This window comes from Xiphophorus couchianus, chromosome 12, assembly GCF_001444195.1.
Source record: "Xiphophorus couchianus chromosome 12, X_couchianus-1.0, whole genome shotgun sequence".
NCBI classification, from domain to species: Eukaryota; Metazoa; Chordata; class Actinopteri; order Cyprinodontiformes; family Poeciliidae; genus Xiphophorus; species Xiphophorus couchianus.
Genome location: NC_040239.1, coordinates 14,556,389 through 14,693,126, shown reverse-complemented (window position 1 = coordinate 14,693,126; position 136,738 = coordinate 14,556,389). Strand labels below are relative to the sequence as shown.

At 37.6% G+C, this 136,738-nt stretch overlaps 1 protein-coding gene and 1 long non-coding RNA gene across 5 annotated transcripts; one reads left to right on the top strand and one right to left on the bottom strand.

Moving 5' to 3' along the window:
- Positions 1–20,922: 20,922 nt before the first annotated feature.
- ntrk2a (neurotrophic tyrosine kinase, receptor, type 2a) lies at positions 20,923–127,383 on the bottom strand. Of its 4 annotated transcripts, none has more exons than XM_028032919.1 (21): positions 126,553–127,383; positions 123,999–124,073; positions 122,943–123,014; positions 122,534–122,602; positions 119,984–120,132; positions 112,349–112,482; positions 111,381–111,513; positions 111,133–111,204; positions 110,785–111,012; positions 109,751–109,771; positions 105,726–105,734; positions 105,433–105,444; positions 104,854–104,891; positions 104,512–104,611; positions 57,850–58,038; positions 48,228–48,358; positions 41,402–41,574; positions 41,080–41,235; positions 40,075–40,165; positions 29,473–29,631; positions 20,923–27,477 (listed from the first exon to the last, which is right to left on the bottom strand). In XM_028032919.1, the coding sequence occupies exons 1-21, from the start codon at positions 126,804–126,806 to the stop codon at positions 27,292–27,294; spliced, it is 2,451 nt and encodes an 816-aa protein (XP_027888720.1). In that variant the 5' UTR covers positions 126,807–127,383; the 3' UTR covers positions 20,923–27,291. The 4 variants fall into 4 exon arrangements, with proteins under 4 accessions (XP_027888720.1, XP_027888721.1, XP_027888722.1 ...); XM_028032920.1 differs by having other exon boundaries at positions 40,081–40,165; positions 126,553–127,381; XM_028032921.1 differs by lacking the exon at positions 105,726–105,734 and having other exon boundaries at positions 105,433–105,447.
- Positions 115,553–119,113, top strand: LOC114154117 (uncharacterized). Its single transcript, XR_003597494.1, has 2 exons — positions 115,553–117,908; positions 118,939–119,113. It is a non-coding gene; the product is annotated as an uncharacterized LOC114154117 (long non-coding RNA).
- Positions 127,384–136,738: the final 9,355 nt, after the last annotated feature.

The following is a 136,738-nucleotide window of genomic DNA, read 5'->3' as shown; positions in this document are numbered from 1 at the left end:
GCTTTAAGTGTTACCTTTTATATTTGTATGCCTATTTCATATTATCAGATGGGTTGTATTTAAGTGAATATTAAATTTTACAGAGCTGGGGATAAACAAGTTCAGGCAACACTGGAGAAAATTGACTAAACTTTCCAAAAATGTGTTTAATTTTGGATGATAAGGAGGATAAATACAGCAGAGTGTTGTTAATAAAAATCTTGCTTAGAAACTGTCTGATATTAAATTTTGTTTGATGAGCTGAAACATTGAAGTGTGACAAAAATGCTAAAACAAAAACGTTCCTGTCTATAAAAATCTGTAAGGGGGCGAGTGCTTTGGACTTACTGTTTGCTTACTTGAACCTCAAACGGTGACTTATGGCTTGTTTTATTCATTTTTTCTTTTTTGCACCCCATCCCTTTGCACACACACACGCATACACACCCCCACACACCAACTCATCCCCTGCCACCACAGTTTTCTCCAGGGTGTATCAGGTTATCGCTGCTCGACAAAGCAGGAAACAGGAAGTACATTCTGCTCTGTAGACAGAACTCTGGAGATATTCGATGGCCAAACATCACACACGTTTATGCTAAACAACCATACAGTGCCTCTGCACAAAAGTCATGAGAAGGACATCCAAAAGATTATTTTCATGACATTTAAAAATAAACATCTTGGAAATTCAACAAAGAATAATTGAAATGTTAGCTTTCAAGCTTCTTTCAATAACTTAGGCAGCGTTCAAGCAATCTTAGCAAATAAAGTAAAGGCTTTAATACTGGCTGCTAGCCCCTTCTTTCCCCAGGGAAAGAAATGTTAATGTCCACCTACACATGCAAGAATCTGGAAAAGACTCATCCCAGAATTGTGTTCTTTAATTAGAAATTTTAAGCAGTAGATCTGCTTTTGATAAAAATTATAATAAAAGTGTGCTTTGCAAAAGTTCCAGAATACCAGAGAAATATGGACAGTAAAACGCATTACTTTGTAAAAAATGTACCTATTATTGTTTGACCGTTACTCAGACATTCAGCAAAGGAGATAAAGATGCCTCCCTTTTATGTCAGCATTCTGTCAGGTTGAGTCTGTGAAAGAAAAGAAAACCCGGGAGACGACAAGCTCTGATAGTCCTGTGTCAGCGTCCAGTAAGACCTCAGACCAAGGCGACCTGAAGGCGTCAATGGATGGACGCCAGTAAGATCCCCAGTCATAACCTTTAGTTTCATATGTTATGCCTATCAGCACATAAAACATATTACATTCAGTCATTCACAGTACAGAGAGAGCATAAAGTTCACGGGGTAGTTAAGGTTAAACAGAATGAGTGCTGATGATGAATGGAGGGAAACATAGAGACAGACTGGCACATACACTGTCTTAGGAGGGTAATTAATATGTAAAATGAAGTAGATCTGCCATCTGAGTGTGGTGGTCTCCATCCTGCTTCATATCTTCAATTCTTTCATCACAGTTATTCTGCAAGGTCAGTATGTGCTGTAGCAATATAAAACAATGGGAAAAAAATTGAAAATAAAAAACAGGACTCAGCATGGGATGTTTTACGTAGTGTCTGAAATGAATCTGCTACTGGAAATATCCGGCCATTGTGCTTCGGTGGCTGTGAAACTCAGAGCAGATTGGGTGGCAAGTTGTTCTGAAATGATGACAACCTTATTTAATCGTATCAAAAACATTGAAAAAACACTAATAGTAAGTTAAAGGATAACACACAACAGAGACAAGAGAACAATGAATGACTCACCATCTGCTTATTTTGTTCAACTGTAATCTGAAACTTATGTTGAATCTGTATCTTGTACTGAGAGCAAAGGGGACGGTTTTTTCAGGGTCTTCACTTAGAAAAGGCTATTTTCTTGCTTATATGCAGAAAGGACTTGGAGAAAGTTTGGTTATGACTTATGCTCAGTGGCCACTTTATTTGGTACAGTTATATTACCTGTTAATGCAAAACCAAATCACCCAATCACATAGAAAAAGCAAAATGCATCCAGACAAGTAGATGTGACATTCAAACCGAACATCAGAATAAAATACAAATGCATACCTATATTAAGTATTGCCTGTCTATGCTGACTAATATTGACCAGTTTATTGGTTTTAATTAAGAAGTTATCTATCATTCGTATGTACTAATTAATAGTAAAAAGTCTAATGTTAAGTGAAAAAAGTTTGCTCTTCAACTAAAGTGTTGCACAGAACCCACTGAAATTGATAACATTGTACAAATTAATTTGACCTTTGGCACAATTGTTGATCAAATATTTGCAGTAAGGTGAAACAAATAACCAACAAGTTCATGTGTGGATATGTAGAAAGGTTTCTCCCATCCCCTGAAGGTATTTTTAAGATGGAGCCTCTTTTATAAATGGTTTCCCAGGCGGTTCTGTCCAACCAACATCTGGCAAAATTATGCTGGGGAATATTAAACATCCATCTCAGGTTAATGGTACCAGTGGGAGTACAACATTTTCAAAGACTTCCCGTGTTCAGGAACATATTGCATGATTCAATGCTTAACCAGAAATCAGGAAAAAGAAAATCCTCGGCTGCATTCTCGGACACTTGCTCATCCCAGGAAAACCTCCTTTTCCCCCAAAGCTCATGCTGATCAGATGTTTGTGTCGTGTGATTTGGTCTGTGTCAAACTGAAAGGGGAATTTTTACTTTGTTATTGGATTTATGAACACCTTACTTTGAGCAATGGTAAAAAAAAAAATCAAGACATTAAGAAAGTATAACTTTAACTAACAAGAAAATCACATACTTTGTTATTTTTTGTAATGTTAAGGTACAGTACTGTGACTGCAAAGCTGAAACAAGATCAGCTTCCCTTCAAAGCACCAGAACTCCTCCACCTGAGATGAAAAGCAGAGATCTGACCTCTTCATTCCATATCACATATGTTTCTTGTCGAGCTTGTCTCACCTTGAAATCTCATTCATGAAAGTCACAAACAGGGATGAAAAACGTCTGCTGTCTATTCTGAGCAGGTTTGCCTTGAAGTTGAGAAAGGAAACAAAGCTTGAAGAAAACTGTCCTCAACATGTAAACTTAGTGTCTCAAGCATTGTGAGGATTATATTTTATCATTATTTATTTTTACTTACAGCTAGAATACCTCACACAAAAAATAATGCAATATGTGCAAAAACAATGGAATATGCTGTTCTAATTCCAGATATTGAATGATTGAAAATAAAGTAGGAGACTGCAGTATGCCCAGATCGTCCACTTGATAAGGTTTTATGACAACAGCACATAATAAACTTACCGTTAAACATTTTGACTGAACATGCCAGATAATGTTGTGAACATGTCATAGTGTAGCTCCTTCTAAGTCAGTGTTTCTCAACCTTTAGGGCCATCGCCCCCCTATCCATTATCCAGGTCCCTCACTGCCCCCATCAAAGAATTTGTAGGCTACTTTTCACTGAATATTATTTTATTATTAATATTACTATCACTACTGTTGATGTTTTGATTTTTATGGTTGTTTCTGGAGATATTGTCAAAAATAATTTCTGAGAGAACAAAAAAGCCATGTGAATAGAAATTATAATTTTATATTAAGAAAAGAACACAAACCAAAAGCAATGGACAATAGGAATGTTTCAAGCATCCTGTACAGGTTCATTTGGTTCTGTAGCATCACAGAAGCAGTGACCTGTAGAAAAAAATAGTCATTTCAAGCACCTCCAATTTGTGCGGAGCTACTGAGGAGCCAGCCATATACAAGGAAATGACTTTGGTGTCTTTATTTGTGCAGAGTGCAGTATATTCTGAAGAAAAATGCAGAAATCAGATTAAGACTCAGTATCAGCAAATGTAGTGATGACCTGTGATGGGCGTACCCTGCCTCTCACCCCTGACTGCTGGAGTCAGTCACAAGCCCCATTTTTGCCACCAGAGGGTATAGAAAACAAATAGATGGATGGAAGATATTTTTTTCTTCTTGCATGTGCTCCCATCTTGTTATTTAAATGAAAAATAATCAGTTCAGAGACGTTTAAGGATTTAATCTTAAACAGATGAACAGATGACGCTTCAGCAGGTGGGGAGTTATTCTGACATATGATGAACAGACGTGTTTAAAACCTAAGCATCCCTGAACTGCTCCATCAATGACAAAACACATATGTTTCTTATTTTCCTTTTAATCTAACTTGAATTACTGAAGAGCAGTATGTTGTCCAAAAACAATGCCACAGCATTAGTTATTCAAAGCTGCTCTCTACCTAAATCTTCTAATAAAATATGTCTAAAGGTTACAATATGACCCCCTGACCTTAGTAATTCACAGAGTGACAATTTTGTTTCTTGTTGGGATAAAAGGAAGCTTCCAATCCCATTACCCAGGATGTTTTGTGACACTTTGTCAAGATTTAGGGGGTAATTTAAGGATTAGGGTAGACTTCTCTGTTTGATTGAAGAGTTGTTATGGATGGATAGAGGCAGGTTAGAATGGAGCCAAGGAAAGAGCAAGAAGGCCCTTCCTTGAATTATTGAGAGTAAAGACTCCCTGGAGCCAAAATGTGTCACTAAGCATGAAATACATTGTTGGATAAATTGTATTTTTAGTAATTATCAAATATTCGTTGTATCATGTAGCCTTGTAGTTACATTTAGATAATGTTAAATTATATGCTTTTACTCTTTTCCTTCTATTTTAAGTGATGTTTCTGTGTGTTAAATAAGTTTGATTCTTTCCTAAAGGCCTCCTTTGTGAGAGAGAGGTGTCAGCTATTCTTAGCATTTGTTACCCTGCAGGAATCTCTGGGAGATAGAGGTGTTAGTAGTTCCCAGCTGAGTTATATAGTCCTGCAAAGAACTCTGCTTTGTTCTTCGTTGCTTTGAAGCTATACAACGTGTCCCATTCGACGCCGTGCCTGGAGCAAGAAGGATTTAGATTGTAGATACCATGTGTTTAGTTAGTGATTATCATTTAGCGCTGCAACTATGTGAATTGTTTTCCCCTCCACCATTTTAGAGTTGCAGCGCCCCGTGTGGCAGGGTTCCTAAAATCAATAAAACAGAGGAGCGGGAGATGTGTTTTTCAGAGCGGTTGGAGATTTGTAACTGAAAGCACATCTCTGTCTGCTCTCCTCGCGAGAAACAAAGAATCTAACTCTCTTGTCTTTCCTATGTTTGTTTAAATTGTTTTAATAGGTATTTAGACCTGACATACATGATCCTCAAAACGGGAATATTATGGCTAGATTTTAGTTCAGGGCAGGATAGTCAGGATAGTCATGGAAGAGCATCATTGTGATTACGCACTAACAGGGAAGTGTTGGAACAGACAGGAGATTCTTAAAGAGACAGAGGTCATTTTCAGTGTGTCAAATTTCTTTAAAGTTATGTTTGATATTTACAGTACTTTTAACAACTCAATGTAACACATTTACTTGATTGTACTATAAAATAGCACTCTTTACCTACTAAATACATTATACCCCCACTTTAAATGTACTGGAAGATCAGTGATGCTATTGGCCTGTTTTTACCTCTGAAGGTCCAGAAAACCCTGTAGTGTTCATGAAATCATGAACTTTTAAAATATCCACACATCTAAAGGTAAAAATGGATCATCAGTGGATCTTTTGGTAGCCTTTGTATAGCTGAATTTGTCCAGATACCTAAATCTTGTATAAATCTTTATGTGAACAGAAGAGATGTCAGAATAAGACAGGACATAAGACTCTGAATTATCTAGAGTCCACTATATGCAAAGTGGGAGGTCAATGATCCCTCTCTCAGTATGCTTTGTGAAATGTTATAGAAGAAGTGCTGTATCATTGTACAAACATAACAGTGGGAATGCTAATACTTAAATGACATTCAATATCAACATGCTGCAGCAATAAAATATGCATTTATTTGAATTACTTTTATAAAGATTTTCTTTGCATTGAACAATGTAAGAATGAACAGGAAATAGGGAGGAAGGACAGGGGGAAGACATGTAGCAAATGGCCTGAGACTGGGAATCTAACCCAGGACAACCACACTCCACCATCTGAGTCACATCTGATCACCACACAGTCACTTTTGATAGATCTCTATTCAGTATGCTGATAGGTTTTAAGTGTGTTGCATTATTGCAGTATCATTTGGCATTGTCTTGCAAGTACAAGAACGGTGCTCCTTGAAAACAACATCTTTTTGGTGGCACTATTGCTCACAAATCTATATAATGTATAAGCTCCTGCTGATGATCGAGTTACCCTACTGCACCCTCAGCAGTACAGACTCTTAAAGGTGAGTCATTATTTCAACATCCATTTTCAGTCCCAGTTCACAAATGCTGTCTACTCTTTAATGCTTCATGATAAAACATGCATTCAGATAGGTCTGCCAATGATACGGTAGAGTTTTTACTTGCTTTTTTAGGGTTCCAGTCATTAATTATCTTTGGAAATAATTTGATTTTCAGAAACACACCACTTACTGAAATTCTGCTTTCTACCAGAAAATCCTGCGTTAGAATGCCCAGCCATCTATTTGTGACCTTTAAGCTGAAGCGCACTTGTGTTATAACACAGGGCAGTGATCCAGAGCACACCATCAAGTCCTGCTCTGGATGGCTCAAAGAAACAAAACAGAAGGTTTTGGAGCAGCCTGAATTAGAGTCTGAATTTAAATCTGATTCAGATGCTTTGGCCCTTTGATGTGACTGAATACAAAAAAAAAATTACAAAGAAGAGTGGGTCAAAGTTCTCCCACAGTGATGTAAAAGAATCATTGCCAAATATTTTCAGTAACACAAAAACTTGATGACACAAGGGTGGTGTAATGTTCATTCTTTCATTATTTTCCTTCATAAACAAAATAATTTGTGTTTACAAAAGTCCCTTTTGTCTGATTTTAGAATCTACTTGGTGAGGTGAAATGTTTAATTGTATTAAAATGTAAAAAAAAAAAATTATTTGTGCTGTAATATTAAGCATTTGTTCCCCACCACTGTACAAGCATTTTAAGACTATTATCAGTGTTAGATGTGTAAGAGCACACAGAGGCTGTTGTGCTACATTTGTAGAACAGCATGTTTTTTTTAAAGATATCCTTTTCTTTTGATGAAAGAAGACTTGGAATTTGGCATATAATGGGTTTGTTTACCCCTTTGCACCTGTGCTTTAGTCATTCTAATTGCAACCATTGATGGGTGTCTTTTCCTGCATCTCTGGAAATGTGAGTTAAAGGTTTAATTAGTCTTTCATGACCCTCATCAGAGCCAGTCTGCCTCAATAATGCCTGCCTCAATCAAAGCAAATAACAGCCACACACAGGTGCACACAGATGCAAAAGGATACCAGGGGATTGTACGCATGCGCACCCCCACGTAAACACACTTACACATGCTCCTCTGGGTGAAGAGGCCCCTCCACCCAAGGATTATTAAATTATTAAGAGGTCTATCCCTCTAAGAAAAAGTGTTATTGATTGATTATCGCAATAGGTTTAATAATTTATTTGTTTTAGTAGCACAGATATGGAAAAGGATGAGAAAATGAACAGACCGGGAAAGGGGTGGAGCAGTGGGAGGAGGAGACGGAAAGGGAGGATGGAGGCGAGGGGAGGAGATGTCATGTGGAAGCAAAGGAAGAAAGCAAGCAGTGAAGAGATGATAGGTGAGTAAACCAGAGTTAATAGGTGATGAACATGTCAATTCCAAGCAACAATCCTTTCCTCAAGGTTTATAACAGAAATCATTAATCCTACTTTCATTCTTTACTGTCACTATTGATGCTTTACTTTAAAGGTCAGTTTATCTTGTTTCAGTCAAGCCACCAGTCAATCAAAACCAGTCCTAACTAAAACCATGGTTTGCTGTTGCTTCTTGAGCTAAAGACCAAAAATCTGGGATAAACATGTCTGCAGTCTCTGTCCTTGCTCAAACCAGCCATTTTGAGTTCTTCCCTTACCTCGGGTACGCCGCCTTTATCATTCAAATTAGCTACCATAACTTTTATCTCCAAAAGTCCTTGTTCATGTCTGAGAATTTGAATTGCTTGTGTCATAAATTCAAATTACCATTTCTTTTTAAAACCCTAAAATGTCAGATGCTGCTACAAAAGTTGATTGAGAGTTTATAAAAGTAATTTTAGAGCTTACTGTGACCTTTGTGGAGCACTTTGTATTTAGTTCATCCCTTAGTAAGGGTATACATTTATGTAAAAGTAAAAAAAATACAAAAACAAATATTATAAAGACAGAGCATACATTGTTAACATTTAAGTAATAAAAGTGATTAACTTAATTAAATAATATTTAAGGAGATATCCAAGAGGAAGTACTAAAATGATATTAATCAGAATAGGATAGTTGTAAAGATCTAACATCTTGGCTAAAATAAGCACAAGTCGATTTTCTTATAATTGAATATTATGAACACTTCTTTGTTGGATTTCATAAGTTATATAACAAATTACAAATACAAACGTGTGAAAACCACATCTATATTTGATTGATCAGTGATGAAAAAAATAATAATCTTCAGTAATTAGAATAATAAAGCCTGATTACTCTTGTTACACATAAAATAGATGCTCTACAATGAGCACTGAATTTATGTCAGCATGGCAGAAGAGCTCAGGTCTTAAAGTTCATGAAAATTATTACAACAACACTGTTGTTGTTCTGGAGCAATTTTACCGAGCCATTATGCTCTGTCATTTTCTTAAATAGCTGTTTTGATTGTTTTCTTGTGCGTGTGTTGCCTCTGAATAGAGAACGTGTGTTTGTGTGTACATCGCCCCCCCCATCTGTTTGTGTCCTTTATGCTTTTCCATCAGGCCCCTGTTTCAAATCTCCCCACTCCATGCTGGCATTCACGTGAGCCAATAAAAGACATTTTGTGAATTGTAAAAATAAGAAGACGCCAGGTCAGCTGCTCTTACCTCTGCCCTTTAAGTTCGTGGCATTTTGTTTGCTGTGTTAAAAATGCATGAGCAGACTTTACAGGAGAGGAACCTCACTCTGAAGGACTTATTGCTTTTCAGAAAATTCTAGTTTTTTTTTCTTCTTTTGTGCACCCACTGGTTTGTGGAAATTGAGTTGAACAGAAGGGACTTGCTCTGTGGTTTCAAGTTTGACCTTATTAATCTAGGCAAAAAAAACATTTTAAATGGTATTGTGTAAAACTTTGCTCATTGTTGTCCAAGTTCACTATCTTAAGAGTTCAGTTTCTCAAGTATTACATGAATAGGTTTATGGTAAAAGTTCATTTTAAAATTCTTAACAAATTTCAAGCTCAATTTCAGGTCAGGCGTCAGTGAGTCAGTTTTCACTTTATTATCTCTTGGTTGTTTATGTTGCATTGAGACTAAGGATTGACGAACTCAGGTAAATATTTTCATATTTAATAAATTTAAATATGTGTTCAGATGAGGCTTGTTGTTCAGATTAAAAGTTTCTTTTGACAAGCAACAACCCTTAAGCAGGTATTAAATACTGTTCTCACCAAACCAGCATTTCTGCAATAAAAATGTCTTTTTGATGTTGTGATGTAATATTGATCTGATGTAATATTCTTATCTTAAATATTGTGTAAGCAGAGAGTCAAAGCTATTTATGAAAGTTTTAAACATCAGTCTGTGTGTAATTAATCTGCATAATGTTTTTTCTACTTCAATAATAAATAGAGTTTTCAAAAAATTTTCTAATTTACTGAATATGAGTTATAGAGGATTAAATCATTCCTTTTTTATACAATGGCTGTAAAGAGAGACTCAGAGATGGGTGGATCACTTTTCAATATAAAAACGACTGAAACCCTGTTCTGTAATGACCGCCCCAAATAACAAAAACAAAACCTCTGAATAACTGAAATAACTGCGGTGTACACGCTATGCCTTTATTTGTAACGTCATGCTGATATTAGTGTTGCTCTGCTGTTGACGTGTTTAAATGATCTTTCCAGGACTAAAATATTATTCAGTCCTGGAACCAGGAGTCTTTGCTGGAGCTGCCTTTCTCCCTTATTTGTTTTCTTTATGTAATTTACTCTACGGTAATAAAGTATTGGTGTTCAGAAGTTACCATGTTTCGCACAGACAGTGTTACTATTGCAGACCTTGGTGTGCAACAACAAGTAATACATTTAGTTGGGTAAAACTTTCCAAAACTGGGCCAAATTCCAAACTGTAGTTTCTTGATGAATTACGCCAAGTGATTTGGTTTTTTCTAAGCCGAGACTGAAAATTCAATACAGTTATGCTGCTCAGAAGAGAGTTTATCAATTATACTTGAAGGACCTGCAGAAATATATTTTATTTGGAACTCACTAAATTAATCTTTGTATTTATCCATCTGGGGAATCAGCATTCCTGTGCCAGTGCAAATATCGAACTCTTAGGTTATAAGTGTAAAATGTTTTTCACCTGCAGGTTGGGCTTAATCAAACACTGACTACAGGCCTGTTTCTAAATGTAACAGGCCTGAGGTTGCACTGAGTCTGACCTATTTCTCAAAGGGTTTAAAATCTGCACAAGATGTTGAATTGCTTACAAATGGCCTGATTATTCAGTCTTCAAGGGGTTGAATTTCTCCCAAAAGGATGACAGATAACTAAAATAAAATAAACATTACAGAGCATTTACAGATGAGAGGTTTCCATTCAGTGAAGCTGTTAAGCCTCATATTAAGTCCCAGTAAAGTCATGGTGGTTCAGTTGCCCAACTGTGAGCAATATCAACTAACGGCTCCGTCGAGGCTGCCGAGTTGAAACCCCAAATACTCTGCCGCTCCACTCTCGTCCCTTAACCACATGTCTCAGTCATTCTAACAAATCCTAAACATTCACAAGTCCTGCAATTTATAAAGCAGATAACCATTTTGCCCTTAACACTCACCATGCTCACACATGTGTACATACACGCAAACACACATGAGCAAACCCCTCTTCCCTCTGCAAAGGGTTGCTTGTGTGATTGCATTATTGATTGACTGGCATATGTTTTTTTTTCTTTCTCTTCCTTCTTAAAAGCATTTAGCAATCTGGCAATTAGTTAGAGCTTAATGTAGGCTGTCAAAACAGTGCTATTGATCCAGCGGGGCAAGGAGAGATTGATCAGTCAACTCATTATGTTGCTGGTGCTGCCTCGTCATAAACACTCCAGATGAGACTCCATCAAAAGCCCATCCCCTGCTCACTGGCTCTGTTCTGCTGCTTGCTCCGTTGCTCAGGGTCCCTGATGTTTTCTGCTTCTGTTCTTGGCTCCTGATGCTTTATTGGACTGTCTGTACCTGGACTCGGTTCTTTCTGTTTTTTTTTTTTCCTGTTTTTTGTTGTCATTGCAATTTGTTCTTATTAGATTTCCTTCGTTGTTTTAAGCTATACTTTACCTTGATCTGACACTTTCTTCTTTCCCCCTTCTTTGTTGATGTATTTACATCTTCTCTCTTCTAGTTCCTCTCACATCTCTCTACATATCACCTGATGTAGAAATAATCTAAAATAACTCCTCTAAAATTATGTCTGTTTGACAACAGGAAATAAACAAACATGTAAAATTAAACTCACAGTAAGGACTGATTTGGTTTATAGTATCGCTATAATCTATACATTAAGTAATCTCCCAAAAACAGACTTGATTCAATTTGCGGAAGCATACTGTCATAATCTTATCAAGTGTTCATTTTAATGGTAAGGACTTATGGCTCATTAAGTTGACACATGCTGCAAAAATAATAAGGGCTGACATTAATAGTGCTCTTCACATAAGGAATATTGATCTAATTGAAAGGATCTACACGTCTACGCTTGAGAGAAAAATTAGCCTTCTCATTTGAGGGATAAAATGAGAAGCTTCTGATTAAAGAAAACCAAGATTTTTGCATATTATGTACTGTAAAGCCTCAGAAACAATGTCAATTTAAAGACAACAGCAGAAAAATATTCATTTGTTTCTGGCTAAATAAGTAAGAATCAGAAAGTCTCAGAGAAAGAAACCAGAAAGACTCAGGGAACAGTAGGTGGGTAAAGGTCTTCAGAAATTCATAAATGTAAATATTAAACTGGTACAGAAATTCACTTGAATCCTGAGTTTGACTAAGTGGCCCCTGTAGATCCTTTACTAAGAAGTCTTACTGCATTCTTTTGAACAGACTGTAAATAAAACACAGTCGTATCTCACAAACAGAATTCCTGTGACTATACTAAACCATAATTTAGCCTTTTCAAATGCCAGCAGGATAATTCTGGGTGCTACTCCTTCTTATCTATCTTGTCTCCTAACAAGGAAACATGAAAATTACAATCTTAGATCTCTGGGTGTTCTGCAATTTTTTGTTCCCAAAGTACAAACGTAACTGGGAAAGAAAGCTTTCAGGTTTTCGGAACCTACAATAATGTACAATCGAAGCTTCAACGTCAAACCCTTGTTATAAAAAAATACGGACATTTCATTGCAGTTCCACTTTGTCTATTTGAGTATTTTCTGTGAGCAAATTTTGATGTGTATTGCTTGTTTTTATTACAACTATGCTGCTGCTGTCTTTTTCAAGTCCCCCTTATAAAATATATTTTTAATATCTATGGGATTAACCTGGTTAAATAAAGGTTAAATAAAATAAATTACACCTAGCAGATTTTCTTAGTTAAAACTAACCAGACTTGTCAAGACTGAGAGGAACATAGAAAATCTCCTAAGCCAAAAAGGTTTTGCTTCAGAATCCACAGAGCTTCATTTAACATCCATTAGTAAGTCAGTTTCTTGCACACGTTTGTTTTCTGAGATCTTTTTATGTGCTCACTTATTTTGATTATGTTTGTAAAAGAAAAATCTGTAATTTAAAAAAAGGTAAAAAAAGAAAAAAAGCCAGTCTTTTTCATTTGCAGTGAATTAAATTATGTGAGACATATATCAAAAATTAGAGCATCGTCAGGAGAGTCTTGCATTACAACAGCTGTGTCTGATCTTAATCTGTATTCAGCATATTTAGCCGTTCATCACTGCTGCTCCATAACTTGTTTGCTTCAGTAAACATAACAGACCCAGCAGACAGAAAAACAGGAGAAAAATATTAAAAAATATGTCTGTTTTTGGGATCAAGACGTCTGTTAATACCAAAGTACCAATATTTTTTTTTATATCTATTTCTTTCTCTTTTGATTCTGATTTAATTGCATAACTCGCTCAACTTTTTCTCTCATTTTCCTCTTCAACTAGCACCATTTCTCTTTTTCTTTGTTTGACCGCTCCCTTTTTTTCCCCCCAATCTGCCCTCATTCCCCAACAAGTGTCTTATATTTCCAATGATGATTTAGCTCATAAATCTTGATAAAGCCACTGGCTGTTCCGTTTCGGTGGAACAAGAAACCCTTGCAGGAGCAGGAGGAGACTGAAGATGAGGGATGGCTCTTGCTCATAAATTTGTCCTCTCTTTCAGAGTTTTACACAGTGTCCTCAGAGAAAATAGCATTTACTGCCTCTTCAGAAAACCTTTCTTCATGAAGAAAACTACATGGGTGTTATTCGTTGGCATATCAGTATAATGCACCCCGTCTACTTGAAGCTTTATCCATGTGCGATTTTATATTAACTAATTACTGACTGGATTTTTAGATGCTTTTTAGACATATACCACAGATGTATTTTAAGGGACACCTGATGGAAGCAGAAATCACACATTTCCCTGTGTGCAAAATGTTGTGAAGCAATGGGATCATTATCCTGTTGGAGACTCCAATGATCACTAACACTTGGTTTGTCAACAGTGTCACACTTTTCTTTTAAAAATTACCTGACATTTCTTTGATTTTTTTAATGGCTGGTGTGTGTGATGAAGACAGTCAGTTCCTGTCCCACCAAAACCTTCCTATAACATTAATGTCTGAATCATATTGTTATGGATTCATCATATTTTGCCTTTTACATGCCAAAAATACAGCTCCCTTTTTTTCCCAAAACTCTGTCGTCCTACTTTAATTCTCCTGGGAAATGATAGTTTCTCTTTCATGTCCCTTGTATCAGTATTATTTGTATATCACTAGACTTTATGTTGTTGCCAAAATTTTGATTTGAGTCCATCCATCCATTTTCTGTACACCCTTGTCCCTAGTGGAGTCGGGAGTGGTGCTGGTGAATATCTCCAGCGAACATTTTGGGCGAGAGGCAAGGTACACCCTGGACACGTCGCCAGTCTCATTGATTTGAGTCCAAACCAATAAAAAACAATATTATTTGTGGTTTTTAGCTCCAATGAGCTAGTGAGAACATATACATTGTAAATAAAATGGCCCCAATGAAACCTTGAGGAACACAATTAATTTTTTCTCACCAAGATTTATAATTTACCAAAAAAGATCAAGAGTAGGTTGACTTGTGGTTCATGAGGACATTCTCATGTAATTAGTGTTTCTTTGAATATTTCACTCTTTCATGTATGATAAACACCTGAATGACTTTGATGCTTCTACTGAAACTTTTTTGTCTTTTGGAAGATTCAGTACCTTGAATGATGCCATTTATATAAACATTACAGCTGAGACAAATAAACGATGAGTTCCTAAATCCTTAATTTAGTTTCAACACTAGAAAAAGCTACAAAAATCTGTAAGATGGCTTGTAACAAACAACAGTCTTTTGGGGTTCAATAATTGGGCATGAGGTATCATTATGTCTTCTGTATTGTGTACCAGTCAGTTCATAAAGATATATTCCTAAGCAGAAGCTTATTGTTTGAACAAAACTTGATCTAATAAATCCCTAAAACCTTTTAGTGTGTGCATTTATGACTCCAACTGTATATACTGGACTGCAGAAACACATTGTTGTGCATAAGAAAGGGTGTGCTGCATATCCAGACAGAATAACTACATACAGTCATTTCTTAGAGCCACTGACCGTCATAGTAGATGCTCCTGTCAGGCATGAAGCAACCCAGTTGAGTGGACAAATGGCCCAACACGTGAGCCAAAGGGAGAAAGTCAGTAACACCAGAGGAGCAAAACAGTACAGCTACTGGTTGACAGAAAATATCAGTATAGATTAAAAATCCAGACATACCTACACTCTTCCCAGGTTCACAGCAAGAGAGCTCCATGTTGCACAGATGTTTACTGGAATGGTTTCAACTGTACACCAGCAGGAAGAGGAGTGATAATAATCAGCAAGAAGTTGACAGAAATGATATGGAAGCAACCATTAAATGTGCCACAAACTTAGCAGATTTTAATGGCTACTGCAATTTCTTTTTCTATAAGGCTAAAATCTCAGAGTCAGATTATATGTCACATAATTGAAAAGAGTGACTTCAATTATCTGTTCTGCAGTAAAGCCATCATCAGCCACTTCCTCTGCGTGGCTGAACTCAAGCTCTGGGCAAAAAGCATGAGACATCAAGTCAATGGTCCGCCTCACCAAGATATATAATCAATGTATCCTAGAGGCATCCAATAAAGAAAAAGGATGACAACTGGAAGGTAACAATGCTATTGCTAAGAGCAACTAATAAACAACAAATAAACTGATCCTGAAAGCTAAAACTGATGGTGGATGTGCAACAAAACGTCCCAGAATGACATAGAAATGCTGTAGATTGTTATGAAACTAATGCAGATGTGACAGTCAGGGGTGATGGTATTTGTAGGAGGACAGGGAGAGCAGCATCTAAAAAACCTTCTTTGGTGAACATTAAGAATGCATCAGTCGCCTTCACAAAGAAATTAGAGTAATCAGATTTGAGACAATGCAGCAGCGCTGCTCAAAATCACTGCCAAAAAGCTCAAATTGACCTGAGGCTTTAGGCTCACATTAATCTGCAGGGTGAAGGGAGCAGAATTTGAACTGTGTAATATATGTATTAGGTTCAACATATCTCTTTCTTTAGTTTTAAAAAAATATTTATTTTTTAACTATTACTGTTATTTTCTGAAATTATTTATGCTCCCACTTTTTTAAGAGTACTCTTTGAAAATACATTTTCATCCCCAGGGAACTTTTCTTTCTAAATGTATTTAATATATTACTTTAAAGGTTAAGTTTGCAAAAAAACAGACTTTTTTGAGCTTTTATCATGTTGAAATGTTATTCCCTCATCAAAAAGATACCTGGGGTGTTACCTTGGCTATTTCATGCATGTTTGAGAAAACCTTTAATCTCCCATGGCAACCATTCTGCTGTGCAAAACCCCTGGCTGGATCTACCTCCTCCTTCGAGACGCAGCTCCTCCTCAGAGCTGCAGTTTTCAAGCTTCTGAGCGTCTGCATCACAAAGCAGAAGCTCAGTTCCTCCTCTCAGCTCCTTCAGACTAGCCAGCATCAATTAGCAAACACCTGTTGGAACTGTGCGTCTACTGAGCCCATTATACAAGCTTCTTCTCAGTGCAATACTAGTAAAAACAATGTTAGAGGATTAATAGAGCAGAGAAAGCAGAGCTTCAGAAAGAGCAGGACTTTTTAAAGAGCCACACGCCGAATTACATGGCGCTAAACCATGAAGTCAAATTTCTTTACGTCATATTTGATATTTATAGCATATTTATAACGACTGAAGAAAACTTGATTGTTCTATAAAACGTGACGATGTGCCTGGAAAACACATAACAAGGTCCCTTTAAAAGCTTTTTTAAATATAAATTAAGACTATAACACTAGGGCTAATGTGTTGTTGTCTAATAAAATAGTATGCCCGATTCATTCCTGAGGATATTTCTGTGCATGTTTCCGCCTGTGCCTGCACCTCTTCTAATAACAGCGTGTGTAATTATTGGAGTGACAAACCATCTTGGTTAATGGCAGCTGATTCATCAAACCCCCTGCAGCTTCTCTGGCTGATAAATTGTGAAGCTTAATGTTTGCAATTTACTCAGTATTTAGTCAAGCCAGAAGTGCTCATCAAATTAGTTCTAGGAGAGCACAATATTTACAATATCTTCAGATATTTCTAGAGAAAATTCAACATTGACTTGGGTAACAAAGAACTTGTGAAATGTTTGAGGCTGCATGGAGACCCTAATAAAGCCTGATGGGGTCTGGAATAATACACACATTGGTTTCTGGGAAGCAGTCTAGATTATGTTGTTAATTCAATGCCACTATTTTGTTTGTTTCTTTTTACATTTTTGTCAGGATTGTCAGAGGAATACATTATAATTTTGCTACAAGCTGAATGAGAGACACAACAACAAAAAAAGTGACTCTCAGCAACAGAAAGCAGCATTTGCGGAGAAACAACATCTGCATTAACTCCCCTCTATGTGTTGGGAGTGATGTCACCATGCAGGTGCAGTGGTGAGGGATTAACCACTATTGACTACTTGTCACTGCCTTTAACATCTCTAATTGGTCGCTCCTCTCACAAAGCAGCTCTGGCATGCCTCGTCTGTGCCGCCTCTAAACCGCTACTCTGATATGTGGTGGTATGTAATTAAGATGCATATCTTCCCTGCTGATTTCAGGTCTTTTGGGATCACACTAATGCTAGGAGGCACAAACAACAGCCTTACCAAGGCTTCGATGTACAGCGAACACACTAACATGGCTTTTCTTCTTCTAATACGTCTGGGCACATGTAAATCAGTTTTAAATGCACTCAGTTAGATTGAAAATCAAAGATATTGGGATCCTCTTTGGAAAAAGTCATTTAAAAGGTTTAAATTTTTATGGTGAGTAATAAATTAGGAGGCTCACATTTATTCAGAATCAGAATTGAATCATCTTTAAGGCCAAGCTCAGCTGTTTAAACCTCAGATTTAGGATCATTTGAAATATTTTAAATAACAGCACATATAGAATTTATAAAGAACTACATTTTAGATTTTTTTGGAGATTGAATATGATCGCAGCAAAAACAAATGTACAACCTCAATCAGTTCAGAGGTAAGATATTTCTGTTGCTACATAAACTGGTGGTTTATGTTGCAACATTATGTATCTACCTTGAATTGTTTTATGGGCATTCACAAAAGCCATGGATGGCTTATGAAAATACTCACTTTTTGTCACATTGTAATGAGATATTTTGGCAACTTATATAGATATTTTATGTGATAGATCAACACAAAACAGTCAACAATTTTTCTTAGTAATTCAAGTCTATTTTGTCATATATTCTAATTTGTCTTAGTTTGTACAATGAAAACCTGATAAATATTTTAATGTTTGTCATTGTAATATCTGCCTGTCCATGCTAAGGTCTCTTTTCCATAATGAGGAGCTGGAGTTCATGAACGTTTGTCCTAAGATGAGGCTGTCTTTAAGCTTATAATTTAAGTGTTACTGTGCAACTGTCTTTTGACACTGTAACGATAAATGGTTCCATACAGATTACCTTCAGACTTCCAAACAGAAGCAATTACATCGCCCCGCAGTAAAGTATGCCTCCGTCAAGGTTGCTTGAATTTTTGACCTTCACCATGCTGAAGAATGGCTGTTTAATATTTGGCGCTTGAAGATACTGTATAAGGTGGTACTAATGCTACAACTACACACAACCACAAAACTAAATAGACTGTTAAAAATAAAAAGAATGACTGAAAGAATGTCATTGTGGCTTTTTTGTCTTGTCATTATTAATCAGTCCCAATTGATTAATAATGGTAAGACTTCCATGTTTTTATTAAATGGATTAAGCTAATCAACTGATTTAATTGCTTCATGCCACTGTGTGTATCTGCAGCCTATATTAAATTAAAATAAAATAACATTAATGACCAACTCATCTTGGAGTTGCTTGAGAACTCACAATCATTTTAGTCAAAAAAAACAAAACAAACAAAAAACTGCCAATAATGTGGGAAATGATGTGGAGGTTGGAGTCTGGAGAGCCAGAGTTAAAAAGCTGAGATGACAAAAACATTTTAATTTTATTCCACCCACAGTGAGGCTGACTGACCTCTAAAGTCAAGATGGCCATTATTCCTAATTCAGTTAATAATGAGATCTCAAAGTGTAGATGATTGTGAACACTTTCAAAAAGCATATATATATATATACTGCTCAAAAAAATAAAGGGAACACTTAAACAACACAATATAACTCCAAGTAAATCAAACTTCTGTGAAATCAAACTGTCCACTTAGGAAGCAACACTGATTGACAATCAATTTCACCTGCTGTTGTGCAAATGGAACTTTGTACAGAACAAAGTATTCAATGAGAATATTTCTTTCATTCAGATCTAGGATGCGTTATTTGAGTGTTCCCTTTATTTTTTGAGCAGTGTATATATATATATATATATATATATATATAGCTATTGAATAAAAAAGTGTAGTAAATATGATTTTATCAACATAAAACATGACATGCCTAAAAAAAGTTTGAGGCAGAGTAAGCAGTCTTCAGAAATGAAGAGATTTTAAAATATTTTACATAGTTCTAATTATTTACAAATCAATTTTACTCTGATGTAGATTTTTTTTCCTCGGGCAATTAAATTTTGCTCATAAAAATTCACTTTTAATTGAGGTCAGTTGAGATAAGTAATAGTATTGCCTCAAGACTGAAAAGGAAATATTATGGTGACAATGACATTAAGCAGAATTTAATAATGTGTCAAAATGAAAACGCCCTGCTGTCTTACAAAAACTGGCGTCAGTTCTTCTGTTCGTAGATGTCCTCCATCTTCCAGCTTCATGCTTGTTTGTGTCTATGACCATTAAATTAAAGTGTTATTTATATGACTGAAGAGGGCAAGAATTTGTCACTGCACTAAAAAGAGCACCCACAATCACTGGGTGTTGTCTTTGCTGAGTCTCTGTTTTTTTTTATTCAGCTACATCCTCCCCAGTCATGCTGACACCAAGGTGAAAATATATTGTGCATTTCTCATTTTCTATCAAGTACTTTATTAAACTAGGAAATAAATTGCAGAGCTCTGTGTAAAGAGAACATATTAATTCAGCTGTTGCTTAATTGCATCTGGGGTTTAGGCAAAACCTCTTGTTCAATTTGCTTGTACAATTCCCTGCAAAGCCCTCAGACTGATCCTAATTTATAAACCAAGCAGGTTTTCTTTTTTTTTTCTTTAAAGACACTGGATTTATGTTGGGATTAATAGAAACTGAAAGAGGTAGCTTTGACTCTATTTCCCTGTCTCACACTTAGAGTGCATCTTTGTGCTATCTAAACTTTATAAAGTATGAGTCAGAAGTTTAAAAACACTCAAAATAGCCATAAATAAAATATAAATTTGAGTATTTAAGTGTTTTTTTTTAATGGTTCTATGTAGGCAGTTGCTAAATTAAGTCCTTTTTACAGCTTTTTACTTGGACACAATAACAGGACATTTATCCCAAAAATAAGATAAAATAAAGGGGGCTAACAATAAGTTTATATGACAGACTTCCCATCACAAAATCTCATCCATGTTAAAAATTTGTAAATTAAGCTTGGAATCATAGTCTGTACCAAAAAAAAGCACCAATTTCAATCTACTCTACTGATTCTGTCAGGAAGATTGGCCAAATATTATGCAAGATGCTAATCGAAGGCAAAGAGCATTAAAATTGAACTTTCTATGAGGAATTTATCTAAATATTACCAGGGGTGAATGTATATATGTATTTGAATAATTGTATAATTATGACCCTGTTTGATTTAGAAAAATCTACAAATAAAAATCATGTATCCTAATTTCAAGTAAAGATCGGGTAAAAAAAAAAAAAATCACTCAGTTGTTGATAATTATATGCTGTGTAATCATTTGGCCATGGAAAAAGTCACATATCAATGTGTTTTTTGATGTGTTTGCATCAAAAACTATGTAAACATATCACGCTAAGACCAGTGCACCTGCAGCCCAGAACTGTGTCTCTACACATCTTATTATTATTATTATTATTATTATTATTATTAATAAATACGTACATTTATTTATTTTTATGTTAAACTTTACTTTAACTTAAACCAAACCCCTGACATAATCGGTCCGCTTCAACCACACACGTAAACACACGCATTCACCTGGAGGATGTTTGATGTGACATAACAGGTTTTATTAATTACATTGTATCACAACAGACTGGTCCACCTTCAGAAAAAAGGTCACATAATCATTACCATCATCATCATCATCATCTTCACCATCATGAATAAATATTATATTATTATTTCCATCACTCCACTATAATCTGTCCAGCTTCTCTCTGGTGTGTAGGTGTGTGTGTGGGAGGGAGCACTAATTACCCATTTGCTCAAAAAAATACAAGTAGTTTGAATTTGCAGTCTCTAACTAGAATTGACGTCAGTGTTTTGATAGTTGCATTCCTCCATTTTCATATCTTTGTGGATTCAGCAAAACAATTTAAGTGCAGAAGACAACCATAGAACAAGAAAAAGAGACTATTTTTAAATCACAGGTTAGATCTTCCCCTTTCTCTCCAAAAAAAAAAAAGAAGAAGCTGTTTTTATGCATTACATTCTTCTAGGTACTCCAGAGCATCCAAGCACAAAAGTAATTTGAGAGATGACCTTTCTGATATTTCAGTTCGATTAAATCAAAGTCTGATGTCACGGTTGTGTGAGAAAGAGAGTGGGGTGTGGGAGCATTAAATGTGATGTGGATCAAAACATTTCTAAAGTTGTGAAGTACATATATTGTACTGGAAATGCACCCCCGAGTCACAGAGTCTGGCCAAAAATACATTGAAGTAAGGCAACGGGGCAGGAAAGATTTCTCTAGGTACTGTTGTTGATATGCTAGTGTGAAACCCAGGCTTTGATAAATCGAGGCAAAAAGAAGGCAAATTTGAGCTTTTATAAAAAAAAGGGTACGACTGATTCTATTAATCATAGCTGCCATAAAAACAACCACATTTCCATGCGATGGTTTGCAGTTATTTATCATGAAATTGGCATACAGCAACAATAAATCAATTTCTGCTTCCTGTGTTGAGTCTTATGACATTTGAGCTTGGATTTAGTCTGAATGGTGCAAATCAGCCAGCTTTTTACACACACCCCCACACGCCCACACACACCCCTACACACACTCACCGAAACGGAATAATCAAAAGCTGTACAGCTTCCCTGGGGCCACTGAATGTCATTTTTTTGTCTTGGCTGAGCCTCACCTACCCAACTAGCACCCCCTTGATTCAAACATAAAAGAGTAAAACAGTTCAGTCTAAATACTGGCACAGTCTGGCACACACCAGTTAACAATGCTTATTTCTTCCAGCAGCTTATTCACATTTTTTACATAAATTCTTGTTCATTCCTCTTGCTGTTATTTTACAAAAAAAAAAAAAAAAAAGAAAGAAAAAGGACAAAAGTAGCACTTCTAAGAACCGGAGGTTAAGACTATCACATACAGTATAGGCAGCATAGAAGAGGAAAAATTGGTTGAATAATCTATTATACAGTAGGTCACTTGATAAAGAGAGAGAGAGAGAGCGTAGAGAAGTCTGTGATTGTCAGTCCCTTCTGTCTGAGGTTTCCATTCACACAGCAGATGTTGTTTTTACTTTTTCCAGGTTTTTTTTTCTGATCAGAGGCATTGGTGCAAAGACTGCCGATCTGTGCAGACCCATCTCCTCCATCTCTCGCTGTCAAAACATCACCCCTGCCAACGTCACGCAGTTCATTATTATTAAAAACGAGAGAAACAAACACAGCAGGTAAGTGCAGAAACAGTGCTGGGAGCTGGGGAGCTGCTTCAGTGTACGCTACTCTTTTGACATCAGAAGTGTCCGTACGCACTGTATTTATTTTTCACAGTTTTTTCCAGCTTACACACCCTGCCCTCTGTTATTGCACAGAGATATTGTGTGTCGGGTTTTGTTTTGAGTGTGGTTGGTGTGCTTCAGCAGGGACGGATTTTTTTATTTATTTTTTTCTTTTTAACCCTGTTAGCATGCGCTGTCAATGCTGCAGCCATTAACCCTTGCAGTTATTCTGACAGGTGAGAATAATTTTGGCAAAATGTCAAACTCAATCGACATATGTGACAGAGTGGTGAGATATCCATCCCTGCTGCAGTGAACAGTGTCCATGAGGACAGGCTCGGTTGTTATCAAGAAGGAACGGGATGTAAAAATACCCACACACTCAAGATTATCTTACACATTTGTGTAAACATAATCATTAAATTCAAATTCAGTTTGCAGTTGCAAAAAAGGCAACCCTAAAAATAGAAAGAAACGTACAAAAAGGTTTACAAGTTTATAAATTAGATAACAGGAAATCAAATCCACAAACATCAATACCATCAAGTGCTGCAGTTAAATAACAAATAAAGACCTACTATTCCAAATGAAATCTCTACATCAAATCAAAATGACCGTAAGTGAAATCGCATTGGTAATGACTTTTAAATATGTGTGTAAAGAGTAAAATATGCACAAGTAAAATGCAAAAGCAAACGTTACATGTGTTTTCTTGCATGCATGTGAGCTGTATTTACAGTATGTCTGTAAGCCAGAGCAGAGCTGTAGGAGGAGTGAAGTGGTTCTGCTTTAACAAGATGTGTGATAGATCGTTACAGATTATTCTCAGTTTGTTAGTACATACTATATGTATGAGGAGTGAGGCAGCAGGATTTCTGCAAGTATCAAGACCTTTCATTAGCCTTTTCAAGTCATTTATGATTTTAAATTAAGATGTATATGAAAAACAACCTAACTTATATTGAATGTACTTCAGAGTATAAACAAGTTAAATCTAAATTTGTCAACATAAATGTGTATCTTACCTTAGTGCCTTTGCAATTGTTATAAACCTCAAATACCTTCCTACAGCATACCGTAACCTTCATAAAAATTATTTCAAAGCTTCAGATATCAAACCAATTTTTATAAGGCTGAGTGTGGATGCTTCAATAAAAAAGTAACTACAGTTCTGTTTCTGGCCTAACGACTTTTTGGCAAGCAGCAACAAATTAGTTCATTGTTGATAAAACTAAAACAATCTCTTTAATTCATACCAGTCCAGTTTTTGATCACACCTCAGCAATGAGAGAACATTAGTGAAGCTTTTAAATGTCAATGTGCCTGACGTTTGTTTGTTGTTTTACTGGATCTTAACACAGCTGATCCAAACATTACTGATCCACTAGTAAAGTAGGCGGGTGTGTCTGGTACTTTCCTAGATTGGTTCAGATGTTACTCACCAGACTGTGATGACTTTGTTTCATTTGTTAATTATAAATCTGCAATCAAAGATCACAAGTGGACAAGTGGAGTTCATTAAGGTTCTATTCTTAGGCCACTTTTCTACTTCCTTCCCATTCCTGATTCAGATTGTAAACTAATCAAACATTGTTTTTACCATAATGTTTGCTGATGACACACAGCTTTGTGTCTCATCATATCACCACATTTCATCATAAGCTTAAAGCCAGTGTGTCCATAATTTTAATGAGTGGTAGTCAGAATTGTATCTATATTAAAGCAAATCAGTAAATTGGCTGTTGGTCCCAAAAATAAAAGATTAGTGGTCAACAATTAACTAGAGTATCGGCTAAAGATCATAGAGCGTACAACAAACCTAAGCATCATTAATGACTCGGATCTACATTTTAACACACTGGGTAACTTTAATTGTCACTACTGGTCTCTGTTAAAAAATTAGTCAGTGGCAGCTCATTAAAAATGAGGCAACAATCCTGACCAACAGAGGAACATTTAATACATCACACAAAATCACAAGTCATTGCACTGGTTCCCAGTTTGTAAAAGAATAGATTTTAAAATCTTGTTATTGGTCTTAAAAGTATGGAAATATTTGGGCCAAGATCATTTCTGAGTTGCTATTCAGGGTACATAATTTAAAACCTTGACAGTAAACAGGTTTATCAAGTCATTTTATTATGCTTTAGGTTTGGTTTATTTGTTTTATTTTCTTTCTTTCTTTTCTCTTTATGCAATGATTTTGCTTTGTATTTCTTTCTTAAATATCAAGTATATAACTTGGTACTACTACAGATATACTAACAAACAAAAATAAATCAGTTGCATTTAATTATCTAAATATAAAATTATAAGTTCAAAGGTAAATTTCACAAGCATAAAACTGCCGCAGGTTTAGGAGGAAGGCTGAATGTCTGAGGACAAATTCCTTGCCATAGGGCTTATTGCTGTCCTGCATTATAGGGTTTGAAGTTTTATTATGGCATAATAACACAGTCTAGACAACCAATCACAAATACATTACACATTTCCACATGATAAAAGAAGCTGATGAAAGTTAAGGAAACAATAAATGAATGAAGGTTTACATTTAAGACAAAACAGTGTTTAATTTAAGACCTATGGAAAATCTGACTTCATTAAAGAAATTTTAGGACTAATACATTTAAGACTTTATAACGTTTTAAGACCCTGCAGAAACCCTGGCCTGCATTCAAGTGTGTGGCTGTGTGTACTGTCTGTGGTTGAAGGCAGCTGTAGGAATGTGAAGGGAGCGTAAAGTTGAAGTTGTGGCTTACAGAACATCTGCTGGCCATAGTAATGATGGATGTTCACACTTCTTTTTTTTCCCAGAGGAGATTCTCACTTCTCTCCCTCCTTCATCCTGCCAAGTCTGTCTCCAGTCCCTTTCTTTTTACTTCCCTGCTTCCCCTCTGTAGTCCACTCAATTGCTTTCCAGGACGCATTAATACATCTGCCCGTATTCCTACGCGTCGCCGCTCCTAAATCCGGCGAGCCTAACTGTTTTCTTCTCCTTCACCTTTCCATCCCTCCATCCCTTCTTCTCGGCCATAAAACAATAAGTCTTGAATGTCTGTGAGGAGACTGTGCTAATGGAGCCCATTAGCTGTAATGAAATATACATTACACCATTACAGGGGACGGGGCCCGGCTAAAGCACTGCACCGCTCAAATAATAAAACATGTACAATTCAATTTCCTTCTCGGCCGTTTTGAGTGTCTTTCAGTGAGTGGGGGTGGGTGGGTGTGTGGGGATGCAGGGATGACGGGATGAGGTATACCATAGATGTGTGAGTGTGCTCTCGTGCGCACCCCCTCTTACGCAGATGTGGTTTTCAAGAATGTCTGAGTGCTGAGAGCTTTGAAGATTTAATAGGGGTTGACCAGATGAACCACACCTTCTACAATGCAGTCACCCACACATTTGACCATGGTCTGACCACTCGATACCCAAACTCCCTCAGCAGCCTTTACGCTACCCAACCCTCCACACACCAACCCCCAATCTCCCCCAACACTGTGATTTTGCGATTGTCGGACAGCTGCGGACAAATGAATCAATTGACCTCCGACACAAACGCTTGACATCACAAGTGGAGCATCTGTCGCTTTGGAGGTTTGGGGTGGAGTAGTTATCGTATTACTCTGCTCTGTATGACTTTGCATCTCAGGCCTGAGGAAAGTAAAATGCAACAGATAACAGTTGTAAAATGCAAACCCATGAAAGTGAGTACCTCAGCATGATGTCTGAAATCTCTTTTCACCACAGTAGTCGGTTGCATCTGTGTTGTCACCGATTGTTTTGTGCATCAGCAATATTGGCCATCCAGAAATGATCTCCTCAACACACCTCTTAATTTCAATAGACAGGCAAGGAAGGAGATTGTGTTTACTTTTCTTTCCCTTTCTGGCCATTGTTGTGTCACGCTCAATTTCCCACATGCGTACTGATGTCTCAATCGTTGCGTTTGTAGTCCTGCTGGTTGACTGCTGACTGTAATCCTCATTTTAGAGAGGGAGACAGAAAAAAAGACAGACAGGGCGAAAGAGGATAACACAGTGTCTTAACGGCACGGCATCTCGCAGAGCCGTTTCTCCGGAAGTGTCCCATCAGTCTCCTATTTACAAGAAAAATGGTCGGAGCTTCCAGAAATTCCTCCTCCTTCTCTTACTGCTCCGCCTTGAGTTTCCCAGATGTTCAAACATGGCCTGTTGTCTTACAGGCAGCAAAGGGATAAGTCAATTAATTTCAAGTCTTATTCATCAGTTTGTTTGTTTGTTATTTTATCAGTTAAGCCCCAGCGAGTTTAAAGCATCTGAGAAGAAGTGAGAAGCTTGAAAGTTAAATCACTCCTGATAAAAGTCTCCTTGGTGAAGAAGCAGAACAAATTGGATTGCACACAGGTGAAGAAGTTGGTCGGTGGGAAAGAGGTGATCAAGGGAGGAGTTGAAGGAATATTTTTTGATTGCCATAAAGTGAGCTTCACGTCCTGTACAGTTACACATTCTGCATACACATACACACGCACACACACCCCCACCTGCATGAGCATCAAACGCTTCAGTCGGAAGTGTCCCAATGCCCACTTTGACTCACATACACATGCATGCAAAATTTAAATGCACATATACATTTAAATATATCCCCACACACAGCTTGCACACACACTGCGTTTCATCCTCCTCTTGTTCAGCCCAGTATATCCAGATAAACAGGTGAGGCCTTGGCCAGATTAAGGAGTAGGCCATGGATTTCTTTAATGTTGAGTCTCATGTGCGGTTCTCTTTGCCAGCAGCCCAGCATCAGGTCATACACCTCTTTGGGGCAGGTTCTTGGACGCTGCAACACCCGACCTTGAGTTATACACTCGATCACCTGCAGAGGAGAAACAGACGAAGATCCAGAAACAGAGACGTTACCTTCAGCACAAGTTGGGTGGTTCATTTTTAGTATTTAAATCTTATACCTATACAAACGTAAGTTCTCATTCCCTTTTTGTCAGTTTTTAATATCTAGATACAAAACAATCTCCCAGCCTGTAAATATTTTCCCAAACCTATTCTGACCTGTGAAAGGTTTAAATTAAAGGTTCAACTCTCTGGACACAGAAAACATCTCTTCCACTCTGAAGACAAACTTCTGCAATTTCCATCTGTGCAAAGTTCACTGAACAAGATAATGCCCTAAAGTTGTCACCTTGTCACAGGTGCATATAGAAGAAAAATGCTATACTGAATACATAATTCACTAAACTCTTAGCATAATGCAGAGGAGTAACTATCAAAATGCAAACTTGATGCTGAAAGCAAAAGTCTGCGCTTCAAACATAAATTTGCATTAACTTCATTGGCACCTAATTTACTGCTTGAGCAACAATTACGTAAATACACAGCAGAGTGTTAAGTTGAATAAAGGAATAGATTTCTGTACCCAAGAGAAGACTAAAGTTCACCTCAGCACAGAAACTTATTTTTGTTTTCCATTTATAAATGATCTGCATTTTTGTTATTCTAGGAAATAACTAAGCTTGTTTTTATTTCCTCCAGCATTAAATGCGCCCTGTTCTTCTCATGCAGTGAATATCACTTAATGACTTTCATTAGACCACTAGAATCAGCTGTGTTTCGCAAATTGCTAGATATAAAAGATCTAATCTGTTTTAAAGTTATCATTTTGGTGAGCAATCAGCCACAGAGTCCTCCCTCGTTCTGCGATTGGTATCAGATTAGATGAGCAAAAAAGTATTCGATACGTAATTGAGGAGCAGAACTCTATCTGATATGTAAAAGATATCTGAGTGTCAGACTGAGGTCAGAGGTGTTGACCTTTAAAACTGCAGAGAGTTTCTGGCTCATCACAGTAAAAGGAGACTGCAGTCTGGGGTGAAGGTTAATTCTTGGATGTAACTGGAGTTGAGAGCACCATTGTCTTAACATGATGTTACAATTTAGATAAAGGCTGAAAAGTTCCAACACATATTATTTTTATTAAATCAAGTTTTAATCCAGTGGGATTCTCATTTTTGTTTTTAGTTCACCTGTAACAGTTCAGCTGCAGCTGCGGCCTACCTCAAAGTCTCAGTTTTACTACCTTGAAACATAAAAATGTTGCACTGAACTGAAGAAAGAACAACTGCTCATCCAGGAGGAGTGAATGCTACAAGTCAGTTTCTCAATAAAATCAGCTTGGGTTCTTTAGATGGCAAACTATTTAGAAATTTTGAATAATTGAACTTAACTTGACTGTTTTGTTTAGGATCGATTGGGAATGTCTGTGATTAATTTGTCTGTATGATTGACTTTTTAAAACACCTTGAGATAATATTTGTGGTTGATTGGAGTTATATACTAGATAAACTAAATTGATTTTAATTTTCAGTTGGATTATGCAATAGATTATGGTTAATAGAGAGGAAAGAGCAGAGCAACAAAGGAAGGTAATTCTGTCTAAAAATGCTTTTCTTTAGGTGTTAAATGTCATAGTGACAGTTTGAAGAACTTCAAAGTGATACGACTTAGATTGTAAAACATGAAAGGAGACACAGGCTCACATATTTATGAAATCATACCTATGAGACACTTCCCCACAAAACTAATAAAATATTTAGATGTACTTCTACAGAGGGGCTGTTTCATCACACCTTGTGGCTACAACATCTCGGTTGTCATCACTTATTAAGATGATAGCGCCCCACAAAAAAAAATGTACATGTCTTTTATCTATACCGACATTGTGTACAACGTTCTGTTATCTTTAAAGGTTTCATGTCGGAGCACATTATATTCTCACTTTAGATATGTGTCTAAAAATGTGTTTAGAAGTTGATATGAAGGAGTCAAACAGACAGAAGAATAAGTGTCTTTGTCTTACCTCATTATTGGAGAGCTGGTACCAAGGCTGCTTCCCGTAGGTGAAGATCTCCCAAAGAACGACTCCTAGACTCCAAACATCGCTTTCTGTGGTGAACTTCCTGTACATGATGCTTTCAGGGGGCATCCAGCGGATTGGCAGCATGGTATGACCTCCGACCTTTAGGAAGCACAAACACACACAAGGAAATCAAAGTCATTTGACAATGCATTGAGCAGACAAGAATACAACTTAAATAACTAATTTAATCTTAAATGGGTAAGCCGTTAGTATATCAGTCTTTTATTGTTTTCAAAGCAAAAAGCAATTTTAAAACACAAAGAGTCTTTGGAGTCACGTCTTTGAGACAGATGTCATGTGGATGGATGTGCATTGAATTGCAGTGCATGACTACCTGTTGTTGTAAACAGAGAAAAGATTATTTCCTTTGCAAAAAAGAGACATTTTTAAAGAAAATGTGTAGAATTGCTGTGTGGCTGTTTATTGGACATATACAGTAGAACAGAATGGAGTGAGAGGTATGTTCTCCAAAAAAGAGAAAGAAAGTGAAGAAAGCAAGAGAGATTTGTGATAGCAAACAGGTGAAGATAGTGGATTTCGTCTCTCTGCTGGCAATACATTTTAGCATGGGTTCATGAAACAACTGGAAACTTGAATTATAAAAGGAAGAAGCCAAAGTTAATGGTTGAGACCAAAATGCAAGTTAGCAGCCAGATCACAGGTGTATTGGCGGAATTTTTCAGTCAAGTAAATATGTTGTTTAATGATGGTTTTGTATTTTTATGTATCCACTGTCAGCATAAAAAGTCTCTTGATGAGTGATGATTGTGTTTAATAAATAGATTAGGTGTCAGTCTCTCCCCAGTCTTTAATTAGCTGAACTGAGAACTTGTTTCTTTTCTTTTCAGTGTCTGAGCTCAATAAATGACAGACTGTGTATCCGTATTTCAACCACCATTCCAGTCACCACTTGTGTATCTTCAACTCAAACTGAATTTAGTTTGAACTTGAAATGCTGTTAGTGAGAAACCTACCCAGGACAGACATAATGAGTTTAAGTGGCGTGAAAGAGGGTGTTCTTAGAATAATACCAGTAATGGAAAGCTACATTACTTCAACACATTAAACCCTATAAAAAGGACAAACAGATTATATGTAGAAAAAAATCACAGAAAGGGCTGCGAGCTTAGGCAGTGGTAGTACCCATCTGCCTAAAAGTAATAATGCTAGTCAGAACTGGAACAGGAATTACACTGTCTGAATGCTACAAGAATTTAGTTTTAACATTTTATCACAAATGTAAAAGACTAATGGCAAACTTAAAACTTACTGTGTATCAAATTTTTATATATCTTGAAAACTATTCTATTCTATGTCATCATCCTAAAGCTTTTCACATGTTTCACTGTCTTGTTATACTCTCAAATTCAGCACATTTTTAAAGTAGAGCTACAAACAGTTTACTGCTGCCCGAGGCATTTCAGTGACTTACATTTGGTAGCTTGGTGAAACAGATTGCATCACTCCTGTGACTGTAGCAAGCCAAACCAGCTGAGAACTCACTGCTTTGTATGGTGTTTCTCCAAACAAAGAGAGCATTCACACTTCAGTGTATTTGCTGGTAATCTCCTCAGGAGGGGACAGATATTTAGCAAGTAATTATGATTAGTGGGTAAATGTGAAACATTATTTGTCAATGATAAAATGTGGGAACCAGTATGTGGGAGACAGTAAACAGTCAGCAGCTACGCACTGTAAATTGCTTCAGTAGATTTGCAAGCAGTTATTTAATTATATACTTTAAGTTGTACTCTGGAATAAGAAGATACAGTGGTTGATGAGGAGCAGAAATGACGGGCTCTCTGTGAGACAGCTGGTCATTTTATTATGCTCTAATCTGAACTCAGCCGGTCGAGTCTGTAACGTTGTCAAATTCATTAGCTGTTTTTATTGTTCATGAAGACTGACAGTTCATTTCTACTGAGACTTCATGCACTGCTGTCAAAGGCTTGGGCCGGCTTGGTCTGGCTGAAGATCATTATTGTTTACAGCTCAACTAAAGATAAAAGGTATTTTATGGACAAACTCACATGTTTCTATTTAATAGTTCAATTCATCTACAAAGAAATAATCTCTTCCTCCATCTCTTCCACTTCCTTTCAGGTTGGAAAACATTCTACATAACCATTTATAGATGTCTGTGTTGCTGTATGATGTAAAAAAAAAAAAACAACAAAAAAACCATTCAAACACAGTCCTTCCATCAGATAGGCAAATGTTTTACATCCCTTTTAGAGCACTAAATGCACTTTTCGTCTATCTGAATCAAGCTCAAACAGGGAGAAGAAAAGTCATGTAACCAGGAAGAAGTCAAACATGTTTCAACAACTGATGTTTGACGGAGATACCCCAAAGCGCAACAAGCTATCTAGCGACACAAACACATTATTCGCTCTGCTGATTGTGATCTGCATGACTGAGAGGTAATCTGCCCTGAGTTTCAACAGATTTAAGCAGGGCTGGATCACACAGGATTCATGTCGGCTTGTTCAACATGATTCAGAGGAAAAGGGCAAGAATAGTGAAAGAAACAGATGGGAAATAAGAACAAGATAGAAAGGTCCTAAATATTTTCAAAAGGTTTAGCAGCTCAACTAAATCTTCACCCCAAACTGCAGAACTAAAATGCAGCAGTCTTTTAAAAAAAACTATCATCAAAGGTACATTTGGGTTGGCTTCGGTATAAAAACTGTTAATTCTCATTTGTGGAAACAGAATGCACACAATCAAAATTTTTAGCATGATCATTAAACATTTATGTAGAACTTTTAGTTCTGTCTTATTAATAATTCAGTCAAATGGTCTTACAACAAAATAAAACTAGATTTTTTTAAATTACATGATTAATTATTATCCAATATTACACACAAATTCAAATTGATAAATACTGCATCTCATATTTAAACTTTCTGAGAGAGGATCAACGTTTCTTTTGTTTAAAACAGGCGTCGCTATTTATATATATATATATATAAATGGTGTCACTGTTTGCAACACTTAAGAAGGAATGTTACAAGAAAAGTTTGCTCTGGTACAAAAAAACATGCTGTGTGAGTTTCATCCTGAAGACAAGAGGATTTTTAGGAACGTCACGTTCTGTCAGGTCTTTGAATGTATGCTGAATAGTCCATGTCTACTGGGATCAAAGTTGTGTAGTCATGTGTATCTATTCCATATTTAAGGATCAAAAAAACATCCAGAAGTAAAATATCAATTCTTAGGGGTAAGGTATAATTTTTCAACAAGTCTAAAAAATGTGATAGCCAAATCACACAAGATTCTGTGTCAAATGTGTAGTAAGGAAATACCACAGCAATGATTTATTATGACATAATTTTTTCCATAAACATGAGCTTAGTAAAGGCATTTTCAGTCTTTTTCCAACTTCTGCAGAGAAATTTCTGCAATTATAGTGACTCAACTACTAATTGGCCAATAAGACTGCAGGAGATATGGTCACTATAGCTATTTTTGAAATTCTTTTGTAGGAAAGCTAAGTACCTTTGACCTTGTCTCTCCCTCTCAGTGCTTTGTGAAAATGTTCTCCCTCACTGAAGCTCTCCTCTACTTTCACTCTTTTCTCCAAACACGAATCTACCAACAGAACCGTGCTTCATTGCCCTGCGCAGATAGCACAATACATTTTCTGAAGTTTACGCCTGTTATTAATGGTCTGTCACTCTTCTAGTTTAGTGAGTGGGTTATTTAATGAGGTCATAAAATGTGCGCAGTCACATAGATAGCCATCAGGCCCAGTTTTACATGGGAGGAAACATATCTGCCGACACCTTGGCAGTTTTTACACTTCATAACCAGGGCTGGCTCTTTCTGACGGTGAGGCTTTATGTTCTCCTCTGTATTTGGTTGTTTGTATAATAAATAGCTTACATTATGCGACTCCTGTACATAAAGCACTTTCTTTCTTTAAATGTGAACTGAATACATTTTCTGTGACTAAGATGGTCATTCTACTCAATTTTAGATTAATAACTTCATGACTAAAAGTACACACACTTGTAGTCCCTTTTCAGTTCACCCAGACTTTTGCAACATCAAAATGAAGGCACTAAAATTATTTTCACAGTTAACATGAAATAAGAAAGACCTTGCTTCAAATTCAACTTAAATTTAGAACTACCAGCAAAATAAAGGCATTTGATGTACTATACATTCTTCAGTTTATCTTCAGGTTTACAGTCAGTCCTATTCCAACTGGACAATAATCACAAACAAGCATCAACACTGATTATGGAGCTGATAGAAAAAGTTAAAGTTAAGCTACTGAAACGGACTCAAACCTCAACCCAGCACCACAAAACCAAACCGATCTCTATTTTTAGATAAAAAGAATGGTCAAATGTACAGACAGAATGATTCCAGCACCACAGCATGTTGTGTCTGGATATTGCTAAGGTACATTTATCAAAATACTTATGGAAGTGTATGAACCTGGATGAGTAAATTTAGAGAACTATATATATATATATATATATATATATATATATAGGCCTGTCACGATAGCAAATTTTGCTGAGCGATTAATTGTCTCAAAAATTATTGCGATAAACGATAATATTGTTTGAAGATCTTTTTACACTGATTTAATGGAAATGATGTAATAATCCATGCGATTTCTTGCCAAAGATAGATACACTTTATTTTCAAAAGAACACTAAACACTGGAACTGATAAACAAAATAAACAAAACAACCAAAAACAAAAATAAAATGGATTCTCAGTCTCCATTAACAAAAAATGTACTGGAAAAAAAAACTAAACAACATAAAGCCAAAGTGGAAATAAATACTGCATTCAACCAAAAGAGTGCACATTATGAAGTCTGTATATTATGTTGCCATTCAGTAATAATTAGATGTAAATAGAGAAGATGGGCACATCCACTACCTGATGCAATAGTTCACACTACATGATTTTTTGCTCCTATTTTTCCCCTTATGACAATCTTAGAACGTTGATCTTTCTAAGATTGTGTGGTGTGTTATGGTAGAAGTTGTTGCCACTCCGATCTAAATCAGGGGTTTTCCCCGACTGGGAGCTTTAACTACACCTGTTGAATGTGACAGGTAGCCAATCAGAAAGCCCGGATTCTCCTCAGTGCTTTCTGAGGGGAAATTACCTCGGGGAATCCCAAACAGCTGACACGGCGCAACCCGAAGTCCAGCGGACATTAGAGATGATACGTGGAAACAACATAAATGTTTATTCAACATGCAAAGAATATAGAAATGACAAGGGGAGGAGTTGGAGCGAAACTGCTACCGCAGTTGATAAACCCGGTAACTTTTCAGCTGTTCTTCGTTAACGTGACGTAAATAGGTTATAATGATTTTCATTCAGTCAGGACTTTACGCTGACACTAGCCACATGCATTGCAGGTAGGTTGTAGTAAATCATTGATTAATGCCTGGTTTTAAAATTAGTTAACTGAACTTGTAGCCATTATTTTGTGCCCATTGTTGGACACCACACGGCAGGAATGAACCCGATCGAACCGTTATACCTAGGATTTCTGTCGGCTAATGTGTGATCTGTCAGGTTTTGAAAATGAGCCGACAATCGGTGTGCGCTGGGCTTTACACTGAGGAAATGAGGAAGGGAGGAGTCAGTGGAGAGCACCGGAGTTGAGCCCTTTTTCATTCAGTCTCATTAGCTGAAAGAGAAAAAGGTCGGAAGAGACGATAATGCCGATAATTAAAATGACGTCGATAGCTTTAATTTATCGTATGATTAACTGATTTATCGTTTATCGCGACAGGCCTATATAGATATATAAATATATATAATTATTTTTTTAAATAAAAAATCAATTATCAATCCAAACCAAGACAGGACAATTTACATAAATCCTCAAAAGATAACCAGATTAGCAGCTAAGTAAAGAAGTGTTAGCATGGTAGCTTGTTACATCCTGATAGGTAAAATATTTTTTTAGCTCTGTTGATTTCTGAGAGCTCATTGATGCATCTGGTCTTGCTCATACCCGCTAGTGTTTTTGTTTTATTTATCATGGCTAATAATTTCCTCTGATGGCTTGAAATAATATTGAACTGCTGCACAGCAATTTTTTCATGCTTGTTAAATGTGGTTCAGATATGTAACCCAGATGAACCTGAAACTCCAAACCAATGATCAGAATTAAAGAAGCTTTGCATTTAAGAAGCAAAGGACCAATTGTCTCCTCAGGATATTCCTTGCATAGACAACAAAAAGAGAAGTGATGGACAATCTTCTGTGAAAAGCTACAAAATGGTAGAATAAAAAAAAAGAGAACAACATTGAGGAGCCACAAAAGGGAAACTACAGATTAATAGTTTTTGTCAACCACACTCCATACCAGTAAGTGGCGGTAATGCTACTAACAGTTTGTTGCCAACCGCCGGTAAAACCAAGAAGAAGAAGAACATCAAATATTGAGTAAATTGTGGTTACAGTGATGCAGTCTTAAGACCAAGTCTTTGCAAGGACATCTCCCAGTATGTGAGCTGCTTTGTTGTTGATCTCTGCCTCCTCTGTTTTCAGTTCCCTTCCTCGCTTCCTTCAGCCCACCTGCCATTCCCTCCAACACACTGTTTCATAAATATTCAGCAGCTCAGCCAGACCTCTGGCTAGAGTTCCAGGAAACCCCAAAAAAGGTAGAAACCCCCCCCAGTTCAAGCATGTGATCTGGACTGCAAATTCCCTATAGCTACGGTACCTATGGTGACAGTGTGAAGTATTATGGGATGTGTTGTCATGGGGACCTGTGAAATCTACCCTACTCCCTGTTATACAGGAAATTTAATCTTTTTCATCTTATTTTTTGCCATGAAAAAAATACTACTAATAAACTATAATTAGTTTCTATTTTCATTTCTTTCTATTTTAAGACATTGACTTAAATAATGGGTGTCCAGTTCCAGTTCTCAGGTGTCAATGTTCTGTCAGTTTTAGGCCCCGTTTACACGACCACAGTTTCTGGTGAAAATTGAAGAGTTTTGTTGCGTTTGTACTGCACACTTACATGAAACCACCGAATGTTTTCTCTGACAACGGCACAGTTTGAGAAGGTGTTCCAGAGTGCTGGTGTCCGTTGTCTTGTAAACAGAATAAATGGATCTTTTCTTTCAGGGAATCCCTAGCTTACAACACAACTGCTTCCTACAAGTAGAAGAAACTACTGACACTGCTGGTGTTACTACAATTCGCGTTTCCCCATCAGATACGAAAATCGACGTGCTTTCAACTTTCTTTTTTAAATACATGCGCATTTAGTTTCAAAGAATCTAGCACCAACTAGTGGCGTGGCGACGGCATTACACTTCTTCAATGTGTGCCGTTACTGTGTAAACAAAGATTGTAATTAAAATGTCTTCATGTAAACGTGTTAACAGAAATGAAACAAAAATTCAATTTTCGTTGGATCGTTGTCATGTAAACAGGGCCTTAGATTTGCATATTCTACAAACCCACACCAAAGAGAAGAAGATTTCAAACCATTGCTCTTCCACTCCACAAAGTGCACTCCATTGTATTGGTTTATTATATAAAAACTTCATAACATATTTTGAAGTTTGTGGTCATAATGGGATAGATTATGAAGTTGTTCAAGTGGTATAAATACTAACATTTTATAGAAAAACAGTAGGCACAGGCCAAGAAATGGATGCAGAAATGGATACAGTTCATTTCTGGGCTCTTCCTTCTTTTAGAAATGTCAGTTGTTTCATTATCATCATTATCATTATTGTTTCATCATTTCATTATTAAAATGTCACATCTTTAAGATTTTATGATGTGCCCAAATGGCACCCCCATGGCAGCCATTTGGGGGTGCCTAAACACTACCTCCCACAAAGCGGCGCCAATTTAAACAAATCTCCTCCTTGGAGCTGAAGTTTCCAGCTGAGATTCTGTCCCACAGAGCACCGGCCCTCCATAACTCTCCCACTGAGCTCCTTAGCAGCAGCAACAATCAGCAAACCTGGTGAGACTGTGTGTTTTCTGAGAAATTACTTCTCAGTCCAACGCTCCTTAAATAACATAATGAACGGACATGGTTGCAATGACAACATGAAGGTCAAGGTTAGAAAGAGCAGGAGCTTCTTAAAGAGACAAACAATTTCAAGGCGTTAAATTGGGAAGATAAATTTCTTTTAAGTCATGTTTGATATATACAGCATTTTTAGAATTGAAGGTGCTGATTGTGCTGTGAGATGGCACTATGGCACTTTAGAGATACTCTGACTCGGGGGAAATACCTGTAAATGCGTTTTAAAATCCACTTTGAAGGAAACTAAAACTGTAAGATGGAGTACACCCACCATCAATGGCACATCGAGCCACACTGAAACATTTAGATACCCTGAAATATGGCTGAAGGTTTGATACGAGGCAGTGCCCATCAGATTCATTGTGTAACAGGGGATTCGGTGACGTCACTGCACCCCCTTCATTTCATCGCCTCTGCTTCTATTTCCACACACATGCATGCGTGCTGAGAGGTGGGGGGGGGGGCTGAGCTCCAATTCCTTTATGACTCATCTTTGCTCCCGTCTGACGCAAGAGCATGACTGGGTCCATACACACTACCTTCCCACACACACACACTAACACACACCTCCGTCTCTTCTAGGTGCTGAGATGCGACCGCCATCCTGAAACTACCCCTCTGCTGTGTTGTTGTTCTCCTCTGTATTTATTTTGTCATTCTTTCTGTCTCTGACAGAGACCCTGTTGCAATTTCTGCTTTGTTTTGTCTCCTGTATGATGCCTTTTCTAGGCTGCTGAGCCTCTACACTCTTCCTCCTCCAAATATGTCCCTTTATCACTCTATTACTGCCTTTTCTCTCCTTTTTTGTATTTGTTAATCTATTTTCTCCCCTGTCTGACATCTCACTTTTTCCTCCCTTTTTTCCTCCTGCTGCTTTTTGTCCCGTCTCGTTCCTCCTTTCATCTTTTTACTGCTGTCTCTATCCCTCCTCTCCTTCTCTCTTCCTCTACTACTGCCTCAGCATACTAAGCAGAAGTTCTCTGATTACTTTTCTTCCTGAGAAACGATGAATTCAACTCCAGAGCTCACCGCCACTACCTTCACCCGCTACCCGTTGCCATGGATACAGCCTCAGCACTTGGCATTATTGAGGAAGGGGTGAAAGGAAGAGGGAGGAGGAGGTTATTATGTGTTGTCACACAGAGACCGTACTGAAGAAGCCCACTCAGAGATTTCTTTTCCTGATGCGTTTAATTTTCTAAATACAGAAATAAAATAAATAAATAAATAAATAATACACCCAAATGTTAGGTTGCAATGCTCAACTAATTGTCTCCATTTTGACACTGCAGCTGTACTTTGTGTTCATGAATCAATTACATATTACAAAGCATAATTTATCTAGCTAATTAATATACTACCCAGTATATTAGCTAGATAAATATGCAGAGTTATTACTTTGGAACACAAAGTACACTGAGCATTTCCTTTTCTGGACTCAACAAAAAGAAGAACAACACATCCATTGCATGTCATATAGATTATTATCTTTCAAAGTGTCATTGTTAATGTCATTATTTATTCCAAACAGAGATTTTTCTTGTCACTGAATGAGCACTCCTCCCTCTCGCGCTTCCTCGGAGTTATCTGTCACTGTCAGTCATGTCAGTATGTCACAACGGATGGGAGAGAGGGTTGGAAAATGGACAGCCACTATCGATCAGTCAATACAGTTTATTAGGCCTTGGCCCTTTGGGAAAGTGACAGATAGTTGTACAGCAGGAGAAAAAACCCCACAGATTTACTCCTGACTCACTCATGTACCCCTGGGTTATCTTGACACTCCAAGTAAAGGCGGGGAATGACACAAATAAGGCAACGTTCGCAGATAAATGTGCGCTAACGCTGCTCTGTTTGTGTGCAGGCACATTTATTTTTGTCTCTGCTGTTTCTAGATATGCACTCATTACAATAAAACTAATGGATGCCCTTTGTGAGTGTTACACCCCAATGATCTTTCTCTGTAGCATAAAAATGTTCTTTGTCCAACTGTGTGTCCAAGGCAATATTTCTATTTCCTTTTTTTTTTAGAATGTCTTCACATATATTAGAAAACTTGGTTACAAGCAAGAGATTTTCTGCCTCACAAATGAAGATGTGAAGCGGAAAGATGGTAATCGTTTTATATGTTACTCTTTCCTATAGTTGAGGTCTTGGGATTGATTGCAATGCAATATTAAGTAATTATTTGGTTGTAATGTTGACAAGAGAAATTGCAAAAGAAATTACAGCCATGAAAAACAATATAAGTAGGTAGTTGAAAAGTAACATATCTGTTTAAAAATATAAAGTAAAATGTATCTATATTGGAGCAAAGTGGCAGACAAAAAGCTTACAGTAATAAAAGTTGACTCTTTAGTTCATGCCCATGCTCGGATGAGGGATGGCGGTGAAGTGTGAGGCGGAGGAGGGGATGCAGATGGAGACCCATGCAGCAGTAAACAGGGGAAGGGTCGGTTGAAAAAAGGGCCAGAAAAGATATCGACACATACACCTACCCTGTAGTAGTCCGTGCTGTAAACATCTCTGGACATGCCAAAATCTCCGATCTTAACCAGCAGGTTCTCACCCACCAGACAGTTCCTGCAAAAAGAATAACCAGATAAATAAAAACATTGATATGTTACAGAGGTGAGCTGGCCCTCAGAGGCGGACGTCTTGTGTGTTTTGATGTTTTCCTGAATCAAATACTTTATTTATCTATCTTTACTGTCACCAAGTTTTACAGAAGTTTGCTGATGAGTTATTTATTTGTTTTCAAGTGTTTCTCAGCAGGGAAAGATACAAAACACACAAGACTCCAGCTGCAGAGGGTGGAATTGATCACCATTGTGTCATAATCTTCCATAATTTTTTTTTTTTTACTGTACACGGGTTTCCTCAAAAGGTGGTAAACTGTTAACATGTAATCATGCGAAAATAAATTTACTCCACCAGTTCAACTGTGAACAGGCTTCAAACAGGCTGTTCACACCATTCAGTGTCACTAAAGTCAATTATCCTGCAAAGATGAGGGAGTCAAAATTCCTCCACAGAGATAAAAACTTTTATGTAAGTTTGATTGCAAATTCTTGCAGGGAAGAACAACCAGTTCTACCCTGTTCTTGGGGGGAATTACTTTTTCACCATGGTACAGACTGATTTGGTTAACTTTTTTCAAAATAAAATCAAAATGTATCACAGATCTCATGTACTGCACACTGTGTCCAGTAATTTCTTTGGTGGCTGCTCTTTTCTAAAATTTTTCAGATTTTATTGCCAATTGTAGTGATTGTTTAAGTCATGGAGATGACTATTTCGATGAGCTCTTTTTGGACACTTATGAATGTTTTCTTGTCTTTTCCAACTAAATTTACTAAAAGAACAAAACTTTAAAAAAAGTAATTCATTTATGAGTGTTTCCATTTAATTTCACAGATTTTTTTTCAACATTGCCTGTTGATAAAAAAAATGGAAATAAGTTCTTTCAGCAAATATTAACATAGTAAGTGACGCACCTGGTGGCCAAGTCGCGGTGCACAAAGTGCTGTGATGCCAGGTAGACCATGCCAGATGCTATCTGTTGGGCAATATGGAGCATTTGAGACTGGGTCAGCTCCACGGGTCTGGTGGTCTGGCCTTCCGCCATCAGAACTGCATCTGGTCCGTGAGCCCTACGAGAGAACAGGTGACAAATGTTCAGATGTGCTTTGTAGCAATATTCAGCTTCTCTTGAGGAGAGTTTTTAAATGACAAACTGCTGCTGAACATTGTTTTCAATAGTCTGATTATGTGTGTCCACACTGGCAACACTCAATGCAATCAGGAAGAGAGACGTGCCTGAGGAACTTGTTCAGGTCTCCGTGTTTCATGTACTCAAACACCATGATGAGAGGGTCGCTCTCCACACAAACACCGTAGAACGTGACGATGTGCTCATGCTGCAGGTTGGTCAGCAGCTCGGCCTCTCGGTGGAAATCCTTCCTGGCATTTTCACTGGCCTCTTTCAGTGTCTGCAAACACATACACACACATATGCACAAATAAAGAAACTTTAAGCTTTTTGCTTTCTACGCTACTGATCATTGGCAATTTTTCATTCTGGGCTTTCAACAGAAAGATGTTGGTCCTTTTTTCTCAGTGGAAGCAAGCAGAGTAATCTCCCTATCAAACTGCAGCTCAGAATACAAAGAGTTAAATTAATATTACACAGACAAAGACAAGGCGGGGAGGTAAAAGGGCCTTTTTCTAAACTAATCTTAATCTCTTCAGTGAATCAGGAAATATTTGAGGGAGGTTGAGTAACACAAGCATCTGTGACAGAGAAAGAAGAAATGAGAGAAATGTCAGTGTGTGAATAGGGCATGAAGAGTTGAATGAAAATGATACGGGCTCTGTATTAGTTTCCCATGTAAAAAAAAAAAGATATAGAACAATTCTCTTGTCCTACATGAATAATAGATTGTCTTCCTACATCATATGACATGGATATACGTGAGTCGGTGTCTCTCTGTGTACCAAAACACAGAAAGAAACTCAGATTACACACACAGAACAAGAGGTCATGAAGTAAATGGCCCATAACCCTTGGCCCAGAAAGCAAAGATGGTAGAAAACCTGACTGCACGCAACTTCTGCAACATTAAAGCAAAAATGCATCAGGAAATGTTTTTATGGTCATGTACATACTAGTATGTAATATGATACAGCATGAAGATTACATGCAGGACTATAAGAAGATAGAGAGCGAATGAAAGCCTGTGCTTCAAACTACGTTTGTAATCTAATATCAAACCTACAACACCTGACAATACATCCCATGAACTTTTTTTTTTGTATTTTGTTAACATATAGCCAAGAAAACATCAGTTTATTTCATTGTCATTTTATGTGAAAAAACATCATAAAGTGAAGTATAATTCTGAAGTGGGATAGAAAAAGATGCTTGCTTTTTGTCATGAATATGTATTGTGCTACTTCGAAGCCATACAGTATATGCAGTATAAAGTATTTCTATCAAATTTGCATGATAACAGACTGAATTTTTGTAAGTTGTTTACTCTCTTTCAAATTAGGTGAAAATCACCTCTGCCTCAGATTTTAAAAACGAATTTAGCTCTGGGTTTTAAATTGGTCATGAATATGCTATGATTTAAACTATTTACCTCTGCATGTATGTTTAGATGTCTGCCTTAAAGGTGAAGCTCCACCTCATCTCAGGTCCTCTGCAGTCCTTTAAAGTTCAACATGCACTGAATGACGATTTTAGTCATATTCAGCTCCAGCTCAAACTGTACAAACCAATAATTAAATAATTCACAGCTCACAAATCATGTTCTCACACCATACAACTCGATCCTTGGATGCAACCTGACTGCTCACAATGTATGCGCATTAATGGCACATTGAAGCCTTTAATCCAGACCTATGAGGAAGAAGAAATGTAGAAGAAGAGACTCTTCAACAAAAAACAAAAGTTCCTCCTTGCCAAATCTTGCCTTTCTGCGTGGAAAAACGGCAACCTAATTTCACGACAGTTGTCCATATGCTTTTACTGCAGTTGTTTTATGCTAATGTTAGAAAGATGAGTAAACCTTAAAGTAATGTGCAACCAGAAATGCTTGGGGGGAAAAATATTTTATGTGCCTTTGTAGACATCTGAAGATCATAAACTTAAATATTTAAAGTTCTGTCTTTTGTACTGACTTGTGTACTTTCAAGCAAGCAACATTCAATTATAATATTAGTATATCATATTGCTGGTTATTTTGACACAATAAAATGTGCAAAGGTTCAAGGTGAATGAATATTTTTGCTAAGCACTAGATATAGGAAGTGTGATTTGGCTTCCTGCTTAATTCCAGGATGTTGAAACCAAACATTTCTCTCCAATTTTCAGCTTTGTAGATTACACAGAATGCTTCTATAAGCATGGATTTACAGCTGGTCAAATAAGGAACACATTTTGTTTCCACAAAGATCCTGTTCACTGCTTGTCTGTGCTTAATCACTGAAGAGCATCAAATAACCCCAATAAAATAATCATGAATCACTGCACGGAGCTGGTCATAATAATGCTGGATCCAGGGCTGCTTGCTGCCGCCGAGACTTCCCTCTGAGGCAGAAACGTCTATAAACAACCTAACACGCTCTCACTCACTGAACTCAAAGTTGATTTAATTCCCAGGCCAAAAAGCCACAATATTACGCTGTTAGTCATTCAGTCTGAGCACATTCAGGTTCTTGGACAGATAAAAAAGCAATCAACAACCTCTAACTCAAAAACATGGTGGCTCATTTACATGTGAGAAAGAAACATTATTGGACGAGTTTGGTGTTTCTGATGGATGGGATACAGTCAAGTAAGTGTGCTGCATTCATATGGATGTGAATATTTTACTGAGCATTGGTACTTGCTGCAGCGTGATTTTGATTGATGCCTCCTTTGTGTTTAATATACAGTAAGAGCAAAATAAAGTAGCTTCCATGTAATGGCTGACTGGGTGATTGATAACTGACTCCCAAACTGACACCATTAAACTTTCTTAGCGAGTGCATGTCTTAATATGGTAAACAATCAAGGACATGTTCTCGTGCTGCAGCGCAGACAGAGTGCAATGTACGGACAAAATAATTATGTGTAATTATATATTTAAATGGCGAGGCTGTGGCAGATTGTCAGCTTATAAACCGGTGCTCAGACAGCTCGTCTGCCATGGTGTCTGAATTTATGAAAGGCGGAATAAAAAAATGAAAAGAGTGAAAGGTGATTTGTAGATAGAGACAGCATAAGTGAAGAGCATTGATTATTTATAGGACAAGCATAATATTAAACCAAAGTTGTAAACCACCCCATCTTACTTTAAACTTTGCTTTTCTCTCAGCAGTTCTGCGGGCTTTCTCTCAACATTTTAATATTTTCATTTCAACATTTTGGTTCTTTTTCTGCCATTTTTCTGGCAGATTCTTTGCACTTAAAATTTTGGATCATGGTGAGGATTTAAGAAATAACTTAACACTTGACACAGGATCTGAAAGATTGATTGTTCTTGAAATTATTATATGCCATTGATCCACTTGCTAAAATATGTCAACCAGATTGTGTTTTATTTATCAAGCAAAGAAGTGAAACAAATTCTGTTGCTGTGTTTACAGTCAAAAAACCAGATTAATTTCACAAAATATCTAACATAGTTTTTGCAGTTTATTAGTCCTCTCTGATGAGTCATGTTGGTTGCTTTTTTCACTTTTCGCTTTCTTCTTACATAAATATTTTCTAATTTTGTAAACGTGGACTGAGTTATATTGCAATCTCAAATAAAAAACTGCATCAAGTTGCTGAAAGAAACAGACAACAGCCTGAATTGCAAATCAATAAGTGATGTTTGGAGGTTTGCTATAACATCACATAGGACTTCATAAGAAATTTAGTAAAGTGTGTGTCAGTTACTCACACAATGATGTTAAACTTTTTAAAAAATCTGTTTCTGGGTGCCGAGACTCCTGCTTCTCTCCCAAAACAATTAAAAAGATTGACATTTTGATTGTAAAAGGCGCTGTAGCAGAACAAAAAGCAGACGGAGCACCTTTAAGACTGGGACTTGTTTCTGGGACTTGTGAGGATTAAACAAAAGTCACATCAACTACCAGAAAAAATAATTCTATAATTTAATTAGGAAAACTGCGCAAGAGTTTTCTTTAGTTTTTATTCAAAAAGTCTGGTTTTGATTGACACTCTTTTTTATATAGAGCAATCAGACAATTTTCAGCTTCACCTACCTTACTGGTGATCAAATGATTCTTAGCTCGAAAATCTGTACTTACTTTACTAGTGAATGCAAAACAAGGTTGTTAAAAGTGGGAGTCAGACTCAGAGTTCCAAAACGATAAAAACTGTTTTAAATTAAGTCAGTGGAGGAACAAAGACAAAAGGAAGTTGTAATTTTGCAGTTTGGTGGTCTGAGAGTGCTATTTAAGTTCACGCAGCGCATCAATAAGCGCCGGCCTTGGGGACATTGTCGAATGGGCATAGAAGTGCATTCCTCTGAAGCCCACTTAATGCCCACCAATCTCTAACAGCCGTGACCTTTCTGCTCAGAATGCATTAAAAGGCAGGCAGCAGGAAATGTAACTAAAATAAGCAAGTCACGTCTTTTACACCAGCAAAAATGAACAAGAAGTAAAATAATATATTGTAACTCAGCCTTTCACCTACATGATGTAGGTGAAAATATTACATGAAAATATTAGCAGCAATGTCTCATTTATATTTTTATCTATGGACAAGAAATTAATTTCATTGCATCTAAACAAAAAGCAACCCTAATTTTAAAAATGTAATAAAATATATCAACAATACTTTTCTAGTGGAGTAAAAGTTCAGATATCTAACACAATAACAGGTACTGTTACACTTTTTGGTTAAATGGCTTTTACTGGCACCTTTCTTGTGAACACCTTTTAGTCTCATTCTGAGGAAAGTTCGCTCCACTCCTCACTTCAGTTGTGAGTAGTCTGAGGAGTTTTTTCCACTCACCCCATTTCATCAAAACATCAAGACGAGGTCTTTGATTCACCACAGGACTCCTTTCTTTTAATGCTCAACCAGTTCTTGGTGGATTTAATGCTACGGTATATTTGGGGTCATTGTCATGTGGCAGGCTCCAGTTCTGCTTCTACCTTATTTTTATTTTATAGATGTGCCCAATGTCCTTCATTTACACTGTCAAACTCAATGTAATTTAATAGAAGTGAGCTGGTAGAGCGTCCTGAAGAAAAGCTTTCCCAAACCATGGCACTTCGAGCTCTATGCTTCACAGTTGGTTTGATTTCATTATCTTAGTATACTCTGTTCTGATCTGGGCTAATCTGTCAAAAGAACATTATTCCAAAAATCTTGGTCTACACGCTCTCTTGTCTTGTTTTTTAAACAGAAAATGTTTACTTTATGTCCAACTCCTGTCAAAGGTAAACTTGTGCAGTCTCATGTACTTTCACATTATCAGGAACAAGATCCCCTGTAGGTCCTATGACTTCTGTCTTTAATTTATTGGAGACTTCATTCAACTTCTTTCGGTCTGCTCACAGGGTGAAATTGTTTGGACAACCACACCTGGGCATGTAAGGCAGTTTTTGAAAATGCTCTCCACCTCTTTTGTATAGAGAAATGGCTGATTTTAAATTATTTAGATCTTTTTTACACATCTATTAACTGCCATAGTTTTCTTTCCAAATGCAACAGAAGGGTATGGTTTTTCACTCTCACTTAAGCTGTCAGAAAGCAAAAAAAAACCTAATTGTTTGAGGCTTAAAGCTGACAGACCTTCATCAAAAGTAAGGTTGCTCCAATAATGTGAACTTGATATGATACATATGTAAGAGGTTTTAGCAATTTTAGTCAGGTGAAATATGAGGAAATCCTAATTAATTCCTCTCCAGAAATTGCCTGATTAATGTATTTTATTTCAAAAATATTATTTTTTTTTCTTCAGGATTATTGAACTTCACATAAACGTACACATAAATGTAGCATTTCCAAGCTGTCAGTGGGAACTCTGGCTCTAGAGATTTTTCAGGTGAAAAATTGGTAGAGCAAGCTGGCTAAGCTGAAGCTGAGCTGGCAGGCAGCATCAGCAGGTGGTTTCAGTTATAAGCTGGAAGAAAACAGGAAGTCCAAGAAAAGAAAAGAAAAGATCTGTGGGTTTTCATGAGGAGGATCTGAGCCAGAATGATGAGTCAGAAGAGGGAGAGAGAAAAAAATACTGCATGTGCAAGCAGGAGGCATAGAGGAGAGGAAGCTGGAGGGGAAGGAGAATGGAAGAGGGAGGAAGGGTGGTCCTGTCACAGGTCATGTATTGTTAATGCAAAATTCTTCACCATTCAGATCCTGTTTCACTGCGGAGCTGCACAGAGAGGAAGAACTGCCTTGATGGGGAGGCTGATGGGCAGATACGTGTTACAGAAGGATGCTTCCTGGGATGCCACTCAATTTCATCCTGGAAGTCAGCGGTTTTAGCTGTAATCCCACCTTACCTCTTACAGAGAAACCCTTGATAGGGACGACTTTGTCATGATAGTAGCGGAAATGGAGGTGGACATAGATTCTAAAAACGGCACCAGTGCCATATGAAGGATTATATCTCGGAAGGATGTGTATCTTTTTCAGTAATATAAGATTATCTCCTGTAAGTTGCTCAATATTTTGAATATATTGCAAGTATCAGATATCACTTCCTAATATTGACCTGGCAATAATTTCACCTTCACCTACACTCTCACTAACTAATTTGGAACCAAAAATCTTTTTAGACCAAATTTCTTTTAAAAACTCATCATGACTTGAAGTTTATTTTCCATTGACCAGTTTTTTAATCAGGACACTCCAGTCTTTTTCTGCACATTTTGAATGGTCACAAAAACAAAATCTCACAATGAGTATTCAGAGATGCAATATCTGCTTTCTGACAGATGATTACATATGTCAAGAAGATCAGAGAGCAGAATAAGAAACACTGATAAAGAAGATAAAGATTTAACCCAGAACAGGATCATTTCTGTGCCATTTCCTAAATTCCTATACAGAAGCAGAAATATTTGCTCCTGTTTCTGCTTAAAAGACATGCTGTGGAACTGTAAAATGTATGTAAGAAAGTAATTTCATGATTACCTTGACAGCAACGAGTATCTTTTCCTGGTCAGGTGAAAGGTTGTAGCACTCAGCCAGGAAAACTTTTCCAAAAGCTCCTTCTCCCAGTTCTCTCTTCAGCACGATGTTGTGTCGCTTAATGTGCTGGACAACTAGACAATATGAGACAGACAAGAGACACAATGTAAAAAACATGAACATAAGGCAAGTTTTGCTTATTGTTGATTTTTTTAAAAATCAGGTTTTGTGATGTTTATGACTGAGAAGAAAAGATATTTGACAGATTTACATAGTGAGAAATGTCAAAACCAGAAGTTTGCATATGAACAACAAGTCCGTTTATTGTTGTGTTTATTGTTGTACGAACGGTACAACAATCAACAGTGTGTTGAAGCCTACACTGTTTCCACAAGGTAGGGAGCTAGAATTAATCCAAAACATCCTAATATGTTAGAGCAATGAGAGTTCCTTTCACTGGAACTAATGGGCCGAGTCTGACTGCTGAAAAACAGCCTCACACCATCAACTTTACTCTTGAAACGATGCATTCAGGCCAGTACTGTTCTCCTATCAACCACCAAACCCACACTTATTTCTTAGATTGCCAGACAGAGAGGTATGATTCATTATTTGACTGCCCTGGACTCCAGTGGAGACATCCTTTGCAAAACAGCGTCTAATGCTTTGCATTGGACTTGGGGATTTAAGCCATGAAAATGAATTTTATGAAGTCCTTTTTGCATTGTACTTCAGCTAATCTGCAGGCACCAGGAAGTGAAGGTTTGTAACTCCTGACTCTACTGAAAATGTTCAAACTCTGTGCACCAACATTCAGCGAATAGTGAACTGAAATAGCCGACCTTTTTTTTTTGGCAAAGTGATTGCTTACAAATGATTGCTTTCAATCATTCGTAATACCACTAAAAATTGACTGGAATATTTAGCAGTGAAGTACTTTATGGCCAGACTTAGACTGGATGACGATGTCACGCTTCAATTCCCCAAATACCTGAGAGCAATCCATTCTTTCACAAATCTTCGTAGAAACAGTCTGTAGGCCTGAAAGGCACTGAGTTTTACATCCCTAAAACCATGAAGATTATTTAAAAAGCTGAATTTAATAGTTTGTTGAGTTTAATTTTGGCAGCATAATGTATATAAAAAGTAAAACCCCACAGTTTAAAGGGCATTTACGTTCTTCTTACCATGGCTTTTATAGTTTCACGCTATTTCAGTTTTGGTAGCTATTTCAGATAATAATTTACATTTGTTCAAATCTACCTTTCTAATCTGCAAGGGGAAAAACAATCAGAAGAGCAACACTGTACTGTTCAGTAGTTTTAAACTACTTGTAATTTTTTTTTGCACTTGCACTAAATTGTTCTAGTTTTTTAAACTTTTATGATCAACACTTGCGCCTGAAAAATTACAGCACATTGTCTAAAGGAAAAAAAATCACAATGGAGACAAATTGTAACAAGTAAGTGTCAGATACAACAAGTATAAGTAGTTACTTCAAGAAACAGTACAAAGTTTAGAATCTCAGGAATAGATACATCATCCTTAAGTTGATTGTTTATGTTTTGCCTTGTTTTTAGCAAAGAGCTCTTTAAAAACTATATTGTACGGTGGTTTTATCTTTGGTATTTTTCAATGTTTAGACTAAAAATAGGAACAAATTAAGTATAAGTTGTTGCAGTGCAGGACAATGTCGCCCCATTTTTCTTGTTTTTGTTCTATACCACACAAAGAGAAAAGATAATAAATCTCCAGAGAGAGGAATTTGACCTTGACTTTTTTATACTGCATTTTCTCTCTGTATTAAATAGTAATGATAAGGCATGATGACTGTTATATAAGGTGCTGCTATTACCCTGTAATTAGTATGAAAACAAAGTAAGAACAGCTGGTAGCTGTAAATGAGCTTTCAGTGTTGTTTCTCTGTCGCTACATTCATCTAAAAAACTTCAAATATTTTTTGATGTCTTGTTGTTTCCTCCATGTTCCCCAAAGTGCTTAAAACCTACAAATTATTACTAATTGGTCATTTTCTCACAATTTTCTCTTTTTTTCAGTGAAAACACATGATTTGAAAATCCTTCTTGCACCACATGTGGTTTTTGTCACAATAAATAAAAAGAGCAACATTTTCCAATCCTTGCGAATAGTTTTTTTTATTTTAAGTTTGGGTTTCAGCCTGCAAGTTTCTAAGAGAAATAGTAAAATTGTGAAAAGTAATCAGTAGTTTTGGTATTTATCTGTTCAGATGTACCATATACATTGTGGCTCTGTTTTGCTTAATGCATGTAATCTCCTCCTGTTTCCAGCTCACTCACAGTTGGCTAAGAGGGAGCGACACTGTTTTCTGTTGCTAAGGAATTTGTGACTGTATGTCAGCTGATTTCAAGAAAATTTGGCTTTTCACCGTAATTATGACTCAATGTCTTAAGATTCGGGATGATTAACACTGTGTTATCCTTACTTAGACTTCAATAACCCCTAGCTTTTATGGCCCAGATGTCGACGCATAAGAAAACATGAGCTTGGGAACGCCCTGAAACACACACATCAACACATGAAGGAGGATAAAGGAGATTTATGCATGATGAGATTAGGAGGCATATTTAAAGGAAAGCTGTCTGCTCAGAATATCACATTAAAGCCCAGCTAGTTCCTGAGAATCAGTTGCATTGATCCACACAGTAAACTGGTGATGTTAACCATAACAGTGTCATACAGATAGAAACAGAACAAAAGTGTTATTATATATTTAACACTCTAGAATATTTAACATCAGTTTCAGACTACACAGTATTCCTTTCTTGTGATATTTTCACCAGAAAGATCAGGCTGTTATCAAAACCGTTATTATGGATGTGATTTGACCCAGATACACAGCCGGCCTCGTCTTCTCGCCGACCTGTTTGATGTCAAAATGAACACATTTAAAAAATGGACTTTATGAAAGGAGGATATTGTTTAAGACTGATTGCATATGTCCAGCACCCTGCCTGCTCCATCGCTATTCTGCCATGTAACAATTTAACAATGCCTCAGGTGGTGAGTTCAAGGTATAAAAAATCGCTTTGATAAAAAGTTGATGTCATATTTTTAAGCCCATGACCTGATTATGATTTATAGAAGATAATATTTTCTGCTGTATATTATTCCTTCTGAAAGTGAAATGATATTACAAATAATAAATCTTGTTTGTGTTATTTGCGTTCCTTTAAAACATTTCACAAAGCGTCTTTGCTTAACCTAGTTTGCATCTGTGTTTTCAACAAAACAGAAAATCAAAAGAGGAGGGAGCTTTTTCTCCCCAACTGGATGAAATATCTGTTTCATTTGTGACCCAAATCAAATGCAACATTAAACTGAGCTTTCACTTATACTTTGGTCATAGTGAGAATTTCTACTGAAATGAAAAATATGTTATTAATTACAGAGGGTGCAAATGCAGTAGCAACTGCAGAAATCTGCTAAACAAATAAACTTGACCTGATTTGACTTGGTTTAACTCCCGCTATCTATGTTTGTTTTTATTTATTTTTTGGTGGCTGGGGGAAGGAAGGGATCTTCTGTAACTGTCTGTGTTGCAGCTAAGTTTAAACAGCTCTGACTGAAAACTATTATTTGCTAAATTAAAGATTTGTGAAGGCAAATTATGAGGAGTCCACTGCAATTCTCTATGTAGATATTGCTATCAGGAAAATATGACTGCCACACAGCAAGAAAGGCACCAAAGAACAGGAAGCTCATTCTGTATACATAAGCATAAATGCACGTCTTTTAAAATATTTACTTTACTTTTAAATGTTTCTATTAATGATCACCAAATGATCCATGTGTTTGCTGAAAACATCCACTGAAAAACAATCAGCTTTCTTCTATGTGACAAGTTAGAAAGAAAAGACAAAGACACAGATTTTTGTGGTTTCAAACATCAACAGAGAAATTTATTTCTTATCACTTAAGTGTACATAATGTGTACAAAGGTTGATGCAATTTTGTGCTTTCTCAGTTTTGGTTGTAAAATAGCCCAAAGTCGCTTCAGAACTGTAGGAAATTTTTTGGTAGCACTTTATTTGACGGGGTGTGCATAAGACTGACATAATACTGTCATAAACATGACTTAACATCTGTCATGAACATGAAGGAGTCCTCATCAATGTTTATGACTGTTGTCAGGAAGTGTCATTCTGTAAACAATGACACTTTAATGCAAAATTTACACTTTTAATGGACTTTTAATCAAATTTTTAGTGCAACTTTGCATTAACAGTGTCATTATTTACCGAATGACACTTCATGACAACAGCTGTAAACTTTCATGAAGACTCCTTCATGTTCATGACAGTTGTTATGTCAGTCTTATGCACACCCCTTCAATAAAGTGTTAACAAATTTTCCACTGATTGGAAAGAACCAACATCCCCATTATTGCCTAGAAAAGATAGGTTGTGAACTTAGTCCATTAGTAAAAAAGATATAAAACAAAGCTACATACAGTACAGACCAAAAGTTTGGACACACCTTTTAATTCAATGAGTTTCCTTTATTTTCATGACTATTGACATTGTAGATTCACACTGAAGGCATCAAAACTATGAATAACACATGTGGAAATATGCACTAAACAAAAAAGTGTAAAACAACTGAAAATACCCCTTATATTCTAGTTTCTTCAAAGTAGCAACCTTTTGCTGTGATTACTGCTTTGCACACACTCTGCATTTTCTTGATGAGCTTCAAGAGGTAGTCACCTGAAATGGTTTTCACTTCATAGGTGTGCCCTGTCAGGTTAATAAGTGGGATTTCTTGCCTTATAAATAGTCATGAAAATAAAGAAAACCCATTGAATTAGAAAGGTGTGTCCAAACTTTTGGTCTGTACTGTATGTTTGGCTACATAAATGTGGATTTTTAAAAAAACAATTTCTTCATCATCCATTGGATTCAAAGCTCCAATCAAGGAATCCACAGTACAATGTTCTCTGTTTTGTACCTAATGAGTTTTTCAGAAACACGATCAGAAGTGTGTTTCTGATCGTGTTTTCCCTATTGTGAAGGAAAAAGCAGATCATGGACGTTTTCAGCAGAATAATACACAACTGGATTCAGTTATGACATTTGGGTATCTACATAATACATCAGAATATCTAAATAATAATAGAATTAATATGTTATGCAATGGCTAAGCACAGATTTTCTAGGTGCAAAACAATATCAAAAGGAAATGGTGATTTCAAACAGGAAAGCGGCTAATTGGTCTGGTTCCAGTCTAAAACAATAACTTCCTGGAATCATGTTAGTATTTATGGTTTATCTTTGGTTTCATCAATAGCTACGGAAAGAAAACCAATTATCTTTTCTACATTCCTACATTCTGCAAGAATGTAGATGTTTCAGAGTGCAAAAAGGTCATGGGCGTGCACTGGTGTGATTTTTAAAATCTTTTTTCAGTCTTCGTCTCAGGAACTGCGGCAGCAGTCACAAATTAGTTACAATTCTCCATGCAACAGCAGAATACAATGAACCCATGTTCCCTAAAAGACAGCTACCCACTATTTAACCATCTAATTACCTCACCACACCATTTCTTACTGTGGCTGTAAGCATTTGTCCATGAAAGTGCCTTGCACCACTTCTCCTTAATTAACATCTTCAAATAGCAAATAAATTGATGTGTGCAGACCAATGCTTCCTCTGTCTCCTTTATTTTCTTTTGGCGTGAAGCCCTGTTGGCTCTCTCAGCATTTTTACAGTGGATTCTCTTTTTATTGCACAAGTCATGTGTCAGTGTAATTATTATTATCCATTCATAAAAGAAGGACGTAGAATTAAATGTAATTTCTGTACCTGGCAATTTAAGGTTTTTGCTTTACTGTTATGACAGCAATGACAGCTGCTTGTTAAACCTCTGCTCTGGAACGTATACGATGTGCAGTTTCACGTAAATGATATCTGGCATTAAAAATGAGTTATTTATTGTATTTACCTTCATTTAATGTTCCTCAATCTGTTCTTAAATTTACTCCTCTTTGCTCAGCAGTTCTCATCAGCATTGAAATTGTTTTAAAAGCAAAGGGAATGAATGTTTCCCAACTACTTTCTCCAACATCTTTAGCATGGACAGCTCTAAATGTCTTTATAAACTCCTAAGACATCCAACTTGATCAACATCTTCTAAGCACCTAAAACATTAATTGTAGCCTGTTCGCCGTCTGTCCTTTTCTTTACTCCTGATTGTCTCATCTGTCCAAAATACTTTTTATGGTGACATAAAACAACTTCAGCAGCTTGGAAATAGTGTGTCTCTTTGCTGGAACCAGGCAGTCCAACAGGTCAGATGAAACGATGTTTGACAGATGGTTAGTGAGAAGAAATCCAGCTATGCCAACTTTTCCCTGATATAATTTGCGCTGATCTTCTGTCTCTGGTTTTCCTCTGCATTTTTCTATAAGTGAGCCACCACATGCCCTCTTACTACGAGGCATAACTAATTGTGACCTACATTTTTTGACGTGTGAGTGCATGAGGAAGTGTGCTTGTAAATGGGTGTTTATGAACACTGTACTCTTCTGTTGACATATGAATAACATTTTCCAGAAGTACGGTAAACCATGGTTGAAACAAAATATGAACCTTGAGATTTGACTGGATAATAATGATGGAACAACTGTGTGATTTAATACATGAGTCAGAGAGAGGAACATTGCTCTCTCAATCCAGGGCCAACACTCAAGACCGTGTCTGAGCTTGTTTGTAAAGTCTGATTTGTACAACAACAAAAAACTTTAGATATTCTAGGTATTTCAAGATACACTTTTCATTCATATACTTTAGCCTTTTGCTTCTAATGTTTGTTCTGCCATGTGCATTTTTTACAAGCAGTGGTTTGTCATTTGTGACACAAAATCCCCCGATAGGGTTAGTGCTGCTTTGCACCTCATTACTTTTGCATAAGGGAATTTTATTCCCAAATTATACTTTATAGCTTTTCTAATTCACATTGAACTTTATTGACAACAAATAACAGAGCCTCTGTCTTAAGTTTACATAAAACCTAACGTAAATCACAGTAACGTGAAGAATATTGTACTTTGCATGAACCTGTTTTACACTAGCTACTACACAAAACATATTGCCTGCTGAGCTTATCTCCACATCACCCCACTTTCAAAAGCCTAAATAGCTTTTTAAAAACCCTGTTGTTTAAAATTACTGAATAGTGTTTATGCTGAAACCGTATATAAAGTTTGAAAGATAGAAAAATCATCTACTTCATCGTGAAGATGTCAATAAAATGAGCAGCTTCTTAGCATGGCTTGTGGAGCATAAGTAAGGAAACAATTATTTTTCAGAAAGCTAGTGTACATGGCCAAGAAGAGTCACCTATGTCTTGTTAAAACCAGTAATTCAGTTTTCCCAATTTTCTTTTGTATAATTTGTCTTTTATTGATTCATTGGCAGTTTTATAATCTGGGCTGAGCCAAGATTTTTACGCTTGTATAAGTTTCTAATTTAACTGCTAAGTCCAGCAAACTGACTGTACAACACTAACCATCAGTGTTGTACTCTCTTTCAAAAATATAGATTTTATAAAAGCAGTGGTTCCCAAAGTGTGGAGCGCAGTGCCATTGCAGGGGGGGGGGGGGGGGAGCGCAGGAAGCGGTATGGATGAAAAAAAAACAAACAAAAAGAAAACAGTTACACAAAAGTGTTTCACTGTAAAGATGGTTTGTAGTGTGTTTTGTTGCAACCTGAAGTGTGAAATAAACTTCAGTGGAGTTTGAAAACAAAATATGTGCATAGGTTTATGTCTGGTAGAACGATGTGTGTGCCCAGTTGATTTTTTTTCCTTTTTTGGGGAGGATTTTATTGTAATCCATAGGGAGGCCCAGAAAATAACCACTGTATAAAAGGAATATAAACACATCACTTTATTCTGAGCATATGTACCACTTAGTTAATTCAATAGTTTAAACCATGAAGGTTACTTAGAATTAGTTTTCTTTTACTAAATCTTTTAACATTTTATAGTAGAACTGATGTCCGTAAACACAAGACTAGGTAGCTTATTAGTGACTCAAATTGGTTACATGTAATTAAAAATGCTTTTTTATTCATTGTTACTAATGATGAATAATGATAATGTCTGCCATAGTATCTAAAAATTAAGGTTTAAAGACCTCTTGAATGTGAAAGCATCCTGTAAAATTGAATGTAAAATTAATTTCCTCCATGAAAAAATGACATATTGAAGTAATTTTGACAAGGTTAATAAACACTGGAACGTTCAAATGACAAAAATCTGACCATCCGTAAAGAACTAGATTTTGTTACTCACACCAAGCAGCAATCAAATAGACATTCAGCCTTTATTCACGCCATAGTGTCTCTAAACTGCACAGTAAATTAGCTATAAACTGAGTGTATGTAAAGATTAAACCGGTCAATCATTACCACAGCAAATTGTGCCTTCACGAACCTGCACGCTTTACAGTAACGGCTTCCTAATGCATCTATTATGGTTTCCAACAATCATGCCTCTTCTGATGTTACTATTGTTAATGAGGTGTTCTCTTCTGAAGAAAACTGCACAACATCTAACGTTTCCCGTGATTAAGCATGGATCCATCATCTCTGCACAGTAATTGTTGCTTCTCTGCTGCCAGGAACAGATCTCTGCAATCATTTAAGTAGCAACGCATACCCACTACTGAAGAGACAAGCTGGTTAAAGCCATGATTAAAGAGCAACCAAGAGCCACTTTGACAAACTGTCTCCATCAAAGCCAATTGTACCTGTCTCTAAAGGCTCCATTGCCAAATAACCACTCAGATACAGGCTGTATTTAAATCATATTGCTTGAATGTGACTCAAAGAGGGACACAGAGCAATGATTGTAATGACTGCGATATTTTTCAAAAATACAAAGAAAAGGACCTACACAGACACCACAGTATGCTATTGATTAGCATTGATACAGAGAGCTATCATTCTTGTCTTTGAGATGTAAATCCTAGCAAGCTGTTCAGTTATATAGCGGGACCAAAGAGGTCAACCTGGAGTCTCTCATTAGTATACCTTCTAACATACCTATCCTCCAAAAAAAGCACACGCACACCCCCACACACAGACAATGCAAATCTATTATTTATTGCTACACAAGGCCAAACCCTGAAGAGGCTTTTATTACTCGCCAATAATCATAATGTCATATTGATGGAGCAGGTCAATATTCCTGCGTGTTCTCTGTTTGTTTGTCTGTTGCTTTGTTCCTTCTGTTCTCCTTGAGTTTTTCTTTCTTTCTTCATTTTATTGTATTTTAATCTCCTTTTCTTTTCTCCTTCTCTTTCTTTATTCCATTGCTATTTATGATGTAAACATTTTGTTCTACTGATTTGAAAAGATTTCCTTGTGGTAACTTCTTCAGCTCTTCTAAGCTGCATTAATAGATTCTGAGCTGGTGGTGCATGTTTGTCCACCAGACAAAGTTTCTGTAAATTTTGCAAATACCAACTCAAAGGTCAGTGTCTGGCAGAACCAAAGTGTTTACATGGCCGCCAATGTATCCCATATCTATACTTACTAATTGGTTCCAACTTCAGTAGTTGTGCATGTGCAGGTTTACTTACAAGTGTCAGTCTTCAGCAGGCTGTTGGTGCTCCTAAAATACTGAGGGTTTTCTATCACAGGGATCTTGGTCATGCCAATGATGACAGCATCAGGACCCATTTCTGAGGAAGAAGGAGTGTTGCTGCCATTGGAGACATGATGAAGAGGAGAAGCTGAGTCGTCATCATTGCTGATCACTGAAGACGGTCCTGAGGAAGCAAAAATAAATCACACTGTCAGACTGAAGAATGAAACCACCTCATAGTATTAGAGCTGCGTTGGGTTGGGGGGGTTGGAGGTTTTGCTACTCACACAGATTGAGGTCCACAACTAAAGATTGATACTAAAAATTAAGCATTTCCTGAAAGATCCATCCATCCATCCATCCATCCATCATTGGAGCAGCAGGTAGCGTTGTGCAAATATCTATTCTTTTTTAACCACTATCACATTGTTGCAAAAAACAAACAAAAAAAAACCAAACAAATATTTCTAATAGATTTACAGAACATATTTTACATTCAGGAGGTTTGATGTATGCTATGTAAACTTCTAAAATCTCCAACCTGCTTCCTGACTGTTCAAATCAGTCGTAAATGTTCCTCTGATTTTGAATGCAGTTATGGCTCATGTCAATCCTGTTTTTTCAGGTTCTGTTCATAATTTGAGTTGGAAATATTGGTATCCTCCCTAACAATTCATTGTACAACTTGATAAAAAATATGTCGTTTTACATCTTGGATGAAACAATGTGGCCACTCCTCTTTGCACAACCTCACAAGATTCTTCAGATTGCCCGGCTCTCTCTTCTTCACAGCTCACCTGTGACAACCAAGTTACAACCCATTTTCCCTTTGCTGGTCGAGTAAACCTTTTTTTTAACTCTTGACATTTCAAAGTGATCTTCATCTTATTCACTCTAAAATGGTTCTCTGGACAATTAGAAGAGAAACATGCCAATGACGTTACAAACCTTTATGTGTACTCCAAAGTGGCCATGAAGTGCTTGCCCACATATTCAGCATTTGTTTTAGTGTTTGTTGAAAAAAGCTCAAACTTAGCCTCATGTGACCCAAGCACACAGTCCCATTTAAAGTCTCAGTAGAGGTTTGCAATATGATATTGTTTACCTTTGTATTTCTCACATAACTCCTAACAAACAGTTTGCATAAATGTGCTTTAATTGTTGTTATGGAGGCAGAATAATCTCGAAGAGGTTCTCTATGTGTGCTTGAAAAAAATCTTCTTCACCATCCAGCTTCCTGTGTGTGACGGCAAAATAAATAATGTCCTTGTTCAGCCTAGTGGCCAGTGCCTAAAACAAGAAGTTCTTAGAAAGTATGGTCAACTTAAAAAAGTGAAACACAATGTAAGACAATGCTGAGGTACGTGTACACTTGCCCACTTATTAAATGCACAAATGTGCTCATATGAAAATGTAGTTTTTTCTTTTTTTTGTTCAAAATACTACTTCACCTTAAGGTTTTTTATACACCTTCTTTAGCAGTGTTTATAATAAATGGTTAATATGAAGCAAAGCTGAGCAAACACTTAAGTATTTCATTATCAGCTGTTACATTTAAACCTACAAAAACGTAGACTCTGAAACATTGATGTTAAAGTCAAAGAAAGGCAGCAGACAGTTTTTTTAAAAAAAGGAAATTATCCCATTGCAAATATGGGCAAAAAAGACCTTTCACTGTAAATGAAAATGAATGCATCTACTTATGCAAATTGTTTTGAAAAAATGCAAAAGGAAAACATTAGGTGACGAAGAAAATATGAAAGGTGGGATGGCACCAAAGCCCAAACCTTTTAGAGGAAAAGGGTGTCAGGGAACGGTGTGAGGTGGAGTGGTGAAGCAGACGCTTTAGACCCAGGTAGGATGAATAATGAATTTAATAAAGAATGTCCAGAATAACACAGTCCAAAATAACGGGCAGCACGGCCGAGCGGAAACCAGGGCTCGACACCGGTAGCAACCGTAAAAAGGAATGGACACGGAACAACACGAACGCACATTAGACGAGGACCCGACCAAGAACAGACACACAGGTGACACTAAATACACTGGGGGTAATCAGGGAACGAGAAACACCTGGGAACTAATCAAGGGGAGAACAGGATAACACGGAGACACAGAGACACCGAAAACTCGAAATTAAACACAGAAAACACAGATCATGACAAAGGGTTTGTTTTGGCAGCACAACGGAGGCTGATATTAGCTTTTAATTAAGGAAATGAATACAGTATCTGAAGTTTGACAGCAACTATAAACCCTTGTGACACCACTGCTAATTTTCTGAAAATATAAGAGCCGGAAAAAGCAAACTCAAACCCTTTATTGCAAACAGACTGCATCATTAAAGTGTAGTTACAATTTGCAGATGCATCTATTCTCAATTTTGGGCTTGTTTCCACCACCTTTAACTCCTGGAAAGTCACTTAAAAATGTGCTATCTGATTGTGCAGTTTTGTTCACTGAAACAATACAAGTTACACTAATGTGTTTGTGCATCAGTTTTACACATGCAATAAAATGTGGCTCTACAGTGAAAATCCCCCAATGCCCTCCAGTAAAACAATGAAGCGGCTGCTCATATGGTAAGAGGAGAAATGTATCTGTAAGAGTTCAGAACGCTAATTTGTGATTTTCATTGTGTTAATTATCCACAGTTTAAATAGAACTGTAACACCTCCTATAACTTTCAATCCTTTGTTTATTTATTTTAAAAACCATATAGAGATTCCACAGGCACCTTTTAGTGGCATCACTAATGATTGATGTAAAACGAGAATTAGTGATCTTTAACTTTCTTGTGTAAAGCTGTGTAAATACATTATCTAAACACTGCTTTTCAGTGTCTGTCTCTACAGTAAACCAATAAAAATGAGTGAGTGAGTCTGCGTCATGCTTCCAGCTCTGTACTGTTGTCCAAGTCTTGTGAGCAGAGAGTGGGGAGACGGTCCAAATGGTCTTAAAAATTTTGCAACTTACTGTATAATGAAAAATACACACAAACATAATGGAAGTGAGCTCAGTGCCGTAGACGTCTACTAGATAGAAAACCTCAACCAGAAGAACAGAAAAAGTGTCCAATGACTTCAGATCTATTTCCCAGAACATGAAGCACAGTAGATGTTTTCCCTCTCATGTGTAGTTGGCTCCGCTGTATCATAATAATACTTCACATTGTTCATTTCCTCTGTCCCTGGCCTCATATCAGCCTCTAGTGCTGTTGACAGGGCTGGATTGAGAGAGTGGAGCTGAGAGATTGTTTGTGTGTGGATCTATAGCACCCTGTGTGTGTGTGCGTGCATGGGGGCGTGTGTGTGTGTGTGTGTGTGTGTGTGTGTGTTGGTGAATCATGAGGGGAGAGACGAGGCCTTGAGAGAGAGAGAGAGAGAGAGACAAAGAATGAGAGCAAGAGCACAATAGTTTGTTTTTCTGTGTAGGGAGGTTTCAAGCATGTGTGTGCTGTTAAAGTGTGTGTTGGCTGTGAAGTCTGGCACCATCACTTGAGTCCAACACCAAAATTTGTAATTTAATCTCCTATTTGCTTGTGTTATTTAAAAGTACTGTTTAAACAGATAATTATGGGGCATCATGTCTTTGACAAAAAAAGAAAAATGGTTGGAAAACATTTCCTGCACATCCAAAGCATCCATGTCTTTTTATACATGGAAGAAAACTAAAGTAATAAAATCAACAATATTAAAATGCACAGCGATTTTATTGCAGCATGACTTAGCAATGTTAAACCATTTTCATGTCCAATGCACTATCTCACATTGACATAAATTAGCATACTAGACAAAAATGGTTCTGAGGAAGCGATTGTCATGAGGTGTTGATCAACCAATCAAAGACAAACTTGGGTTAAAGTTTGAGCCACTTCTGGTTAGGTAGCCAGTAAAAAACACTTTTCAAAGTAAGAACTCTTAAACTAGCTCATTACGGTCAGAATTTGTTTTGAAAAGGTCAAAAACAAAAAGGAAGCCTGGAGAAGAGCAGTTTTTGTAGGTGAAAGGTCAAATCTGAGGCGTTTGAAATGTTAGGTTGTCTAATAGCCTCAGAGATGTAGCATAAACAAAATCGGTAGATGACCCAGAGAGTCTATGTTATCACAAATATGTTTTAGGAGATTATCCATCTTAACCAGAAACAAAAATGCTTTTTCATTTTTCTGGAGAAAGATACCTGTCTGTAAAAGCTTTGAACAACTTTAATATGATTTGTGGAAATTCTCAAAAGCTAAACAGATTTTATATTTTTATAGGAAGAAGCCAGAATGTTTAATTTACAACCGATATGATGAAGAGTAGTTTCAATAGAATATTAGTTTCCCAAGCGCCATTAAAACAACAAAATGTGAAAAATTCAATTTGTCACAGTTCCTCCAAATTTTCTCACTGGGGAACTTTAATAACTCTAATCCATCTCAACATAAGGAAGAAAACAACATGATGGAGACAGGAGTGCAGGTTATTGTCTGTCAGCTTGTGCGTGTGTTTGTGCTGGGAGGGGCTGCAGATCATTACCACAGAGAGGTCCCAGGGTCAGATCGTTATAAATACCGTTAAGCTCAGAGCTGACAGGAGTCTGTGTGCATCTGGAGACAGAGAGAGGTGGCCCAGCCTCCTCTGGGAGTTACGGTGTAAAAGGGGGATGAAAAGATGTGAAGAAGAGAGGCAGGGAGGGATGGTAAGCAGACACAAAGGCATAAGAGGGGTCAGGTCATGACCCTACACCGTTAATAGACATGGAACTGGTGTTTAAACTGGTGGAGAATGGAGGCCTGCACAGCTGTCAATAAACTATGATGTCTAGTGTTCAAAATGCAGGTCACTGCTCAGATGTGGGTGGCAGGGAAATGAGCTCTGAAGCTGCCAGAGGCTTTATGTCATTGTTTTCAGATCAGCAAGTGTAGTAAAAACAGGTAAAAGCTCTGCTTTATAGAATGACTGAAGTATAGTCAAAGGGATGCTTGAGAGATTGTGGTTTTAAAAAGTGATCCTTCAACCTCTACCAATAATAACACTTGAAAACAGTGGTGAAACATCATTATGAGCCTTTGCCCTTCTAAAAGGGACCACAAAAAGTCCCATTCAAAGATTAATCTGGTGGTAGACAGGGCAGATCCATGAGCAAACAGATGGGGCCTCAGTAACACTTGGTTGGTTTAAACCTGAGTTTGACTGCAGATAGCCTTCTGTGAAAGAAGACAAAGGATATATAGATGCTGAAGATTGAATCTCTATAAATGCTTTCACCTGCTGGTCAGATATCAATTTGCACATCAATGTCACACAGATGTTGGTCAGTTTAAAGATATTTTTTCATCCTCACAATGAAGAAAGGGGGTGTCACACAACATTTTTATATACATTTTCATTTCAACAAGGGAATAGCGTGATGTGGGATGCCAACTTGTGAAAGCAGCTTTACAGATTTATGTAAAATTTGTGTTTCTAAAAATCCCCACATAGCTGGGCATATTGTGGAAACTCATATTGTGAGCCACACAGACTCAGCGCATAATGTCTGCGTAGTTCAGTATTCATACTCGAGCGTACCAATTGCCTAAAATTCTCTCATGACAAACTCCTTCATTTCCTACAATCCTAATGGGTGCTAGCAAGTTTGATGAGGTAATTGGGTGCAAAGCCCTGTTTTGTTCTCCATCAGGGAATCCTCAACACACCTGTCAGCACGTGACACTAAGTGGAAGTCACGCTGCGCTGTCTTGAGACTGGGTGTGCTGAATCTTAACTTTATCAGCTCGGTGTTACATGTACAACAATTCGATGCAAATATTGTTTTCCACCAAGCAGTTTACTGTGCAACACTTAGTACGTGCACAGTACATGGTCATAAAAAATTATATTTGCAGATGTTCGCTTCGAGTCTGCCTCAAGAACGCAGGGACATCAGTGGAGTGAATTTCTACCACACCTGATCTGTCTTTACCTGTTTGCACTCAGTCAGGTAGTGCTACAATTTATTTATATGGTATCTTTAAGTGAAAAGGTGCCTTTATGTTATGTACAGCAGGGACACAAAGGGGTACAAACAGGGATTTTGGAGACAGTAGATTGATTTTCTTGACACTGAATATCTTGTTAGAGATTTTTTTTGTCATTGTTTTGATTTAACTAAATATTAAATTCAGGGTCTCTAAGGAATCTCAATCATAGCTTATAAGACATATATTCATATTTTTATGTTTGGTGTTTAGAGTCTCAAATATGATTGACTGAAAGAGAGGAAAAAGAAACATCCCTTATACACATTATAGTCTGAATTACTGCCAAAAAGAAACTGTCCTCAAAACACAGACATTTCTATTGCAGTTTCTGTCATGTTTTATGTTACTTTTTTCTTTAAAAACCAACAATGACTAGAGTTGTGTTTAACTGATTGAATCAATTAAACATGAGATGGTGGTTGGAGCTCTTAGGCTATATACAGCGCACTCTCTCCTATGGTAATATTATGCTTCCAGAGTTGTTGAATCTAATTTGTCTTCTCATTTACATTTTCATAGTAGTACAAAGCTGTTCAAACAATCTCAAGAGTTTTACGCCTCGTGGAAGAGTGGGGTAGAGTGGAACTCAGGAGTTCACTTTGCCCATCAAAACCAGTATCAATATAAACACAAACTGAAAGCAAAGGAAAATCATGTTTGGTTGATTCATTTTTCTTTGTTGTCACAGTTTTCTTTGCAATGGATTTCAAGCTGCTGGAAACTGGGTTTAATTAACCTTAAACATTTGCAGGAAAATATTTTTCTGTTAGTGGAGCTGTAGAGTTGAGTGTGTGACTTATCAAATCCTTTCTGCAATGCCAAACAGCTTCTTCTGCAATTTGGTCTGTTCGGTATTTGTTCCTTAGATTGACTGAAGTTTGGAGTCAACAAATATAACAGTTTGTTCATTTAAGAGAAAACAATAGTTGTGGGTGGGAGAACCATTTAAAAGCACAACAATCTGGCACCTCCTGTTAATATTGGTCACCAGCTTGAACTCACATTTTTGTGGGATGGCATCTCATTCTTGATCCAGCAACCAGAGAGGCTTTTTAAAAAAATAATTAAATGCTATTTATAGAAAAATTAACAGTCTTCCAGTAGCATGAAGTTTGTTATCAAGAAACTTTTGAAACAAACATAAATTTCCTTTCTAATAGTAGCTTATAAATAGAACAGTAATGATTTATTGATAGTATAAGGTTATGTTTTGACTTGGTTTGATGCAGCTACCTTGATGGCTTCAGAAAACAAAACTTAAAAAGGTTAAAAAGGGGTTAGTCGGGTTTATCTACCGTGTTTTAATTGTTCGTGTGATTTTCTCCTAGACCAGTTTCATGTCTGGTTAAACATCTGTTTCTGTCAAATAAACAACAGGTGCTCTTCAATCCAATCATTTGCGGCTCTTGAAGTATGGTGCTGTTAAATTAAAGACGTTTCCTGGGGTGCAGATACTTAGTTAAACTGACCAGATGTGGTCTGTGGTAATAAGGTCGCTGTCAACAAACCAAGGCTGAGAGACAAAACACAAAATAAGACAAAAAAAAGTCCAGTTTTGAAAGAGCTGGTATGAAAATTATGAGACATTTTAAAGCATATGAACAAAAAGCAGGATGAGCATTACTCTGTTTAGACAGGGTAAAGGGAAGCCGGGAATTAAATCACCTATTCAGCCAAAACGCAACCCTGAAGCATTCTGCAGGAATTCAGAGTTATTGCATTAGCTGCAGGAGAAATGGGTTTGACAGAGCAGAAAGAGCTGCTGCACACTGTTATACAATTCTAAATATGACAGTGTGGACTGTCATACTAAGTAGATTTTTTACATTGCTACTGTGGCACAGCTTGGTTGAGTGTGCCCTGGGGTTCAGGTCTTACGTGAAGCTAACGTTTTATGGCAGGAACCCACGCTGGAGTCGAGATAAAATGATGATGGTCAGGGATTGCATTGATCTCTCTTTGTGTCTTTGGGTACACTCCAGACAAACAGAAGCCATATACCTCTGTGTGTTGCCCGGGCGATAAATATAAGGAGGATATTATAAGAGTTGAGCTACCTGAGCTTGTCAGTCTATCTGTTAACACAATTTGGTTGCCACAAGCTCAGAATACAAATTGTAAAAAGATGAGAAAATATTTCATGATTTGAGACTTTTTGTAATCCTTGACAGCAGAAAACCGGCTAAAATATGGTTTTCAGGTATTCCTTTCTGATAACCTAGATTTCAGGTTCATTTGGGGAAATAAAAACCGACTGAACAGGAAGTTGTTCATCTTTTAAAGCCATCTGTACCAAGACCATTAGGCATATTTGTAGTCTTAATCTTGACTGTCTAAGGGCCAGGAGAGCTTTTCTGTAACCAGATAAAGAGTTCATATGATCAGAATGAATTATAACAAATGTAAAAGCCAACAAGATATTTTTTTCCTTCAGAGTTTCTCTGTAACAAATGTTTAATCCCAGCAGGCAGAAGTCAGCACAGGCGTCACTTAATAGTTCAGGGCCGGGACTGGCGTGCTGACACAATTGACCCTCAAGGCCTTTGTTCGCAATCTGTGTGTGCAAACCAACACACGCTCATGCACGACTAGTAACATGAACCCCACGGTCTCTTTACTGTGCTGTCACCCTGCGGAGCACAGGAAGTAATCAATTGATCCAGGAGGAAGAGGAATGGAGGGATGGAGCGGAGACAGACGGGAGAGGAGAGCATGCAAGGAAGTTTAATGAGTGAGGTAAGAGGAGCTGCAGACTGACCACAGAGTGTTTGGTTAAAGACATAAAAATACACAGGAGCAAACGACTCTGTGTAGTGTCTGCCTTCTCTGCTGTATAAAATGATGCATTAATGTACACGGACAGTACTTTGCTTTCAAAGCACAGGCGTTATTCCTTTTATGTACTATGTATTTTATGCTTATTTGTTCATATTTTCACGATTCCAATGTACCTGAAAAATCAGCTTTTCTTTAACTTGCTTAACAGATTTAATGCTAATGATGGAGTCCTACACTACTTTGGGGGAATTAAATTTGAGCAATTAAAGACGTTTGCATTTTGATCTAGATACTTTGCTAATTGCAATATTCAATAATAGTTCAATTCTACCAATGTAAACCATAGTTTGGTAACAATTTCTACCCAGACATTGTTATTAAAATTTGACTGGAGATGTCAGCAGTTATTCACATTTTGTTCAGTGTTTATATAAGTTTTCACTGATTGTGAAGTGTATAAATACATCAACTCAATAAAAGAAAAGAGCAATATTTGCAGCACTATCATTTGTAGGAAATACTTTTCAGCAGCAGGAATTGGAAGCGTAATTACCTTTAATGGCAAACACAGATGCTAAAACGTATTCGTGTCTCTGAAAGGAAGCCTTCTTCTCAATGTCTCAGCATCTCAAGCTGTGAACAATTCATCATTTCAAAAAATCTGAAGCATAGCCACCAAGGAAACAAGGGAGTGGCTTTGGAAAAAAGTCTCAAGTCCAAAGTCTGGACTGATATGCATGAAGTGGAGAACTCCTTCTTCAGTTTGGGTGTGTTTAAATATTTATGCCAACAAAATCAAATAAATTTCACCAAAAAAAAGACATGTCAAACTTGCACATCTTTCACAGAAAACCAAAAGCCATCAATGTTGCTAAAGAAGTTCAAAGCAAATAGTGAGGTGTTTGAATATTTATGCAAATCAAATATTTCAGTTTTTCCATTTCAAACTTGCTTACTCCACTCCAGGAACCAGCTTGTTTTTTTTAATGAAAGTAGAGAGCAGGGGGAAATAAACCAAATTCAATTTAAATGAGTCTGGAATATAAGAAAATAGAAAAAAGCTGATGTAGTTTTAAAACGTCCCTTTAGGTTTTGGAGAAAATACAAGATTTTATTGAGCCAGTAGAAATAAAAAAAAAACAGCTTTCTGCAGGAGGGGAAATTAGAATGAAATAGCGGGTAAAATGCTGCCAAAACATTTCTTCACACAGCAGTTGGGTTAAATGTTCATTTAACAGCAACAAATCCCACTTCCTTGTTTTGTCTAACATAGAGGCCTATCACATTTCCCTTTTTGTCTTTTTCTTTATCCAACCGCCCAGTAAAAATAGACATTTCTTCTCTCCCCGTCTCACATTGTGTATCTTCCTTCTCACATCCATGTGTGTGTCTACCACCTTCTTTGCTTTCGTCATCCTCTTCTTTGCTTCCCACATCCTCCTCTCTTCATCTCTTTCTTCCTCTGAGCCCCCATAGTCAGTCCTTTTCTATTTATAATACTCAACCCACATTCACCTTCTCATATGACACACTGCAAGACCAGATCCTCTAACTCAAAGCAGCCAGTGGTGGTCAGAGATGTGAAAATGAATAAAAGCGGATGAGGGTGTTAGAAAAAAAAATACATATATATATATATATTAGATTGAGGAGAATCGCTGTGTAATACTGTGGAGGTGTAGAGGATAAAGTGCTGCCAAAGATACTAAGTAGAGGGAAAAACCACTTAATACTTTTATATAGTAATGCCATCAAGTTCAACTGCCTGGCATTATAACACATTGACGAAAAAATTAAGAAATTAAACATTGTTCCTTTTACAGACATTTTCTTTAATTATAATATTCTATTATAAAAAATAATTATTATTACAAAAGAAAAAGAAACTTTGTAATACTAAACTGACTGAAGACGTAAAATAAACTAACCTTCAATATTCTATTTGGCACTGAACATTTAATGTCCATTCAAAATTATCAACCACAAGAGGCTGTTCCAAAGACTTTAACGTAGAACAATTTTAGCACTAACTAACTAACTAACTAACTGACTGACTGACTAGATGATGGAATGGAGATGATGAGCTGGCTTTTAGGTATGTTTTGTCAAACAACAAATATACAAGTACTAGAATTGTTGTTGGGATTCCTCAAGGTTGTGTGTGTGTGAACTAGTCCTCTTTTGTGCTTTAGAATAAATTCAGATTCACAGAAAAATGTACTTACATTGATCAGGGTCTACATATGTGTTGGTGAAATGAATGGTGCTCTCAGAGTGTCGTATATTATAATACATCACCTTATAAACCTTCTTTTAAGGTGGTATAATATAAAAACTGTAGTCAGTTTCTCTGCATGACATTAGTTGATTTGTGCCAGCTTAGCTATAGTCATTTTTCACCCAGATATTCTTTCTGGACTTTGAGTTTTTTTTAAACATTTTAGATTTAGATGGTTTATTTGTACAATAATCACCAAATTAGACTCATTTGCTGTTCAAAAAAATTTACATGCATTTGTTACTCAAGAGTTTTTAGTTTATTGATGATCTGAAAAGCCTTCAACAGATTCAAGGGAACTTGCAAGAGAGTCAACATATTTAACAGATTTTGTTTGTTTCCATTACTCCCTTAATAGCCACAAAATCTTTTAATTGTGCCAATTAGACAGAAAACTCAAAATCTCTACAATCTATCAGATTCCAAAGAATGATTATTTCAACTAATCTAATGTGTTGCTTCACTCATTAGATTTATGATTCCTGAAGTTTATACAACCAACCTACAGATAGAGCCTTCGGGTATTCAACCGATGTCTCTCTTTCTGGACGAAGACACTTAGTCTGCATTTATTTCAGGAAAACATTTAGTTAATAGACAAGGCTTGAGTAATCTATGAGCGATCCATCTAGTTAATGGTTCTCAACCTAAGTGGTCTTGGAATCCCCCATATGCTGACCACATTGCCTCACTCTGCTGTCTTCACTCTCTATGTACATTAATGGGTTTACTTTTGTGTCTTTCGTCTTTCCTGCAGGTATAGGTATTTCCTGATATGCTTGGCTTGATCTCGTGGGTTTGTTTGTTTGTGCCTTTTTTTGTCCTTGCAACCCCCAGCTGGTGGAGGCAGATGGCTGCTCATCCTTAGCCTGGATTTGTCAGAGGTTTCTTCCTGTTAAGGGTTTTTTCCCCCTCCGCTCTTCCCTGATGGTGTTTGCATGTTCTGCAAAGTAATTAAACCTAGGCACCAATTCTGGGTCACCCACTGAGTTTTTTTTTTTTTTAGCTGTAAAGCTTTTCTGTTGTTACAAATTGGTATTTAATGACTATAAACATACCAGATATGACTGCACAAATATCGAGCTGATCAGGGATCTGTAACAGCCCACAGAGTTGGTGTGAAGTGGAGGTTTTGCTTCAATGTCATCTTAGGTGAACAATGTAAAAGTCAACTTCAAAACCATCTGCAGATCCTCACACACTGCTGTTTGTTTCTGCATACACATATTTTATAAAACAAAAGGAATACATAAATAAAATAAACAAGGTCTACAAAGCTGTCAGAGAGAAGTAATGGAGTGAAAAGCACAAATAGTTATTCCAGAAGATGTAGCTAAGAAGCAATGCAACATACAAGCACCCACAAACTGAAAATATATGCTCGTATTGACTGTTATTTTACTCCACATATTGAATGTAACAGAATATTTTTTTTATTCAGCTTACATATTTTATAAAATTAATAACTTTTGCTGACGTTTGCTGATTTAAATCCATAAACGTATACAGTTATAGCCTAAACTTTCGTCACTATCTCTTCTCATCAACATAATTTGATTCTTGTCAACAAACTTTTTTTCAAAGTGTTCACAAATCTCTTCAACTAGTAAGAAAAGGCAAAGCCTTGATGATTTACACATTAATGGTATCTACAGTTAAAATTTCTGAGACAAGTGAGCAAAAGACGACTCAAAAAGAGCAAAGAAAAACAGATGTTTTGATTCCAAAGGCAGAATGTCCTGATAGATATAATGAGCTTTATTTCAAGTGTTTAACTGAGTCTATTTTTAAAATTGAGAAATTAACTCTTTTCAAAATGCTCACTGATAAACAAAACCTCACCTGAAAGCACTTTCGTTTTCAGATGAAAAGGACACATTTACACAATATACATGACTTCATTTATTAAAAAGAGTAACCCAGTCTGTCTTCTGAAAAAGGAAATATAATTTTCAAACGACTCCTTCAGGTAATTATTTAAATGAGCTTCTTGAACGCAGCTTTAAAGTAAAAAAAATAAAAAATACAGCTTATGAAGCATGCAGTGACACGTTTTTTTTCAGCAATGCTACTTTGCCTTTTTATAGCTTAGATGTTCTTCCGTTTATCAAAATATCTGGAAAAAGTGAAATAAGTTTGTTTCTATGTTGTGAAGACAGGTACATATCAGTGAGGAGGCAAAAAATAAAAACAGGTGTGATCATAGCGTTGAAACATCTCAAATATATCAAAAAACAAATGTATCAGAATGTACAAAATAATTAAAGAGAACAAATCAAACAGTCATACTTATCTGAATAACTTTGATTCAATATTACAACATATCCCTCTACATTAAATGTCATATTTTCCAGTGTTAATATTTTTTTAGTTTATTTGAGATAATATCTTTTGCTTTCCGTTTAAACTATTATCAAAGGTGTCTAAAATGTAGAGCGGCAAATTATGTACAATGTGCAAAATGAAAAAAAACATTCTGTCAAAATAATGTAAGAGATGAACAATAACTGTGCTAACTCTGTGCTGCGTTAACATACATAGATTCTTGAGATCTACGGTGTTAAAAAATACAAAAATATTTAATTTCATTAATTTGTACTGCTCTCTCATTTACCCAATTACAAATTAAACTGTGTCCATCTCCCAGCAGCCATAAAGCTCGCTTTATATTTATACATGATTAGTTGTGTCATTTGCCCATGGTTAGATTTGTATGCAGGACTCTGAAATTGCAACCTCATTTCACTTGAAATGGCAATAAAGTTAAAATAAACGAGTAAATTATTAGGTTTGCAGATCCAAATTCTGACTGAATTATGACTTTCAATCATCTTAAGTTTTCAAATACGCCTCATTACCGTAATTCTTTCCCCTTCTTTACTGCTTATATCATACACACCCCAATGATCTTATTCCTATGATTTCATGATTACGCTTTAATTTTGTTTTTTGCATTAGAGAGTTTGTCACTTTTTAATTAAGTTTTTGAAAAAACATTATATTGGTTTGTTTCTAACTGTCATTTTCTTACCTACTACAAATGAGCAAATTGACAATTTGATTGTTTTTCTTTATTCCCAAAGTCCAAAGCAGCTGCAAATTTGGCTTTGATATGAATTTATATTGGTTTTGTGTAAATATGCTGACAAAGTTGAAACAGGAGGATTGAACGAATCTTGCAGTTTCATTAAATCAATCTAACATGATAAAGACTTAAAGAGAAGTCTTATGTCGTTGTAGTAAAGATCAGGGTTTAAAAGGTGGGTTAACATCCCTAAAAGAGCAGGAACCCCTTCTTAATTGCATTGAAATTTGTCTTGCATTTTGCAAAGATTTGATTTTGTTTCCCTAGACTTAATTTAACCAGCTTCCAGGGGTTTGGAATAAACAAGGCTGTTCTCTATTGAATGGTGACTCATTTCACACCAACAAAAGCATCACTATGCAGATCTTTAATCAAACATTTCCATAAGACCGGCTATGACTTCAGGATCAGCTCTGATGGTGTCCTCATACATATAAAGTGGGGTCCAGGCAATACCTTGCTACCGATATACTGTCATATTATATAAATTACCATATTTGAAGCAATTTTGAGGCTCATTAAATGTATTTTACATTATCTGAATGTGGAAAATGGTCAAGATTAGTTGAGATAAAGGCTTTAAAAAATAATTCCATTTTCCTTAATAATTAAGTTACTGTAATAAATAATCTTTGCAGTAAAATTCAAATTTGTTGAACATGATTGCAAATTGTGCACACCATTAGACGAACTGAGGAAGGGTGGATCCTCAGTGGATTTGTAGCTGTGATGATTAATAATTAGATGAATAGAAAAATGCAAAAGGTTGAAAACATCAATGATTTCCTCATGCTTTTGTTCCAAGGCTCCAGTATAAAATGTAATCATATGACGTAATCTTTATCATCAGTTCTCCAGACTTCCTGACTTCAATGTTTCTTTACACTTTGGCTGCTTTTTTACATAATTTCAGTCTCAGCCATGTATCTAACTCATATTGTGCAGTGTTTGTGTAAAAATACTTAGAACATGACCTCGAGGCTGTTTCTGTGAGTAATGCTCACCTTAGCAGACCTACCAGTTTCAGTGGACAGGGATTTCTTGTTTGCTGTTGTGTAAGCGACCATTTTGCTGATGATTGACAATGCTACAAGAGATTCTCAAAGCCTGGGACATTGTTTTACAACCTAAACCTGCTTTAAATTTCCCCACAACCTCAAGCCTGATCAGTCTACTGTGTTCTTTGTTCTTCATGGTACTGTTGTTTGACAATGTTCTCCAACAAATGTCTGAAGCCTTCACAAAACAGGTGAATATTTACTGAGGTTAAATCACAAACATTGGGATGCATCGGGGGACAAATGAAAATGTAAGCCAAATTGTCAAATGAAATCTCCCCAAAATTCAACAAAGTCTGTGAATATAATGTGGTAAAAAGGTGGAAGAATGAACTGAGTGTGACTACTTTTGCAAAGCAAGTTACATGCATCTGTTTGCTATCATGGACTAAAACTCAACACGAACATAATGTACAAGTTCCTCACAGCTTTTTATGAATCTTCCTACCTGTCGTTATTATGGCAGTGTTCACGTGTTTGAGCTATTTGCTGCATGAAGTGTTGGCATGACTGTATCACCTTAAGGTGAGGTTTATTTCAGAGAAACATCAGATGAAGGTTTCTGTGTTCAACACTGACATTGTTTACATTCTATAATTGGCTACAGATGAGTTATATGCCATCTTATGTTTGTTTTTACTTTAGAACATTTTAAAAAAACAAAACCAGTAGCATACATTGATATCCGTAGTGCTTAAATCCAGCTGCTGGTAAAGCAAGAGGAGGAAACTGTTTCATGGTGGATAAGCTAGATGTTTTGACAGCCGTGCTTGTTCGTACCTGCAAAACTAATTTGATGGCCACATGGCAGTTTGAAAGTGTAAACAGTCGGCCGCTCCTAGTTGGTGACAGTCTGTAACAAAGACTTTCAGAATCTTGCTCAGCTCATCAAGCAGTTATCCATTTCATTAATTGCTCCATGCAGAAAGCAAAGCCATTGGAATTGAAGCCATTCTCTTTCAAAGGCTCCCCAATATCTCTGATCACTTTTATTATTTGCTCTAAATGAGACTCACGAAGCAGTGCAGACTCCAGTAATAGGAAGCTGGTGCCAAGTTCAAATAGAATCACTTTTTGTCTTCAAAGGGGAAAATTTTCCTCCCAATCTTGAGGACTGTTTTTGAAACCCTCTCCTCTGTTCTCTAAGTAATCTCTCAGCACCAGTCCTGAGATTTTGGCACTATTATACGGTCTCAACAGGAATTAGAACAAGGAAGTGAACACAGTATGCACTCGCTATTAATGTGTGGAATACATGCATAAATGCAATGTGCATGACAGAATATGGGCAGCAAGTAACTGGGAGGTAACTGACTCAAACGGGAGAGTAAACCTGCAGAAGCGTGCGTGTGTGTTTTTATGTATGATTGTGTATTGAGGAGAGTAAAAGCCTGCGTATGTTAGGGAGGATGTAGGTTAATGGTCGTCTCTGTGCCTCTGATGTGAATAATTTATCCAAAGGGAGGCTTTTATGTGTCTCTGAAAGCTCGCTGTGATTGGTTGATTGTGCTGCTTCATCTTCTACCTGCTTCCTCCACTTTTTCAGATGATAATGGAGAGCTCCACCTGACAACTGGCACAGCTTCCACTCTATTTATTTCACACGCTGTGTTTGTTTTCTTCTGTTATCCTTTTTGTTACATCCACTGTTTTACATTTTCACTCTGCAGTTTCTTAGAAAGACACGCAGTGGCACACACTCACATAGATATAAGCAAACACGCAACAATCTTTTCAGTCTCTTGTGTGTTCGTATCTGCGTGACATCACCTCCACCGGGATGTTCTGAAACAACACACAGCCTGAAGGAAAACACAAAAAGCATGAACAATGACAAAAAGAAAATTGACAAAACAACAAAGACTGAAGCAAATAATAATAATAATAATAAATGAAAGGTTCTAGGTCTTGATATGTCAGTGTCACAGAAAGTTTTAGTCCTAAGGAATGAAAATGTTATTTATCCATCCTTTAGCTAAAAGTAAGTAAGTAAAAAGAAAAGAGCGCTAAAAGTGTGCAGTGTCCAGTGTTAGAACAGAGGGGTTTAGTATATTAGGCAAGTACAACAAGTTGTAACAACAACCCTGATAAGACCTGTTTTGTGTGTTTACTGAGATCAAGATCAGACATAACATATAAACATGTATTCAGCTTTCGAATCACCTTCTTCTTAGAACATTTTCAAGTATTGTCAGACAGACCTGTGAAATAACATTGACATACAAGTACTCCTCAGTGAGTCAGACAGATTGCAAAGAACCATTGCTCTAAAGTCCATAAATGGGAGCGCTGAACCTGTTGTAAATCTTCCAGCGCACAATGTTTCACCGCTGAAACATTAAACAGCTTGTTACAAAAGCAGCAGAAGAAGAAACCTCTATTGGTACCCAGTTGCAGCCAAAACTCAATGCAAGAGTGAGACAACAACCGGCAATGTGCAAATGCAGAGCAAAGAAGTCTCAATACAAAACGTTTGCCCACAGCTTTTTCTCAAAGAAAAAAAAAGAAGTAAAATCTAAATCTCTTGAAGACTGTGGCGTATAATTGATGAATTAAAGCTCCCACTTGGTTTATTTGTAATTTTTCTGAAATGAAATAAGAACAGAGATGCAAGGAGCCATCTGGAGGAGCTCAGACTGAGAAATTCCTGCCATCTCTAATGTAACACTGACCTGTGCCAACATATTTCAGACAAAACACGCCACAAATTCTCATGTAAGATTTTGCATCCTAAAATATTGCTTTCCTTCCTTACTTTTCTCTCTCCCCGGCGTTTTCGCAGCTCAGATGGGAACTGTGTGATGATGTAAGCTATTTTATCATTAAGGTAATGAAAAGCTATCCACCTCCCTCATCAGCTGCCTTCCACCCAAATCAAGATTTCGCTGCTCATCATTTGCTAGATTGTCTGAGCCTTTCAGACTCCTCGTTGCCAGCTTTGACCCCAACTGAATCCCTCACTAATCTCTCCTTCATGTCTTCCTGCCTGGATTTGTACCTTGTAAGAAACACTTTGATGTGAGTAAACTGAGAGCTCACTTCTTTTTGCCACTTTTTGTGTCTTGCTTGTGGGTTTTTTTTTGTCTAGTATTTAGACTGAATGACAGAAACCTTGACAGAAAAAGTCTTACTATATCATATGGCTGAATAAAAATATGATAGTTTCAGGGTATTGCCACACAACTAAAAACCAGAAATGTATTCCAGGTTTATTTCTTTGCTCCAGTAATCCCCGATCAAAATGTTTGATAAGAAGCCCAAATTTCTTTTTAAAAAAGGTTAAGATTAAGATTCAAAGTACTAATTCTGCAATCTAAGGTTTTATAATGGGAAGTTTTAAACCCTACTTGTTGGTATGCTAATAACTTAGCCATGCATATGACAAACATGCATTTATTCAAAAGTACTTAAACATATTTCATTACTGACAAAAAAAGCTCACCAACTTGCTGCCAAAACAATAAAACCTAGTAATGTCAGATTGAAATAAGAATACTCAGTACCCCAACCTCATCAGAACAAAGCTAAAACACCTACACTTTAATTTAACACTGCTTTAAATTTATCTGAAACATTGTCCCTGGGATGTCTGCTGTGTCTCTTTATGATGTTGTTTGTTCACTAATGTTCTTGAACAAACCTCTGAGCCCTTCACAGAGCAGCTGTATTCTCACTGAGACATTATTACACATAGGTAGGCTCTATTTGCTATCTAGATGATCCATGACAGCAATTGGTTTCACTACATTTCATCTAAAGGTATCAGATTAAGGGCTGCTGAATGCAACTGCATTAAAAAAGTTAAAATGTTATGAAAATACTTTAGGTTACTGGAATTCATCTGCTCAACTGGCCTTCAAGATGAGAGTCATAATGATGAGAGTTTTCGTTAATCAATAATGCAGCAAAGGTCACACTCACTCCGATATTTCTCACAAAATCACAATGGAACATTTTCCAGTAAACTGGTAAAAAAAAAAAAAACAAGCACTTAACCTTCACCAGTGTGTGTGCACGCGCAGGCGTGTGTGGGTGTGTGTGACCTTTTGTCAAACATGTAGCACAAACACATTGATTCTACGCATTTGAACTTTACTTTACAGTACATGGACTTCCCACTGGACTTCAAACAAAGGACACCAGGATAACATGTCCATCACACTGAAATGTTTCACTGCCATTCCAAAGCAAACTAAAATACCATCATGTTCTTCATAGACAATGAGTATTATTATGTTAAAAGCAGCAACATATGGCAACGGACAGAATCTGTGCCTGCTAAGCATTAGCGGTGTTTGCAAAACAGGCTCAATTTACAGACATGTTAGAGGTTGTCGCCAAAAAGAAAAAACAAAGCAAGATAAAAACAGAATCCACCCGATATGGAGTTATATATCATCGAATGGTGCTGAAGGTGATAAGCAAAATTTGTATGCCAACAACGCCATGTTTTGCTGTTGGTATAATGTTTTATCTTTGTTGTTGTTGTTGAAATGTAATTGATATAATAGGACACACACTTTCCAAAAAGCTAAATCTGTGGCAACGCATCTTAGCTAAGGCAAAAGATGTTTTCTGGCAAAAGGTGAGGCAGGTTTTCTCCTATGAAAATGTTAACTAATTTCATTGTTACTATTTAAACATGAACACCAACTTTAACCGAGGCAAGTGAGGTCTGCAGTGCTTTAGATGCTTGGAGTTCTTCTGAGTCAATGAGTCGTTGATTCACTCTTAAGAATAATTTTGGAAGGTCAGCCACTGACAGAAAAGTTCACAACTATTCTGTTTTTCTTCACATTTGTAGACTGTGGTTTGCCATTCTTAAAAAAACTATATAACATTTTTGACACAGGCAAATGCCAATGACTTTATTTCTGGTTGCTTGAAAAGACCAGTGTTATTTTTCAAGCAACCCTGATCTTGAAAAATGTTGCTCTAAGATTTTTTTTGGCCTCCTGGTGTGAGATAAGTTCAATGTAAGATCTTAACTTCTGGAGGCACTGGTCCTCATCCTGCTGCTTCATACTCAGCTGGAGATCACAATTTGATGAAGCTACTAGGGCCACATCATCTGCAAAAAGCAGAGGTATGATTGTAAGGCCATGCAACCCATATCCAATGTTTTGTGGCTATTTTTGCCATTTATGTATCAGATTGTTTTCAAATTATAAAAGAAGTCTGTGTTATGAATCACATCACAATCATGCCACTCCTGGTTTGACTTCACATCCAAACAGACTTTTCTACAAAAGTTGCCATCTATTCTCCACCAAGGGCCATTGCTATTAATGCTGCTTTCTTTTTATTAGCTTCCCTTGCCTTCTTGTGATTTTGTGACAATACTCTCAGTGCTGAATAATTGTATCCATAGATGGTGGCATCCATTATTATGGTAGCATCTATGTTATTCTTCTGTGCATGGGTGTCACTTTGTGGTTATAAACTATTGACACAGAAGTATCGCTGTAGTCACATTTAGTTAGTAAAATGGACAATAATGCAAAAAAATTGGATTGTAGCAAAAAATAGGAATTGAGCATTAAGACCTGCTGTGTGACCGTATCTTTAGTTACTTTTAAAAAAGTGTTTTCTGGTTTATTAATCCTCAAAGAACATCAATATTAATTGAGAGTTTGGAAAATAGTAGCAAATCTGGCTATTAAAAAAAAACTGAGCCTTTAAAGTATCTGTGCCTGGAAGAAATTGTGATTATTGCGTTTTGCAAAAAATTAAAACTTGGTTCAGGTCTAACTACGCCCACGACTTTGCAGAGCAGAACAAAGAACTTTTTTTCCTCTTCCGTGGCTGCAGAACATTAAGATTATAAGTTAACTGTGTGGTGTGGATTTGTCTGATATGGCAGTAATTTTGCAAACAGGATGAGATCTGCAGAGTGGAATGAGATAATTGGAGCAATTACAGAAACTTCTGTCCAAAAATACATTTGAAGAATAAGGAGAGCTTAGGATGGTTGCTCCACCATGCCATCTTACTGACACTGAATAAAAGGCACTAATTAGAAGTTACCTTAAAGAGTGAAATGTTCAAATTGTGTTTATGTAATCCATAATTGCAAGCATGCTTGTTAAGCCTTGTACCTTGGCAAATGTGTCCAAAATACAAGATAATGTATTTGGGAAACTTAAGCAGCAAAAATAAAGCCAGATCAGGGAAAAGCAGCAGCAGGGCGATGGCTGATTCATCTGTCAGGACTCAAAGGAGAACCCCATTCCAGGCAGCTGACACTTCAAGATAAAGTACATACTGAGTTGAGGGAAAAAAAAACAACCTCTCCTTCCCCTTAAGCTGGCTTTGCCATTTCTGTCTGTGAAAACTGAGGGACTTTTGCAGGCTGGCAGTGGACTAAAGGTACACAAGCCAAAAACAACACACTCAGATGTTACTACTAGTAAGCAGTGACCATCAGACAGAAAACACACTGTGTTTCCCAGTGGGACAGAGATTCTTCAGCTTCCTTGTGTTCATGTCACACAGCAACAGAAAGAAAATCCTCCAGGGAGCTCTTTGAGGATCTAATTTGCAACTTCACTCCAGGAGACGACAATCCAGTAACATTGGCTACCCTGTGTACTGTGAATGTTTAGTGGATTACCAGTCCCAGGATACGGCAGAGGAATGTGACATCAGGGGGTTTATTGGTATTGCAGAAGTAATGGTTTATGCATTTAACGAAGCCACAACAGGGTCTGGGGTCTATTCTGTAGCTCCAACTTCAAAATCTGAGCTGCAATAAGATGATATTATTTTAGACGCCATAAAGTGACACCTGAAATAATAAGTGAACAACTTTACAGTACAATTTCCATTACAGAGCTAGACATGGGCTCTCTTTTTTAATCCTCCACCTTGTGAAAACAGAATCGTGGTATACAGAAGGTTTCAGCTTTGGCATTCAGATAAATGAAAGACAGAGCAACATCTCAAGTAAAATAAATGAAACCTGTTTCAATGATTTTTCTCATCTTTTTTTGTACCTATGTACACTTTTTCACTTTTCAAAGAAGCTTACATCAGCAGCTGGATGTTCGAATTTCAACCAAACATAGTCCAACTCTTAATGTACCAAAACTGTGAAGTTTTGTGTTTCACTGACTCAAATCAGCTCCAATTCATCTTCAAAGTTCCCATGTCAACTTCAAACATCCGTACCAGCGCCAGGCCTGGCTGCCATTCGTCCCCTGCCCCTGTAGAAGCAGTGAAAAACCTGTTTCTGTGCTGTGACTCAGTCTACAAACAAAGCCGACAAATGGAGCAAAAGATGCCTCAGCTTGAGGCAAGATGGAGAAAAAAAAACAAAACAAAAAAGCCCAAACTTTTTATTAATGATTTGACGTCTTTTTTGTCTCGACTGATGACTTTAGCTGGTTGCAGTTGTTGTTTCATCTGTGTGCGCGTGCGTGTATGTGCACGTGATTGCAAGTAGTGATTCACTTCTCTCCCAGACACAGCTAGTGATAATGATTTCGTTTTGGAGCAGCGCAGGTTGGCAATGACGTAGGTTGTCATGGCAACAGCATGCGATGGGCAACGGAAGTTGGCCATTTAATGCTGTAGACCTTTTGACAACTGCACACGTGTACGCCGCAGCCGTTTTATTCATTTGTCTCGTTTCCATCCACATTTTTTTTTATTTCTCTGACACACAGACAGACATCAATGCTCTCTACACAGAAACGGAAAAACACAATCCAGTGTGTCACAGCTTCTCACACAAGCAGCACTAAGCAACTTTTCTTTCTTCCTTGTTCCCTTTAAGAGAAATTCTGCATTCTGCTATCTACTGATGATGTAAGCTCCCCTCCACATCATGTTAGGTAATTTCTTACATTTTTCCCTTAATTTCCTTTTCATTAATCTTCATAATTTCACTCGAAGCTTATACAACAAAACAATTTGATAAAAATGTGAGAAAATATCCTTGCAACAGCTGTTGTCTAACTATAGCAGCCAATGACGACCTGTACATTTATTCTCCCTTATGCATCAAAGTCACTTTCATAAATCGGTCTCATGCTGCATCTAACAATTATTTATCTGGCATGCATCTTCTTTATTTAAAATAAGGAAGCAGACATTACAAAAAGTATCTTATAAAAATACATTTATTCTGAGAATGACTGATTAAGTAGCTAAGCTGTTAGTAACCACAATAATATATTTCATAACTTTGTTAAATAAACTAACAGGACATAAACTGGTTCCAATCATGTTAAAAATGTCATGATGAAGGGTGTCTTCACTCCTCCTTGTCAGAGTGAATTGTCCCACTTCTGTTGTCTACGATGTTGTTCCCAATTAAGAGAAGATTGATCAGTCAAAGTGAAATTATTGGCAATTAAAGTTTGTTAATTCCTTATTATATCAAACAAAGGGTTAGATCAAAACAATAAAAAACAGCTAATTGATAAGAAAATAAATATTTCCTGTGGCACTAATCTAAACATACGATCTATCCATCTCAGACTCTGCTGATTGAAATCCTGGGGAGACAATTGTCTACCCAGAAACAGCATTTCTTCAATTTCATAGATATTCCTGGACTTGCAGGTTATTGCTATTGTTAATAAAATCTGCTTCATTCCAGCACAGATATTTTTTAAAAATGAAAGCAGAGGAGAGAGCAGGTGAGGGCAGGCAGCTGTTTCGAGGAGGCTGGCTGCATATCAGATGCTATTTTAAAAAGACTTGTGTATTAAAGAAAATCCAACAGCTACAAAGACACAGAAAGAGAGACAGAAACAGTAGCTTTAAAATTGAGTTTCAGGCACCTTATTGCCCATAAGTGTGTTTATTATTTTTCTCTATAAGCCTTTGAGATCTGCTGTAAGGCAGGTGACCCAGCTGCAGGACAGCATGAAAGTAAAATTATTGAAGACTCATATTAGGTTCAACTTTTCCTAAACACATTAATTTCACAAGTTTTCAGATCAGAACTATTTATTTCAATGAAGCATTGAGAAAAAAAAACACACCAAAAATCCCTCAATGTAACATAGAAGGTGAAAGTTTCAAACAAAAACAATACCCAGCTTCTGTCTTTTTCATTAATTAAACCAGATAATTTTACAATTAATTTATCAGTAAATTTCTGAAGAAGATATAGGGATTTTTTTTTTCCATTAAGCCTAATCTATCCAGTTGGCAGATATTCATATTAATATTTCATATTTTGTGAGCTATTCACATTTTAATTGATATAAAGGATATATCAAAAAAGATTTGAGCCTGGCCAGTTAAGAAAAAGATACTATAGATAAAATTCTGAGTGGCAAAAACAAATGTTAGAATAAACTTCAAGCAGCTTGTGTTGTATCAGAGATTGACTTTTTTTAGTATTATTACACTATGTCAGTGTTGCAATTTAAAACTGTCAAACAGATACTGAATGGTATTTAATATGTTGTGAATAAATTCTGCATATTAAAAGCTGAATAGCTAACAACGTTCCGAATTCAAAACTACAATGGTTTAATTTGAGATGAGGTGCTACCACAAGTAAGGAAACTCATGCTGAGTGTACAAAAGACTGTTAATTATTTGTTTTCAGCCCTCTAGTTTAGGTTTTCTTCTTTCTTTAGGTATTTTAGGTGCAGTATTTTATTTCAGCCACTGGGTGGCTTCATGTTCAATTTTGTTACAGCTTGTTTATGGATCTGAGTAGAGTGTTACGGTTCTCAAGGCTGACTCCGTTCATAACCTCTTTCTATTGTGTGCGTCCATTGAATGTAAGTAATATTGTTGTTGATTTAGTTTGGTTTCGTAAATGTCTAAGAGCTGTAGTTGTGCTTTGTCCCGTTGAGTATTATAGTCGTTTGCTGTATTTTACTTGTATTGTTGAGAACTAAAGTTAGCCGTTTAGCATTAAGCTATTAAGCTCGGTTAATTAGTTGCAGCTGTTATTTGTGTTACCAGTTCCAATTGAAATGCCTTATTTCTCTTGTATGTTTATCGTGTGACACTATTATTTGCAGGGTTTATTATTACTATTTATGTATAATTATTATTTACATTCTCATAGTCAGACATTAATACATTTATTCATTTGTGGAAATTAGGTTTATTGTGAAAGGGTTTACAGACAAATTCTCATCATTTGTATTTGTTTATCTTTATAGGAAACCACACACACACACACACGCCACACACACACACACACAAGTGCCCTTATATGTATGGCTGAACCTCCCGAGCTAATTAAAACTAAGTAAAGCTCAATTCTGGACTTGGACATTCTCTTCTTTCACTAACTCACCTGAACATATATATCAGCTGTTCTAACCCGACACCCTGGAGTGATTGTTTATCCACAACTGAACCAGCTTCAGTCTTCATTACAATTTTGGTCCTTCGAGCCGGATTAAGCAACCACTACAGTCAATATGTCAAGGCCACATGAGAGACATTGGAGAGATGTAAACCACCCACAAAGATCGAGGCATATACCATCATATCTCCAGAATTATGAGGTCAGCTATACACCAAGGCACCACATTACTGAGGAGGAGCAGCCATCTTCATCTGACATGCTCAGATATCTTCAGAGCACGAGAGAGGAAAGCGACCAACTACGCAGAGAGGTCCAGCATCTTACAGACATAATCCAACAATCTCCTGGACAGGCATCAAAACCTCAGTCACAGTCCAAGCGTAGAGAAGAGGACACATCTACTACACCAGCACCTACTAGTAAGCCGACGCCATATAGTGGCCACACAGGCCCACGTCAGGCAGTAAGTGCCCCCTCGGTGATTAATGATGTTCCTCCAACTCCACAAAGCCACCGACGTGACCCCATTGAGGACCTGGATCGCTGTCTGCAGGAAGTGGGATTACTCAGCAAAGATGACATTTCTCCTGTAACATCTCGAAGCTCATCTCCCTTCTCCCAAGCCAAGCCTATGGATTTCAATACTGATGATTGTATGGAACCAGAGTCGTCACATCAAAGAGAGTGTAAATCACACCGTAAAGCTTGTGATAAATCATGTGATAGCAAAAGGCCACATTTTAAAGCAGCATCCAACTCTGATGTCAAGTATTATCCCAACTATGAGGATGATTACGACCGCTATAATGAGCCCTATCACCATGATGACAGATCTCACCACTATTATGGTGTCTCTCCATTCAAGTCAAGTCACCCAGACCACGGTGACGAATATGGCCCAATGAGGCCCAACCGACCAAGTAGTCCAAGCGCTTGCCATGATAGCCGCTACTATGGAGCAGAGAGGAGACAATCTTCTGATTACAGGGATCACCATGATGATTACCATGCAACACTCTATGCATGTGACAGAGAGAGAAGTCGGGGAGGCAGATACTCATCTGACTACCAACATTCCCCCCATCTAGATCCTTCCCTTGGTAAATCCTCAGCGCTAGAGTATTACCATGGTCCCAAACCGACTATCCCTTACTTCAAGTCCGAGGACCCTCGTGAGTTTGCCAGATTGAAACTAGCCCTCGACAACTTACTCCCATATGACGCTCCAGAGCATTTTAAGTTTCAAATACTGACAGATCATCTCAAATGTGAAGAGGCGCTACTTATAGCCGACTCATACAGTAACAGTCCACTCCCATTTACGGACACTATAAGAGCGCTCACCGAGATGTATGGTCAACCGCAGCAGCTGGCGCTGAAGAGGATTTCTGATTTAATGGATGGACCTAATATCAGACCTGGGGACATTAAAGCATTTAAATCTTTTGCCCTTCAAGTTCGAGCCTTAGTAGGAATGCTGCAGCAACTTGGAAGCCAAGGATGGACAGAACTGAGATGTGCATCACATGTCTCTCGTCTCCTAGTGAAGTTGCCACACGACCTAAGAGCACACTTTCATAGATTTGTGAACCCTGTTCATACTCCAGTTCCAACTCTGCTTGATCTGGCCGACTGGCTTGAGTACGAAGTACGAGTTCAAGTTAGTGGTGATCAATACAGCAGTACCTCCAATAGAGAGAGACAAGCTCCACCCAAGAGCCGACGTCCTGATTACAAGTCACAAAGATCTACAGCGATTCTACTTGGCAGTCAGTCTCCTCAGTCAAAGATGAAATCAGATAGGACTTCAGCTGTGAGAGAGATCTCTCAGGACAAACCAAAGAAATACTGTCCCTTCTGCGATACAGAGCTTCATTATTTGAACCAGTGCAGCAACTTCAAAATCCTGTCAGTAGAGCAGAGGACAGAGTGGATTAAAGCAAACAGACGATGCTGGCGCTGCGGTCGGGAACATCAGGCTGCCAGGTGCAATCTCAAAGCCAAGTGCAAACAATGTGAAAGGAAGCATTTGGATATCCTGCACGAGGTTAACACCAGCCAAATAAGCACAGCACCTGTCGAACCTCAACCACCTCAGCCGAGCACATGCCTAGTGAGTTCTGTTTCAGAGACACTGTACGTTGATCGGTACGTTGATCGGTACAGAATAGTCTTCAATTGCTCCTTCATCTTTAATGAGCAGAGTATCAATGATCACCTTCTTCCTGGGCCCACACTTGGAGCCAGTCTTCTGGGAGTCCTCCTTAGGTTCCGAGAGCACCCCGTGGCTATCAGCAGTGATGTGAAGGGAATGTTTCATCAGGTACGCCTGTTGGATGAGGATAAACCCTTCCTTCGTTTCCTGTGGAGAGATGTTAAAGTGGACCAGGAACCTACCATCTGTGAGTGACAAGTGCTCCCTTTCGGTACAACGTGCAGTCCATGTTGCGCCGTCTTTGCATTACAAAGTCATGTCCAAAAACACACTGCACCAGAGGAGGATGCCCGCCAATCAATAGAACGTTGTTTCTATGTTGATAACTGTGTGCAGAGTCTTCAGTCAGAGAACCAGGCCAAGCAGCTGGTGAATCGACTGCACACAGTTAGGCCTGTCGCGATAAACGATAAATCGATTAATCGTACGATAAATTAAAACTGTCGACGTCATTTCAATTATCGGCATTATCGTCTCTTCCAGCCTTTTTCTCTTTCTGTTGATGACACCGAATGAAAAAGGCTCAACTCTGGTGCTCTCCACTGACCCTCCCTTCCTCATTTCCTTAGTGTAAAGCCCAACGCACACGACACAATCTTAGAGTTGTCGGCCGATTGTCGGCCCATTTTCAAAACCTGACAGATCACACATTAGCCAACAGAAATCCTAGGTATAACGGTTCGATCGGGTTCGGTCCTGCCGTGTGGTGTCCAACAATGGGCACAAAATAATGGCTACAAGTTCAGTGAACTAATTTTAAAACCAGGCATTAATCAATGCTTTACTACAATCTACCTGCAATGCATGTGGCTAGTGTCAGTGTAAAGTCCTGACTGAATGAAAATCATTAGAACCTATTTACGTGACGTCACGTTAACGAAGAACAGCTGAAAAGTTACCGGGTTTATCAACTGCGGTAGCAATTTGGCTCCAACTCCTCCTCTTGTCATTTCTATATTCTTTGCATGTTGAATAAACATTAATGTTGTTTCCACATCGGCTGGACTTCGGGTTGTGCCGTGTCAGCTGTTTGGGATTCCCCGAGGTAATTTCCCCTCAGAAAACACTAAGGAGAATCCGGGCTTTCTGATTGGCTACCTGTCACATTCAACAGGCTGCATTAAGATCCCAGTCGGGGAAAAACCCTGATTTGGATCGGAGCCGCAACGACGATCTACCATAACACACCACACAATCTTAGAAAGATCAACGATCTAAGATTGTCATAAGGGGAAAAATAGGAGCAAAAAATCATGTAGTGTGAACTATTGCATCAGGTAGTCCATGTGCCCATCTTATCTATTTAAATCTAATTATTACTGAAGGGCAACATAATATACAGACTTCATAATCTGCACTCTTTTGGTTGAATGCAGTATTTATTTCCACTTTGGCTTTATGTTGTTTAGTTTTTATCAAGTACATTTTTTGTTAATGGAGACTGAGAATCCATTTTGTTTTTGGTTGTTTTGTTTATCAGTTCCAGTGTTAAATATTCTTTTGAAAATAAAGTGCATCTATCTTTGGCAGGAAATCACATGCATTATTACGTCATTTCCATTAAATCGGTGTAAAAAGATCTTCAGACAATATTATCGTTTATCGCAATAATTTTTTGAGACAATTAATCGCTCAGCAAAATTTGCTATCGTGACAGGTCTACACACAGTACTCATGGAAGGTGGATTTGAGCTCAGAGAATGGGCCAGCAATGTTCCTGCTGTCATCAAACACCTACCCAAAGAATTAAGGTCAGAGAGCAGCACACTTTGGTTCACACAACAAACAGCTAACCCTCAAGAACGTACACTTTGACTGTTGTGGCAGTGTAAGTCAGACACACTCTGCTATAAGCAGCACAACCGTGACTGTCTTGAACCAACTATGCGCAACATCTATCGTCTTCTTGCCCAACAATACGATCCTCTGGGATACATTATTCCATATACGACCAGAGCTAAGATCATTGTACAGCGACTTTGGGACAAGGAGAGGTTGGGATGATCCCAATCTCCCTGAAGATCTGCTCCAAGCTTGGAAGTCATGGGAGGAAGTGCTTCCCCAGTTGTCCCAGATCACTTTACCCAGATGCTACACTGACCACAACACAGATCGTAGTACCATCAGTCAGACCATCCATGTGTTTTGTGACGCATCTGAACGTGCTTATGGATCAGTGGCGTACCTGCGTAGTGATAACGGGGATGGAAAGATACAAGTTGCATTCTTAGCTGCCAGATCCAGAGTTGCCCCAAAGAAGCAACTATCGATACCTCGACTCGAGTTATGTGGTGCTCTAACTGGAGCACAGTTAGCTTCAGTGCTGCTGAAAGAACTCACCATCAAGATCCAAAAAGTGGTATACTGGACTGATTCCACCACCGTACTCAACTGGCTCAAATCCAATTCCTGCAGATATAAAGTGTTTGTAGGTACAAGGGTTGCAGAGATACAGGAATGATCAGATATCAAATCCTGGCATTACATTGATTCTGCCTCCAACCCAGCAGATGATATCACCAGAGGGAAAACATTAGCCCAACTGACTGAAAAAAGTCGTTGGACTCATGGACCATCCTTCCTCCTGCAAGCATCTGACCAGTGGCCTGAATCACCAACTGACCACTTTATCGAAGAAACAGAGGAGTTGAGGAGCCCAGTATTCTGTGGTCTAACTAGTTCACCCCAACCGACTCTTCCTGACATTCAGCAGTTTAACACCTTTCAAGAGCTACTAGAAGCAACTGCAAGAGTACTCGATGGGGCGGCCAGTGACAAGTCTCCCACTGCTGATGACTATCACAAGGCTGAGTTAGCCCTTTTCAGACAGGCTCAGATGGAGAACTTCCCAGAAGAAATGACGTTACTCAAATCGGGAAAAACTCTTCCATCTACCAGTAGAGTGCTCACACTCGCCCCTGAATATGATCAGACCTCAGGTCTAATCCGTGTTGGAGGTAGGCTCTGCCGATGTGAAAGCCTAGGTCCGGATGTTCCCCATCCCATTCTACTGTCGTCCTCTCACCCTGTCTCCAAACTCCTGATCCAACATTATGACAAACAGCTGAATCACCCTGGAGCAGAGCGTGTTTTTGCTGAGTTGCGACGAAAATACTGGCTACTTAGAGGGAGAGAAGCCGTCAGGAAGCACCAGCATAACTGTGTGGACTGCAGGAAATGGCGAGGCAGCCCTCAAGTCCCAAGGATGGCAGATCTTCCACCCTCCAGTTTGAGGCTTTTCAAACCGCCTTTCTATTCCACAGGGGTGGACTGCTTTGGTCCGATGATGGTAAAGGTGGGACGACGCAACGAAAAGAGGTGGGGAATCCTGTATAAGTGTCTTACCACCCGAGCTGTCCATCTAGACATCCTCCCACATATGGACACAGATTCCTTCCTAATGTCACTCAGACGTTTTATATCTCGAAGAGGAAAGCCCCATGAGATCCTTTCAGACCAGGGAACTAATTTCAAAGGAGGAGATAAAGAACTTCAAGAAGCCTTCGGTGCCCTGGAACAAGCAGTGAAGGACCAACTTGCTGCTCAACAGATTCGCTTCCGCTTTAATCCCCCTAATGCTCCGCATTTTGGTGGGTCTTGGGAGCGAGAGATTAGATCAGTAAAGAACGCCCTCCGGATTGTTCTTGGAGTTCAGTCAGTGCCAGAGGAGGTGTTGAGAACAGTCCTTATTGAAATAGAGGGTATTCTCAACTCCAGGCCATTGGGCTATGTTTCATCTGATCTGGCCGATCCAGATCCAATCACACCCAACTGCTTGTTGATGGGGCGGCCGGACTCCTCCCTTCCACAAGTGGTCTATCCCGAGTCTGAACTTTTAAGTCGAAAAAGGTGGCGACATTCTCAGGTTTTAACAGATCACTTCTGGAAGCATTACATCCGCCACTTTCTTCCAACATTACAAGCCAGACAGAAATGGCAAACAGAAAAGGATGACATCACTGTAGGCACTATAGTGCTTATTGTTGACCAGCAGACACCAAGAGCCCTCTGGCAAGTAGGAACAGTGACAAGCGTCACACCTGGAGCAGATGGACGCGTGAGGACAGTTGTGGTTCAAGTGAAAGGCAGGACCTTCACTCGGCCAGTTGTTCGCCTCATAAAGCTGCCAGCTCTACCTCCAGATGATTAAGACACCTAGTGGTCAAATTTGAGTATCAAATTTGGGGGCGGCTGTACAAAAGACTGTTAATTATTTGTTTTCAGCCCTCTAGTTTAGGTTTTCTTCTTTCTTTAGGTATTTTAGGTGAGGTATTTATTTCAGCCACTGGGTGGCTTCATGTTCAATTTTGTTACAGCTTGTTTATGGATCTGAGTAGAGTGTTACGGTTCTCAAGGCTGACTCCGTTCATAACCTCTTTCTATTGTGTGCGTCCATTGAATGTAAGTAATATTGTTGTTGATTTAGTTTGGTTTCGTAAATGTCTAAGAGCTGTAGTTGTGCTTTGTCCCGTTGAGTATTATAGTCGTTTGCTGTATTTTACTTGTATTGTTGAGAACTAAAGTTAGCCGTTTAGCATTAAGCTATTAAGCTCGGTTAATTAGTTGCAGCTGTTATTTGTGTTACCATTTGCAATTGAAATGCGTTATTTCTCTTGTATGTTTATCGTGTGACACTATTATTTGCAGGGTTTATTATTACTATTTATGTATAATTATTATTTACATTCTCATAGTCAGACATTAATACATTTATTCATTTGTGGAAATTAGGTTTATTGTGAAAGGGTTTACAGACAAATTCTCATAATTTGTATTTGTTTATCTTTATAGGAAACCACACACACACACCTGTGCCCTTATATGTATAGCTGAATCTCCAGAGCTAATTAAAACCAAGTAAAGCTCAATTCTGGACTTGGACATTCTCTTCTTTCACTAACTCACCTGAACATATATATCAGCTGTTCTAACCAGACACCCTGGAGTGATTGTTTATCCACAACTGAACCAGCTTCAGTCTTCATTACACTGAGGGTGATAAAGGCCAAGTGTGAGTAAGAGAGGGAGCAGAATAGGATACTGTAAGATGGATTTATCAAATTAAAAGCATTGCTCTTTGTGCGTGTAACTGCTGTGACATAAATATCTTGGCAATTCAAATACACAGCTGGAATGAAGGGAGCAACTAATGAACATCATCCACAAAAAACTTGCATTCTGTCATTATGTTTACTACATTTGTTGAGACATCAATCTTTATAATTCGTTTTTTTTTTTTTTGCTGCTTTGTTTGACAGCAGCAGATGGACTGGAATGGTGGTGAATCTAGTAAAGCATTTTAGCACAATAAGGCAAAAAAAGAGAACAGACTGTTGTATAAATTAATACTTGCAGAAATTCTTCATAGGTATTAAAACAAATGTAGAAAAATTACAAGAAAAAATGAAACCACAATCAGTTTCCTCACAAATCTTTTCCTTGTCTCCACACATACACACAGTAGAGCTGTGCTGACCTTAGCACTGGACAGTTCTCAAAAAAGCAGAGCTATGAAGACAGCAGCATCTTGCCTCGGTCTGGACAGGCAAACGATCAATCAATAAACTTCTATCTGTTTTAGTGCCTTTCCATCTGGCCCAGCACTGCTGCTGTCTGTGTCCCTTTTTACCATCTTTCACTGCACAGCAGATCTACACACATGCAACAACAAAGCAGCCAGACATGCTAAATGACATTGGCAAGCAACTTTGCCAACTCTCATGCATATTCAGGACAATAAGGACTTTGTGTCTTGGCTACTTGAGTTTCTACCTTAGTATAGCAGGACTAAGTGCTGATTGATGGCAATAGCCTCATTAACATAGATTCTGTCATACAGATATTTACTGCACTGGCTGCCAAGAAAAAGTCACATTGATGCAACACACTCGCTCTCTGGCAGCAAAGACCTTTCCGGGCTAAGCGGCGGCGCCTTGAGAGCCAGCTCACTGTCACGGTGTCTGAGCAAAACTACCACGCTGACATGCTGTACATGTTTACACAGTAAACTTGCCTGCGTCGGCAAATCTCAAAGGTGTGAATACCCATATGGCTCAGTCTAAATTCTGAGGGCTCATTTCTGCTTCACTTGATATGGAGGAACATTGGTAATAAAAACACAGAAAATAAATGTATTACATTTTTAAATGCAATAAACAACATTCTAATGTTTTTGCATGTGTAGATAATTTGTAAATTAATCTGATAGAAGCTTGGAAACAGTAGTAATCTCATGATGTACAAAAACACCTAAGAATTTATCTTCCATCAACGAGACGTTACGTTTTCCAGACCTGTTCAAAATATAATTACCTCATATATTATGAGTGATAATAAGCAAAAGATTGATTTCCCACTCATAAATATTAGCAACTTTAAATTTGGATTGTTTCAAACCTTAAATGTGGATCTATCTTTCAGTCAAAGGCATAATTACGTGTCTGTAATTTTTAATAAGCACATCCATGCAATAGTTATGTTGTATCTTCGTCCTTGATGCTTAACACAACATAACTCCAATGCTACACAAAATTAAGCTTCTGATTGGCGGTCCTTGTGATTACTCCTCCGCTGGAAGAACGCAGTGACAAAAGAGGAGCGGAGTCTGAGTTTGGAACCACAGACATTTAGGATCCATCAAAAAGCCCTGCCTGGTCAAGCCTGACAGAACCAATTACAATTTCAGATTCAGTTCTGACTGAATCTGAAATGTTAACACATACAAAATAATTGAAAGTGCTACAATACTGAAAATGGAAAAAAGGTAACAGATATTATCCACTTAAGTGATGGTCTTCAAAATGTTTACACTAGTTTTTATTCTCTTTCAGTTCCTTAAAGTAATTTCTTATGTTGAAGTAAAAAGAATAAATTAATAAATAAGACAGAAACTAAACCTGGAGTGACTGCAAGCTCTGTTTGGTGTAATTTTGTGGTCTCTGCTTCTGCATCTTTCCTCCCTTTTGGCCTTCTCTCCAGCTGGCTTATTTTGCTCCCGTCAGTCACACCTTTGTCTAATTGCCTCCTTCCCCGTTGTGTATTCATTTTTCATGCTCCCTTCCTCCTGTGACAGTTCGTCTCTGTTTTTGGTGACAAGTGTTTCAGCTTTCTCCTAGAGTAACTCTCAAGTTTTCTGGGTTTTTTTGGATTCTGCGTCAAGTTTTGTGATTTAAATATCCCTGCCTGACTGATTGCTCTCCTGTGGGCTGCCCAAGCTTGAATAAATCTCTGGTAGTTCAACTTGCCGACTGCAGTTGAGTCCAAATTCCCTACTGCTGTGAAAAAGTACAAACTAATCCTCTGGCTGCTGCACTCCAGCTTGGGCCAAGCAGATCAATCAACAAGAGAAGTACTTTCAACGTATGATAAGGAAACTGGTGGCAGCAATAGAGTACATGATGGTTTCACAGAGTGAGCAACTTTTTGAAAAATCAGATGCAAATTTCCAACTAAAACATTCAACAGAAAACAGACAAATTTAAATTATATTAACAGAAATAAGATGCTAAACAATAAGCAACTTGTCCAAAATCCTTAACACTTACCTCTAATAAACTCTGCCCCAATAGTTCAGGGTAAATGAAAGAGTACACTTGCCACCTAAAGCATTTTTCTGGGCTACATTTCAATCCGGTTTTATCTGCTTTATTATATACAATTATATACACCAGAAAATAAGGGGTTAAAGAATGACCCAAGAAGACAATCCTAGTTCCTGGAAATGTTTCTTGCAGGTGAAACATGTCTCTTGCAAGCACCACACTTTTCTTGCTTTCCTGGAAAACCTTTTCATCTGTTCTCACAACAATCCTTTATTCTGGATTTCCTCTGACTACACAACAATCCTCAGATGAACTGACCTTCTGGAAATTTCTGTCTTGTTGAGGGAAGGCCACAGGAGTTGTTTTTCTCTGTAGACTTCTGAAAAACCCAGGTGTTTCTTTTCTAAAGAAGCTCATTGAGAACTTGATTGATTACTCTGACCTCTCTGGTGCCCTTTGTTTCACATAACAAGTTCTTCCAGGTTAAGCAAACCTTTTCCACTCACCATCAATCTGTGCGTTGGATTGACCTCCTATATGGCACTTCTTGGTCCAATGAGAGACTTTATGCATATGCAAAAATCCACATCCTTCCATCTTTTCTTCCCCTGAGATAGAGATGACGTGGATGTTGTAGATTTTTGGTTGGGGGCTTGCTGCATGCTTCCTTAATTTTCACAATGGTCCAATTCTCTTTGAGCAGAAGGCACGACTCTTTTTCTACATCAACTTCTAAATGCTTATTACACATATTTTCTTTTAGTGATGCAATGTGGACTAACTATACTGACTCCCAGGCTGTGGCTAATGATGTCTTTAGAGAATTGCTCAATGTCTCTGTTTTAGTTTCTTTGGATGATATTGTAAGCTTATGTTTTTTATGGCCATATCCACATTCAGAGGAGCAAAACAAAACTCAAGGCTCAATTGCGGTGAACTCAATCTGAACTCAAGCCTTCTGACATGGTCCATTATTTCACAGAAAGTAGCCACCATGATGGTTACACTCTGGACTCTACTGTGTTCCCCTTTTTGATTCTCAGCTTGAAGTTAAGCAACCAATTTTCACCACATCTAGAGATCTAAATGCATTGAGCACCTGCCATTTGATTGGTTGAATCCCTCCGAACAAGTCCTAAAAAATACTGTAATCAGACCATTAGATCTTTTCTGCCCACAGCTGTCACCATCTATGATAAATCTTTGAAGAATTTTGAAATAATGCGAGTTACAGCAACATTGAATTTCCCTTTGGGATCAGTGTTGTATTTTTTAATTTGAATTTTAATTAGAAAAGGAGTACTTAATAAGGTGACCAGCTACTCCCTCCTCCATTCAGGGATAACTGATGACCTATTTCCAGCTGGACCGATCATCGTAAAGGATGAACCACCATGCACACATGCCAGTTTAGAGAGACCAATTAGCTTGACATGATATTTTCAGACTGTGAGAGGAAATCAGAGTAACTGGAGAGAGCACACAGTTTCAATGGGAGAACATGCCAACTCCATGCTAAAAGGCCCTGCCTGGGATTTGAACCCAGGACCTTCCTCCTGCAAAGCAACAGTGCTACCAGCTGTTTTACTTGCTAATAGTCTAGACAACAACATAAAATGTCTGTTTCTGAGAAAACCAGATTGCAAGAATTTTACATCGTAATTCTATTGTCTCCTCACAAATAAAAAACATTGTGCTGGTGCTACAATAGCCTTTCTGAGTCCCACCAGCAGACGTCATGCCCAGGGCATATCAGCATATGCTCGGCACTTACAGGCTCTTCCACTGAACCAAATTATGTTGATTCTTTTGGAGTGACTGTGGGACTGTGAGGCTAGACTTTCTATTTTAATCCATCGTCCAGGACAAACAGCTGCCTGAAAATATGATTAAAGGGAAAGAAATATTTGCATGAATGAATCGGTGCTGCCGCCAGAAAACAGCACGACCCAGACTTTAAAAGCTCTAATGTTTTAAATATGCACATTAGATAATCATGTGTTGTTTGAGTTTCATGACCCCCTGGTTTCCTGTAGGATCATTTAATGTCCACTTATGGTGTCTGATTTTCAAAATGAGCTCATGCAGAACATTTCAAAGTGCTATCTGTTTGAAGTGGCAAGTAATCAAATTGTAAACCCCCACATCCCTCAAACTCATCTTTCCAAATGGAAACAAATTCTGAAGATTCAGCTGCTCTGCAATAATTTCATCCGAGCCATGCTTTGATTGTATGTATACACCATGTCCTGTTCCCACACTGCTCTCCTTGTTTGAGTCATCTCATTTTTCATTGCTTTGACAGTTCGCAAAGGTCAGACTGACCAACGCAGGACAGGAAATGATGTACAGCTGTACAATAGACTCCCTAACAAAGATGAGGGAGACAACAACTAATAGCAACTATTTTCAAGCTTTTTGACTGTTAATCAACCAACAATGATTCTTCTTTAGAATATGCGCTTTTAAAGCTTCTATCTAGGATTGCTTCCACAACCCTACAAAAACAATCAATAAGTTAATACTTTCCTTTTTTAGACTACCCAGTAATTTATTCTTTACACAGACTATTTCTGACAAAATTATAAATGAAAAAGCAATTTACAGTTAAAGCTAAAGCAGGGATACTGTATGTATTCACTCTGCTGAGAGAAAGATGAACACACATGAGAAATGAAAGTGGTAAATGCTAAAAAAAATCTGATCTGAACCAACAAAGTCACTTAACTATATCACAAAAACTTAAGTCTCTGATTTGATGTCTCTTTTTTTGCCTAATCTAAATGACTCCTAAACATTTATTGCAATTGTAAAAAAAAATCTTATGTTGAACTTACATGACAATAAAAGAAAAAAATGCTAATTGTGGCTGAGTGGTTCTGGGAATAAATCTTCACAAACCAATTTTCAATATAAAAAATTCTCATTCCTCCAAAGATAATATATTTGTCATGAGTTGCGGTGTGGATGGTGACGCAGAACGCTTGAAGACCCAGGTAGAGGTGAATAATGATGATTTAATGTAAAATAATCCAGAATTGCACAGTCCAAATCTCTAGCAGCATTGCTGAGCGGAAGCTGAGGCTCAACACAGGTAGCAATAGAGAACACAAATGGACTAACCTGACACACAGCAGAACAGACGCCAAATGAGACGAGGACCCAACCAAGACACAGCCACAGAGGTGACACTAAATACACAGGAGGTAATCAGGGAATGAGACACACCTGGGAACTAATCAAGGGGAGGACAGGACAGCACGGAGACTCAGAGACACCGAAAACTCTAAATAAATACACAGAAAAACTCGGAACACGACAATATTCACAAAAACACAAACATAAATAAGTTGGTCATTCTTCTTTTACTTTACTTTGAAAATGATAATGAGCTCACCTGCCTTCAAAATAATTTGAGATCAATAACTATTTTGAAAAATGATACAAAACATTGCAGTATCTAAATATATATATTTGTTTAATAGAGATTTAAGGTTGCTTAAGGATAAAGTGGCAACAACGTCAACAAAGTCACTGTTTTATCATATCCATTACTGAACCCTGAACTCAATCTTATGAAGAATTTGGATTGAGATCTTAAAAGGCATGTGTGAACAAGGCAGCCTGCAAACCTGACTTAGTAACACATGTCAGAAGGAATCGGAATAAGAAAACATTTGAATGCTCAATATTATGTCAACTGTGAACTTTCAAAGATTAATAAAACCTAAACCAGTGTCTACTACTATCTTCACAAAATCTTTCCTCAGATAAGAGAAGGTGTCTCTTTAAGGTACTCAAAATTGTCTGTTGGTTTTTCTGCTTAAGAAGTCCTCTCCAGAAGTGTAGTTTACTTTACTTATGAAACGCTTCACTTTACTTGTAAAGCACAGCAGGAACAAAAAGCCGTCAGGCAAGTGCACAGACAAGGTCTCCAAGCAGCATTTGACTTTGTAAAAGAGCAGCTTCCATCTTCAGAGCACTTCAAACAATCATTGCCCTCAGGTTCTGCCAAAGGCTTTAAAACTTCTCTTCCTCCTGCTCTGCACGCTAAAACCATTAAACACATTAAGTTGACTCAGGATATAGAATAAAATAATAAAACGGAAGTCTGAGTCCTCTTCCTCTTTCATCCAGCAATGCTGAGTATCGAGTTTAAAGGACTAATGCAAGGCACAAAGCGAAACATCATTAATAGCTGCATTTGTGTTTAATACACTTAGCAGCCACAATAATCACTGCACAGTATAACTGAAGTTTACTGTGGAGGTAAATTGCTACAGTTTTCTCCATTTCCCTTCCATCCATCCATCCATCCATCCATCCATCCATCCATCCATCCATCCATCATGACCATGGTCTCAGTTGTGGATAAATTAATCCCCATCCCGGCTGTGAACCACCCAGCGAAACACAGACACACACTTAAAAAGAAGGGTATATATATATATATATATATATATATATATATATATATATATAATATATATGATGATGGAGAATGGAGATCAAATGTGCAAAGCGCAAAACATATCCAAGGCAAATTGTCAGCTGGCTCAGCTCCATTATTGGACAGCATGTAACAGTGAAAAGTACTTCTATGTTTGGACGCTCTCCAACAATAAATTGGAACATGAACAGGCTGAGAAACAGTTGAAGGTGTACACATCCATCGACAAGAATTCAGTAAAATGTTGTTTCTTTTTAGTATATATGCATTTTCTGTCTTTTGTTTTTATTGTTTTTGCAACCAGGCTTGTCAGCTGCACAATAATTGTGCATGAAATTTTACAGCACTTTCAAGGTAGGCCTTTAGAGCAGCAGAGGAGTATGAGCTTCAGGCAATTTACCTTAAATAACCCGTTGTCCTTTAAAAATGTTGTTATGGATACTGAAGAGAAATTCATTTGAAGAGGTTTTCATGACGTCTTCCATTCAAACTTAGGTTTGTGAAGACGCTAAACTGGTGCTTAAGAAACATTTAACACAACAATAGCTTAGAAAATATACAATTTTCACTGAAACAGGAAATATTTAATCAAATAGATACAAGAAGCTTTCTGTTTTAAACCAGCTCTGTCTCTGCCCACACTTTAAAAAGTAGAGGGTCAATAGTTTTCACTTTAAGGCTCTCTGATTGTTGTTGCACAGCAATCAGAGAGCCTTAAAGCTGGAGGCTAGAGCTGCTTTTCAGCAGGGACTGAAGAAGAAGAAGAAGAAGAGGAGGAGGTGGTGGTGCCAGTGGATGTGGTGGGTATGCTGAGCATGCTCTGTGAAGCCTGGGGCCCAGAACGAAGCACCACTGACCTTGAGGGTGCCATTTCGATCGATCGACAGAAAGGAGCGGTGTATGCGTGTGAGGGAGACAGAGGGAAAGAAAGATGGAGGCGTGCAACTCCTCCAAACAAGGAGAAAACTGAAACCTGCACTAATGATGAATCATTGATAAGTGGACAGAGGAAGACTTCGTCTTTCATCTCTAAATTCTTTCCTTTTTGTGCTCATTGCCTTGTCCCATCTTTGTTTTTGATGCCTGCAGTCTGTCTCCACAATCTTTCAGCATTTTATTATATCTTTCTTTAAATCCTTTGATATTCTCCCATTTCTGTTTTTCTTCTCTGACTTCCTGACAAATGTCAAATTTAGCATTTATTTCCCTCTTCTGCATCTTCTTCCTCTTCACCAGCTGGCTCTCACTTTCTCTACTTCACAAGTGCTGATTCACTTTCAGTCATTTTGGTCTGTCATGACATTTCAGTTTCACTGTTGTGTCAAAAACAGGGTTGATGATGGTACTTGTGTTTCTACAGAGACAGAAGTACCACAACAGCAGCTGTGCGCACAGGACGCATCTACAACAGCTGCTGATACACCTTGAACACTTCACTTTTTGTGATATTATTATCAAAACTTGAATATATTTTGTTGAAATTTTGATCAATAAAACTAAAGAGGCCCATGGTAACTCTGAAGCTGCATGTTGGCGACACAACAAGCAGAAAGTATCCCTGTCTATGCAAACTTTTCATTCCCCTTCAAAATCATGAAACGCACATGAAATTGTAAAGAAAAACATTAAGGTTGGTGGTTGGTTTGGAAGGGATTTTATCCACAGATGTTCTTTTAAAGACAGCCTCCTGTCTTGGTTTTTCCTTTGTTCTACATTTTTTGACTTTCATTTTTTTAAGCATCGTGTGAATGTGTGTTACTTCCTCCAGGGCAATTACAGTATGTGAACATGCATCGTCTTTTTAAACATATTTAATTTTTGTATGTCCATAAAAAATACATTTAAAAAATTAAAAATAGCATTACCATGCTACAAATGTGAAAATTGAAAAGCACATTTTGATGTATTACTTTCTAATCCAGTGACTGAAAATGTGGCACAATTACTCCAAACCTCATTTCTCTCAAGAACCTTACTGATTCAGCACGTTCAGTTACTTAGAAAACTAAATTGGTATGCAAAATCTCCCCTTTCTGCATCTTAATCTTAAATATAGATGCAAAAGATGATTTGATTAAGTTTTTGTCACTGGTTAGTTAGAACCATATTTACCAAGAAACAATAAGGGCCAATTTATGGGCGCTCACTAGTGTTTATTTGAAAAGCTGTCTGCCTATGTAGGGAAGATTATGGGCATAAAACCAACACAGAGACACATTTGCATGCAGGCCTCCATTAAGCCAATGGGGTCTCTCTGCTGCAATGATGTTGCACAAAGGATGCCTTGAAGTTAAAAAGCACCAGCTGCAGCATGGTTCCTTTTTACAAGATGGGATGTCTTCATCTAATTAGTCCAATCAATGTTTTTTCAGATTGATCAGCATAAGACTCAGAGAAAGCATTTTGGGTCCCAACCTATCTTGCTTAATGTTATACTAACCACAGGAACAGAAAGAATTTCTTGTCATTTCTGGAAATTATTTAAATATTAAAACATAAATGATCCAAGTTATTTTGTGAAGCATATCTGCCTTTAAAAGTACGGTTCTTTGTTGTGGTCAATGTATTGACAGCAAGAGTTCCCAGTTTGGAGAAGCAGGCAGGGGTGCAGACAGAAAGAGGAGAAGAGACATCTAGTAACCAGAAAAAACTCAAGTAAATGTTTTAATGACTCTTTAAGATCCTTACGGGTAATCACCAACAAAATCTTACTACGTAACACATATTTATCATCCTAGTGCCTCCTAACATCTGCTCAAATGCAAAGCTTGCATGTGAAGTTTGGCTCATGCATCTGCCCACTACAACCTGATAGGTCTCTCTTCAGACATCCAGAGTTTTATGACTGTACAGACTTAACAAAATTCTTATTCAAAACATTGCACCAAATACACCGTCTTCTTCTGCTTGTGTTTATTATTTTTGCTTACTAAGAACTACAGCTGACCATCTTCCTTGTATCTGATATAAAAAGCATGCCCGCAGCATGATACTGCCAACACTATGTTTTATCCTGGAAATGTTATGCTTTTGGGTGACATTCCTATAATAGATTCCACCACACTTACAGCATTGTGTGTCAGCAATAAAATTACAGTGAGAAGAGCATTTGCTTATACATTTCAGGACTTATTTCAACAATGGCTTTCAACTCAGAGTTACCATGGGCTTTAGAGTGAAACTGTTTACCAATTAAATAGTCTAATAATTAGTTTGTTAGCCCTGCGTTTTATTTATGAATTTGAAAGTAAATAGGACTTTCTACAAGACACTTTCCCCTCTTTTCCTGGGTGGTGGTGGGTGTTTGGGTGGAGTGGATGTTGTGAAAAATATGTATCCCTTCTTTCTACTTCATTTTTATGTAGTACTTTGCATTTGCTTACCATGCAATATCCAATTAAAATATACTTTGTACTATGTAGTTTGTGGTTGTAACATGACAAAATGTGAGAAAGTTTAAGAGATGTAAATACATTACATTGCACCAAAAATTGTAATGTATTTTTCCTATCAAAAACAATCCTGCTCTAAATGTTTTCTGTGGTTATTAGTGATGAAGAAACAGAATGTTGCATTCATTACAAAAATGTAAACGAGCTACTGCAGCTATTTAATTTGCAATCAGAAAGAGATACTGCCAGCATCAGAGGCTGTGCTTATTCACTGCACATCTGTTGGACAAGTCACAGGGCCCAATATATGCTGATTACACTTTTTGTTCACAAGTTCATCATCATTGTCAACTCTGACTGTGCTTATGTGGGTGAGTATGTCTGTGTGCACAAGTCTATGATTTAGCAAACATGTTCTGATGAAAAAATGCTAGCAACTTTACATTAGCACCCACAGTCCTTTGCCATTTGGGGTTGGATGTCCAGAGTTTAGAGGAACTGGTCAATGGTCAGAATGAAGAATTTTAAGCAAACAGCAGTTGTGTGGACTCAGACCTTAGCCTGTGTCTGACTCCAATCTGCTCCTGCTGATGCTACAGTTATTCCCTTGATAAAGTTCCTCCAATCTCAACATGCTGCGGGCCACAGTCATCAGGCTGTTTGTGGAGCATAAGGATGGGGCCGCATCATAAGACGAAGGGCAAGAGTGGAAATAAGAAAAGATAAAGACTCAAGGCGAGCAATCAGAAGGAGAGAAACAGCAATGGGATCTAACATCTTTCTTTCCACATGAGTGGAAGTGCATAGTCAAGGAAAAGTGTTTGGCTACCAAAAAAATACACAGCCATATACATTTTACACAGTATATTAAAATGCAGAGAGGATATTTCTTTCATTTTTCTTCAACCTCATGTAATTTTGCAGGAGCAAAACAAAACTATGCAACTCCGTAAATTGACAAAATGCACACTCGCTCCCCCTGCCTTCCTTCCATCTTCTCTGGAGGCCAAACTACTTTACTTCAGCAGTAAAATGCACATAGGTTTGGAAAACACATTCATTAAGTCCCTAAATATCTAAATTTACATTTACTTTATGTCTGTTCATTTAAATTTTAAAAGTTCAAATGCTAGCAGAGCAGACGGTGCCAAAATGTAATATAATTTTGAAACGACTATATATGTAAATAGCCCAAAATGACTTCCTCAAAGCACTGCTTTAATTCCTCACTATATAGGTAAGAAGAACCAAGCTAGAGTCAGCCGAATGGCAAACACACAAAAAACAGCATCAACTAAAAGGTTCATATAACTCCGGTTATGTATACAAAATTTATCTAGTATAGATGTTACTGTTAGTGCACAAGAAAAAGAAAACATCTACCGAAGAGTTCAGCTAAATCCATTCTAATAAATCAGGAGGTTAATGCCTACAAGAGGAATCTGATTAGTTTCTTAAGTAGCCAATGCAGAAGTCAGTGAGTGAATGTTCTTAAGATACATTCGAAAATAAAATTACAACAGAAAACTTAAAAAGCAAGCATCTGAGTGTGAAGGATTCAACAATGGCTAGAGCAGCAGACTTGCATTACCATGACAAAGGTTTTGTAAGTTTAACCTGCATGCATGTTATTCACCAACAGACCTGAGACCCAGAAGAATGACTAAACGATAGCAGTTTCTACCCACCTAAGGAGGATTCATGGATACATATTGATCATTGTATAAAAAAGTCAAGAGTTAAAACTGAAATTAGGCTAATATGTACATTACACAGCAGATTGTGTAATGTACATTGAAAATAATGAACCAGTCCGAACAATGCAACTGTTATATGAAATTTTTTTTTAAATAATAGACAATTATGCAATTTAAGTCATACACTGGCAAAATTTCCAGGGATGTTACTGATTTTTTTCTAAAATGTTTAAGATAAAATATAACAGAAATACAGTAATCAACCCTTAAAAGTCTGAGCGAATAATTTCAGAACACATGATAAAAGTTAGTTAAGCTAGTTCAGCTTTAGGCTTAAAGGAATCTTTTAGTTTTACTAAACTCTTTCTTCTGACTGTAAATAATGTTTTGGATAGGTCCAGCCAGAGTCCTGACATGAATCTAAAAATTAATCTATAGAGGGAGCTAAAGATCACGATGGCTTCAAGGTCTTTCAACCTCAACTACTTGGAGTTTTTCTAAAAATGAGTTTCCAGTGGAAACATGCAAATAGCTGGTTGAAAATTGTAAAAACAGGTTTTTCCAATGATTATTGCACAGGGTATAAATAATTTTTGGCATGGTAATTTATAATAAAATAGAAATAAAACTACAAATACTCTTTCTTCAGATCTGATATTTATTTCACATTGTTTGATGACATGTTTATCTCAGTCAATTTCAGATAAATAATTTTAAATCTAAATCTCCATGGGTGGCATCTAAATTTACATGCCACCCTTCCAACCATCCTCTCTCTGGTTTTAGCATCTGTCATGCCTGTTGGAACAGAAACAACTGTTGATGGTTAAAATGCCTTTTTAGTTATTGCAGGACACGTAGTGAATTTTCTCCAGTTACAAAAATAACATATTTACCTTTATGTTATTTAAATGTAAATCATCTATTCTCTAACCTACAACTTTACATTTGCAAGTTTTACAGTTAATTGAATAAAACTGAATGCCTTTTACTCAATACAAAACTAAAAATTATCTGGATTATGTTCTGCTGTCATCTGTACCAAAAGAACACAATGTCCTAGCATTAGAAAATAGGACCTTGCACCATTATAATGGTAAGGGTGACCAAAATATTCATATTTATTTAAAGTAAATGTTGTTTAAAAAAATTACTTATTGGTCAACTGATGGTAGTTTCAGACTTTCATTATTTTAGGTGAAACAAACACAGGACCTGATATTTCTACTATTATCTGAAAACAATTTGCTTTTTACGGTACTGAATAACTTCCAGCTTAAGACGGTTGTGTTTGTTTGTTTTTTTTTTCTAGATTTTGCACGCTGAGGACGAGATAAATAACAAGCCCAGCTGAAACTGTTTTGCAGCTCCTCCATCTTGTGACTCATGTTCAGATTGGTTAGTCTCCACTGTTAATTTTCCCACTGTCAGCAATTATTGCAGCAGACAGGAGCAGGAGACTGTGAGGATAAGCCCCATGAAGATGGAGTTGTTCTAAGAGATAAAGTGAGGGATTTCTCACCCACATACATATTAAACACCTGATCTCACTTTCCTTTTCAGTTCCTACAAGTAATATAATATGGGTTTTTAGTAATTGGAAAAATGAAGAATCCAAATGATATTCTGACCAAAGTATCTTATATTTTAGTAAGGCTTCAGGAAATTATGTCAACAGTTCTTAAAATGGCATAATCTATATTTTTTATGATTAGCAGTGATTAAAAAAACTAAGTTGTTTCTGATCCTGGTGTATGATATATGCAGGGAAGAGGGGGTATAATTATCCATGAAACCACCTTCCTTTTACCACCCACTTTCAGCAATAACCTTACAAGTATGTTACAAATATAAATTGGGAGACATACCTTTGATGCCAAACTTGGAATTTCCTCCAAACTTTAGGATAACCAGCATCAGCAAGAAACCAGTGAAGGCTACAGCAGCAATTCCCACGACTACGTATACCTGCAAAAGGACAAAGCAGCATTATGTCTCCACATATCTGCTGCAGAGAAGCCAGCAAACACAGTGACAGCTGCACAAAATCAAATGCAACACACGGCACAACAAAAGACAGAAGACGCTGGTTGTTCTTATTTCGCTGACAGTAAAACAGAATATTCTTATCTGGGTTCATCCAGTCAGATCTAACTTTAAGAAGGAGATACACCACTTTTAAGACAGGGGATACAAAGAAAGACACTTACAGCAACTCTGTCCTCAGGTGGGTCTAGAGTAGGATTTTCTGTGGATGAAAGGACAAAAAGGAAAACAGAGAGTAAGTTGTGACAAACTGTCACTTCACTCTTTGCATTTTGTTTTTATCATTGGTAAAGAATATAATTCAGAGTGACTAATCTAAATTCAGTGATTCTTGAGAAGAGGGACAAAACAGGTCCTATGGATAAAGCACAAGATTTGAATAAAATATACACAAAATATATTTTTTTCAAATAAACTAAACTAGCACATGTCCTGTATGTTGCTGAGGTGATGATCTTGTTGTCACAAGAGAACCAAATCAGCAGCAGGATTCAGCCTTCTGCAGTTCGATCTCCAAGGCCAACTTGAAGGACTTAGTGCCAATATTTCCCTGCCTCGATAATACTAAGGTACTGAAGCACTGCCACATTGACACCTTGACAAGAGTGACTGAAGTCTTTTCCACACACAGTGGGAGTGTTTTAGATAACTGACCAATTATGATTTGTAGGTGAGAATGATGGGTAAACCTGACAGTAACTGTGATATAATCCAGGGTGATCAAATAAAGGGTATAGCTGTACCTGGGGTTACATCTGCTGGCAGGAGGGGGCATCAAAGAAAAAGACAGACAGAGACAAATAAGATCCAAAAGAAAAATACATTTTAGTTAAAAATACATTTGACATGCAGCACTCAACAAGTAATCTTGTGAACCATGCTTGCTTTTAGAGTTATTATAGGAAAGCACAACCATTTCAACACTGCACACAAACCAATAAACAACACACACCAAACATGCACAGCATCTTAAAGGAAATATAGACAACATCAAGGAGACAGAGAGGAAAAGAAGTTGTGTAGGTATGTAACGCACCGTCAGGAACTTTAAAGAAACATAAGAAAACAAGAGAAAAACAGATTTCTAAAACAAAATTTCAGTCAACCAATGGGGACAATGTGAAAAAAATGGACAGACAGGTTATATATTTTACATTTCAGAGAAGGAAGGAATGAGGTACAACCAATGAGTATGGGATATTACGCCCGTCTATATCCTGGCTGTGGTCACCCCTAATCACGCCTCCTCGGCAAATGACAAGATGACAAGTAATAGGCCCCACCTGAACTATACTGCTGCCTTTCTTCACCACCATTATTCAGTTCAGTTGCTGCTCTTCACCAAGCTCAGCTGAGAAGCGGGGCAGCCATGTGTTGTACCTCGTTCCTCTTCTTCAGGGTACAGTAGTTATATACATAACATTATGTTTCCCTTTCAGTTGATTCACTCAGTACAACCCGAGTATGGGACATATATAAATGTCCTGCAGAGCAGCCATCAAACCTGGGTCAGGCACAGCAAACTAGTCCAGCACTTTAGATCCAGCAGAAAGAACGGAGTGAGCCACAGAAGCAGCTGCAACATCCAAACAGTCGAAATGTGGGCGGTGAAGACCAGTTCAATGCAGCACAAATATCACTTATGGACACCCCTCTAAATAAGGTCCAGGAGATAGCTATGCTCCTGGTGGAGTGAGCCCTCACACCTGAGGCATTGGGAGACCTTTGCTGCTATAAGCCAGAGATTTGGCCTCCAGCTACTAGTGGGAGAGTCTCTATCTGGATAGAGTCTTCTCCCTTGCTGGGTTAGCAACACATGCAATTGATCGCACAACCTCACATTCTGTGTGAGATCAATGTAAAGGAGCAGTGCACGTACAGGGCAGAGAATGTGTGACCTCCTTTGTTCCACCAATGCTAAAGGTGGACACAAACTAGAATGCTCTTTAGTCATGGAGTATGTAGTCCAAAGTTATAACCTTAGTAAGTTATTCTGCATTAGGTTGCAATGTGACCTTGCAGCCATCTGAAGGAAAATCATCACAGGTGAGATTTACAGACAAAGCATGAAGGTCCTAAACCCTCTTTGCAATTATCAGAGCAACGAGCAAAGCAACATTACATAAAAGAAACTTCATATTTGCTGATTCCAAAGTTTCAAATGGAAGTTCACAAAGGGCTTTGAGTACCATCGTGAGATCCCAGGAAGCTGGGTTTACTCACAGGTATGAGTCGATGCCAGCACCTGGTGTGACTTCATCAAAACCAACATGGTAGGCAGAAACTGCAGCTTGGTAAACCTTAATTGTGCATTAACTGCACAAAATTTGTACAGTACTTGCAGAAATGTTAAGAGTTCTACCACTGAGCACTGAAATGGAACAATGTACTTATTCTTACACCACTGATCAAGACGACTTTGCTGGCCAATGTGGCGCCAAAATCAAGGACAGATGCTGTTTGTGCACTATTCCGCTACAGGCAGTATCATTTACACTCAAAAGTGCATAAAGGAGTACACACAGGACTATCGGTGTGCTACAGCATCTATGCCACCTGAACATTCTAATCCAAACCCAGAGAACAGTGTGTTTTAGCCCTGGTGGACTCCATATTTGTGCCACCAAAGAAGGGTGAAGCCTATAATCGGTCACCTGAGGGGCACTTGTGGAGAGCAGCTCTACACAGATTCCGTTGTCCAGGGACATGAATAGTCTTGATAGACCTTCCTTTGGAAGCTTTTATTAAACCTTGGCACAACAGACTTGGTTTCCACCAAGGGCACAGAGTTGGCATGCAAGTAGCAGTTGTCGTCAGCTTTCTGTGGAAGTGACATCATGCACAAAACTGAAAGGGGCTGATCTACTGCTGAAATGGATGCATCTTCAGAAGACCATGTGGTACCACTGCGATCATAGTTTCCATCAACCCCATCAATTTTAAGATCATCTGGAAGCTCAGCTTGTGTCCAAACTGAAATTGAGCATGACAACCATGTAACGCAAACAGTGAAAGACACGCTCTGATTGTCAGGGAGTATAAGGGAAACGAGTAGCCCCATTTCTGGGGCTACTCCAGACATTAGATCTGCTGATTTGGGATCATTGAGCTTTTCCAGAAATTTGCCAAAAACCCCAGAGCCTGAATAGAACCTGAGAAAATTGCACTGTTGTCTGCTTTCCATAGCTGGCTATTGCAGCCCAGATAAGTTAAAATGCAGACGGCGGTATCCCTCAGTTTTCCCTGAGGGGTGCCAGCGCTGCCTTCACACATTTTGAAAAGGTGAAAGGCACTACAGACAGTCTGAAAGGGTATAAAAGGTACCCAGATGCTTTGCCCTCTGAGATGAATCTCAGAATCTGTTGATGGTCATATTGTATCACTAGGAATCTGTCAGGAAAACCATCTCACCAAGACAATAGCACTTAAAAGCTGTTTGATTGTTAGCATTATGAACTTGTTTGTTTGGAGGTATTGTTTCAGAATTCTCAAATCCAAGTTTGGACAAAGCCCACCCACTTTCTTCAGCGCAACGAAATAACGAAATTCATCTCTGATTTAAGAACCGTAAAAACCGTTTCACTAGCTCTTTATGCAAACAGCATATTTTTTTTCCTAATGCACAACCTCCATTGCTGTGGCTGTGACTGTAGAGTTTCCTATGGCGATAAAACAGGGCAGCATCTGGCAAAACTGTAATTGCAACTTCCATTCAAGGTTGGAGTGTGCATGAGCGCCAATTGTGAAGATGTGCAGCTGAACGACCAGTCTGCTGCTTGATTGGCAGGTAGGTTCTATATCCTCTCAATGGCTGGAAGAGCTGCAGCCTCAATTGACTGTAGCCGGTAGCTTTTTTTCATAGCAATCTTTATTGAAATGATTAAAACATTTCTACAAACATTGAGAACAGTTATTGCTATCAGCAAACTTATTAATGCACCCGCAATGGGGCATTTAGTGCAAACATGTAAGTGGGGGAATACCTACACAACGATTATTGGACGGGGCCAAGTATGCTGCCATTGGAGGTACTTTAAGTGGAATATTCACCAGCACAGCTTTTTCAGTGCCTTCCAGATCTGGATATTGTCGAAAGCCTGGTACAGTGACTCTGGAGGACAGTGGTTTGTTCCACAAAGACGTCAGTTCCGAAACAAAGTCTGGGAACAGGGGTAGACACCTTCTGATTGTGGCAGCTTTTCGGGGAGATAAAACTTGCCCAATCACTATGATTTGTGGATGGCCACTCCACATCCAGTTTTACATCTGGATGTGGAGCACACCAGTAAAGAGAGAAAAAGGACATGTTGTCCTGGTCTGCCGGGGTGGCGGCTGACCCAGCCTGAACTCATCCTCAGACAAATCCTTCGATGTCTCTGTCAATGTCCAACACGTCCTTTTCTCCCTAAGGAGGGTTCAGTCAAAGCTGAAACTGAGCAACTTCATTGTCAGTTAAGCCATCGGCATTCTCCATTTGGTCTGCCCAGTAGAGATTCTGACTAAAAGGTCATCCTAATTGAAATTGGATGGAACCAGGTTTCCTGATGCTGAAAGCCATGGGTCTTGCTGAGACAACAGTCTCTCCCAGAACTTTCTCTCCATGGTCGAGTGACGAAGCTGGTATTGGACGCACATGCTTTAAGCTCCACCAATGCTCTTAGAATATGAACAATCCCTAGGCAAATGGGAAAGGCTTCATGCTGGTCCTTGACAAATTGAAGGCTTTACTTGTGTTAGTTTTCTGCTCATTCTTAACCACAAAGCCGGACCAGAATTGCTTCATTCGCAGCAATAGTTAACTCCTCACAAAAACACAGAACCCACCAGCTGCAGCCAGGTAGCCTGAATCCAAGAAGTGTGCTCAGCAAGATGAAGAGCATAAGAACTGAGTAATGATGGTGATCACAGACAGATATATAGAGCAGGTGGGACCTGTTACTTGTCGTCTTTTACTTAGGAGGCTTGATTAGAGGAGGCTTCAGCCAGGATAGACAAGGACATGATATCCCACACTCATGTGTTGTATTGAGTGAACAGACTGAAAGGGAACATTTTACTCACCATAGTAGGAAGGTTCATTTTCTACAAATTGGGAGAGCAAAGAAAAAACACATTAAGTAAAACCTTTTCATTTCTGTAACACACAAGCTTTATGTTTTTCTGGTTAAATTACACATTTGTTCTGTTAGTCAGTCGAAATGAATAAAACAAGACACAGGAGCACCTGCAGCTGTATGGCTGTACGCACTGTGTGTACCTTGTGATTTTCATATGAGTTAAAAGAAGTATCATTCTTATAGTTATTTGACTTTTGATTATATTTCCCCTTTACAATTAACAAAATTACGGACAAAAATTAAAAATGGTCTTTTTGTGTCAAAACATCCTGTGCGTCTTTGGGGGTGGGTTTAAACCTAAATTATATTGGTTAGTTGACTTTTATTTATTTGGTGGTTTGACATGCTAAGCTAAGTGTGAGTGTGCATTGAAGCTAGCTAAAAAGTAAGCAGACTTTTAAACAAACTGTAGTCTGATTGTTTGTCAAAAACAGTATAAATGAAGCACACATTGTTGTTTCACCTCTTCCTCTGGATATTTCAGACAATCCAACTGAGCCTGGGAATCTCTATCCTCCTCGTTTTGTGGAGTACGAGGAAAGGCTTTGCTTTCCTGTTTTTAATAATTAAGGTGTTTGTAAAAATCAGTAGCCTATGAAAGTGTGTGTGTCGCATTGTGTGGATGACATCTAGTGTGGGTTCATGCACCCCAGTTCATCAATATACTGGTCAGTTCATCAATATACTGGTCAGTTCATCAATATACATTACATATCAATGGGTCGGGGTTCGGAGTCAGGACCCATCATTGGGCATGTTGTGAAACATTGTGTTTCAATGTGCCAAGCGCATCGCGCGAATGTGCCCTGTATTTGTTTGGGTTAGGTTTGTGCTGGTTTTTTACACCACACACATGACTCTTGTTGAGGGTATGGTTGTGTTCATGTGGGTCAGGTACAGTGATGATTTTGTGCGCACCCTCCGATAAACTGCAGGCACCCCTGACCAGACAGAATAAGTTCCAGTATTGCTCCTCACCATCGTCCGGCCTGCGCATAAAGTGAGCTGTGATCTCCTTTTCGTCTGAGCCATATTTATTTTTAACCTCTAGGCGATAAAGACCATTGTTGATGTGTGTGGGATTGTCCAGCTGGAGGCAGCCGTGGTATTCTCTCTCTGTGATGTCGTGGATCATTGTCATAATGTACTCCCCCTCTGTCACTTCCACATTGTCCCGGTACCACTTGATTTGTGGTTCTGGGTTTGCTGAAAACAGAATAAAATTTGTGCAAATGACTAGTTTAAGAGTATGGAATTCACAAGGAAAATATATTCAAAGTATATTTAAATAGTAGCAAATGTTTTTTATTAGATTGTCTTCCATACCTGCTACACTGAAGGGTATGCACCAGTGATGGTCTGCGATGGCGTCACTCAGTTTTGTGATTTGGGGTGCAACTATGAGTATAGTCAAGAGAAGATAGATTTTAGTGGCAAACTGAACGTAGAATAAGTGAAACATGTAAAGTTATGGATTAAAAGATAAAAGAGCCTCCGTTAAAGCCTTTAACTCTGTTTTAAAGTCCACTTATGTTAAACTTGAATTAAAACAGCATGGCAGAAGATAAACGTACAAAGTATATCCAGCAGCAAAGAGGACTCTCTCTCTCCAACAATATTTTCAGCCGTGCAGCTGATCTTCTTGTTGTGGTCCATTGATGACAAGTTTGAGAGCCGCAGCACCGAAATCTGGCCAGACGTCTCAATCTGCAAGATTAAAAAATATAACTGATTAATAATATTCAGTGATTAATTTGTTTCAATTTCATCTGCTGGTCTATAAAAAAAAATTCAGTAAAGTTTTAAAAGGTGGCCAAAATACAAAATTTGTTTAGGGTTGTACGGTTTATCAGTAAATTTGAATAAATGTTTAATAAGTATACATACTGTAAGTAAATATAGTACAAAGCTTTCAACAATTTTTCATATTAATTACAAATAGATGGATGGTAAATTTGGATGCCTGGTGGCACAGTTGGTGGTTCTTTTATCTTGGGTGAAAATAAATACTGGGCCTCGGTAGTGTGAAGAAAGACTTCACACGACAACAGACCATCACATTCAGGCAGGGCAGAAATTGTTGCAGCCAGCGACACAATGTAATGATTTAGATCAAACAGTGATGTGTATTAAAATGGCCCACTCATAGTTCAGACCTAAATCCAAGCAAGATTTTTTATCATTACTTGAAAATTGTGGTTTCCATACAATATGATGGGCACAAATTTCACTTCTAGATGAGTAATGCAATCAACGGATTACCCCAAAGGACTTGCAGCAGTAACTGCAGGGAAAGGTTGTTATATGAACTATAGACGAATTTTAGAATGTTTTATTATTAATATTTAAAACCACATATGCTTTTTTTCCCCAATTTTCCAATTTTGTACTTTGTGTTGGTCTTTCACATAAAATTCAAATAAAAATAACTTGGAAATGAAGCAACTGAAAGCTAAAAAAAATTTAAACCTGCATTTATCTTTAACAATTCATAGTCTAAAGTAACCTCACATACTGCTGCACATTGTATGCGAGAGCTTACCACGTAGTTTGTGACAAGTGCCATGTCCCAGATCAACTCAGGTGAGGGCATGCCCGATGTTGTACAGAAGAGCTCAACATTGTCCTTTTCCATTTTGGTCACTTTGGATGGGCTCAGGGTTGCCATTGGAACCTCTACATACAAAGAAAGAGCAGGAAAGAAAGAGTCAGTGATGGAGAGAGGAGAGGAAGGAGGTGTAAAAAGGAGCAAACTTAGGATTCCTGACCAACTCTTGTTTATCCAGTTAAAACACAGGGCACGAAACAAGCTCAACAAGGAATGTGGAGGAGCAGCCAGACATACACCCAGCAGAGAGTAAAAAGAAAGATACACAGGGAAAAGAGTTCAAATTCAATCTCCCTGTCCCCCACTCTGTTTCTCCTGCTTTCATTATTGCACACTCACCCCAATCACACAATAAGACAAAGAGACAGAGTTCAAACACAGTGATGGTTACACTGATTACCAGTGTACGTCTATAGCAGGCCAGGCACTAAATTGATTGGACACAGTCTGAAGCCTCTGTCAAAGCAAAGACACTGGTGACTCTGTGTGTGTCTGCAGCTTTGACCAGGAGGTGACCTGGGTATGACCAATCAGTTTCAATAAGGACTTCGCCACATATAAACTCTATTGGAAAGGAGAAAAGGAGCTCAGAGAGGAGAGGGGAGAAATAGGCATTGACAGCTTCTGCAGATAAAACTGAAAAGATTTCTTATCAGATCTAACTGTCCAACCTCTTCTGTCCGTCAGCAGACCGCTTATCTGCAGGGAAGCCCACTCAATCACCATGAGATGCTGTAAAAACCGGTCATTTTGCTGGTGGCAGGCCAGCAAGCGTATCAGATTCAAATATCTTAACAGCCTCTCAATGAATCAGCTTTCTACAGCCACTGCAACCGTCTGCAGGTTAGATTAAGTGCAATACAGCAACATGGACACATCTCTAACCACGCACCATTCTCCCGATTCAGTATAAGAAACCTACAACTCACTTTGAAAAAATATTACACGTTGCACAGTGAACCACATTATTAAAATTTGTGGAAAATTAAGTATATACCACTAAACACCTAGATACAGAGGGGTCTCAGATACTGAAAAACAATTGCTTCCTGGAGGCGTGGATTGTGTTGAAGTTTTAAACTTTACCTAAACGCTACCGTTTGGCCGTGACGCCAGCTCAGCGCTATGAAGCTTACCGGAAATTGCCTGAGCTGTAAAAATTTAAGTCAATAGGAAAAAGCTCAGACTATTTATGAAGCGAGATTATAATCAAACAGAATTGTGCATTAATGTAATGAATGGGCTAGTAATTTAAGATTTGCATGGTGCTGAACAAATTTATCTGCCAAACTGTGATTAAAGTTAACCCCCTGGATCTGAAGGCATCAACTGAATTCATAGTAGTGCTTCTTTAGCTGATAGATTTTTCGCAAAGATGGACTCCTACTTTACAACTACTGTGTGTAATAAATCAGTATTATTTTGTGGAGAGAATATAACACCAGATAATATTTTTGTTTGTGACATAATTTTAAATTTATTTGCCTAGATGTTACTTTTTCATAAGGAGTATGAATAGCTTTGCCAGGACGTACCAGGAGCATTATAAATTCTGATTTGATTTTGCCTTCTTTCTTCAACTTAATGCTGCTTTTATTCATTTAAACAAAGGCTTTTTCAGGGGAACAAATTAAGGTAAAAGGCTTTTAGTTGTACAAACTGTAGAAGTCTGAGGCCCTTGTTCTTTGACTCATTACAGTTAATTTCTGCATTATTTTCATAACTTAATTTCTTCCCCTCTTGCTTTTTTTTTACAAGATGTTTTGGTTTTTTTTAAGTTTGCTGTAGAGAGGAGGCTTCTTATCTGTAAACAATGACTTGCATTTGGAAAAGATGAAAAATAACTTACTTACATACATGCAGCCTAACAGTTTAACACTTTCTGCATGTTCTGTGATATATCACTGACATCAGGACACTACTGGTGAAAAACATCCACTGTGCTCTGGTTTGGAACCTCTGCCAAAGAATACTTCACCTTTTTTCCTTGCAGTGCCAATGTTGCTATTGTGGTCGGTCACAATAAGCACATCAGAGAAAAACAGTGTGATTTCTAAAAGTAGCAGACACAGGGAGCAGACAAACAGAAGCCGGTTTCTCAAAGTAATTCAGAGCTAACTCTGTAAGTTTATTTGATTTGTTTGTTTAAACAGTGAAACAACTGCTGCTCTCCAAGAGGGCTAATAGAAAAATAAAAAGGATAAAGGACAGGGATTTACTGAATTGGGATACAGATTTCTTTTTGACAGAATGTCACTTGTAAAACTGATCATCAAGTCTTTCAGGAAACTTGATCCGCTTTTTTGTATTTCTTTTTATTTCATATATCATTAGGACATTGAAATTTCTTCCGTCTGTCTAGTCATTCATTTATGCTATTATAATAAAACGTATTTGCAAAAGACATAGTAAGTCATGTGTAAACACTAAAACAATGTTCAAGAAAGAATTGTATGTTTAAACAGTCATGTCTGCTCACTTGTAACAGTATGGCAAGTTAGTTTATCATAAAATATTAGTCCAGATGTGCAGATTAGAAAATTTCTAAATTGACCAGTCAAATTAAACATTTCATCTGTCTAGAAAACTGACGATCCTATGAAAATGAAAAATTTCTCACGTCACAAAGATTATTCCTTCTCACTACCAACTATTCTGCTTTTTCTTTTAAATGTCTATAAGTACATTTTTCCAGTCTAGACTGAATAAAATTCAAAAACAGGCAGCTAATTTAAGATAGAAGTTGGCTTTGAATACTTGTTAGAGAGCGTGCCATACTTGACCCTCACCTGCTTATATTATAAGACTTATATTTCTTGACACATTCTAAATTTGCCTCATACAGAATTGTCTAATTGTCCAATAAAGGTGATTCACCTAAGAGTTTTGATGAGATAAGCTCTTCAGCTGTTGAAGGTACTAATAAACTAAGTCACTGTTAACAAGCCATTACTCTTAAAGAACAACAGCTTAATCTTATAAGGAAGTCAGGAGACCCAACAGCTTGAAGGACAGTATTAAAAAAAAGCAGTCTTTTATCTTTCATTGATGCTATAAATAACAGAGATAGAGATAAATCTTTATTGTCATTGTCACAAGGACAACGAAATTTAAACGGTGCCATGCAGTAAGACATAATGAAACAATATAACGAGTGAATCCTAACCAACTTTTAAGCTCCTCGGTTGGTTGAAATTTGTTTTTGGATCCCGCTTTTTAGTTTGTAACTGGTTTACAAACTGAAATGAATGAGTGTGTCACCAAATTTATGTTTCTAAAAATTTCACACATGAACATCATCTCCTGCCTGCTAACACTAAGAAGAGCATCTGGCTTTGCTGGGTAATCTTCCATTAAAGGTTTGTGTCTGCATGTTGCTTCCTTGTTTCAAGACATTAAAAGAGGAATGATTGTGGGTCAAAGTCATTCCAGTTAAATAGAAGTGACAGTGAGACCGACAAACACAAAAGTAGACAGATGAAGACAGAGTACACCTGTGGACCAACCTGCTTCCATTTCTGCTCCACATTAATAAAGCTTTACCCCCCAAATGTATGTTTGCGCTGGGCCAGCCTGAGCTATAGGTAAACAAAGCTGCAAGTGCCAACAGGCCTCAGGCCCCAGTTGAAAATCAGTTTATTAAAGGACATGTTGAAAAATTCCACTTGTATGGAGATATGGGTGTCTCTCATCAATTAAAAAATGTATTAAAAAATAATAATGTTTTTAATAATTTAGTTTTAGAAAGTGAAACTAATCAACTATGTACATTAATTACACAGAGGAAAACAGAAATTAACAGATTAGACAGAGAAGTACATGTTTGGCACTTTTACAATCGGTTAATTTTTACAATCAAGGTTTGTATTAGTAATAAAATCTCAAATTCAACTTTGGACATAAAAAAACAGCACATAATACCAATAAGACAGGCTTTTTTTTTCTTTCTCTAGACTTACTGTGCTAATGCCTGGATGCAGCAACTTGTGGAAGACAGTTTCTTTAGCGATGACCTTTTCTGTCTTACTCTCGTTGTCAAGGGTGTCAGTGACCGTCTCCTGGGCAACTTTTATGTTTTGTCATGATTTTGTCGGTCACAAAAAGGCCATATCATTTTATATAGAAAAAAATGACCCAATAAATCATCCATATCCAATCAAGAAAGTCTTTCTTGATTCAAGGCAACAGCACTACCAGCTGTGCGGTCCCTGAACATATACAGTATATATCAACCCAAAAATGCTTAGAATACATTAATCTGTACAAATTGATTATATATACATGTTTAATTTATTAAATGGAACTGAATGCACAAATTCTGCTCAGGTCTTTTCAATCTTGGGTCGGCTCTGCAGTGATGAACTTTGCAGACTTTTGTAAGCTTGAAACAACCCTAAAAAGTCAGATTTTTAAATTAGCAAGTAAGTCACGTACAGCTGCAAGAAGACTGTTAGAAGCAAATTATGCTGCAGTGAGAAGTTCATAAGTTTTATGTGCCTGTTTTATTGTTTCAGACACTGTGAGCCTTTAACACCTGCAGCTGTTTGAGCTCTAACATTTTTTATGTGTCGCACAGTGGATTAGATTTTATATTACACGAGCAGGGCTGTAGTAAGTCAGAACGGCACCTCTCCGTAATAAATTGCATTGGTCAGTCGTCTTTTCAGCAAGCTTTTTCGAGCAGATCTCCGGCAGTATTCAGTCAGTGGACACTAACAGATAGAGATCAGTGTCAGCTCAGCCCTGGGGCTTCACTGGGCATTTCCTCTCTTTTGTGCCTCCCTCACAGTGTCAGTCAGAAATGCTCAAACACACAGACACAGGGACACACATGAATCGGACAGACAAATGGAAAAAGAGAAATAGAATCGGCCCAACAACCAGCAGTTTGGCCAGACTGAGAGGTTCTTTGGTGTATCACAGTTCGCCCTGGGGCATCATTTGGCACTCCTTCCCCTCATATGTCACTCTACCGGGGGTCCCCTGCCCACCTCTCCAGAGGCCCTGCTGTGACTACGTTAATGCCAAAAATAACGTCTGTTAATGGAGGGGATGCAGAGGGGACAGATCAATAGGAGTTATCAATGACATTGTTAGCTTCCTGTAAGTGAACTTATTGTTTGTGTTCTAAGTGCCCTGATGGCCCTGGGCTATTTCTGTCCAGTTTACACTGTCAGCAAAATCATGAAAATAATCTTTCTGAATGCATCCTTTTGTTTTTTTAGACCTAGCTGCTAAAAGTCTAGTTAAATCACAAATATATTTCCAAGCACAAATACCTAATAATCAGAAAGCAGCCCTGCCATCAAAAAGACACTAGCAAAGATTTGTGAACATGAACAGTTGAAGATAGATTTCTCTTCAATGACCAAAAATTGTTTTTTGAATTGTTCGAAATCCTTTTTGCTTCAGGATTATGATTTTTTTTTTTTATACAAGGTATGGACACAGCACAGTTTGTGCCAAAGGCAGCTTTAAAGAAAGCAACAGCCAGGTTAGTGAAGGAAACACTGGGTGTTGGTTGTGGGGAAGTTTCTTCGGTAAATAAATGCAGTGTTTATTTCTTTATGTATATTCCACAGATCGAGCTTTCAAATTAAATCAATAACTGCTCTCCCAAAATGTTCCTCCCACATGTTAAGCCACATTTTAAAAAAAACTCTATTACCTATAAAAAAGGCAGACTTTCAGCTGCTTCCATTCACTGCTGCAATGCCCATACATTTTTCCATAAACGGCTATTTATAATTGTGATGAAATTTAGGTAGACCAGGTTTTTAAATCTCAACATAGGGCAACATACTGTTGAAGCTACAAATTACTACAAGTTACAAATCTTCTTTGAAAATTTCATCTCATGAATTCACATTGTTGCTGGAAACTTTGACATCATAACAATTTTTTTAATCACTGTGGCTAGTTTGTCTTTTCTATTTTGTTGTTTTTTTATCTTTCTTGCACAACTGTAATGTAAACAAATTATATAGGTAATGCTTATTAGGAAAGAAAAAAATTATAATTTGTAGCTAAATAAAATTCAAATCCTAAGTCATCATCAAGCATCAGTCTTAGTCTTATACTTATGGGATGCTAAAATGAAATAGAGCAAGAGTTGGTCCAATGCAGACATCCGCCGAGAGGTCAAGCTGTAATTCGACCCTATTTATGAGCAGAAGTGAGTCCAAAAGAAGAAGATTCATGAAAAATTCATGCAGCGTATATAAAGCAGAGAGGAATAAAGTGTCAATTAACAGCTGACATTTATACATTCAAGCTTGATAAACCTTCCCTTAGGCAGCACATAAAAGACAGTCTGTAGGAGTCTGCCATGCAGTCGGAGAAAACTTGTGGGTAAGGTTCATAACACACTTGTGCATAAATCTCTGCTCTGTTAGGAAAATATTTGCAAGTTATACAACATAATTATTCTTAATAGAGAAAGTATAAACTGTGTCACTCACTGCCCTTGTTAATAATGTTTTACAGTTAAATGGATATAAAAATATGTTTTATTGTTCTTGCAGTTCAACATATACATGCAGCTCACTATAAACACGGGAAGGATTCTTCACTTCATGAAGAGGGCATGATAATTCAAGGAAAAATGGGGAAATAAATTCTGCTGGATGAAAACATGTCACTGCTAGTAAAGGACAAAGTAAAGATGTTCCTTTTTACAATAAACTTTAAACAACTTGAGATTCAATGTTATCTGTGGAGTTTTTTTTTATTGTAAAGTGTCTTTTCTAAGCCAAACAGTAAGCATTTAAATTTTGATCTTTAAGAGCATCTCAAATAATTTACAATTTATACACAACACTTAAGTCCAAAATATGCCTACAGCATAGAAGTATACATAAACCTGTTTGATGTCACCTTAGTAGAATAAAGCAGCCATAAACATCAACACTTGAAGTGTGTGTGTGTGCTTTCTTTTTATTTGTTGGGGCATTTATGTGTAGGACATTGCAGCTTTCTCTGCTCTTTTGTGTGTGGGGGGTGAAATTAGAATATACAAGCTAAGCACAGTTCTGTGTAATTGAAATAAAGTGTGGGCAGCATTTTCTTTGCAGCCTGTGCAAACATAACACACACACACACACACATTCGCAGATACGGATAACTGATTACTGCAGAGGCTGATGTCGCTGTGTGAATTGTGTTCTTTGTACAGTTATTCTCTTAGGTGATAACAGCAAAGCTCTGTTATTCACTCATACATTCTCCACACCCACTGTGAACTGACAAAACACTTAGCACATTTGGTTCACAGCACCAATTCTCAGCCCATGCTTAATCACCAACACTTCTCTGCAACACCACAATTAACACAGCACATTAACAGAGAGGAGGCAAATATTAAAAAATGCATAACTTCATACAAACATCTATATCAAGGTAGCGATTAGTATGACTGTGTTTCCTCCAGATGCTGAACAGCTTGTGAATGTTTGTTTTTTTTCCACTATCCCTCTCTGTCTGCGTGTGGGGGTGGGCGTGCGAGTGTGTGCAGGTGTGTGGGGGTGCGCAGGCGTGTGCGTGTGTGTGCACATGTGTGTGTCCCCTCACCACATTTCGGTAGTCTCAGTCTTGACAGTGGCTTGCGTGCTCCTCCATCCTCGATGCAGCGCAGCTCCTGAGTGTCTGCTTCCTCTCCTAACCACAGCTTGATCCACATGTTCTCACAGGAGCAGTGTAGAGGGTTCCCTGACAAGATTCTGGATGAATACGTACAAACACATGGTGATGAACTCTGACAAAGACTGAGTACCAAAACAAAAGAGTGCAACACAGACTTAAAAGCAATCTAATGGAAACTTTCTGATCTCTGGTTTCAAGAAGCCTGAATAAAAAAAGCTAATATTTCAAGTAATGTTATATATTCATATTCATATATTTTTACAAGCTAATTAAAAGGCTTCAAATATGAGAATATGAGCATATGAGATTTTGATTTCCTACAGATAAAGTCAATAATTAATAATAAGAATAATAATGCTGTTAAAAATTAAATACCTTTGTTTTAAACAACAATTTTGATAAAACAAAATATTTTTAACTACTCTTGATCTTTATCAGGGTAATTGTGTGATATTGTAAAAACACCACCACCTCCAACTTCACCTTACGTCTAAACAAATGCAAACACAATTTGATCACCGGGCAAGCCAGGCAGACCTTGTTTTCAGCTTTATGGGTCATGACAAAAAATGTTACTGCATGAGTGCAGCATTTTTCACATGCTGTGTACATCTAACAATATGCACCATTTCTACAGAACTGACACAACTGAGTCTCAAATATCACAGCAATGACTTGATAATAATATTACTTATTCTCATGCTGCACAATACAGATTCTTCATGAACCTCGGTATGCTGAACGCTTGAATTGAAAATTGATGACATGACTTACTTTATTGAAACTGTAAATTTTAATACATGTGCGCTATTCACACTAGAAGAGCTTGTTAATCCACACACATGCATTAATGATATCACAGGACTCAATGATTCACAAAATCACCTTCATTTTCTGATGCTTGGTCCAACATTACATGTGTTTTGGAATATACCAGCATATATGTCATATTATCTTAGGTTTCTGTAGGTTAGTTTTCATAGGTGTTTGGCTAAAAGTGGAATTTTAGAATAATTTGGCAGAAATACTGTTTTGGCCATATTTTAAAAAAAATATCTGTCACTGTTCTATGGAGAAAATCACAGTTGTTTAAAATAACAAAATGTTGTTTTTCACACCTCAAGTAATTGATGGAAAATAGGATGATATTATTTTTTAAACAACACAGTTCTGAGGTCTGATCGTTGTAGAGGTCTAGAAATCAATGTTTGGTAGAAAAACTGCCAAATAAAGTGACGTTTGGCCTCCCCCCAATGGGAAGACCAGATTTAAAGAGTACTTAAAAATTGATCTGTTGAAATACCAAAATATTATGTGAAATTAAGAAAAGTCATTGTGACTGTGACTATAATGTCAACAATCAAAGCAGCAATCATGTTGGATGTATTTCTAATCAGAAATACAGTAGCTGCAATCAAAGATCACTGATATTTTGGAAGTAGATAGTTGGTGAAAGTTCAGGAAATAGAGGAAGTTAGTCACTGGTAGTGACTAACTTCCTCTCATGCTCCAGTTAGTCACTGGTAGTGACTAACTGGAGCATGAGATACATGGACCAGCACAAAGGAGTAACGGAGATAGAGTGAGTGCTGAACTTTGGGCTTTCAGAAGACAGAGGGCTGGGCAAAAGAGGGAACTCACACTGCTGCCACATTAGTTTTTGGTTCATTTTATTACTTATTCTGTATATTATTTAATAAATTAAAAAAAAGTATTCTAATGTTGAAATTTATCAGATACTACAAATGAATGGAAGTCATATACATAGAGATGCTGAGATGAACATTTTTTCCCAAAACTTTCAGATTGTAAATGATGGTTTTAAAGAATAACATAAAATAGATAAGATAATTAACTAAGTTTGGTAAAACAACAAACTTTATCTTTTAAGAATGTCAGGTTCAAGGACCTCTATTTTAGCAATTTTCTGTGGGATTTGCATTTCGATACATTCCTCTTTCTGGCTTTTACACTGATGTGTTAACTCATTATGTTACTACTGAGAGACAGAGAAAAGCTGTTTCCAGATGTTGCTATTCTTTCTGAAGACAGATATGAGATCTTTATCAATCCTGCTGATCTAATTCTCTTCCAGAAACCAATTACAATTTTCCTGCAAGTGCAAAACAGCTCATTTAAAAGGATTATGGGAAGTTCAAAGACACCGTGGGACATAATCAGACACTGTGAGGTAACTCTAAATGTTTTCTTTGGGCAAGCATGGGATGTATATTTTTCAACTCACTATATACTAGCTAAACACTCCTCCAGCAATGTTAGTTTGGAGCTAGGTGGCGCAATTACCAGCTGATATGAGTATAACTGTATTTTTTATATCTTTGCTGCCCAAATTTAAATGGTAAAATAACTGCTTTAAGATTTTTTAAGGCTGACAGCCAATGAAATCAACTTAAAACAAAACTTAAGCTAACATCAGAGTTCATCTCATGATGAAGGTGAAGGTTTCTGTTAACTCACAGATATGAGATGTTGAGGTGCTTGAATATCCTCCAGGAGAGGGATGACAGGTTGTTGTCTTTCAAATTCCTGTAAATGAAGCCAAGAATCAGTGAATGAAGTTCAATATAAACAAACGAAAAGTATTGAATCAGATTGTTTTAAAATGTTTCTACATCCAAACCAGTTAGATATTAGAAATATAGTTTTATTTATTACAATAATATATAACATGTATGCAATAATATGTAAGTCTATTTTCCCCATCACCCTTAAATTCACTGTACAACAAATCAAATATTACATTTTTATATGATAACTCTTAAATACTGTGTTACAAAATGATGAATTAGCGCATAAAAAGTACAGAACTTATCTGCACAATCTTTGTCATGTTAATAGAAAGAAAGAAAACAACAGTTTTACTTACAGATACTGTAGCCTTAAGTTGCTCTGAAATGCCAGTTTTGATACGTATGTCAGCCTGCTGTTGGTCACCGTACTGACACAAAGCAAACAAATACATCAGTATCATTAGAGTTCTTATGAACATTAAAAACCTGACACATTATTAATATTCACAGCAGGCAAAACCTTTCAGCAAATTACAGGGCACCTGCTGGGGTGTTTATAATGAGCAAAATGCATCCAAAACAAAAACAGGCTCCAAAACAAATTCACTTTTCATTAACTCTGATTTACTGACCTGTAATACAACTTTAGCGAAATCTTTTAGTAACCAAGTTATACGTTTACTCCTCTAAATGCACAATATGACGATAGGTATAATAGCTGTAAGTGGAAAGCTGATCCAGAGGCATGAAACTAGCAAAAAGAAAAATTAAAAGTTCAGCTTGTTTGCAATCAACTAATGTTTGACTGCTCTTTGAAAAATGAAATATGGCATACCATAAAAAATAACTAATGTACATGAGCCCAAAATTATTGAAAACCCTGGTAGATTTAGGTGTGATTTTGTTTTCATTCATCAAATAGGTAAGTTAGTGTATGTTAATGTGTCATTACTCAAAAGATAATATACAATGTACAGAAAATGGCAGAGAGATAAAGGGAAGGCTTGCACCAAGAGGCGCAGGACTGGGATTCAAACTGGGAAGAACTGCGTTGAGGATTATAGCCTCTGCTCATGATGCACCTGCTTTAGCACTGAGCCACAAGGTCCCAAAACTTTCTGTGAATTTAGAGTTATGCCACAGCAGGTCAAACACCACACTGAAATAATATACTTGGTACTAAGTTCTTGGTTTTTTATTCTTTTTTTAAGACCTTGTAGTTTAGAGATGGAAACTACAGTACATATACAAACAAAAACACAAGAAAAGCTTATACACTATAACATTTTAAAACTTTTATTATGATGAGGTACATATGTTTAATATGTCTCTCTGTTAAAATAAGAAGACAACACTTGAACTTAAATATTACATGCAGTTTCCCATGTAAAATAAAGTCATAAAGGACTCACAGGTTCCTGAGGTTCTTGTAGTAATGCAGGTCTTTGTCATTAATGGAGGAGAAGCTGCTCTGGTTTGCAATGTAGCTGTCAGGGGATACAAGCGTGCATAACACAAAGATAACTTGTTAGCATGGGGAAGTACAAGCAGAAACTTGTCATCAAGATGTAAATGTGTTAAACCGACATAAATGGACATGTTTTTTTTAAATATACATTTTGAAGGACTATAGTTGATCCACAGCACACAGGGGAAAATCGTTGTAGCTTCTCAGAGTGAGGAAGCAGAATGTGTTATCGTCTCTTTTCCTCAGCAGCATCTGAGCAAAACACTTGACCTGTTTGTGTTTGAGGGGCCACCAGGAGACGGTTTCCGAGCAGCTCCCATGTGTGCATGAAAAGAACGAAGCGAACATACTCTAAAAAGCAGCATACGTACTTTTCATGTATTACAGCTCTGGAATTAGATGTCTGAGAATATTTCAAGCTAAACAAAAGACTATGAGAGAAACAAGAACGCGCTATTTTACTGGGATTACAGCTACAGCAGCACTTGCTGAATGGGTCAAGTTCTCAGGGTAATTTTACATAAAAAATTGAACAAAGGTTTACTAATACTACTGAATTCCCATCAGCCCCAGCAACAAGAAATTATCTGAAACTGCTTAGCACAGAGATGCTTTTGCTGTTCTTATTTTCCTATTAGATTATGTACTGAAAGTTAAAAGGTGTGCAAAGACTATAAAGGCAACAAAATATCTAGTTTTGTAATATAATACCTGAGGCAATTCCCCAATCTATTTAATCTCCCACCTTCTCTGTTTTTGATGTCATGAAACTAACTAATGCAGTTACCAATCAGACATAACATTATGACCACTGACAGGTGAAGGGAATGACGCTGGTCATCTCTTCTTTAAAGAGAGGTGACTATTGTGTCATCAGAAGCTGGGCCAGACCTTAGAAAGAGCTCAAAGGGAAGCAGTCCAGGATCCCAATTTTGTGGGGGCCTTAAAGATTTTTATTTATTTATTTATATATTTTACAAATGTGTGTTTTACTGTAATTTATATAAAACGTATAGGCCTATATCAGATGACTTGTATTCATATTTAAGAATTTTTATGAATATGAGTAATATTCAACAATTTGAAAATGATGACGTTATAGTAATTCTTTTAGGAACAACTTACGTAATAAACCTACCATGCATCAATTCGTACTGCTAATGTACAGGACTAACTCTGGACATGGACAGCAAGACTGGCGCCAGCTCAGAGGCCCATAGCTCTCAGCTCTGATACAAAGCGATGTGCAAGAAACAGGAGGAACACGTCAAGAGTAAGTGTAAAGGTTCTCCGTGTTGGTCATAATCTTATGCCTTATCTGTGTATGTATATGACTCTCAAACTTAATTTCAAGAAGTTCTGATTCAGAAGAAAATTCAAATTAGTGTTCTAACAATAACACTACAGAGGTTTTCTGTCTGGTAAAATTTATTTAAGATGAAAAAAATAGCACAACTAACTTTACCCAGTGACTCAACACATATATATATATATATATATATATATATATATATATATATATATATATATATACAAGCATATCAACATTTTCTCTTCATAACCAACTATATTTGAGTGCAGTTGCCTGACTTGGACTAGCAGCTCATTAAATTTTGACTAAGTGCTGACATCTCGAGGCATATTAAAAAAATTAAAAATAAAAATCTGGACATCTCAGTAATTAATGCAGACAAGATAAACCATCTCCACGGATTTTGGCAAGGTCGTTTTTGGTTCAAACTCAAGCCAAGCACTTCATGATTGCTTCTCATGCTCATTTAAACAGCCTCCAAGGCCGGTGATAAGGATTGTTTCTTTCTAACCAAGCATATCAACAAGGCCATTTTAACCTGTGCCAAAAAAGAGCTTATCTTCAAGTTTTCTTATCTAAAATGTATAAATTTACGAAGTTATGACGCAGGGATGCTTCAAATCCTGAAGTGGACAAAAAAAAAATACAGTCATCAAAAAAGAGCAAAATATTCAGTCTGGGTAGAAAATTGTTGCCTAAGCAAATCCCCCCTTCAGCATCGATTCTCTCATCTCAGCTCATCCAAATACTCATATTAGCCATCTTGGGAAGTGTCTGTGATAATATTTGGACTGTGGTGTCTGATGAGAGCGCAGCCAACTACACACAAGCAAACACAGATTTGTTTTTGACAGACTTTTCTACATTGATCGCGCCGTGGTTGCAATGGGTGTTCTATGCAATGCAGGTTAGGCTGCACACTAATCGTGCAGACTGAAAGGGTTGCTTGCTTCCTCACATACCTGGACTATTTCAAAGAGTCATGAATTAAGGCTCGTTGAATGAAATGATTTTTACAATCCGCCTTCTATTCGGGCTCCTTCGTTGCTGTGCGAATGATCAGCAACAGATGATGTTTGGAGGACTCTTTCTTTATTTGATGGAAGCGCAGCCGCGATTAAGTGCTCTTTTAAAAGAAATAGGTTAGGCCAAATGGAGATGCGGTTCTGACAGCTTCCACACTCACATGTCGGTGATGTTCTCCATCTCCGCCTCGCTCTGCAGTACGGGGAACGCGCTGATCCCTCGCTCCGGGTCCACGCAGGAGATCCTGGTGCTGCTGCAGGAGCAAGTCGAGGGGCATGCCTCCGCGGACATCCACGGGTCCCCCGAGCCCACCGTCACCCCGACCGCCACGACCCACCACCAGAAGCACTGCCACGAGCCCGAGGTTCCCCACGCCGAGGGGAGAGCCCAGATCCCTGGTCCCGAAGCGCACATCTCGGGTGTCCCAACTCTCAGCTACAAGGCTCGCCGAAAAGCCCCACGGCCCGGCCCGGGTTGGCTGGGATCAGCCCCGGTTCGGCCAGTCAAGGAGAAGAGAGGGGAAGAAAGGTGCGGGGTAACAAGCAGAATCCGATGCTAAGGTGGCAAGAAGCTGTGAAGAGACGCTAGAAAACCATCAGAGGTCTCCGAGATGACAGACGAGACGCAGAAAAAGGTGTGAAAAGGATTAGAAGAGCTGCGTTGTCCTCCAGAATCCTCCGTCAGACAGCCAGTCAGTCAAAGTCTCTCTGCCACAGGGGCGCTGTGTGCCAAGTAGAATCGCTCTCTCTCCCCCTCTCTGTCTGCCTCTCTCTTTCTCTCAGATGTCACTGACCGGAGCGTCCTCGGCACAATGTTCTCTGTGTGTGGATAATTGTCTGCTGCTGCTGCTGCTGCTGCTGCTTTCTGCTTGGTGCTCGGATAAAATGCGCGGCGCGCAGAGATAAAGGTTGCGATGAGGACAGATGAAGGAGGAGAAAGGGGGGAGAAGGGAAAGGATGCGTACCCGCATCAAAGCAGATCATGTACAAAGTGAGGCACCATTGATCTCTTTTTAAAAAGGAGATGTTCTTGATCTGCTCTCAGGAAGGTCTGGGGACAGAGCTGGAACATTTCATTGCTGAATACAGCTGTTTTGACTTGAGGTTCTTCTCTACTGTTTGGTTGTACTGGACCAATATTATTTGGGGACCAAAGCCAAATTTAATTTGACATCTAGTATAGATTCATTAACTTACAAAGTACCACAAATCCTAATTGTCCAACTTTGATTGCTTGCATGTTGCGCAATTACCATCCTCATTCATGGTTTACTTGCAACCCAACATATACAGTATATTGAACATATTATGAAACGTGTCACTTGACTATCATGCTTTTCACATTAGTTATTAGATAAATATTAGAGTTAGCCCCTATGAAGTGGACATGGAGGTGGTCTCAATTTTCAAGAAAGAGGACATGATCATTTTATCAAGGGATCCCAATTGTCCATCAACCTTGGAAAGAGAAAACAGTTTTCACTGAGTTTAGGAAAAGAATAATAAACATCACACAATATGAATAAATTACAAATGCAAATGTGAAACAGTCCGATTGTTCCAGAGCTGATGAGCGTATAAAACTATGGTTCTTCCACTTGTTTAGTTATGGTGTTGGGAGCAGTGGGTAAACAGGTTTCTCATGACCTGATGGGTCAATATGCGCCATATCAGCAACTCCGAAATGTATCTAGGCCCAATACCAGCAAAATATTTTAACATAATATTATTTTATTCACTGGGGATCAGTGCAGGTATTTAAAGGTTGGTGTAGTACAATCCCTCTTTCTTGCTCAGAACAGTTTTATGTCGCTGAAGGTAGTTCTATCCAGGAGTTTTGACTATCTGGGCATCATTCTGGTAGTTGTATGCCCAAAGTAAGACCTGTGTCCACATTCTCAGCACAAGTCCCAGTCCTTTCTTGTCACTAAAATTGTTTATTGTTATCATAGACCAGAGCTCAAGGCATGGTCATTGAGAGACTTGTGTCTGCTTTGGAGCTTAGCTCAGTTTTTTGCAGATGATGGGGTTCTATTTTCGTCTTCAAACCATGACCTTCAGAGTGTATTTATGTAGTTTGTAGATGAGCATGAAGCAGCCCTTTAAGTCTGAAGCCATGGATCTCAACCAGGAACAGGTGAATTGTTTCCTCCTGCTTTGAGGTCAGATTTTGGCTCAGGGTGGGGGTCCTTGTTAACAAATGATGGAACAGGACATTGATAGTTGGATTCAAGCCTCATCTGTATAAAGGTGGGCCCTGCTTCAGTTGATTGTGATGTAAGAGGTGAGTCAAAAAGTAAAGGTCTCGTCTTTCTGGGTGACATGAGACAATGGTGTATCAATCTAAATATCAATACTATCAATATTGATATTGGTACCAGATTGATGCAAACATGATGAGATTGATGCTTTTGTTTGCAGTTTCTCTTCTAAATGTTCAGCAAATTACTCATGCCAGTGCATATGCAGGAATTAAAATCAAAATCAAGAGCTCACATCTTCAGTTTGAGAGCAGGATTTCATACTTTTGTTATGTATGCATTCAAAACGTTTGCTTTCTTTCAAACACAATCTGTTCACTTTCCCCATAAGCGCAGCTTCACTCCAGCACTGTCTGCGCAAACAGTACTCCTCTATCTTGGCTCACAGTGTAATCTGTGATCAGAGTTGCAATTTTAGCATACCGATTAAACTATTAGTATCTATTCAGGCAGCTGCAAAAAATCTTACTGAAATCAAAAATATATATTTATGTAAAGCTTTATACCTCAAACCTGAAATAGTTCACACACTTTTGCTTTCAATTGTGTGAAGTAGAAGGTAAAATGGGAAATATTTTATTTCAATACTGCTACATTGTGTTATATTGCAGTAAGTTCATAAAATCACCTTTGACCTGCATTTTATCATAATGATAATCAACTAAGTGAAGTCATATCAATAGCAAAATTTCTTGCATCGCACACCCCTAATGGATTATGAAATAGTGAGATCCTGGATACAATGACCGGGAATGAGCCTCCTCTTCAGTGTGGATGGACTCACTGTTAAAGACAAGGTGAGGACCTCTGGGAAAGCTCAGCATAAAGAGACTGCTCCTCTGCATCAAAAAGAACCAGTGCGGCTGGTTCAGGCATAAAACCATGATGTCTCCTGAACTCCTCCTTTTAGGAGAACCAAAGGCAGAACCACATTTAGTTTGAGGTGATTATATATCCCATCCAGCCAGGACACATCTTAGGATGGCTTAGATTTGGTAGGAGAGTGTCTGTAGAAAAAGGGATGTCAGTGTTTCCCTACCTGGACCTGTTACTCCAGCAACCAGATCTCAGATAAGCTTGACGATAGACGGTTGGACGCACAGACAGATGGATGGCAGTAAATAAATAATAGTAATTAATGGCTTTTTCACTTTGTCTGGACTACAGTATAACATTATTATGCAAGCTCAGTGAAATCAAAAAGAAGGGGTCAAGTTAAACTGGCTTTGCTTACCAGGACCAGAGCAAAAACATCAGTTATATATGAATACTTTGCAGAAAGCAATGTGCTTGAAATTCTATAGAACCACATAAATACAACTGTAGAAACTTGTAATAAAATTGTCACTGTTAAGATTGTAATAATATCCAAATTTCAGCAGAATTAAAATATCATTTGGGTTCTATTTTAAATAATTTGTAATTTTTATAATGTTTTATTCAGAAAATTATCAATATTTTGTTTGAGAAGCCAAACGCTCTTTGGGCTTCCCTGCAGGACAGGAAGCCCAGAGCAGCAAGTTTGTTTTTGTGAGCCTTAAGCTGGCTCTGGCTAGCCTTACACTAAAGACAGAGATGGATAAAATCTGCCTTGAAGACTTTGCTTCATTCTGCTGCCTTGAGATCATTGCATAAATGAGATTTAAGAGCTTGTCAATTTAGACGCTATAATTGTCATAATCGTTCTCATCAACGCTGTGGTTGTCATTATTATCATTTGGTTGTCATGCTGGGCCTCTCTAAACCTGCATACGGTTAATTAGTTCAAATCAAAGCTGTCCAAATTAGGCTCTTTGTTCCACGCAAGTGCAATTGTTCAAATCATGATGAGGGAATATTTAAAAATATAATGGAAGATAATGTACATGCAAATCTCTGGTTAAGCAACATGTTCAGACTCTTAAATAAGCTGACAGAAGCTTAAACATCCAGGTGAGATTTGAATGAGGTTCCTACAATAGACAAGAGAGAACAAGAGAGAAAGAAACCAAAGGACTAATTTCCAGTCATCAAGTTTTTAGCTACAACTACAAGACCAAGCATCACATTTTAATGTCATTAGGTCATATTTCACAATCATGTGAACTTTATGTGGCTTACAGCTTTACTGGACTTGAATCAATATGTCATCTGAGGGTGGAGGCTGGATGCCAGTCACTCTGCAACGATACATCTCTTTCAGCTGGCTGTATTTCTAATAAGAGTGGATCTGTCTCTTACACGGCCGAGCCACCGAAGGACAAAGCCACTTTTCTTCAATCTGTTACCTTGCAGCTGAGTGACAGAGGATGACAGCACATATGGCTGTGAGCAGCAGCAGCCTTAGCAGCAGCCAGCCCAGCATACCGCAGCATGTGAGGAGCCCTCTCCAGTGTCCTGCCTCTCCCCGTGCAGCTCAAACATGACGTTTGCGCTGACGCACAGGCAGTGCTGCTGAATAGGCTAGCGTAATTATGGAGCTCTGTCTGTGTCTTAACCAATCTGGATCCCTGCCTCAGAAACTGAGTGTACACGTTTCACACAGACAGAACATGGTGGGTGGATCAATTAAGTCACTGTAACACAAACATAATATTCCATTTGCTCTCTGTTCCTTCTGAAATCTAACATAGGCCTGAGTTAAAAGTCTCTGACATTTAAGCAAGTGATAACCCGTTTCAGGGCATGTTGACACAGAAAACATCAATTCAACATCAATTTCTGGGTCACGATATCTCATATGAGGTTCAAAATCATGCAGGTTGTTTAATCCTCTTACCTCCAAGGTTTTTCAGAATGCAATCTACAAACAAAAATATACATGTCAAAAGTTAAAACTGTGGAAATGACACAAAATTCCTTATGATCAAAAAATAAAAATTTTCACAAATTATATTAAAAACATTGCATGAAAATTTGTTTTTTATTTAAAATTCTGTCTTTATCTGATAAAATACACAGCCAGATACATGGATATCTGGCTGTGTATTTTACTAGGGAATGGATTTTTTCTGTAGCCATAAAAACTAAAGCTACATCACAGCTATAATCTAATAACCCTATCTCACTAATGGGATCTTTTTACACCACTGCATCATTATGACTTATAGCACTGATGTGAGTTTTTTTTTTTAAACCCGCTCTCATTTGCTTATTCATTTTATTTGGGTCTGATGTCAGAATTACCTGCTTCTGTTGCATCACAATTTCATGTCAGTTCATCAAAATCTCCTCTTGCTATAAACAGTGAAAAAAAAAAAAATCAAATCACACTCAGTAGTTCACAAATGTTGGCCTGTCTTGCAATGAGTTCACTTGCTTCATTAAAGTCATCTACTTTGTATTTGCTATTGCAACATATTTTGGTAACATCACAGTTACCTGTCTAGCTTTATTCAGGACACAATAGTTAAATTTTGCAGGAAAATAATCTGCTCGAATATAACATGCCGTTTTAAGTTTTTTTGTGGTACTATTTGCAGTAATCAAGCAGGAAAGAGGACAGGGATGGGGGACATACAGTAAAGGTCCCAAGGTCAGGAATCAAACCCCAGACAACTCCATCAGAGCTAACAGCCTCAATTGAAGGGGCGTCACCTCTTCCTCTACACCATACACTGCAGCTGCCCCATAAAATAGCTTATGATGCCATGTTTTGCATCACATCACAACTTGCTGCATTTTTGCATCTGTCACAGTACTCTGTTTCAAATGCCTTTAAATCACCTCCATTCTTACAACACTTGTACCTCCTTTTGCCTGATAGTCACAGAGGTTGTCATACCTGTCATCACCGCCATGTAACTGTATTACATGCAGGTCTTTCTGTACCACATCATGGTCAGTTTTTATTTCTGAAGATAATTTACTTGGCTTATTTCCCTCAAAATCATTTGTTTCCTGACAATCAGTTCTGATGTTGAAGTGAATCATTAGTCCTGCTACACTACAATCACCTCTACTTTTGGATGACATTCACATTTCATTTGGTGAAATCCCTTGTCTTGATATATTGTAATTAACTTTGCTGATAGATATTGATCATCTTTCTTGCTGCATGATGATGTATTTCATTATTACATCAGTTGTTATATATTGCTGCAGCAAATAAACTGTGTTTTCACTTCAGAGTCAGACATAGTTGTTTTTCAATGACTGGTTATGCTACTTTAAAATCACTTGCTGTTCAAATATTTTTCTCTGATATAAGTATTTTATTTCATCGTACTTAATTATGCTGTTGCACTGCAATCTTTCTAAAGTCACAGTTATTTGTTTTGTTCCTTTTTATTTACATCTACATGTGATACAGATAGGATAGATTTTATCAAATGTAACTTTTGTAGCTATGTTAATGAACGTTGTTCAAACACAAACAAGCTCATTGTTATAAGCTTTCCTTACAAAGTACATTGACTACTAAATGCTTTGGCTCTCTCTCTTCTCTCAGCTTAGATATGTACAAAGAAAAATAAACTGATCAAAAGCTTTAAAAGTTATAAAATTAATAACAGATGAATTAAAACAATAATATATTGTAGCATATGTTAATTTGCTGTAGCTGACTTTATTACAGTTTTCTGCAGTAGAATAACATGTCCAGTTTCATTAGTGTACTGCTTTGCAGTTGGTTAATTGTTTTTTTCTCAACATATGAAATACAGAAATCCCATGTTTCTCGCAGCTTTTTTTGATATAAAACAAAAAGGGTTAAAAAAAAAACTAAACAAAAAGAAAGAAAGACAAAAGTGTGCAAAAAACATTGCCATTTATTTTCAATACTATTCTGTCCTCCCTGAGAGGATTTTTAATCAATGATCTATGGACAAACAAACCTGAGTCTGTCTGAGCTATTTTCCTGCAACAACCTCGTTTCCTTGAACTTTTGGGCTTTGGCTTGAGTAATGGTTTTATCATGTGGACAAGCTGCAGGAAAGAGCAGCTTCATGATAGAATTAATCTTTTTCTGCAATCTCACCCCAAATGTATGAACAATAGTACTGAAATTATTTAACCATATGCAAAGGATAGCATGAGACATACAGGTGAGAAAACAAACAAAATGTTTAAATTATGTTAGATTGTGTGTAACAGACAGGTTACTATTGCATCTGAACTGGAAACTATATGTACTATCTTTCTAATAACAGAGCAGATTCAAATAACTGCTTCCTCATCCATCATCCAGACTGCCATGTAGACTAGAGTGAACCTGTTGTGATCATCATGATGTTACTGTGATGACAAATTATACACCACTGCCCTCTACTGGGCTCCCAAAATACCATAAATCTTGACCTGAATGCAAAAACAGTGTGGCAAACTGAAAGCTAAAAATGATACCCGAAACACACCAATCCCACCAAAAAACATGGTGATTATGACACGTATCATTTTTATTCTACATCATAATTAGTGTATGCACCTCAATTCTTGCCAATTACATACAATTTAAGCAAAACACAAGATATTTTAAGTTAAGTTACAAAAGTTAACCTTGTTTGAATATCTTTGCCAGACTTTGAACATTGAGACATAAAACAAAAACATGTCTGCAAATATTAAACATTCCACGTGTTTTATAACAGAAAGAAATAAAGCAGATGAGAAAGAAACTATGTTTTTTTGTTGTTTTTTTTTTTCTTAGATTGAGAAAATATCCGTAAAAAATTACAGAAGGGAAAGAACAGTAACATAAATAAGAAACTCCGGAAGGGACAGAAAGGAGAAAAAAACAGCAACAGCAGTGAAAATAAGTCAGGTCTCCATATAAGGTCTCTCAGCAAGTGTTGGAACATTAACGGAAGGAGAGACCATGGAGCGATATGTGACAGAAAGCCATGGAACAGATAATGTTGCACTCCAATTAGAGGTAAGCAAAAATTTTTATACTGTGTGTCCTAGTGTTTTGTCCAAAAATCATTCAAATCTACAGTATCTCCATGCTTCAGAAAATTTTGTTTTTATTGGTTTATGATTCTTTAAAGTTTGACTCTTCAAGACATCCTCCACAAAATATAAATACTGATATGAATATGTCTTTAGTAGTTCCTAAAATGTTATTTGTGGTGTTTTAGTGTGGTTTCAGTACAATTCTCAAGTTGCTTCAGATTCAAGCACTCACAGTGCAAACACTGTGAGTGGGGGAAAAAACGGTCTTCATGTGCAATGAATTATTTTCAGTGTTTATCTGTCTGTGTGATAAAAACAGGATCAGATAAACCTTGATGTTGAATGTGCCTTCAAAGAGACAAACAATTCACATAAGATGACAGACCACCAGAGGAAATAGTTTGTGATTTGTCTTTTGTTGATATTTGCCAAACATGCAATATCTCTTCATGTCTTATAAATGGCCAGCCTCTCTGTTGTTCCTTCAAGATAACATTTATGTCCCCTTTTCCTTGTCTCCCTTGTCATCTGTCTTGTTTTTGTGAGTCCAGCTTGCTAGAAAGGAAGCTGGAGGCATTCTGGGCCTGTTTGGCAGAGTACAGAGACCAGATGCTACTGACTGTGACAATGGCTTTGGGAGCATTATATTCGTTAACATCAGTTAAAGTGCAACTAAGGTCTTTTATCAATAGGACTTTTATTTCTGGATTTTAAATACCAAAAGATTTTACACATGCCTGAGTACCACAGTGCCTATCTACTGAATATGCAGCCGGAAAGTTTGCAGATTTTTTTATTTAATATCAGGATTTTATATACAAAATATGCACATCTGATTTTGCGTTATGTAGTTATTTCTCAATTTCTGCACCTATATTGGATCTGTTTGCAACACCACGTTGAAAAATCTTTATTCAAAAAAGAAATTAATCAAATAAAACTCAAAGGGTATCCCTTTCGCGAGAGATTTATTTAGTTTCTCATGAATTTATAGCTGTGATAAAAACAAAGTTTTTAAACTTGAATGTTTTAGTATAAAACTGATCTGTCATTCGTCAATTAAACACACTAAAGGTGTGTTTACACAAAGGCTGCATGAGGATAACTTGATACATGCACTTTCTGGGCTTTAAGACTTTCAAATGATCATCAGCAGATGTGGCCACTTCTATAAGTGTAGGACTCTACTTCTCTGGAGAATCTAGCTGTTTGTTAGCACAATGCTAAGCTGGAAAGGCTTCAGTAATGATCATAAAGAAGCCTAAAAGTGATGTAAGTGTTATATCATTCCTCTGGTGCTAGCTTTCTGCTGCCATCTGTAGTGTTAGCGAGTCATTTTGGACCCGTGTATTAAATCAGCCATAAAATACCCTAAAAACAATCTTTTATCATCCAATGTTTTCTTAACTCTTGTTTAGCTGGTTGGGCTCCCTCATCCATAAAAAGATTGGTTTTAATATTTTTTTGTGGCCCCCTGGGCCTTTGTTTTAACAGCGTACCCCTCGCTTTCAATGTCTAAAAAGTTGTCAAATGAACCTTAAGAGAAGAAGGCAACAAAATAATCAGTTTTTCTGTTATCTGAGTGTAACTGAGAGATATTAAAACACATTTCTTAAATGTTCAACAAAAAAAAGATTTTAATTTTAATATTATCAAATATAGTAACATCTATGGTGTTTCGGGCCTTTTTTGATCCGTATATATTTACTTCAAGAAAAGGGCAAAAACAAGTCTTTTTTTCCACACAATAGAACTTTAATACAATATTTAACAATATGAAAAACAGAACAGTCATAAATAATAAAAAATTACAATAAAGCAAAGATTTGCAAGGTCAAATAAACAACAACCAATCGAGAAAATCACATCAAAAGAAATCAAGTACTTGTTCTATAAATACTCTGTGCAAAGAACATGCCTGTGTCTGTCTGTCTGTCTGTCTGTCTGTCTGTCTGTCTGTCTGTATGTATGTATGTATGTATGTATGTATGTATGTATGTATGTATGTATGTATTGTTAAAAAAGAGGATAATTTAATGTTAACTTTGGACAAAACGTTTGGCTCTTTCCTCCTTAATCTTCCGGGATCCTCAGCGAGTGGCGGCGGCGTGCTAAGGCGAAAACAACAACAAAGCACGTTGACGTCACAGATCACAGAGTTTAATCTCATACAAGGCAATCAACAACAAAGCTGCAGAGGAACAGAGATATGCAT

What these genes read in the sequence shown, in the direction of transcription:
- ntrk2a (XM_028032919.1), bottom strand. Translation starts at nt 126,806, where the DNA reads ATGTGCGCTTCGGGACCAGGGATCTGGGCTCTCCCCTCGGCGTGGGGA. An exon ending in ATGGAGAACATCACCGACAT is followed by an intron (nt 124,074 to 126,552) that starts GTGAGTGTGGAA and finishes ATCCCCTGACAG; the next exon opens with CTACATTGCAAACCAGAGCA. An exon ending in CACCTCAACATCTCATATCT is followed by an intron (nt 120,133 to 122,533) that starts GTGAGTTAACAG and finishes GTATTCATCCAG; the next exon opens with AATCTTGTCAGGGAACCCTC.